Raw genomic sequence first — 112488 nt, forward strand, 5'->3', positions numbered from 1 at the left:
GAAGATGAGAAAAAAAAAAAAAAAAAAAAAAAGTGGTTTTAAATTATGTAAGTATATAGTCTGGAGTTTACTAAAAAATGAGAGAAATCTAATACTATGCCTTATTACTGGTTTTCTAGTGGTGAATTTAAAGAAAAAGTTGATTTTCATCTTAAAAGTCTTAGTGGTACTGACAGCAGTGTCGTTGTCTTTGAGCAAAACAAAGAGGAGTTTTTTCTTTTTTGTTCAAGTATGGGCTTTGCCATCGATCTAGTGGTCTGAATGCAGACAGATTTCTTAGTAGATTGAGTAAAAATACTGATCTCATGGTGTCATTATGGAAATGAAATGAGATGGCACAGTTTAGTACTTGTTACAGAGAAATTACATAATAATAACGGTTCCCCCTTCTCAGTCAGTCAGTCCTAGGCTATCCTAATTCATTTCACAGAAAGGATTCTAAAGGAACTTTATTTTTTTTAATGTTTATTATTTATTTTTGAGAGAGAGACAGAGCATGAGCGGGGGAGGTACAGAGAGAGGGGGACAGAATCTTAAGCAGCCTCCAGGTTCTGAGTCGTCAGCACAGAACCCAATGCAGGGCTTGAACTCAACAAACCATGAGATCATTACCCGATCCAAAGTCAGCAGATAACCAACTGAACCACTCACGCACCCCTTTAAGGGAACTTAAGCCTTTTTTTTTTTTAATGTTTATTCATTTTTGAGAGAGAGAGATGAGAGACGGAACAAGCTGGGGATGGAAAGAGAGAGAGGGAGACATGGAATCCAAAGCAAGCTCCAGGCTTTGAGCTGTCAGCACAGAGCCTAATGTACGGTTTGAACCCCAAAACTGTGAGAGATCATGACCTGAGCTAAAATTGGACTCTTAACTGACTGACCCACCCAGGTGCCCTAGGAACTTTAAAGATTAACTAATATGTTACACATCTGATGCTTGTTTTTGTGATGTTCCCTTAACTACTAGCCTATGCTTTCCTCATGCTGATAAAGTGTTACCTCCTAAGGCATTGGACATCGATAAATGTTTTGTTGAAACATACAAAGTTGCCACTTTTATAGGTCAAACAGTTACATATTGGCCAATTTCATGTGATTCAACTTTCTATATATATAGATATAAGAAACAAATCTTATTTCCCAAAAAACAATTTCATATGATAAAAGTCTGCTATAATTTGATAATGGTAGAATATTAATGCAGTTCCATTAGCTGTTTAAAAAAATTATAAAAAGATACTATTAGAAAAATAGTAAAATCAGGAAGCACCTTGAGCAAGGGTTGACAAACCAATATGTGGGCCAAATCCAGCCTGCAATGTGTTTTTGTAGAGCCCGTGGGGTAAGAATTGTTTTTACATTTTCAAACAGTTGAAAAAAATCAAAAGAAGGATAATACTTTGTGATACATGTGAATTAGAAGAAATTCAAATTTCAATGACCATAAATAATTTTTTTTTGGTAGGGGGAAACAAACTATACTCACTTGTTTATATATTGTCTTGGGCTGCTTTTGTTCTGCAAAGACAGAGTTAAGTTGTTGCAATGGACTTTATGGCTTATAAAACCCAAAATATTATTTATTACCTGGCTCTTTACAGAGAAGCTTTGATGACCCCTGTCCTAGAGTCAAACTGCTTGCATTTTGCATGCTAGTGCTAACACTTCTAGCTAAGTTACTTAACTTGTGTGAGCCTTAGCTTACACATTTTTAAATAGGCACACTAATAGTACTTTATCTCATAGGATAATTATAAGTGCTTGGTACATCATAAATACTCTATAAATATTAATATTCTTCTAGGGTGCCACTGTAAATGGGAATAAAACTTAGAGATGCTTGAAATGCTCAGATGGGTGATAATCGTTGCATCAACCATATCAGGATATAACAAGTCACTGGCATTCTGTAGACTTTAATAGTACAATGTAACCACTTACTCATACAAATGATTTTCATATTTACATCTCATACCGCATGGACCATCTCAAACTAAAAATATTCAAGTTTCTAAATTTGCAAGTGTTAAGCTGCAAAGTAGAGGCTGTTTTCTCCCTGGGACAATGAACATCTGCTGAAACAATTTATCCAACTGAGCATTTGCTTCTGCTGGCCTTTTTTTTTTTTTTTTTTTAAGAAATGGAAAAAAAGATCATTGTTTAACTTCAACTCTTCTCATCTTCTCAACCAAGAAATGGTTTCTCTTGGGACTAGATGTTTCTAAGATATAGAAAAGTAAAGGGGCCTCAGCTTTTTATTTATTTTTTCCTATTTTCAAGTAAGGGTAAGTAGAATTTTACTTAGAGTGCCATATTCTCCTTTCCTTTTTATTTAAATATTGTTTGAAAGACCACAGGGTTTTCTAGATGATTTAAGGTTTCTGTCATGAATTGAGCTCTGCAGCCCTTTCTGAGAGAGACTCCGAAGTGGGGTAAACCACAGCAGAAAAAGGATCAAGTTTAAAAATAGAAAGACTCTTAACAAGTAGCTCAGATCTATTACTTTTTGTATGCAAAGTCAGAAGGGTCTGGAGGGAAGATGATCCAAAATCTTGGAAGCAAAAGAAAATGTTCCCAAGGCTAAAATCCAATAGCATCCTAGAGGTAATAGATGGTTTAAGTAGAACTACTGATAAACTTCAAGTCTAAGACGTATCAGTCAGGTTACCTCTCCAGCTTTTCTACAATGGTTTCCCCTGGGAAAGATGAAGAGAGGACACTTCAAGCACTTAGCTTTATAATGTTGTACTTAAGAAGTCAGTGAATAATAACTATTAGAGTTCTATGGGTAAACCAGCTTGAATTAAAGGTGCTTCTTTTGTTTCCTTACTTTAAACTAGAGCTTCTTGGTCCTTGGGGATTACACCAAGAGCAATGAGTCATATCTGAAATGAGGAAGGGAAAGTGTTGTCAAATTTCATGTTGATTCATAAGAATAAGCATGAAAGGTTGTTTGTGTATTTCTATGGGGCAGGGAAGCACAAGGAGAGAGCAGAGAATCAAATGTTTAAGCATTGAAGAGTTTTTATTTGCTATGAAAAACTGAAGAAACTAGCTGTTTTCAAATAGAATGGATTCTATCATACATAAATTATTCCTGATTTTTTTTTGTTGTTTTCTAATTACTATTTTTGCTTATAATGTAGTCAAAGAAAGAAAGAAAGAAACAAAGAAAGAAAGGAAAGAGAAAGAAACTTCAGCTACCAAGTCAAAGAATATTTTGCCACCTGCTATGTATTTTGCCAGCCAGTTAAAATCTTTAGCATTCTTTGGTACAAAGCCTTAAGATGCTTGTGGGGTGGAGGGAAATTTTCCTCTGTTGGAATCTTTTGGATGATAGTCAAATACTTCTGTAATTTCCTTCACCATTTTTAGCTACTGTTGGCATCATGTATTTCAAGCATGCCTCTGGAATGTCAAGAAGATGCCAGATATTATTTTGAATGTTGTATTTTAATATAATATGAAGCTAAAGTTGTTCCTAGAGACTTCAGAGCTAGAAGTAGGGTGCTTCTTTCTTGTCTTTTAGCATAATGAAAAACTTTAATTAAGGACCAGATAGAGCTTTTGGTCAGTCTCCTACCTGTGAAAGTAGACTAGAAAGGAATTTTTATCCTTTGGCTACAGGCAGTAACAGATTTACACGTCGGGGGTAGGGGAAGTAATGGAGCAGAAGGAAAATCAGAAGCTAGACTTATCATGTTAAGTTATCAAATGGTCCAAATATTTGGTCCAAAGCCAATGACTTCATTTTAGCTGTTTTGTCCTGGATATGGGCATCTGATTCCTCCTCATTTATACCTTTCAGAATAATGATTCTAGCAATACTTTGAAATACACTTTCTATAGTTATTTCCCCAGTTGAACAAGTCTTAGAAATTCTATCATTGCTGGCTAGTCTAATTCCCTGAAACAAGCATAAGAGGTTTGTTGTGCTGGCACCAATAGGGAAAGAATGATAGAGCTGGAGGGACCTTATGAGATCATCTAATCCATACTAAAATCATTCAAAATACATGGTTCTTTAGTCAAAGGTTTCCCAGGGATTTGTTACACCAGCAACTGGAGTATGATTAGGCCTATAACAATAAAAGAGGCTTGCTTGCCTTTCTGATCAAGAATCATTGCAATATCAAACAAAGGATAAATTCTTTTCTAAGAAGCTTATGACTAATTCAGGTCTCTACAAGCATTCCAGGAACAAGATTCTTTTTGGTTACCAAGATCATAAGTGTGATTTTGGCCCAGAGGCTTAAAAACCAATGCACATATGCTGTGTCTCACTTGTTCTGTGGGCCATTTCTCTTTTCATTCCTCTGCTTTCATTCCCATGATTCCCCCTCCCCATCTTGTTTTATTGAGAAACAAAAAAATATTTTTAGCTGGCTTACCTGAATTAATTTCTTAATAGGGCTAACCTATTTGAACTAAGAACCACAAAAAATAAGAAGAATCTTTCCTGCTCTATATTTTTTTTAGCTCCTATCCCATTATTTTCAGTTTATGGCTCTGGGCAAGTCATTTAAATTCTCTGGGCCTCAGTTTCCTCTTCTGTATTGAATGAGAATATAAGTCCAGATTACTGAAAGAGTCTCTTTTAGCTCCAACAATCTATAATACAACCTATCATAAAGCAAAATTGTGACCTTTAGCATGAAGAAAGGACAGTGGGAGGGAAACATGTTAGGAATTTTTTCTCATTTCTCCCACTCTACAAATGCTGCACATGGCTAAAGTCAGTGACTCAGAACTTTAGTAGGTATATTAACTTGGGTAAAGTTTCACTCAAAGCTTATGTATTGAAAACTGAAGGAGAGAGAAATTCTGAACTTTTATTTACATTCTTTTATTTTTCCCATTTTTGGCCAGTTTCATGACTTGAAACCTGTTTTATTTTAAAATAGAACACTGAATAACATGTCATGTGTTAGTTTCTTAGGAAATAACAGCTAACTGAAGTTAATAGTTAACATTAAAATTGATTTCTTCTAATTAATAAAATATACCTTTTTATTTTTCCTCATATTTTGGGGATAAATGTGTTTACTTCTGCAAATTCCAGGTATTTTTTTCTAACACTCCTTTGTTAAAATCCCTCCCCCCTCAAAAAAAAAAAAGGTTGAAAATACACTCCAGGAAGAAAATATTGCTAAAAACTTACTTAAATTTTTAAAAAATGTTTATTTATTTTTGAGACAGAGAGAGACAGAACATGAGTGGGGGGAAGGGCAGAAAGAGAGGGAAACACAGAATCCAAAGCAGGCTCCAGGCTCTGAGCTGTCAGCACAGAGCCCAATTTGGGGCTCCAACTCCTCAACTGAGAGAATATGACCTGAACTGAAGTCAGATGCTCAACTGACTGAGCCACTCAGGCATCCCTAAAAATGTACGTTTAATGAATTTATTCCATATGTACAAATAGAATCTTTTCTCTTAGAGTTTACCTCTTTATTAATGGCTTTGAGTATGGGAAAATAAGAGACTATTTTATTGATAAACCTCCTACTAATATTTTTGAGCTTTCCTCAAATGGCAGACAGAACTGTAGCTATGAAAAAGCTATTGGAAAGTTCTCATAATAGTAAAATGTCCATTTTGGTTAGATGGTATAATTAACAGACTGGGAAAGGAGCTCATATAAAAGAGCAGTTATGTCTCATTTCCTGAATTTTTATGTCTAAAAACAGAAACATTCTGTCCACTTCCCATTTTGTTGAGCTATTGCAGAAATTTCCTGCCATCACAAATCTTAGAGATAGTGAGTTTTGCTTAAACACTGTTAAGTGGAAAGCCTACTAAATTTATGCCAATGTAGACTTGGTTTCATGTGAATGATCTAGGAGCATACCTTTTCTATTAGATGACGCTAAGAATCAGTCTGGGTGACACATTAAATCTTTCAAAGACAATACTTTATTTTAACTCTCATTTACTTATTATGTCAGGCTGATGAAGTTTAGGTTAGCTCAGTGACACCACTGAACATTATTAACCATTGTAAATAATTGTACATGGACAGATAATAGCTCCAAGAATAGCTGGTAACCAATTACAATGCTCATGTGTATATTTTTCTATCACTTCTGAAAAGATTAATTTAAAAATTTCCACAGAATCTATAAAACCTGATTATTCCAAGTTAAAAAATTTATTCATATTATAGAACCAAAACAATATAAATAGTTCTATTCCTTTTATGCATGAAGTATACAAATTCAAAGAACATTCCAAAACTGCTCTGTGGCTTTCAACTTTATTTATTTTTGAGAGAGAGATAGAAACAGCATGAGCAGGGAAGGGGCAGAGAGGGAGAGAGACACAGAATCTGAAGCAGGCTCCAGGCTCCAGGCTCTGAGCTGTCAGCACAGAGCCCGACGTGGGGCTGGAACCCACGGACTGTGAGATCATGACCTGAGCCAAAGTCAGACGCTTAACCGACTGAGCCACCCAGGTGCCCGTGTGGCTTTCAACTTTAAAAACCCTTCAATTTCTATCTTCCAGTTTGTTTTCAAGGTATATTCTATTAGTTCTTATTTGAAAATTAGCAGTATACATCAGATCATATTGATCTCAATAGGAAGAGAAAACAATCTATTTTTCACTGGATTCACAGTGATAACCACAGTAAGATATGGTAACTTGGTGAATACAGTAATGTCTCTGTGGAAATCATGAATGAAGAACATATTTTTTACATGATAATTTTCAGGTACATCATTTATTTTTTAGATTGCTCTGCTTCAGGGAGGCCTCTCTGGAGAATAATTCAAGCAATAAGAAAACAACCTTTAAAGCATTAGGTAAGATATTCAATATATTTTCTTCAAAATCTATTTCACTTGACTTAGTATATATTCCAAGTAAGAAGGCATTAGTTTTATAATTGGAATTTAGACATTTTAATTAGTTCAGAAGTCTTTGAAAAAATATATTTATTTTGAAATAGAAAGTCCATGCAAGCTGGGGAGGGGCAGAGAGAGGGAGACAGAGAATCCCAAACAGGCTCAGATCTGTGAGCAGAGTATGATGCAGGGCTCAATCTCATGAACTGAAAGATCATGACCGGAGCCGAGATCAAGAGTCAGACATGCTTAACTTACTGAGCCACTCAGACGTTCCCAGAAGTCTTAAGAAAATCCTATACCTTGCTGAATTACTAAGAAGAGTTACAAGATTGAAAATTGTCCAGTATTGTTTTCTACTCTACACAATATTATTTGTGTGTGTGTGTGTGTGTGTGTGTGTGTTTCAACACTCAACTCTTCCACCTAATTGGCACATGATACAAATAATAGGTCTTTTAATACTCTGAGCTATTAGGTGTGTGTCCAGCATAACCTACATTCACGAATAGAGGAATACATCAGTTTTGCATAGAAATGAAGGATGAGGAAATTCAGAAGTTAGATTTATGAAAAGACAATGTAGAAGATTCTCATTTATATATTTACCCATGTATTAGCTGCCAGATGGTTCTAGGCATCCAGTTTGCTCAGAGTTGCCTTGTCTACAATAGTTGACTGGAAATGGCCCAGCATTTGCCCCGATCATGAATTTCACATATAATTTTCTGGTTTCCCTGCTGCCATCACCCCCCCGCCCCCACTTCACATCAGATGTGGTGTATGTCAAAGGGTACATCCTCACTGCTTTACTCCTTGTTCTCAGTTCCTACTATTGCTAAATTAGGTCTTTTACATCCTTCCTTTCCTACTTATCCTCTTCTATCCATTCTGCATGGACCCAGGTGTGAAACACATGTGTTTTCATACCAGACAGTTGGGTTAAAGATTTGGATTATATCTTAGGATATGAGAACATCATACCACAGCACAGCAAATAAAGTTACACTGAAGAGCAGACATCCCTGTTCACTGGCAATGATCCCTAGTAACCAGCACTTTTGCTCAGGATCTAGCTCCTGATGTCTTGCTGGGCCATCTTCCCTATTTCCTGTCATCTCTCACTGGCTTTCCTGGTTTTGAAACACTTGATTCATCTATCTCTTGCTGAAGCAAAATATTCTCACTTTGTTCTGTGGGCCATTTTTTCTTTGTCCAATTTTAAGCTCATTTTTGACAAGCTTCAAGTGCAGATCCAATGATGGCTCACCGAGGTGTTTTTGCTTAACAAGGCAGTTTTTTCCATGAGGAATTGTGTCACCTGCTTTTGAGTTAATTGCCCACCCATATACAGGTGTTATAACACAGTGTACATTTTGAAAGCCAGCAGAGTATTACATTTTGAAGGGCCTTGGGAAGAGACCTGGAATTCATTCCCATATTTCCACTATTCCTTCCTGATCATATCCAAATCCCAAACCCTGTTGATTCTATTTGAAACACCTCTCTTCCCTCTGCTGCTACCCTAATCCAAATTAGCATGGTCTTTTATACCAGCTTTGTGTAATGGCTTCCTAACCTATTGTTGGGAGGAAACATTTATCCTTTACCAACGTAGGTCCATGTGATTGGGGGCCTGTGAATTACTTGACAACAGATTAGTAGAAAAAATTGTCACATGCCTGTGGGAGCACCAAATAAGAAGCGTCTCCCTGAACAAGTAGGAGTGAGGGTTTATATGCTAGCTTAATAAAGGAGTATGAGTTTAGGCCTTCAAAAGATGGAAGGTTCTGATGAAACTTGTTTACATAATTTTTTGGAATGCCTCAGTGCCCAAGGCCAGTTGCCTCCCTGAGTTGAGACTTCCCTGGAGAGAAAGTTTGTGATAACCAACGCTCCTAAAGCCCTGCTTTAGTCATGTAAGGGTAGTGCAGATAGGATTTCTTTCTGCAGATGTTTTCACTTTGAAGTCATCTTCATACCATCTTGGTGGGTTGCTGGTCCCTCCATCATCTCCTGACAGTCAGTCTTGTTCCCACAAATCTTTTTTCCAGACTGCAGCCAGAATGATATTTCTAAAACTCGGGATCATGACACTCCCTTTCTTCAAAATACTTCAGTGGCTTTTCACTGCCAAGGATTATGATTTATAATCCTAGATTTACCACTTGCCTACTAAAGCTTAAAGAACAAAAGGTATAGGTCTAATCTATGTGGCCAGAGTTTATTTACATGATAGAAAAGGTAAATTATGACGTACAAAAAATTAATCTTTAGTTCCATCCCACATTTTATGTCTATGTTTCTCAGATTTTATTTCTAAAATCAGTGCTTCAGGCAGTATTCCAGGTACCAAATCTTTTACTCTTCCCTTCAATTTTAATTAACAGTTCATTCCTGTAGGGCCTTACTGAAATGCTTGGCTAAGTAAGTTCATAAGCTTATTCTTATGAGTGTTAATAAGTTAGTGTACTATGCATTTCCACATCCAGTGTTTCTATTTTAATAAGGTCCTTCTTGACTTATCCCACAAGATGACCTATACAAGGCATTTCAGACCCTGAAGCAACAAGCTGAGGAGAAAACTTGAGCAAATGGGTTTTTGAACACCTCTTAACTTCAGGCTATTGCTTTGGGTCTGAATAGAAGTGGCCTTGAAGAGAATTCCATTGCCTTTGTGTAAACTGTACCCTTCAGGAGTGGGTTTCGTGCTACTCCTATTACATAGCACAACGTAAGGGGATATTTTTCTATTCAGCTGTGCTTCCTACTTATGCTTTTTTTTTTTAATAGCTTTATTTAAATGTAATTTATCTGCCATAAAACTCACCTATTTAAGGTGTTCAGTTGAGTAATTTTTAGTTATTCTCAGTTGTGCAATTATCACCACTATCTAATTTTCAAGCATTCTCATCATTTGAAAAGAAACCCCATATACATCAGTCATTCTCCATCCTTACCACCCCAACTTCCTGGCTCTATAGATTTGTCTCTTCTGGACTTTTCACTGACCTTTTGTGACTGTCTTCTTTCACCTACTATTATATTTTCAAGATTCATCCATGTTGTAGTATGAATCTTGTGGGACTTCATTCCCATTTACTGCTGAATAATAATCTGTTATATGGATTTATCACCACTGTGTATCCATTCATCAGTTGATGGACAGTTGGGTTATTTCTACATTTTGTCTATCACAAACGATGCTGCTATGAACATTGCTGGACAGGTTTGTGTGTGGATATATGTTTTCAGTATTCTTAGGTATATATCTTGTTGTAGAACTGCTGAATTATGTGGTAATTTTATGTCTAACATTTTGAGGAACTGCCAAACTGTTTCCAAAGAGGCTATACCAGTTTTTATCCCCATTAGTAATGTTAGGATGCCAATTTCTCCACATTTTCATCTACACTTGTTACTGCCATCCTAGTGGATGTGAAGTGGTATCTCACTATGGGTTTGATTTTCCTTTCCCTAATCACTAATGATGTTGATCACCTTTTCATGTGCATTTTGGCAATATATTTATATTCTCTAAAGAAATGTCTATTCACACTCTTTGCCCATTTTTAATTGTGTTACTTCTCTTTTTATTATTTAGTTGTAAGAGTTCTTTATATATTCTTGATATAAGTTATTTGCCAGATATATGATTTACATATATTTTCTCCCATTCTATTTGTTGTTTATTCACTTTTTTGTTGGTTTCTTTTGAAGCACAGTTGTTTTTAATTTTGAGGAAGTCTAAATTGCTCATTGTTTTGGAATTGTATCTAAGATAATATTGTCTAACCCAAGGTCACAAAGGTTTACTTTTTTGTTTTCTTTTAAGAGTTTTATAATTTTAGCTTTTAACGGTAGGTGTAGCCTTCATTTTGAATTAATTTTTGAACATGTGTGAAGTAGGTGTCTAACTGTTCTTTTTCATGTAGACCTCAGTTATTTCAGTGCCATTTGTTGAAATTATCTATGCTTTTAAACCATACCTAGGAAGCTATTAAGTTAGCAGTTATATTAGCTATCTATCACTGAGTTTCTAGTAAGCAAATCCCACCTTGAGTGGTTTCAGGTACTAGTATTTGGTTCTATAGATTTGTATACAGTGTACTTCTCTTCTTGCTTCTGAATAATTTGTGAGTTTTGTTCTGTTGAGTATTTTGGGTATTAGGATGAATTTCTCTTCCCTGAAGGAAATATATCACTTACATATTTAAAGTTAAAATGGGTGATAACTGTTACAAGTAATTAATCTTGTCCTACAAAGAGCTAGCAACTATCCATTCATTTCATCACAAAACATCTATTGAGTACCTACTGTACTATGTGCCATGGACATAATGCTGGAAATATAGTAATTAACTAAACAGTCCTTGCCCTCAAGGAACATACTTTAGGGAGAAGAAGCAAAAATAAAAAATATACCCATGTAGATATAGAATTTGCAAGGTTTTGATATGTGTTGAGAATAACATTAAATTAAAAGCATATATAAGAAATCAAAAGCGGGTGTCTGAGTGGCTCAGTTGGTTAAGCAACTGACTTCCACTCAGATCATCATCTCATGGCCTGTGAGTTTGAGCCCCACATCAAGCTTTGTGCTGTCAGTTTGAAGTCTGGAGTGTGCTTCAGTTTCTGTGTCTCCCTCCCTCTCTCTCTCTCTCTCTCTCTCTGCCCCTCTCCCACTTGTGCTCTTTCTCTCTCTCAAAAATAAATAAACATTTAAAAAATTAAAAGCATAAGCAGAGTTAGAGGGAGAGACTGATGGAAAATGGGGTTACTAGTTTATAAAGAGTGGTCGGAGGTCTCTTTGAGTAAGGCAACATTTAGTCATAAACTGGAAGGTTGCAGGAAAGTATCTATGCAGATATACTAAGCAAGAGTGTTCAATGCAGTGGGAACTGCAAGTGCAAGTGGCCTGAGGGGTTATATACCTAGCTCAGCTCAAATTTTCCCATTCCCTCTGTATTTTTAAAGCAAATAGCATAATTTCTGTACTGTACATAATGTCCCACTTTCACCATGGTTTCTTTTCTACAACTAATTTGCCATAAAGGATTGTACATTTTACCATACCTAGGAAGATTCAGTTTGAATCATGTTTCAAACTTAGATAAATTTAAGACTAAGACAAAAACAACAAAGAAAAAAAACATTTTCCTACATTTTGCATCTTGCAAATGAAGCACCATTTCTGATGTTACAACTTCATTTCAATTCAATAAATTTAACTGAATGCCTGTGGTGATATTTCCCAAATCATAATTTGTCAGACCATATTTGTGGTTCAGACCTTTCACTAGGGACTTGACAGTGGTTTAAGCAGTTAAAGATAGTCAGGTCTCAAAAATTTATGATAATGTGTTTGCATTCTGACAATCCAGAATGTAATGAATGTCACTGGGGTGACTCAATTCCAAGGAGCTGTACGTTGAGGAATGTGTATGGCTTACGAACAGCCTGCCTCGAGCATCATCGGCTATGACACACTGGGTGTGTATCATGGGTCAGTTCATCAGTTATGCCATGTATAACATGGATAATTCAATGACTCATTGGAATTAATGTTAGAAAATCAATTGTTGCCTATATATTACGTTCCCACTAAATATCAGTATTCAAAGAGAAGATATATTTGCTATGAAAATTTTAATGCATTTTGCAGTCTATTATTTTTCTTAAAAAAGTCATCACTTTTCAGAAGTAATGCCCTGAAAATCAATGTCTGACCTTTCTCTATTCCTCCTTGCCCATTTTTGTGACCTCTGTTGCAGATTACCTTAGGAAGTTGGCAAATTTTAAGTGGCCTGTATATACAAAAGCAAGATACTTTAATACCTTCAATATTTAAACTTGTAATATTCCAGAAGGCCCTAAACTAAATTAAAAAGTAATCAGGGAATGGCCTAATGTCTTTTTGCAAAATATATTCAACTCCTACCCACTGCCTAAAGTAAAATAATCCTTCTTGCCTCTCAACTCACATTAAAACCTTTTCTCTTGCCTTGCCTAGCATTTCTTACGTCTTATTTTCCACATTGTACTCTATGTACATCCTTTGACTGCCATCATCTAGGAGCAAATCCTAGGGTTGTAGACAATTGTTAATAAATATTCACTCATGTATTATTGCATTATTATGGCTTTGAAGTATAGGGAGATAAATATTCAGAACGATCCCATGGTGTTCAACTTTGTTTTTATTTTGCTTTTTTTAGTCTTGTTTGGTTAGTTTGTGTGGCTTTGATTTAAAAACAAAAAGGAGAGGAAGAGTGAGAAGAAAAGTTTAAAGTGTATTATTCCTTTAGGGATATTTTTTCTTTGGTTTTACCTGCCCTGTGGTCAGAAATAGAGTACAATCTTGAAAAGAAAGTTATATTGAATTCTAATGGCTATTTCTTTTAAATGTGGCTGGAATAATGGTCTTTAAAGGGTGTTACCAGATTAAATCTGCCAAGTAAGGAAGGTGGAGCCGTGTGGGAATGAGGCTTTGTTTAATCAGGTTGTATAATGTTTTGCTGAGACATGTTGGGAAAAGCAATCCAAAGTAATGTGGACTTAGTATGAAATCAGTCTGAAGCACACCTTACATATTTAGAGATCTTTTGACATCCTCCTGGAGATTCACATACCAGAAATACTAGGAAAAATTAACTTTTTAATATATACATACAGTCCCTTCCCTAACATTTGTGGGATTTGAAAAACAGTACAAATAGACACCCACATACAATATATCAAGTTATAAATTGTGGTATCTGTAAATGAAGTGTATTCTGTACTCCTACTTTAAAAAAGTTACCTCAGGCAAAGTTCAAATTTAAAATTGTTTGATACCTTGGAGTTTCATGCTTAAAAAGTGGAAATCCTAGGAGAGCCTACTCAAAAGTCCACCCCCCAACCCCCTTTTCTGCCCACCCCCAGCTCCATCCCACAAGGTGAGAGGTCTAAAGACAAAGTGAAACATCTCAAGATTATGCACATGGGCACATCAATCCACATATCTGATCCCCTGCAAACAGCTGCTGCTGGGGCATCCCTCAAGCCTAGGGGTGTTTCATATAGATGGAGCAATCCATGCTTGCAAACAGTCCTGGGGAAGAAGCTGAAGCAGGCTCCATGGCCATTTGGGTGGGGAATTCTGGGATACTAGGAAACTATAGAAGGCATAGAAGGGGGCATGGCTCAGGCTCTGGATGGGGGGCACAATCCTTCAGTTTCTGAAATCTTTGTCTTGTGCAATGGGCTATAGTTAGAGGATATGCAGAGAGATTCCGTGAAGCCTAAGGCCCAGAGATCAGAGGCCCATCTTGCTTGTGTGTGTGCACGCACCAAGCACTATTGCCTATGTATCTTTTAAAGACACAGAAAACTTAACCTGTAATCCTGTATCCATTATCTAAGAGAGAAGTATAACCTTGTAGATTATTGAAAAGGATGAGCAATATACCGCATGTGTCACTGGCTGTACTTCAATGATTGGTTGACTGTAGATATGTACATTCTTCAAACACATAATGATAACTATAAATTAATATGATTGAAGTCCCTCTCAGGAGAGGCCTGGGAAGCTGTCAAGTTTCCTTTATCTATGTACTGAAGAATCAACTTCATTTCACCCCCTACTACACTGCTGTGCACTGTGAGAAAATGAAAAACATTATCTCCTGCTGAGCAGAGCCTAGCAGGGGGCTGACATGGGGATGATTCCTTCAGTTCTGTGTCTCCTACCCTCATTGGTGGTTTCACATCTCTTGCCTGGAGTGCCCTTGCTCTTGTATGCATTTTGGAAGGAATTTTCTTAAAACCTTATAACCCTTTAATCTGTGGGCTGCCAACTATCTTTGGCAATGAGAGAGTTTAAGGCTTTTTAACAAAAAGCATTGAACTGTATTTACTTTTGTGATACAGTGATATTGAAAGGAGATAATCAAGAAAATGAAGCATGCGAATAAGAAAAAATTTCTTTTCACATGTGATTATGGCTTTTAATTTTTAAGAGGTAAAGTTCCAGCTAGTGTCTGTATTTTGGAAGTAGAGAAGTCACAGCCCTGAGTGTAGGTAATAGGAGAAGACATCAAGAAATACAATATGCAGGGGCACCTGGGTGGCTTAGTCAGTTAAGCGTCTGACTTTCGCTTAGGTCATGATCTCGCGGTTCGTGGGTTCGAGCCCCGCGTCAGGCTCTGTGCTGACTGCCAGCTAGGAGCCTGGAGCCTATTTCAGAGTTTGTATCTCCCTCTCTTCTGACCCTCCTCTGCTCACGCTGTCTCTCTCTCTCTCCTAGAAATAAATAAAAATATAAAAAGAAAGAAATACAATATGCAGTTAAGTATTTCTTAGTAAAATGAATCAAATGTTTGAGGAAATATTACAAATACATGTTGTGAACTGCTCAGTTTTATGTTACATTTAATAATCTTGGATGACTTGAAGTAGTAAATTTAATATGTTGTGATCTAATTTGCCAGAATCTGTAATGAGTCAAGATATTTTACTGATATTTTAAGTGATCCACAAGCTGGACCATGATCATTATAACTATTTGTGAGTTTCCTTATTACCTAACCATGTTCTCAAACATTTTATTACTTTGTGAAGAAGAAAGTGGGTAATTGGCATATATAAACAAACAAAGGAAGCAAGCAGAAATGCCAGCTCCTTTGGAGACAAGAACATCTGGGCTCACCACCCTGTTTCTAGAACCTAGAATATACAAGGGCCCATAGTAGTGTCCTCAGTATCTGTTGGCTAACAAGAGTAAATGAATTAAGAGAAGTAATTTATATCAAGTACTGACTCTGGCTCAGGGATTAGTGTGTTAGTTTGATTAGTGTTTTGTATATTAAATGGCATTAAATCTTCTGTTACAAGCAGAGAAAATGAGAATCAACGAGGTTATATGACCTACTCAAGATAACACAGCTTGTGAAATGACAGACTCACCTGCCAACTATTGAAATTTTATTATTTTTATTCCCTCATAATATTTATATGTACCAAAAATTTAAATCTTGTTATCTTTAATTGACATATCAAGAATATGATAGGTATAGAGTCAGTAGCCTCCTTTCAAGGTTACCAGCATAGTTTGAAATAGAAAAGTCAGTCATCAATGATCTAAAATGGCAAAAGTCTACACCAAGTGATCCTGGTTCCTCTGTTTCAGTGAGAGGCAGAATTCCCAGGCTGACTTCCGACCTCTCTCTGGTAACAATCAACAACAGGGGCCTGTAATGGCCACACAGAGCAGAAAGAACAAAGTGTCACCTGTTCTCCAGAATCTTTCTTTCCAATTTGCTCTGACTTCCTGGACTCTGGGCCTTGGTTACCTAGAATGATGGCCTTTGGCAGCTGTGGTTGGCCTTACCTGACTTCCCTGGACTCCAGCCAAAAGTATAACAACTTTGTGCTCCTCCCAGCCTTGTATCTACCTCCCATGGCCTCTTGAAGCTCTCAAACTCTGGTATCTGCCAAAAATCTACCTGGCTGGTTAGACTCCTCTGTGTCTTCTCTTGGCTTGCATAACCTCATAACCACATAGGCAATGAACTGCAGAAAACCTTAGGAATTCTAAAGAAAAATTAGAAAATAAATTAGCTCTAAGGGCAGGGAACCTAAGTGGCTCAGTTGGTTAAGCATCTGACTTCAGCTTAGATCATGATCTCACAGTTGGTGAGTTTGAGCCCTGTGTCAGGCTGTGTGCTGACAGCTCAGAGCCTGAAGTATACTTTGGATTCTGTGTCTGCCTATCTCTGTTCCTCTCCCACTCGTGCTCTGTCCTTGTCTCTCTCTCAAAAATAAACACTAAAAAAATAAATAAATTAGCTCTTAGCCTAATGGGTCTTCTTTGTTATTGCATTATAATACTTATGGGAGTCTTCCCTCTGTTTAGATAGGCCTGAGAGATGAACTTTCAAGAACGGTATCAGGTGACCATTTTCTTTATCTATAGGAACCCTACATTTGAGAAAGGACTGGTGGGTATGTGTGTTTGTGTGTGTACATGTGCAATGTATACTGGATCAACTTTGGGTTGTTTTGCTAAGGTGTTGTTAAATGTTAGTTTGAAGTGATACAAAATGCTCTTGTGAAAAACAAAATCTGAACTGTAAAAACTGATGAAAACCAAATAAACCCACATCAGATATTGTTCCTGCTATTAGCAACAAACATCTTTATGTGGGATGACAGTGATGGCCACAGTTTAAAAAGCACAGTTTAAAAAAAAGTCACATATTTTTAATGTCTTTAAAGACCTGTTTTATTTGTCAAGGACAGAGAGGGAGGGAGAGGGAGAAAATATTAACAGGTTTTCCTTAGCAAAAACTTGAGCTACTGTTTTCTAGACTGTTACACTGTAAAAGGATATGTATTTTAAAAATATTCATTCTTAAATGTGAATTGATCATTGAAACCATGCCAAGTCCTCATGGAAAGATAAAATATTTTTTAGTTCTTAACCTGTGAATCTAAACAACAGGCAGATAAAATCTGAGAAGCTGTTCAACTGAACTAATTTGTTTTAAACACCTGATATTTAATATTTGATTAAAATTTTGCTTACCAAGACTCAGTTTGGAAGAAAAATAATGTTAATTTCAGAAGCCTTGGACACTACTTGCATGTTGTAACCAGATTGGCTTACATAGAAAAAAAAAAGCTTTAGAACATGTCACAGCTAAAATGGCATTTCAGAGTTTTATGAATTCAGGTGAAGGCAGTATGGGCTTATAAAACAAGCAGGGAACAAGAATTACACTTGATTTGTGGTTCTAGCTTTGCCAGTGACTAGTTTGGTGAGCTTGGGCAAGTCATTTGACCTTCTTTGGCCTTAAATGTTTTTCACTGGAAATGAGGAGCTGGGTTCTGATTCCTAAGATTAATTAAAGCTATGAAATCATGTGATTTTTCTAGAAGTCTCTATCAAAATACACCTTGCTTTTTACTTATTTCTAGGCCCATTCTAAAGGTATTACTGGATCTTATCCAATCACAGCTTTGGCAAACAATATAGCCACAGAAAATCTACTTGCGTCACTTGGTTTTATTTTTTAATGTTCAAACAATACCTGGCAAATAAAGAAAGGTTCTTGGATTGTGACTGGCACAATGATACATGGTTAGCTGCACTGAGAATTTAAGCAAACCCTATATATTGTCAGGGTGCAGATTGTAGGTAAGGGCTGATCTGCAATTACCTGCATTCGTGAACCAAACCAATGTAAATCATGGGTGTGGCACAAATGCTAAAAGCCCACGGTTTCTTTATACACATATTGAGCTTTGTTATTTTAGCAGTTTCCACTCTCCTACTCATTGGCTTTCCACTAGAATATACACATACTTAGCAACTTTTTCTAGTTCCCCCCCCTTCCTAGTCTTCCATTGCATTTACCCCCAGAGTCCTCCCCTGATTCTTTACACTCTTCCATCTCTGTGACACTACTTTACCTTGTACCTTGGTTCTCACTGCTCTCTCCATACCTTAAATACAGGTGTAGCACGAGTTATAGTCCCAGACCCTTTGCTCTTCTGTATTGGGTCTTGCTCCCTTAGCTTTTTCTTGATGAATTGTCACTGATATGAGGACAGTTCCAAAATTATTTTTTTTTCACTTTTGTACAGTTTAAAACTAACTGCCCACTGACTGTATTCTCATTCATTCATTTATGGGACAGAGTACATACAATGAAAGGACTGCTTTAGGGCCAATGGAATAGTTGAGAAATCATTTTCTCAATATACCATTTCTAGAAAAAAGTTTTGCATGTCATGTTTCAATACTTGCTGGATATTTTTTAAAAGCATCCTCAGTTTTTTACAGGACTAAATTAGATATCTTAGTGTTAAAAAGTTAATGACTCATGTTTTTTATGATTGGAAGTTACTTAGGAGAAACAGAATTTTAATAATTGACAGGTTTTTAGGCAGTATTAATTTTCAACTTAAGCTTGTTTTCGTCTGAAAAATGTAAGATGCAGATGTAGTGCCTTATATAAAACATGTCTGTAGTCACATTACTCACTTTCCCTTCTCTTCTTGTTCAGCACCCTGAACCATTTTCCATACCTGCTGACCAAATCAGCTCTCCTCATCTCTTTATGTCCTCTTTTGGTCACTCAGTCTTAAAGCAGATAAAATATGGCTTTTCCCCTTCCCTCTTCCTTGGAATTCCGTATCCTGTCAGGCAGTACACGGATCCTTGCTTCACCCTATTTTTCAAAAGCATCCCTCTCCATGCTCTTGGTCCCTCCCCAAGTGAGAACACCCTCATCTGCAAGAGTCTTAAGGTTCCTCTCAATCCCTAAGTCCCTTCCAAGTCTCTGCTGCCCCTGGCCAGCTGAATCTTTGTGACGTGTTTTACATCGTACTTTCATATCATCAGTAGCTCTCCAATGACTACAACATGAAGTCTAAACCCTTCACATGCAAGACCACCACAACCATCTGATCTCTTCAGGGAAAGTTAAACTGCTCCTCTGAAAGGAAGAGGGGTTGTTTAGAACTGAGAATTTTAACATAAAGGGAGTTTTGATTTTTAGCATAGTTTGTATGTTTGTTTAATCTCCTATCTGTATGTCTGTTGGGAGATAATCTTTCTCTGAAAACAGAAATAAGAATCAACAACTGTGGAAATAGATTTTTCAGAACAAATACATTGACAAAAGGAATAATAAGAGCAGAAAGCAGAGAAACTTGGCTTCCTGCATGAGTGAGTCTGGAGCCTCCTAGACACACTAGGATAGTTTGGGAGTCTAAGGAGGTAATAATTTAAATGAGAGCATTTAGTATCAAGATCTGATTAGAAGTGAAGCAGGAATTTAATGTGTTTATGTATTAAGGCTTATGATAAAGGCTTATGGGTTGAGATAAGACAATTGAAATTATTCCAAATATTTGATATTGTTCCTCAAATTGGAATAAAATACTTTTTAAGAAGGAACCATTATTACAATCCGTTCTGAATCTGCAGAATTTTCTTTAAGTTTAAATAGAAAACACAAGTGCCCCATGAACTTGCTGAAAGGTGAAAATACATAAAAAGGAAGATCATCAAAATACAATATCCTTATGTAGTAGAACTGGCAACTGAATTCTAGAAGTTAGAAAACAAAGTGAAATACAGTATAGAATTAATGAGTGCTCTGGAGTCAGAGTGCCCAGGTTCAAATCCTGGTTATGCTCTCATTCTGAGTATCTGTGGGCAAGTTGCTTAGTTTTTTAACGTTTCAGTTTCTTTAACTATAAAAATACATATTTGAGTACTTACTGACAGCAGGTGTTGCAAAGTATTACATGTATTTTACTGATGATGAAATGGAATCATAGAGAGACTGATATTTGATGAAGGTAACGCTGCTACCAAGCCATTAGCAAGTTCAAAATCTTCACTGTGTGTCCATACTGCCTCCTTGTTTTTGTATTGCTGGAGATATGATAATAGAAACTGGCCTCGTCTTCAAGAGAACACTTTAAATAGACAGAAAAACAAGAAGTGAATGGACAGTTCTATAAAGTGGCTCTGGAAGCATGGATAAAAGGGTATTTACTGGAGCCCAGAAGGGCTGGGGATGCCTTCCTTCCTTAGAAGTTGACAGCTAAGCCAGGTCTTGAAGTATGGGTAGGAATTAGATCAAGGTTTGGGTATGGTGGAGAGTGTCCTCAGCAAAGGAACTAGCAGACAGAAGAATGGAGAGGATGTTCTGCGTGCAAAGGGAGGAAATAGAACATTCAGTATTTACAATAGGTCAGCTAGGCTGGAATGTAGAATTTGGGGTGGAGCAGGGGCCTGATTTTAAGGACATAAGATTGAAGCAGTTCTCCTCTACTAGCCATGAAAGTCACAAGTCAAGAAGAGGGAACACAAATGCTTATACACTATGATGTACACACTGGCCCCAAACCACCAGTACCCTTAGATGTACAAGGTGGTACTCATTAACTCTGAGGCATAGCTCCAAATCCTTTTAAATATAATGTGTGCCTCAGGTCTGGGGAGGTCAGATTTGCCTATAGGTAGTGTATACTTTTTTTTTTTTTTTACAAATAATTTATTGTCAAATTAGTTTCCACATAACACTCAGTGCTCATCCCCACAAGTGTCCTCCTCCATGCCCATCCCCCCTCCCCCCCACAACCATCAGTCCTCAGTTTTTGTCAGCATTCAAGAGTCTCTCATGGTTTGCCTCTCTCCCTTTCCCCCACCATTTCCGCCCTTCTTCTCCCCCTTGTTCCTCCGTCAAGTTCCTCCTAATCCTCCTATACGTGCAAACATATGATATTTGTCCTTCTCTGCCTGACTTATTTCGCTCAGCATAACACCCTCAAGGTCCATCCATGTTGCTACACATGGCCAGAGTGGCTAAAATGAGCAAATCAGAGAACTCTAGATGCTGGCAAGGATGTGGAGAAACGGGCACCCTCCTACACTGTTGGTGGGAATGGAAACTGGTACAGCCCCTCTGGAAAACAGTGTGGACGTTCCTCAGGAAACTAACAATAGGTAGTGTATACTTTTAAGGAAAATAACCTCATTAACAATTGAGAGAAATCACCCCTACTTCCTTCTTCCAGGTATTCTCTCTCTCTCTCTCTTTTTAAAATGTTTTATTTATTTTTTGAGAGAGAGAGAGAGACAGACAGACAGACAGAGTGAGCAGGGGAGGGTCAGAGAGAGAGGGAGATACAGAATCTGAAGACAGGCTCCAGGCTCTGAGCTGTCAGCACAGAGCCTGACAAAGGGCTCGAACCCATGAATCGCGAGATCATGACCTGAGCAGAAGTTAGACGCTTAACTGACTGACTCTCCAGGACCCCCCCCCCCACCAGGTATTCTTTCTCAAGGAAACTTAATCTATATTAGAATTATGTGTTCACATTCCTTTGTTTCTAATGGGAAATTGTCTTCCCAACATCCTGCTTAAAAAATAATATTTGTGCTGTATTAATCTATTTTCATGGCAGAAGATCATCTGTAAACATTCAATGGCCTATTGGTACACTACAGAGTAGTGCTGGTTTAAGGACCTCTTTAAACTCTATTGCTGGGATACCTGGGTGGCTTAGTCGGTTGTGCGTCTGACTTTGGCTCAAGTCATGATCTCATGGTTTGTGGGCTCAAGCCCCTCATTGGGCTCTGTGTTGACAGCTAACCCAGAGCCTGGAGCCTATTTCGGATTCTGTGTCTCCCTCTCTGACCCTCCCCTGTTCATGCTGTCTCTCTCTGTCTCTCTCAGTTTAAAAAAAAGTTTAAAAACCCTCTATTGCCAATAATACGTTATCTCAAGATAATAGTGGGTTTCAGTAGCTCAAGCTTATTACTTAAAAACATTTATTAAGAAGTAATTGAAATATAAGCTAGCTGGGCATCTGAGGAAATGTCAGCACAGTACCTTCCTTACTCTGAAAGACAAGTTTGTCTATCTCATGCCTCCCTGAATGGTTTCTAGAAAGGTTATTTATATGGCACCACCATGTTGAGAGACCACATATCTTACCAAGGTTAATATCAGTGATTGTGGAACTCCTTGTGGTGTAGTCTTTAATTTAACTAATCAAGTATGAGGAAGTACCAGGTACTACGTTAAGCACTAGGAATGCTGTGAATAAGATTTAGCTCTGTTCTTAAAAGTCATTTTATACATATAAAAATACAAAGTTTACATGATATAATATGACAAGTACTAATCTAGAAGTATGCATCATATCCATATCAGACTTGAGCATCAAGAGAGACCATCCCCAGACCCGGAGAAAAAGATAAACCAATTTGGTAATACATTTTTTCTCTCAAAGCTGGATGTGGGAGGGTTGAATCATTTTATATAGGTCACAAAAATATCTGATTAGCACAAACTTGTCTAGTGTTCATAATTCAAATGAGTGATAATGTTACTGGAATTACTAGTTCCCTTATCTTTTAAAACACCTCAGTCTCCCTAGTGAATGTTCTAAAAATGCAAATTATGTGATACCTGCTTAACTAGAATTATTTCTCTCTATTATGTAACATATCATAAAATATTTTTTAAGTCAAGTCACTACCTAAAGGTGATGGTATTTCTTTCTTTTTTTTTTTTTTTAAATTTTTAATGTTTTATTTACTTCTGAGAGAGAGAGGCATGAGCAGGGGAGGGTCAGAGAGAGAGGGAGACACAGAATCTGAAACAGGCTCCAGGCTCTGAGCTGTCTGTCAGGACAGAGCCCGACGCAGGGCTTGAACCCACAAACTGCGAGATCATGACCTGAGCTGAAGTTGGACGCTCAACCGAATGAGCCACCCAGGCGCCCCAAGGTGATTGTATTTCTAAGAATACTTACTGTGGCTATTACAATTTATACAGAATAAGATTCTTTTGAGACTCTGGAAGCTACAAAAAATATTTCTCTAAAACTTTGAAGCAATTTTTTGTTCTCTTTGAAGCAGAAAAGTTTTAATGTGAATCTGTGAGTTATGTGTCAGTGTAATTTGAATTTTTTAATCCATTATAGATAAATCACAATTCTTTTTTTTTTTTAATAGTTTATTGTCAAATTAGTTTCCACATAACACTCAGTGCTCATCCCCACAAGTGTCCTCCTCCATGCCCATCCCCCCCTCCCCCCACATCCATCAGTCCTCAGTTTTTGTCAGCATTCGAAAGACTCTCATGGTTTGCTTCTCTCCCTTTCCCCCACCATTTCCGCCCTTCTAAATCACAATTCTTAATCTGAACAATCTTCATATTGAAATAATTTAAAGGGATGTCATCTGTCTAGCCTGTGTTAGAACTCACAATTTCCAATTTACATGGAGAATTTCAGGCTTAGTATTTTCTAAACTTTTTCATGCAAGGATAACATCTGCTTCCATTGTCAGCCGTGCTGCTACTGTCACTTCTTTAACTCATTTTTTCTTCCCTAACTTTGTCAGCTCCATTAATCATATGGCATTGACACTGATTTTTATAGTAAACTAGTGAGATTGTTGGATATGGGAATTATATTTTATGTAAAAAATTAGTATCTTCCTATTTTTCACATGTAGAGGAAAAGAAATGATACTGGTTCCATGTATTTGAAATATATGTTAAAACATTCCAAATTAGTTTCAAATGAATTTCCTATTTATGACAGGATTAACTATACAGAAGGTCATAAATAATATAAAATGTTATATATTATTATATATTTCTTACATTTATTACATATTTTATAATATTAAGATATTTCAGGGCCACCTAGATGGTTCAGTTGGTTAAGCATCTGACTTTACCTCAGGTCATGATCTTGCAGTTTGTGAGTTCAAGCCCCATGTCAGCTCCATGCTGACAGCTCAGAGCCTGGAGCCTGCTTCAGATTCTGCGTCTCCTTTTCTCTGTGCCTCTTCCCAGCTAACACACACTCTCTCTCAAATATAAATATTAACAAAATTAAAAAAGAAAGATATGTCAAATCTCCTCACATGTTAGAAACAGGAAATAATTTTTGCCACTATAAATTTAGAAAAGCATCCTTATAGGTTTGAAGGTAGATAATACCCATTTTACCTATGAAGATTTGAACATCTCATTTCATTGTACTACCTTTAACTTATAGATAGAAATACTTCTAGTTTTGTCCCCAGATTTATTGAGATATAACTGACATATTGTATAAGTTTAAGGTGTATAGCATGTTGATTTGATACATTTATACACTGCAAAATGATTACCACCTATAGTGTTAGCTAACATCTCTAACACATCATATAATAACCATTTCCTTTTTGTGCTGAAAACATTCAAGATTTACTCAGCAGTTTTCAAGTATAATACAGAATTATAAGCTGTACTCACCACACTATATAATAGAATTTATCCATCTTTAATTGGAGGTTTGACCAATACTTCTAGTTTTTTTTTTTTTGTTTTGTTTTATTTCTAGCAGAGAGAGAGAGACAGCTTGAGCAGGGGAGGGTCAGAGAGAGAGGGAGATACAGATTCCGAAACAGGCTCTAGGCTCCGAGCTGGCAGTCAGCACAGAGCCCAACGTGGGGCTCAAACCCACGAACCACGAGATCATGACCTGAGCTGAAGTTGGACGCTTAACCGACTAAGCCACCCAGGTGCCCCATCCAATACTTCTAGTTTTTAAAGTGCTTTCCCATGTGTTTGATCTTCAAAAATCTCATTATATAAACATATATTATTTATAAGATATAACATATGTATTAACAAATATATAACATAAATAATGTGTAATAACATATACACATAAAATACATAACAACTAGAGAGAGTGAGAAATGTGGTTCAAAATCATCTTTTTTTTAATTTCTATTTTTTGAGAGAGTATATGCAAGGGCAAATGGGGGATGATAGAGGGAGAGGGAGGGGATCTTTTTATTTACTTTTATTTTAGAGAGAGAGGGAGAGAGAGAGAGAGAGAGAGAATCTCAAGCAGGTTCTATGCTCAGTGAGGAGCCTGATGTCAGGCTTGATCCCATGACCCTGGGATCATGACCTGAGCCAATATCAAGAGTGTGACGCCCAACTGACTGAGCCACCCAGGTGTCCTAAAAACCATCTTTGTTAGACAGAGAAAATGTAAAAAGTTTTAATCATCTACAGCCAGCCAGCAAACTATGGCCAAAACCACCTGTTTTTGAAAATAAAGTTTTATTAGAAGACAGCACTACATATTTTACATATTTACAATGTACAATATTTACATATTTCCTATGGCTGCTTTTGAGATACATGGCAGAATTGAATAATGACAGAGACCATTAGGCTCACAAAGCCTAAAACATTTACTACCTGGCCATTTACTACAAATCTGACTGTGTTCTATAGAAATTTGTCCTTAAAAACCATATTTAAGTAACTACTTTAAAACTGTTTTTCTTACTGATTATTTCAAATTAAATAGTATGTGGTACATTTTACATGAGAAATCTGCATAGCATGAGAGATGAAATCTAGAATTTCACAGCATTTAATGTTAATATCTTATTTTACAATATAGGAAGGAGCATTGTCAAAATATTCATGCTAACAGTAAAATAATTAGGGAAGTTTTAATTTATTAATAATGATGTGACTACCGTGTATGCAGAGATGTACAAAAATGTCTCCTCTTAAAATGGAACCAAGACAGGTCTAATTTAGTATAGCATACAATTCCATTCCTGCCAACAATAAGATTAGCTTGTACTTAGCTAGCTCTTAAAAGAAGCAAATACTATATAATTCTTACAGCCTTAAAATCTGTAGAAAGGCTTATTTAACCTTTTGAACATTATTTCCTATTAGGGAGTTTAGCTAACTTGAATTTAGCTCTTTCCTTTAAATGTTTTTTCACTGTTTTATTTATTTCTGAGAGAGAGAGAGACAGAGACAGAGAGAGAGACAGCGTGAGCAGGGGAAGGTCAGAGAGAGAGGGAGATACAGAATCTGAAACAGGCTCCAGGCTTTGAGCTGTCAGCACAGAGCCTGATGCGGGGCTCGAACCCACAAACCTGAGATCATTACCTGAGCCTAAGCCAGACGCTTAACCAACTGAGCCACCCAGGCGCCCCAGCTCTTTTCTTTAGAAACATCTTCAGACAAGATGTGCTATAATTCTATCATTTGTAATATAAAATTATACCAATGATGGTAGATTCTCACCAACTGAACATACAAATGAATTAAATATAGATTTTTCTGGAAGGCATTCATAACTTCAAACTATTGCCTTCCCTTTGTTTTCTACTCTTAAGATACTTAACTTTAGAGAAACTAAAATCCAGAATCCCCTTAATTATTGCTAGAAATTTTAGGGAAATTTAATTTGGAGAATAAAATAAAGAACTGACGTGGATAAATGAAACACATATATAAAGTTAGAGATTTGTTTTTAAATAAAGCTACATTTTAACTGTCAAGATGCTAGGCGTTTCATTTTTATTTTGATATATTTGAGCTATTGAAAAATGAGATCTTTTCCTCAAAGAACCCAAACTCAACATTCTTCTAAAAAGACATATGCGATGTTCAGTGTCTTTTGATGGCCATGTTATACTTCTTGTGGGCCTTAACCACAGTAACTTATGGGTGGCATCCAGGCTCAAAACAGATTCCTGTATCTTCTGAGCATTACTTTTATTTATTTATTTATTTTTGTATTTCAGACGTTTACTCATTTTTCCTTGTATCTTACAGTTTTATTAAACCAAATTAAAATACTGATGATCTCCTAAATCAAGGCATGAATACAGTTTGAAAGAAAATCTTACTTGACTTTCTTTAGTTTGGTGCTATTTTTCCTTCAAAGATTAGTCAATAGGGACAAAGTTGAATAGAGCCAAGTTAAAAAATCCTTGTGTATTTATCCAATTTCTTCTCCTGCTTGAACCTCGGTGATTTCAATTGCTTTCCAGTGAGTTCCCTTTAAGAAGAAACACAATGTCTTAATAGATATAAAAGGTCAATTGCTAAGTATTCCATACGTGTTAGATTTTTTTTTCTTATCTTACTTTTTTAGCCTTTTCTTCTACTTCAGGCTACCTCAAATCTCAAAATCACTATTCTCACCATTTCCAGACTTTTTATGCCTCCAATAATAGTGCTTTTAAAGCTGATTGATGTTGGTTCTGTAGCACAAGGGAAAGAAAATACGACTAGGAATCTCTCACAGCTTCTCCAGGCAAAAAAGTTCTCCTTTGATTTGTTTCAGAGCTTATTTAGTTTTTGATATTTTTTTAAGTGGTATGTTAAAGCACTTGCCTGTACCACTAAAATGATAATTACCTTAAGCTGCAGTTCCACATTATAGCCCTCATTAGTATGCAAGTTCCTGGGTATCAAAAGCAAAATCTTAGCGCTCAATTCCTATCTGGGTCAAGTAAATCTTGTGTAAAAGCACAACACAATTATTTATTGAATGAATAAAAATGTATGTGGACTGAGTGGCTCTTAAGTTAAATGTATTTAAATTTTTATGTAAGCTTTTAGTAATCAGGGTACTATGGTAAAAAACAAATTTTCAGTTAGTTGTCTAAAAATCCTTTTTTTTTGCAAAGTTTAATTCATTAGAAATAACTTTATTTAACAATAAATATTTCTAAAATTTTATGTGTATACACATATATACATACACATATACACATAGGTTAATTGGTTTTTTAATTGAAATTTTCATGTTACAAACCTCTTTTGTAAAATAAAACATTTTGGTAGAAGATAAGTGGCATCCAAAATTGTTTTGATTAAGCCAAACTGATAGGTAAGGGATTTTTATATTGATAGCTGAGTCAAGCTTATCTGATGGGGAAACCAGGAATTCTAAAAATATATATATACGGACAGCAGTTACATTTAAGTACTTCGCATTTAAAAGCAGCGACAGTTTATTAACAGGTTGCTGGGAACCAAGTAATACTTACTCTTTTGGTATTTTGTCTGACCTTTTCCATTTACAAATGGATCAGTCCCCAATAGAAATAGTTTTAAAATGTAGTTAAAATGAAAATTTCCAAGTTCACTAATATACTTTATTAGCTAGAATGATAGTACTCTTTAATGGTATTTGCCTGATACTGGGTTTGTGTATTTCTTCACATATTCTGTAAATGAACACCCACCAAAACAAATATTTTAATGATATTTATACCAAACTGTTTCTATGTAAGAACATTGTATTACACTGCTTGCTTCCTCGAAGGAATACAAAAGATTAGAAGTTGTGAATGTTGAATACAAACTTTGGTTTCTTTTTTTGAAATGCCACCTCAAACTAGAGTTTTCCATCTGAAATTTACTGATAATACAAGGTACTCACAAACCAGAAATCTAGATAAACCAAAGGAAAAAAATTGTTCAAATCTATAATCAACCCTCAATACTAAGTTTTACCAAACATCAACCAATTTTTTTTCCTAAGAAAGTGTCTAAAAATAATGACCCAATACAACAATAGAACACCAAAATAGGCATGAATTCATTTTCATTGGTTTTGAATGTTGCTTATATTATGAAGCTTTGTAATTTCTATGAATGCTCTCTGAAGATCAAGTTTATTGTTTTTACACTTGAGCAAAGAGACTTGCTCCAGTCTGAACAAAGAGAAGACAGCAGAGCCAAGGCCAGGGTTTCTGTAGTTTCTACAAAGGGCCTCCAGAATTCCTCCAAGAAGCCACAGGAACCATGGCGGGGACAGAAGGTGGAGTGGGGGGGCTGTGGAAAGTCTAGGTGGAGGGACACTTCATTCCCCTCACACACTGCACTGTCTTTAACAAGAGTTGTTCAGTTTGCATCTCATTGATATATTTGAAATTCTGGGTTAGAATGAGTTTGAAAAGAAAAAAAAAGCATTCTGTTCCTGAAAAATAAATTTGAAAACCACTGCATTACCCCATGCATGCTGGGAAGAAAACAGGGGGAATATCATGAGGACTCAAATTTGAAATGATATCACTGTTAGTACCTACCATGAGAAACACCTAGAAATTGTTATTTCAAAATAAGGCAAAAGAGGTCCCGAATGTAGATTTTGTACAAGTAAAACCCTTTTTATTTTTTTCTTTTAATTTTTTGTTAATGTTTGTTTTTGAGAGAAAGGGAGACAGAATGTGAGCAGGCAAGGGGCAGAGAGAGAGAGAGACAGAGAGAGAATCGGAAGTAGGCTCCAGGCTCTGAGCTGTCAGAGCAGAGCCTGATGTGGGGCTTGGACCATGTGAGATCATGACCTGAGGTGAAGTCAGACGCTTAACCAACTGAGCCGGCCAGGTGCCCTTGTTTATTCTTTTTTCTTGTACTTTGGTTATTGACCCAGTGTTTCTAGAAATTTGAATCACACAGAAATGAAAAGTGAATAAACAAAGTTTGGTAGAGGAACTTGAAATGTTTCAGAATAGAAGGACAGGTGGAGCATACAGAAAAGCACAATACTAAACTAACAGAAAGCAGAACAATGGAATGCTAAATGAACATGTTGAGAGTAAGAGAACCATTTGGGCAAAACAGTCAGGAAAAGCTTTCTGGAAACGAGGTGCTCAAGTAAGAGTAGAAGTAAAGGAAACTACATTTCTGGTGGAGTGACCAGAGCTGAAGGAGTGGGGTGGAAGCATGTTTATTGAAGAGGAAGAGAGATCTAAATGGAGAGGAGTGTTTATATCAGTGATACATAAGCTTGAGTTGGTAAAACGAGGTTATACTGAGAAGCCCTTTCAAGGCAATAGAGGAAGACATTGGATTTAAGGTATGCATGAGGGGCAATATGGTACTACCTTTGGTACTCAACAACAGAAGTGCTTTAGTGCTAGTAAGCTCGCAATGCGTTCTGAATTATTGAGGCACTTTTCTTTTATTATCCTAAATTACTGGTGGTGGAAAAAATTTAGGTGGTACTTCAAAAGATGCTAGATCGTTTTCATAGATTTAAAATTACATATGCAATAATGGATACACACATTTTAAACTCTTTTGCACTTGTGCTGGCTGGCAAAAAAAAAGCTTCAGAGGCATACACCATTACTTAATCTATCTCCTTCACATCAGATTTATATATTACATATCATTTTTAATTTTTATCATCCCCTTTTAAAGCATTTGAAAAATAAGACATTTTGTTTGATAATAAGTACTCTGAGTTTGGGAAACACTTGAAATAAAATAGTCTCTCCTAGGGTGGTGTAGAAATATATGGATACATTAGAAAAATAATGGACATTATTAGACAATTAAAATTGTAGGGTGGCTCAGTCGGTTGAGCGTCTGACTTTGGCTCAGGTCATGATATCATGGTTCATGGGTACAAGCCCCTCATTGGTCTCTGTGTTGACAGCTAACCCAGAGCTTGGAGCCTGTTTTGGATTTTGTGTCTCCCTCTCTCTCTGACCCTCCCCTATTCATGCTCTCTCTCTCTCTTTCTCTCTCTCAGAAATAAATAAAAAACTGGGGCACCTGGGTGGCTCAGTCGGTTAACCGTCTGACTTCGGCTCAGGTCATGATCTCACAGTTAGTTGGTTCGAGCCCTGCATCGGGCTCCGTGCTGACTGCCAGCTCAGAGCCTGGAGCCTGTTTCGGATTCTGTGTTTCCCTCTCTCTCTGACCCTCCCCTGTTCACGCTGTCTCTATCTCTCAAAAAATAAATAAAACATTACAAAAATTTTAAAAAAAGAAATAAATAAAAAACTTTAAGAAAAATAAAATAAAATAGAGAAAAAAACTTTAAGAAAATTTGAATTAAATGACCCTGGAGAAGTGTTTTTCTCAATTTATAGTTTTTATTTCTGTTTCTTCACTATGCAAGACACGAAGACAAAATTTTACCTAGTATAAAAAGTAAGCAATATAAAAAAGTAATCAATGGACTCGAAATATCCTTCCAAGTTCAAATCAATGAATGGTCTTTAGAAAGAGTGTATCATATGATTATTAGTTTTTGCCTAGAAAATATTAACCATTTGTTTTAAAAGTAATACATCCTGTATATACATAAAATAGGTCTCAAATGAAAATTATCTCACAAAAAAGAGTTTTAAACTCCTAAATATACTTTTTCAATCTCCAATGTCTTCAGACCACCCAACTAAAAATGTTACATGTTTCCTCCCCTCCTGTCTTTTTTTTTTTTCCCAAGCTCATTGTGGAGGTTTGTGGCTATGGGTGCATGCACATGCCATGGTTCTCCTTTCTAAAATCTGGTACAGGGGTGCCTGGGTAGCTCAGTGGGCTAAGTGTCTGCCTTCTGCTCAGGTTATGGTCTCAAGGTTCGTGAGTTCAAGCCCCACATCAGCCCTCTGCTGTCAGTGTAGAGGATACCCTGTGCTTTGGATACCCTGTACCCCCGTCTCTCTCTGCCCCTGGTCTCTCTCTCTCTCTCAAAAAAAAGGAAAAAAAAATGTTTAAAATCTGGTACAGAGAAGATTACTTTTTAAGGAGCAAATTTTTTCCCTTTTGGGAGTTACCTGGTGTTGCTGGATAAATACTGTGATATGCTTGTTTAGGGGTGTGCACGGAAATCTGTCAAAAGGTGTGCTTGAGGGAGAATAGTGGTAATTGGGCAGTATTTTTTAATGAATGGCTTTTATAACTGTAGTGTTTTTGTTTTTCTTAGAATGCAAGCTTGGAAAAAGAGCTGAATTGCATTTAAATAAGACTGTTAGGAAAGGAAGGAGAGAAGAGTAGCGAGAAGGATAGTTTCAGATCAGAACATAATTCTGAAGAGTACTGGTACACCAGATAATCTCGATTATAAACTTCGGCTAAACTCACTCCATTTCTCAGCTCTGAAAACTGACTTCACCTGCTCTGGTTTTCTGTGGCTAGATCTGTGCTGACCGGGGACATGGGGGAAAAAGCAAAGGCTTCTTGATCTAGTAATCTCTGGATTACTCGCAAGCATAAGTGTGCATATACTTATAGACATGTGCACACATTTGCAGACCTGTGGACACATGCACACAAATATATATCATCATGTAAAAATGTTCCTGTTAGCTTAAGCCATTTTTCCATTGACCAGGGGAGGCCAGTTCATGTAAAGATTACTTGAATCACTGTGGTTACACTAATAGTAAAAAATAGAATTTTAAGAACATTCACAAACTGATTTGGCCCTCTGATAAAGCCGTCAAAAACAGATGGAAAATGCTAACTTTTGGTGCTTCCAGCACCACACAGCCTGTGAATATAATCATTTAGAAGATTTCCATCATTTATTTTGCTTTCTTTTGCCTAACATTACTTTGTTCTTTGAGGATATTAAGCATAAAAGCTACATATTTATACGGATGAAGAACTCATTCTAATTTCTATTCGTAACTCAAGAAACATCACATCAAAGTTATTGTATTACTGTTTTTCATAGTGGTGTTATTATAAATATAATTCTGCTAATTCTTAAAACAAAGCCTGGGGTGCCTGGGTAGCTCAGTCGTTGAGCGTCTGACTTCAGCTTAGGTCAAGATCTCACAGTTTGTGGGTTTGAGCCCTTCGTCTCCCTCTCTCTCTGCCCCTCCCCCACTCATGCTTTGTCTCTCTCTCTCTCAAAGATAAACATTAAAAAAACAAACAACTACTGTCTAAAGAAGCCCTTTGTGACATAATTAATTTTAACACTGAATAATTTCTGTTATATGGCTTTATTGTTAGGTGTTTTACCAAGTAAGAAAATATCTGCCTATCTTTATTTCATATCTACATGTGTTCTATAATAACTAATATTTTCTAAACTAGAATAGATCTTAGAGATCATTTAATCCAGCTAAGCTGCAGAGAAAAACATCACATGTTACACATTTCATGAAAGTAATTTTTATTCAGTACTACATAAAGATGTAAAACTATGAATTCTGAAAACATAGACATATTTCATACTAAGGAATTTTCACAAAGAAACCTTTTGAAAATATCAATTAGAATTTGCAGGTTGATACTTAGGGATGAACAATACACGTACTGACTTGCTCAAAGACAAGGTTAACAAAACTGCATTAGTTAGGATGCCTTTGGCTGTAAATAACAGAAAATGCAATAAGAACTGGATTAACATTAAAGAAGATTTACTTGATACTAAAATGTTTTCAGTTAAGGTGGTCCCAGAGGTGGCTAATTCAGCAGCTCAATTACTTCATCAATGACTTTTCCATTTGTCATCCTGAGAATCTAGGGTTGTCAGATTGAATACAGGACATCAAGGTTAATTTGAATTTTAGTTAAATGATACAAGTCTCTTGTGATATTACTCATTATTTGAAATTTCAAATTTAACTGGATCCCTGCATTACTGTTTCCTAAATCTGGGACGCTTACCAGCATCTTGGTTTTTCTTTCTAGGCTAGTTCCATTAATGGTCCTAAAATGGCTGCCTTATCTTTTACTGTCATATGTAGATTCCAACATCTGGTGGCATAGTATGTTAGTAAGGGAGAAGGTGGAGGAGTGATGCTTTGGTAGGTAACTAACAATAGGTCTCCAAGGCAAATCTGAATTTTTGTTGATCAAAACATAGTTTCCTCTAATATTAAGTAGTTAATTATATCATAGTATGTAATTCAGCCTGCCTTCTGATTCAGGGATATAATTTTTTTTCTGTTAAATTTTTTTTGTTTTTGAGTTTCTTTGTTGGAATTGGGAAAGCCCCTATCACCGCATGTAAAATAACAAATAATATTTATTGAGTATCCTGAACCAAAGGAAAAATATGGCTCATTTGCACATTTCCCCTTCCCATGTTATTCCTAGGGCACATATAGGAGCTTCTCCATGGTCACAGTTGCTGGTTCTTTCCTCCTCCTTTATGTTAGTTGTTCACATTATGCATGGCTAAATTACACCTCAATTTCCTATGTTTTCTTCCTCTTTCCACTCTCCCACCTTTGAAAACTTAGAATATCCATGAGGCCGTATTTGTCCTTAAGTGATAATGGTTTTATGTGGGCTAGATAAACTAATCTGTGTTAATATTTACTTTACTAATGTGTTGGACCTCTGAGGTAATTTAAGTCCTTAATCATTTCAACAGTTCAACCTCTTTAAAAAAAAGCTCCTCAGGAATGCTGCCAGTTTAGGCAACCTAGTGACATGGCACTTTTGGCTTCCCTATCACACTCCCAGAGGCAGGTGGCTACAAGAAAGTTTGGCCTATATGACTCTGCCGCTTGGGATATTATGTCTGTCTGGTCTCACTTATGCCATCTTCCATTCCCACATCACACTCACATTGCAATCCACTGGTTTCTGCAGCCGTTTTCTCCACCCCATTTCCTGTCTCATCTTGAATGATTCATAAGTGACTTCAGTATTTATAGATGTGCTCCACCCAACACCCTAGACTCATCATTCCTTGACCTCTCCTTCTGCACAGGCCTTTAACTCCTTTGGACTTCAGTGATCTACTACCAGTGTCATCCCCTAGTGCTACCTAGTCATCCCCAGCAACCATTTACCCCCTTTAATTGTGCTTTACAATTTTACTGTCTTAGAGTTCCTGCTCTTTTCAATGATTCCTCTTTCTTATTTCTATCTAATTATTTGGCTTCAAAGGAACCTAAATGTTAAGAAGAAAGCAAAGATTCAGTCTCAGAACTCCTATATGACCTTACTTCTTTCCCTTCTGCCCTATGTGTTCCATCTAATCCTGTATCCTATGGCTCCTCTCATCAAATAATCCCTCAACTTCCATCACCCACAACCTCTGAGCTCCTATTCTAGATGGGTCTAAAATTTAGTCTTTTGAAAATTAACACCTATGTACCTAAACCTGATAAGAAAAATCATGCCATTGCCATTAATCAGCATTGTAAAGTGGTTAAGAGCATGGACCCTGGAGCTAGACCATGGATATTCAGTTCTAGGCTCCTCTACTTACTAGCTGGGTACCCTTAGAAAAACAGCATAACCAGTCTAAGTCTATGCCTCATTTTCTTCATCTGAAAAAAAGGGAATAGTAATCAAGCATATCTCATAGACATATTATGATAAATAAATGAGCTGATATTTATAAGGTGCTTAGAGGGGTATTTAATGGTTAAATACATATTTTACTTCTCCCATAGACTCTTGTTTCCATTTTTAATAATAGCTATTCCAAACCTTTGCTCTTTTAAATTTTCCAAATAGCTCATGATCCATTACTTCAGCAGATGACCTGGCCTAATTCTCTGAGTACAAATAGGACATTAGGTGTGAACTCCTTTAAATTATCTTCCCCTGAAAATGTAACTATATTGGTACATTGTATTTCTTTCCCATATAAAAAAAGAAATGACCTTTTAAAATAAATTTCCTTCCTTTCTCAAGATCATACCCCTTCAAATATCTAACCTTTTTTTATATTTATTTAACCTTTCTCTACTTGTTATTTTTTTTAATCAATACACATGATTTATTCCTCAAAAGAATAACCAGAAATCCTTCTTCAACTCTGTATTTCCTTTTAGCTATTTCATATTTTCAGCTTTTTCTTCATCAGATGTCTACATATACTGTTTCTATCTTTACATCTCTCATGACTATTCTTGAGAAATGACAGTAATTGTAAGAAGGTCTAATACTAAAATTAAGTAGAAATAAACTCAGGGGGGTCAAAACTTTTGAACTTGGCTTTTCCCCAACTAAGTCCAGACATAATTATGATTTGAAAAGGCCATGTGTTTATATGATGGTTTTCTTGCTCTTTTGTTCTATATTAACCAATTTATTGTTATAGTTTGACTACTCCTGCTATTTCCTGTTTCTATCTCCTGAAAAGAATGAGCCCCACACAGTCCCACTACAATCAGGTTTCACTCTCTGCCATTCCACCATAGTTATTGTCAAGGGCAGCAATAACATGTATACTGCAAGATCCAGAGGTCAATTCTCAGTTTTCATCTTAATCAACTTCTCAGAAAGTTGGTAGGCTTGATCATTTCCTCCTTTTTAAAACCTTTTTGTTTCAGTGGACTTCAGGATACCACTTCTCTTATTTCTTTTCCTACTTTGCTAGTCATGCTAGATGATCTTTCTTAGCTTCCTTTGCTGTATTCTTCTTCTTTATCTGCCTTGAAAATGTGGAGTACCCCAAGCACTATCCTTGGACATCTCTTCTAACAATTCTTCACCAATTCCCCCCTGGTGGCCCCAACTAGTTTTTAGTTTAAGATGCTATCTATAGGCTGAGGACTCTTAAATTCATATTTCAGTCCAGATTTTTCCTCTATATTCATATATCTAAATGCCTACTCAACATACTCCCTTGGAAGTCTAACAGGCCTTTCAAACAATATATTCAGCAAACTTTCATTTGTCCCTAAACTCCTCCACTCTTAGAGTTCTCCATCTCAGTCAGGGAGAGTGTGTAAACTTAATAAAGGGGAATTCTCAAGAACACAACAATAAAGCTGGTAAAAGAATAAAACCCAGTGAAGGAGACTGAGAAGTAGGAGAATAGGAAAATATAAGATCAAGAAAGAAATGAGAGGAATAGTCAATCCTGCAAAAGCTGTAAGGATAACTATAAAATGAGAGCTGAAAAGGATCTAGCAGATTTGGCATTTTGGAAGTCACTGATGACTACTGCTTTGGTAGGTTTGGAATATTTGACTTGGGAAATAGAAAGATGGCTGTCTAGTATTAGGGATTCAATACACACACACACACACACACACACACACACACACACACACACACACACCCTACAATATTTAAGCCAAACTTTCATCCGGAGTTCCAGTTCTGTACTGTATTTCTATATGCTTGGGGCTACATCTCCATCAGTATGAATTGGAAGTACCTTATATCTAACATGTCCTATAATGAACTCATGTCCTTTCCTCTTGTTTTCCTTACTTCCAAACAAATTAGTACCAAATACCCAATTCTCCTAAATTTTCTATTATGTTGAATGACACCAATACCTACCCATGCAACTACAGTAGAAAACAAACCTTGAAGATCATTCTATTTCTTCCTTCCCACCCATTTCTAGTTTGTCAAATCTGATTGCAGCCCCTATTTCCACCAGTCTAACTTGAATTTTTATTAACTTCCCTGTACCTAGGCCCCATATGAATAAGCCTCCTAATTGGCTTCCTTGCCTAACAACTTCTATGCCTGACTTTCTGCTATATAGTTACTAGTTATCTTTCAATAAAGCACTTTAGTTAAAAACTGAAAGTTGATTTCAACTTCTATTCTAAGATTGCAATAATATAGTCTTAAAATAGCACACCAAGGCCTTTGAAATTTGGCTCTCACCATTCCAACCTCACTTTATGATACTTTCTCACTTGCCTTAACATAATAAAATTGAAGTACACATTGTGAGGGGTCATGCAAATATTTCCCATACTTCTCCTATCTCTGGAATAAATAGCGAGAGTTTTCAAAGTTCATACAATTTTTTTCTCCCTCAATTGTAAATACAATTTCAAAAAGTTTGGAAAATAAAAGAAAAAAGCCTTAATACTGTCATGGTAATAGAACATCTTTGTTTCCTTCCTAGCATCCCTCTATGGATATACATATTTGTATAATAAATAAAATTTTGCCAAAATATTCTTATACATTTAGCTATACCTTGTCATGGTGCAGAACAGGGATATCAAAAGTTATAAGATGTTATTTAGAGAAAAAAATGGAAGAAAAGAAGAAAAAGGGTGGGGACAAATTAGAGCTATGAATAAGGTTTAGGATGCATACCATGATGACCTACTCATCCACCATGGGTGAGCCACACATTTGGCTCTCAGTTTTTTACTAACCAATGTTAAAAACAGAAACTTTGTTAGTTATCCAAGTTCCAGTGCCCATGAGATTAAAATAAAATGTCCCAGTAATTTCAACTCATCTTCGAACAAATATAAAAAGATTTCTTCTGAGGTTTTCCTAAAGAGAATGCAGGGTGATGTGCTTAACAAGTTCTAGGAAGACTCCTTTTTAGAAGTAGCACATCTCATTTCACATCATCGCATATATCGAGAATTAATATAGGCAGATGCTACTTTACAAATCAGAGTGATTTTTGTAAAAATCATCTTTTTAGAAATCATTTGATAATATCAAAGCACTCAGCTCTTTGCTGGTCTGCTTTAAATCATGGCTAAATATTACTATATTGAAATGCTCATATATAGTATATATTAGTCACAGTAATGGTTGGATTTTTTAATGTTTATTTATTTTTGAGAGAGAGAAAGTGTATACATTCAGGTACATAGGGGCAAGGTGGAGTGAGGAACAGAGGATCTGAAGGAGGGTCCCTGCTGACAGCAGCCAGCCCAATGTGGGGCTTGAACTCACAAACTCACTGTGAGATCATGACCTGAGCAGAAGTCAGATGCTCAACACACTGAACCACCCACGTGCCCCAATAATGGTTGAATTTTACCCTTCACAAAATCTTTCTGAATATTGTTTCTCTTCAAAATAGAATTTTTAATAGTTCTAAGGTGAAAAGTGAAATCTTAAAAACTTGAGGTCTCCTATTGGGCAATTAAGGCTTACTTGGAAGACCATAGTTTAGGTTGAGAAGCAAAAATTCTTCTTGATCGTGTGTATGATTCCTCTTGAGAAAGTTCTCTGAGTACAAGACTGTGGCTGGGCCAGGGATGCTATAATCTTGGGCTTTTGTATGTAACAGGGAATATGATGTTATCCCAGAAGGACTCAAAAATTTACTGATACTTTAAGAAGCCTAGATACTAAAGTCTTTGTTCTTATATTCTCTGAGTTTTTCAGAACATTTGATAAGATAAAAGCAGTTTTTCTACCTTTGCCGTTATCAATGTTTGTAGGGGTTTTGAGATATGGATTCTTGTCCCTAATTAATTCTGTCACTAACTAAATGGCTGACCTTGAACAGTCTAATAAAATTTCCAAGCTCTTTTTCACTCCCTTTGTAAAATGAGGGAGTTGTTGTAGGTAACTGCCTCTGTAGGATTCCTTCCAGTTATGAGTCACACTGACCCTCTGCCCACTTCTGTAAGTGAAGAATTTCCTTAGTCTGAGGGGAGTAAGTGATTTCTAACGTTTCTTTAACAGTGGACCTGGAGTACCAGACAGTCCCACATTTTAGGTGAGAGCGTAGGCTTTGCAGTGGAAATCCTGGTTCCATTCTACCACTTACTAGTACATAGCCTTGGGCAAGTTTAATCTCTTCAGAAGCTCAGTGTTCCTAACTATAAAGTGAGAATACTACAAATGCTTTTTTTTTTTTAATTTTTTTTAATGTTTACTTTTGAAAGAGAGAGAGAGAGGGAGACACAGAATCTGAAACAGGCTCCAGGCTCCCAGCTGTCAGCCCAGAGCCCGACGCGGGGCTTGAGCCCACGAACTATGAGATCATGACCTGAGCCAAAGTTGGACGCTTAACTGACTGAGCCACCCAGGTGCCCCTACAAATTCTTTTATAGTTGTTGTATTAAATGAGACACTGTAAATCCAGCCCTTAAGTAGAGTGTCTGGCACAAGGCAAGTACTCAATCAAATGTATCCGTTTTTCACATTGTTATTGTCTTGGGTCCACTGAAATAATAGCTCTTCTAATAGCATTTCTCCAAATTGAATATCCAGCACTATTATAATTACAGTTTTTAAAGGTTTTAAGGTGCCAACTTGGCTGACTAGTAAAAAAATTGAAAAGATACAGGAGCAGGGGATTTTTAAAAAATTAACCAAAACAACCTGTGTGTTGACCTTTACCCTGTAGTTCTTTTATTTAATAACAGTCTATTAATAAACATAACTTTAAGCTGTGTGAGTTAGTGCTAATGTAATCCAGGCCAAATATGCTACCTTTCTTGTCTGCTCCAAAGAAATTTTAATGGAAACTTGGTTCACCTTTCTGTTTGATTTGAAACAAGATTGTGGGCAAGTTCTTAGATTTGGGTTCCCATCAATAGATAAGTAGTCACTTTAACTTTTGATCATTTGTAGATTATATTTAAATGTAACTAAATGTGATAAAATCATTCTTAGATGATTGAGGTAAGCTTTGAAGGCTGTATAAGTACTTATCTTCTAATTTAAAAACAATTGCCTCACCATAAAAGAAAAGGAAAAAAGTTCCCCAAATGTGGGAAAGCAGAGTTCTTGGCGATGCTCTTAAACTACAGCAGGAAATATGTGTTTGTTTATTATGACCCTGGTGCTTTCACAGGCCAGATGAACTTTCAAACACAGAGTTTTCATTCTGTTTAACCAACAATCGTCACCCGACTTGTGGAAACCGATAATTTTTGCAGGGAGTTCAAGAACATATGCATAATTCCATCGGGTAGAACCTGACTTGTCCCCACAGCTTGCAGACAGACCCTCTGTGAACAAATCTAACTGAAGGGCTGCCAATGGGGTGTATCAATTACCACAAAGTAATTTGCCGGATCACCCTGTGTTAAAGGTGGATTTTATGAACTATCAAATTTTATAGCAAAGGAATTTTGAATTATCATTATATGTTTAAGAATCTTTGTTGATTCCAGGTTTCTCCTCATTCATGAGATGTGAGCCTCACCTAATATGTACCAAGTTGTGGAAGAATAGTTACTTATATTTCTGCTAGAAAGCTCTCTGCAGGATAAAGAGTGAGTAATATGTTATATAGATAGAGAAAGAAGAATCTACACTGATTCATAAATCTTGAATACCTGAATGTTAAATATCTAAAATGTATCAAGCCATTGAATAGAGTTTTATTATATTAATTAAATTTCCAAAGTTTCTTAGGAACTAGTTTATTATTTTCTGTCTCCATAGCTCTATTTCCTTTAATATTTCATTGTTTAATTAACTCCCATGGAACTTCACTTATTTTAAAAGCAATTTTAAAGGATTGTACACTGAATTTATATATAACTTTCTAAAAATTGCCCATAATTATTATTAATTTGTCAAAGTTTACTTAATTAGAATAAAGAGATTAGTCCATAGATGCGTTGTATAGCTTCTGAATTAGAGAATGACAAAAAGGGGGACTTAAAACTGATGCCAAGACAGAGGGATCTGCTGGTTCTGCTCAATATCACAGTGGTGGTTCATATGAAGTGTCCTGGTTTTGATGTCCTACCTGCTCAATCTTGTACTTTTTGGTTTGGGATAGTAAGAGAAATTGGTAGAGTGGAATATAAGGAATAGACAAAAATGGTTTAGCAAAATCCTGTCTGAGTCTGGCAGAAACCCTGCTCTCTCTCCATTTTGTCCACCCTCAAACTTGCCAAGCCTTGTTCACTTTGGCTTTATTTTAAAAATGCATTTCTGGTGAGTGAGGAAAGGTTTTGTACTGTGTTTTCAATGACTCACCCAAAATAACTCCATTGAACTTGTAAATGGTCCTGTTCTGAATGCAGATTGTGTTTGTTCTGAGATGGGCATGAAGGAGCTGCAGAAAGGAGATTAGAGAAGGGAAATGTGGTGGGAGAGGCAGGGCAGTTTATATTTATTCAAGTTCAGGCACACATCAGAATTATTTTTAAAAAACACATTTTGTGTGTGTGTGTGTGTGTGTGTGTGTGTGCGCGTGCACGCGGGTGTGTGTATGTTAAAGATGGTTGTCTATAAGTCGGTACCATAAAGCTTGTAAAGATACATCAGAATTAGATATGGTTCATCTAGTCACCAACCTCTTTCTTTCGATTCTCATAAAATGTGGAAGGAAGATTTACCTGTGAATATATAATTTCCAAATATATGCATTGCGAAACTTTTTAAAGCGCTAAATGGCTTCAAATAGAAAATAATCATATATGTAACACAAGCTAGAAATTAATCTTAAAATAGGAGGAAAATCTCTATCAATACATTGATCACATAATAGGACAGTGTTAAAACTAGGAAATGCAATAATGACATCCTATTGTGTATTGCATAAAAATGTCTAATATCAAGTAGCACTGATTATTAAATATCAATAGATATACTTCTTCAAAAGGCTTTTATGATTCAAAATGTCAGAGACCTTTATAAACAATATTTCAGGGCAGGACTGAAAAGAAAAAAAAGAACTGACCTAAACTTTCATGAATTCATGAAACAGACCAAATAAAGCTTATTCTGTTATATAATCTTACTTCAGTCAATTGTTAATGAAGAATAGATGGGCTATTCTTACCTGTTGCTCAGAAACACCAAAGAATTCAGCCACTGAAAAGAAAACAAGCTATCTACAAGGTTTTACCATGGTGAGGGTAAATTTAGCATTATGTGGCAAAAAGAAATGGCGATCTGAGGACAGTGAAATGGATGCTAAAATGACAAGTCTTCAACATGCACAAAATCAGAAAGTACGTATACTTACCAAGATTTTGTAAATAATCTTCAAGGCAAAGTTCCAGTGGCATTAACACCTGCTTCTCCTTCTGGTGTGTACTTGAGAAAATAAGGGAAATCAAAATAGCAGATTTTTATGCTATATTAATGCTTACTTATGACGACAATGAACTGGTATAATAATCCTTCAATTTTTGCTAATGTGGAAAAACCCTGAGAATAATAGGTTCAAGTTATAGACTATATAAATGAATTTTACTACTTTAAAATATACACAACTAGGGGCGCCTGGGTGGCTTAGTCGGTTAAGCGTCCGACTTTCGCTTGGGTCATGATCTCGCGGTTCGTGGGTTCGAGCCCCGCGTCGGGCTCTGTGCTGACTGCCAGCTCAGAGCCTGGAGCCTATTTCAGAGTCTGTGTCTCCCTCTTTCTCTGACCCTCCCCTGCTCACGCTGTCTCTCCCTCTCCAAGAAATAAAATAAATAAATAAATAAAATATACACAACTAGAAATACTTTACTGATTAATAATGACTTAAATACAGAAAAAAAACTTAAATCAGACTAACCATAGTTCATTTATATGATTTGTAAATAATACTTTGAAAATTTTCTAAGAATTCATTTGTTCAGTAATATTTTCCATTCATCTTCTTTTATCTTAGTGGAAATTACTCCACTAAGTATCCCTGGAAATATTAATAGCTATACTGAGTGAGCCCAAAAGATTTCACATTGAAATGAAATTTAGAAATACCAGGCTAAACAAAGTTAAACAGTTGTCTTTTTTTTTTCCCCTAATGAATCTTGAGAACTTCTCAAGTCTCTTACTGCGTCATTGTGACTGGGTTGGGTGGGAGCGGTGAGAATATAACATACAGTATTTTCCAAACTTATTTCATACAGAATTTGGTTCTCCAGGCACTCCTATTGAATATACAATGCTGCTTTGTTTATTTAATCTGCAAGTCTACTTAGCTTACACCTCCCAACTTCCTTTTGTCTTAATAAGGGGTGGAAATTAGGTAAACTGCGATGCTACCACTTTCTGATCATAGTCTGCATCATTAAGATTTTGATGCATAAAATACAATTTTGATGCATAAAATACAATTTTGATTACATAACTATTATTGAACAGACAATGCAATAACTAGAACAAAATGCTTTAGCTTACCCAAAAATAAATCTTGCTTAGTAATCTTGAGGCATGTGTTAAGGTCTGGAAAAGCAAAAAATAACTAAAGTAATTAAACTGAGCATAATCAGTTTCATTTCTAGAGATAAGCTTTTCCATTTAAAAGTGTCTAACCAGAGTAGGTTTTCTGTCCTAGCCTGAATTTATGCCATTTTTAAAATTCATCTGCATACTCATGAAGATAGATGTCACTTAACAGTAAAAGAATAGTCCTTCTATTATAACATTGATTTTTGCCTTCTACAGTATAACAATTCCAGCAGCTATCCTAAATACCTACTTCCATGTGATTCCATGTGATGCTCACATCAGTTTGGGAAGGTAGTTATCATGATTGCTATTTCACAGATAAGGAATGTGATGGCCAATGATATTATCCGTTTTTGCCTTAGGCCATAAAACTAGAAGGATACAGAAACAGATTTCAAACTTCATTCTGACACTCAAGACACTACTGTTTCCACTACAACTTGCTGGATGGAATTATCCATATCGAATATAAATTTATTTATTTCTCTACCTTGCAAGTATCAGTGAACCAGACATTGCTCCTTATGCAAAGGTTCTGTAATGTGAATCTGCCATTGGTCTGTGATACAGTACTTATTGGGAAAAAAATCCCTGAAGAAGTAAATAGACTCTCCTCATGTATGATACGGCATTCCTTACTGAATAAAGGAAACACCTTGGGCATTTTTCAATATCTCAAAGTTGAGAATACAATTAAAACTCTTCCCATTTCAAAGCAGCTTGCTCTTTCCAGGATTTCCTTCCCTACTACTTCAGTACTCTCAACATATCACATTAAAAATGATCATGTAGAAGAAAACATGCATTTGTGTTAAGGGATTTAAAGCGATTTCTGTATTCTATTCTAATGTTACCTGCTGGCATTTCTCCCCCCTTTCCTTATAGCTTGACTCTGGTGGTTGACTTTTATTTTTATTACTAAAATGTTTATTATGTATTTAGAGAGAGCAGGGGAGGGATACACAGAGAAAGAGAGAGAGAGAGAATCCTAAGCAGGCTCTGCACTGCCAGTGTGGAGCCCAACATGGGGCTCAACTCACCGAACTCACCATCTGTGAGATCATGATCTGAGTCAAAATCAAGAGACCAAAGCTTAACCGACTGAGCCACCCAGATGACCCTGGCTTTTAAATATAAAAAATTTGGCACTCCGTGCACCAAATTCTCAAAAATTCTTTGTCTAAATGTATTTAGACAACAAAACTAAATGAAAAATAATTGGCCTTAGAGAAATGACGTAAAGCCAATACTTCATCCATTTGTCTGTCCATGCGGAAGAATATAAAAAACAGAACATTTACCTCAAGAAAAGTCATTGGTTCTCTGTATAAAAGTGTAAGGGCTACAAGAGGAGTACAGAATGATGTTCTTTAATCTTTCACTGTTTACAATCCAATCTGGCTGGGAAGTCAAACATACTCTCAAAGGCCAGTTATAATATTTACTGCACAGTTCAGTCTCAAAATAAGTGATCTAGACATTCAGTTGTGAATCAGCGAATCATGGGAGAGATGTGACCAGAAGTGGTGGGAAGGTATGGTTGAGGAAAAGTTCTGGCTCAGATGAATCTTGAAATTCCTGAAGGTATTGGACAGAAAAGAACAGCATGTGGAGATAATGGAGTTGAAGCCAGGAGCCCCAGATGAGTAGGGTGGAGTCTGTTAGGGCCCTGAATGAAACTATGAAGACAGTTTATTTTGTTCTGTGTGGCTTTTGCCCACCCCTTCCAGTGCTTCCTCTCCAGCTACTGCCTGTCTCTCTCTCTCTCTCTCTGTCTCTCTCTCTCTCCCCTTTCCTACAGGCAGCTAGGCTCTAGCCTATTCTGAAGGGCCATTAAACTGTTAGCTGCATTTTGCTATAGGACTCTTGAAGGCTGAAAAGTCTTTAAGATTCAAGAAAGAATAATAATGAAATTTCAAGCTAGTGAGATTCTAGTATCACTGTTCTAGCCNAGAATATAATGGTGGTTCTGGAAAGTTAGTCTGGATTTTGGATAGGATTTTGTAGGTATTGATAAACTGTCAGAAGTTTGTGTGTGATTTTCAACAGGACTTTATAGTTTTTATACTAATGAGATTAAAAAGGAGGTAGAATGCCCAAATACATTTTTAAAATAGTTCTGAACCTTGACATCAACCTCTTTCAACTATCCGAGTCCAACATCAATGTGGATTTCCATATTAAACATTCTTTCTCAATTCATTTTCATACCTAACACAACGACAGTAACTAACTTTCGTAAAGCACGAAAGTAGCACTTCACGAAGTTTGATCTTTTCCAGTTTTGACATTTTGACAAATACCAATTAGGCGCCTCTTTCTTTCATCTTCATCCTCAAGTCCTCGGACTTCGCGAACAGTAACAACTCGGCGAGCCGTAGCCGACACTTGTTTTGACGCGGTAAAGAGGGGCACTTGGTCTTTCCACATTTGTGTGTGTGTGTGAGAGAGAGAGAAAGAGAGAGAGAGGGAGAGAGAGACAGAAGTTGACAGGAAACAAAGATCGCTACCAAACAAACAACCAAACAAATCTCGCCCGATCCGCGGGCCACCGCAGGGGAACCCGGCGCCCCACTCCNCGACTAGGGCAGCGGAGCCCCCGGTGCGGCCATGGACCGGTCCCTGGTGGCGTCGGCGGAGGCGGAGGAGGAACTGGAGTGGCAAGTGGCGAGTCGCAGGAGGAAGGCCTGGGCCAAGTGCCGCGGCTCCTGGCAGGCGTCGGAAACGGAGGACCTGTCCACAGAAGCGACGACGCAGGACGAAGACGACGACGACGAGGAGGACCTCCCGGGAGCGAAGCTGCCGGCGGCCCCGGGGAGAGGTCTGTACGCTCGGTCGAGCCGCGGTGGGCTGGGGACTCGGGGAAGCGCGGGCTCGTGGGCGGGGGGAAAGTCTCGTGCAATCTAGGCAACTGCTCTAAGTTCTGGAAGACCGTCCCGGGCCGGCGGGGGAGAAGGGACCTTTAACTGTGCGCCCTTGACGAGGCGTTTCCAGAGTCAGCAGAGACACCCCGGTGCCATCTCGCCTTCCTTCAGACGGACAAGACCTGTGGCTTAGGCTACATTTTACCCCCAGTAGATGTTTCTTACGTGGGAGCATCCAGGTTGACCTCGCCGTCGGAGTCCCCCAGGGGTCGGTAACCAGCTGTCCCCTCACTCTGCCCTGCAGGAAACGTGCCCAACGAGAAGATCGCGATATGGCTCAAGGACTGCCGGTGAGTCCCCGCTTTCGCCTCTCGCGTCCCAAAGAGAGATCCGCGGAGATGGCACTCCGGACTGCCGCAGTCCCTGTGGGTCCCATGGCGGTGTGAGCCACAAACCGGAAAGTGAGCCGGCGGATAGCTTCCTCCTTTAAAAGATTAGAAATGGAAGTACTGTGACCGCTGGTTAGTTGGTGACCGTGTTGACTTGACAGTTGTTAGGACTTCAACCCCTCTTGTATGATGTTGGCATCAGAGATCAGAGACCTAAAACAAATAACCATGCCATGCCTTGTTATTATGCTTGCCTTGTTGTTATTCGAGAGGATTTTCACATTTCACACGGCATTTTATTTTGCTTTTGTTTTGACATCTGTATATCTGGCACGGAATAATTTCCCTTTCAGATGTGTTTAAGATGAATTTAATTTACTTAACAACACTAACTGGCCTTAATTTTATTTCTGTGCCTTAATTCTCTTTGGATAGCCATAAAACCAGCTAACTTTTTTCTTGTAGTTTACTCCTTGGGCATGCATTTGTCAGATGGCAATGGAATGCACTAAAGGGAAATAGAGCTTTCAAGGCATTCAAACGGCATAAATCTGTTTAATTGCATGCTCTCTTTGGCATCTGGTACCAATCTGGTGGACGAAGTACAAGGGGAGATAAATCATTTTGCAAGTAAATCTTACTATAGTAACAAAGCTTGTTATCTTAATTTTTTTCCAATTTATTTTCTACTTGTAGAATATCCTATGAAGAATGTTGCTTTTTAACTTTGGTTAAGGTGTTTGCTTCTGCACATTGCCATCTCATTTTGCCCTTTTCTCAATCTTTTGTTCAAGTACCAGAGGTAGGGAAGTGTTTTCGGAGGGAAGGAGAAGTGATTTTCATATATGCCAGTTTATGTTTCTTCCTTAATCACAGATAAATATTAGCCGCTACTCTGTTGATGTTCTGATTTGATGAATTACCTGTATTTTTGAGTAATAATGATGAATTATTAAATACTCTTATTCAGGAGTGTCATTGACCCTTTGAGATATGGTGAAGTATATGGTCCTTCTTTCTAAAGATATACCAAAAAAGAAAAAAAAACTTAATGGCAAGAGAAAAGTCACATTATTTTATAATGTATAGGAATTAAGATTATATAAAATATCACATCAAGTAGACAGTAAATAAGTACATTTATCCTTCAAGATAAATGCAGTAGGCAGATGTTATTCATCAGACATATCACCACCGAAAATTCCAAGTTTTGTTGCTAATTTTATGTAGGCAGATTCTATGGTCTGCTGCTCCTTCCCTTTTAAGTTTCCTGCATAGGTTTCCTTCTTGTTCCCTACAGTTGCACCTATTCCGTACAAAAGGGACATTCATTTGTACCTGGGAAAGCTGGAACAAACAGGCTTAGAATGTTAGCTGTATTATTGCAGATTTGATTGCTAGGACATGATGCAACTCTAGGTTTTTTCTTCTAACAGTGTAAGTTCCTTTTCAGATGGGCATCTACCTACTTTGTACATTATTTACAGGTGATCTAAAGCTAGCTTTTTCCCCTGGATACATTCTTATTTTTATTTGTTTCCTATTGCTGTCCATATCCTGAATAAAGCTACCATTTGTTGTTCCTTAAAGAGGATGGGTTTTTGTTTTTGTTTTTTTGCTAAGTGGAAATAATTGCTTGAATTAATATCTAAGAAAGGATAGCTTTTGAAAGAATTTGGGAGAAATCACTTACAAGAGTGAGAAACTTGTTTCTGAAGGAGAATGGCAGTTACAGTCTCTTTATTTGCCATTTTCTGTTAGTGGCTAGACCAGTAGAGACATCTGCAGGAGTAATACAGTGTTTTGTCCTCAGAAAGTAGTCGTCAAGGCAGAAGAAGGACTTTAAAAAGGCATAAATTCAAGTTATAGTAAAATATATGTAAAAACTTGGTTCAGTTTTTTGTATTCATGGTGGTTGTATTTCTTTTACATTTCAAAAGCACTAATTTTCAGAGAACTACCATTGCCTGTGTATTTGCTTACAGAAAGTTTTAACACTAAATTGCAACTTCAATAATATTTTTTTGAGACTGATATTTTTACGGTCGACTCCATGCCTGATGTGAATTTGTAACAGGTATAAATTGTTACTGATGAAAGGTTTATATCATAAAACAGAACTTTCAAAATAAAACATTTCTTAATATAATTCAGTTTTAGACAGAAATGGAAAACATTTTCTAAGTTATCTGTGTTTGAACAGAAAGAATGTGATAGAATTTTAGCAGTGGCTGGTTCTTAAGGTTGATTTTCAAGCCAAGGTTTTAGTTTACAGAGTTAAATGAAGATATATGTATTTTATAGTTTAAAAGCAGGAAAAAAACCCTCAAGTTTCTCTTTTAGACCAAAAAAGATAGTAGGTGGAGTTATGAGAGGCACTGACTGATGCTCTAAAATGCTGGTGATAGATTTAACAGATGAGGTTTAAAAAAATTGTTAAGCCTTACTTCTTACTAGACCCTGACTTTTAACTTTTATCAAGGTAAAGATTTGTTTTCTTTTAATTCTGTTTCCTGTTTCTAGGGAAGGGGTTGAGGGGAGCGGACATTTTCTTAATGCCTGTTGACATTCTCTTTTTCTGTTTTTGTAAAGAAAATGCTAATTCATATCATTTGTAATTATAATTCTTGCTCTTAATTGCTGACTGATCAGATGTGTGATTAAATCATTCCTGTGATTAAATCATTCCTGGTGAACTGACTTGAGGATAGGTATTTGCTTAGTTAGGAGGATATTACTTATGTAATACTCTTGCATTCCTTTTGTGTTTGGGGAGGATAGTTAAATGTGATTAGATGCTTGCTTGGCTGTGACCTTTTAAGTATAAAGTTGTGCAGTGACAACTCTTCAGACAGCTTCTCAAGACTAAGGTTTATATGTTTGTATGGTTTCAGTACCCCTTTGGGAGCCTCACTGGATGAGCAAAGCAGTAATACACTCAAGGGTAAGGGAAAGTTGCTCTTCTAAATCCGTTCTTTATGAAGGTCCTACTTTATTTATTTGTCCTTTGAGTGAAAGTATGCATATGTAAAATATAAAAGTGATGTTCATTTTATAAAATATGCCATTCTGAGAGAAAAGCCAAAAGAAAGAAATCTTGTGATAAACCATAAAACAGTGAATAGTTTAAGAAAATTACTAAACCTTTATACAGTGTGAAACTTATATTTTTATTATCCAGTTAGATACTATGAAAATTAATTAAATACAGAAATAGAATATGTAAACTTAAGGAAAATATTGAGTGACCTGGGTCAGCTTTAGTGCAGCATTTCTTTGCTTACATTACATTAACTGAAATTGCCACGCCTGAAATTTTACCACCTGTGTGAGACAGAATTCTAAAGTTCAAAGTACAACAAGAATGTACAGGTAGTGGGCAAGGCATGTAAAAAACATTTATAGTATTGGAAAAATCTAGCTTGAGCTCCTGACTATTAAGGGTGGTAAAAGGAATGATTTCTCCGGGATCTGATTTTCCATGAAACTCTTGGGTACGATGTTAGCTAAACGAATATCTTCAAAGACATAGTAAGTATAGAGTAACCTGTACTGGGGCTTTTAAACTTTACCTGGCTGCAGATCATGGTTTCTTTGTGATAAAGTAAAGCCTGTACTTGCTTTTTGAAGTTATATAATCGGAATAATTTATGAGTATATTCAGGTTTGAAAACACCTTATTGTTTCTTATATTTTGTTTGGTCAATTTGTTTTAGATAAAACTACAATTTTATATGTGGGTCCAATAAAAAAGAACACCAGAATGAATCTTTTTACGTTTCTTTCAGGTGTGCTTGTGAGAAATGGAGGCAGTTTTGAAGATGATTTATCATTGGGAGCTGAAGGTAAGTTTGTTTGGAAGAACTGTATTTTCATACAGGTTTAAAAAAAAAAAAAAAAGTTGAGTGCTTTCAGGTTTACAGCCCTCAAAGCCAAAGTTAAAGGGCTTGAATATGACTGAAACACATTTTACAGAACCTTTGATATATTAATAATCTAGTCAGAGCTTGTAGGATACCTGAAAGAATGGCTCTAAAAATCATTGTGGAATGTCCTTGTGTTCTTGGACTTAACTGCTTAAAGGAACTGTTTGGGGGCAAACAATGGTCATAGAACTGAGGGAAGAATTGTCCCGCACAAGGAAGGAAACTTAAATATTTATACACAAGAAGACTAAATTGAAGCTTATTTTTAGTGTGAGGTAGCCTTATGTCAGACTTACAGCTGCGGCTTGTCTTTCTCCTTGCATTCAAGTGTCTCCTGTCTTTCCCCTTTACTCTCTTCCCAGATTGTTAGAACACTGAAGGACAAAAACAAAAGTAGAATTATTAGTATTTAATTCGAAATCATTATGCTGATGTCTGTTTCAGACTGCATTAACATTTTAAAAGTGTATCGTGCCCCATGTTTGAATTTTCACAGATTGTATCATCTTGCCCAGTGGATTTATAGTAAAACTTTCCACAGTGTAGAATTAAACATTATTATTATTTTACAGGTATTTGAAAATTATTGGTAGCTGTACAGCTAGGTTATTAATGTGTGCTTTTTTATCAAAAAGAAATGAAGGATTTTACTAAATCTTCTTAAATTATAAGTTAATGAATGGTGAATTTATCCACTGAATGTAATAACCTTGATCTTTTGCTGTTTTAAATCAGTTTGTATGTAGATTACTTATGTAGAACCTTCTTACATTAAAAGTCTAGAATATGTGAATATATTAGTTTTTATTATTGCAGTTAATGTGCTTTCAAGGAATAAACTCTATAGAGCTTAAACTTACTGCTTCCTAATTAGTACAGTTGAGTATGTTGTCAATCCCTTACTGAAATGCATTTCACTGTTACAGTAAATAGCACTTTTGATATCTGCCTTAATTTCTCGATATGGAATTTTTTTAAGACTTTTTTTTTAAAGCACGTTTAGGTTTACAGAAAAATTGAGGGGAAGGTATAGAGATTATCCCTGTACTTCCTGCCTCCATATATGCATAGCCTTCCTAATAATCAATGTCCCCTACCAGAGTGGTACTTTTGTTACAATTGATGAACCCATAAAGAGGCATCATAATTACCCAAAGTTCACAGTTTACATTAGGTTTCACTCTTGAATGTATGTATTCTGTGAGTTTGGACAAATATATAATACCATGTATCTGTCACTATGATATCTTAATATCTTTACTACAGATGCTGTATATCTTCTTATCTGTCTTCCTTTTATTTTAAACATTCAGTGAAAGAAGTAGTTAATTTTACATTGCTAACAAACAACACTGTCTAGAAGCTACGGATTCTTTGTATCAATCTTTATATTACTTTTAATGATCCAGATTAAATGAAGCAAGACATGAGTTTGGGATATTAGGCCTTTAGCTGTAACGTTTGGCTAAAATGCTTTCTTAGTGACTATATCACAGTAGTTACTGTCCTACTAACAATTGTGCTCTGCATTTATTTTTTTATACATATAGCCAACCACCTCCATGAAACGGATACTCAAATTGAAAACTGGTAGGTAGCTGTGGTGTTTATTCTCTTCCTTTTCAAAAATGAAGAACATTTATGAAAATGAGGTCTTAAATAATCTAATTTTGTTTATAGCAGTAATATCTTGGCCAAAGAAAGAAGACTACAGTTTCATCAGAAAGGGAGAAGTATGAATTCCACTGGATCGGGGAAAAGTAGTGGGACAGTCTCAAGGTAACTTATTCTGAAATTACACTACAGTTACATTGTGTTATAGGTGATGTACTCTTTACCACTTTTTCAATCTTGGATTTGGCTTGATAGTATGAAATCGAAAGAATCCAAAATGTGTCATTCGTTGCTCTTATTTTTTAAAAAAATAAGATTAATTAGAAAGCAACAAATGTGTTTATAATGCTGCTGGAATTGGAATTCTTGTTATAATGAGTATTTTGAGCCCTATAAACAACTTGAAATAGGAACTCCAGCGTAGAATAACTTCTGCTTCCAAAATTCTCCCAGTTGAGGGGAGGGAGTCTTAAATTATTCTATCATAAGAATCAGAATAAACCTTTCTAATGTAAAGCTTGATATTTAAACATAGATTTATCTTCAACATATTAAATTAGAGGTCTTCAAAATATATATTAAAATAGGCAAGTACATGTGCCTGTAGAACCAGTTTAAATTGTTATCTAAATTATCGTATTGGAATCTGAACATTTTCTCTGAAACAAATTGAAGTTTTCTGTTCAGGTTTGATCTCTAACATTACTGTTCTCCTCAGTGAGTCTCAGAAGGCGGATTATCACTAGTATGAGGAAGAAGAGATAAGAAATGTTTAATTCCCTATAGAATGAAAGCAAGACTTACCTTTGAGTAACCCATTGTCTCCATATGTTGCTCCTCCTACTTCCTGAGTGAAAATGGTTAGAGAAAATAACCATTTGAAAGTAAGCTCCTCCCTCACTTTCCAGAGTTCAGCTTGTTACCTGTATTGCATCTTCAATGACAGCCAAAGAGAGCAGAAAAGCTCAAGTTCTGCAGAATGTCCTGTGCTCCCAACTTCCTAGTATATTTTCCCTTTTCTTTTTTTTTTTTCTTAATCTGTTTATTCCTTATTCTCCCTCGCCTGTCCGCTAATTGTTTTAGCTGCTTTACTGGGACTCTCTTAAAATGACAAAAAGTATAAGGTGAGGAATCATTTAGGGAGTCTTACTGAGTATCTTCTTGGGGATTGGCTCTTTTTTCCAATACTAACAGTTTGAAAGAATGGACTCTTTATAAGAGTAATATATCACATTTGGTACACAGTGTATGATGAAATAAATAATGGTGTAAAGAGCAAAAGCTCTTTTTTATAATGTGATGTGGACTATAAACTTATTTTATACCTTGATGTTTCTTTTTTTTTCCTTGTAGTGTTTCAGAATTGTTGGAACTTTATGAAGAAGATCCTGAAGAAATTCTTTACAATCTTGGATTTGGACGAGATGAACCAGATATTGCTTCCAAAATCCCTTCCAGATTTTTTAATTCATCATCATTTGCAAGAGGGATAGATATTAAAGTATTTTTGAGTGCTCAAATGCAACGGATGGAAGTAGAAAATCCAAATTACGCTTTAACAAGTAAGGTTTTTAAATATTAGCACCCACAGTGAAATGGTCTTATTTTTTTAAAGCCGTGCTAATTTTTAGAAATAGCACTAGAAACTTAATTACTGAGGTTACCACAATAGCTGTTTTACTTATTTTGAATTTTTATTATTCTATTTATAGAAGTTAACTTTTCCCTCTCTTCATTCTTGACCTGCGTGTTACCATAACTGATGTATGGAACTTTGTACTTATCTTAAACTTCCCTCCAGATTGCTGATATTTAAAAAGGAAAGAAGTAGGGGAGGGGCTTGTTACTGTTAAATGAAGTCAGTCAATTTTAGGCGTCTTCTATAAATCTAAAATAGCATAGCTAACTTGATGATTTTTATTTATATTGTATCTTCCCTATTTTTCTCTGTTGAACAGAAGTTCCAAAACAGGGATCCTCAGATAGTCCTTGGAAGAGCCTTAAGCGATCTATAAATCCAATCCTACTGTCCCACCTCCATTAGGTATAAAGTACAGACTTGTATACATTTTCTTAGGAGAGCATTTGGAAGAGTCTTAATGAAGTCGAAGACATAAAAATAGAATCACAGCTATGGAACAGTAGCTATTCTTTTTTCTTCAGTGTTGTTGTCATACTTTGGGTTTTTTTCTGGTTTTAAATCATAGAACAGATTTTTAAATTCTTAAAACATAACTTCTGTTGAGAGTGAAAAATCTTCCTCTAGTAAATGTAGAGAACCTTTAAGTGTTGGATAAGGAAAAAAGTTTTGGTTTTATAATCTTTGTGATTTAAGAACAGTTGTTGGCATTCTAAAAAGTCGTAATAGTTTAATATATGTACATGTATACACATATATAAACATAAATATGTATAAAATCAACATCCTTTTCTTTTTGTAGGCCGTTTTCGTCAAATTGAAGTGCTTACTACTGTGGCCAATGCATTTTCTTCTTTATATTCCCAAGTCTCTGGGACTCCCCTGCAGAGAATTGGAAGTATGTCCTCAGTGACTTCTAACAAGGAGACAGACTCCCCTCCACCTCTAACCCGAAGTAACACTGCAAATCGTTTAATGAAAACACTATCAAAACTAAATTTATGTGTTGATAAAACAGAGAAAGGAGAAAGTAGTAGCCCTTCCCCAGCAACTGATAAAGGGAAGATTCCGAATATTTTGGTGATGGAAGAAAGTGGCAATAAAAATGATCAAAAGGGTCAAAAAATTATAAAAAAGAAAGACTCATCTTCTATGTTGGCTACAGTTAAAGAAGAAGTACCGGGTAGTTCAGCAATTGTTATGGAGAATGCTGACATTGGTAGACTTTCTGATGTAGCAAATAGCAATTTTAACCAAAAAACTAAAAATGAACAAAGTAGAGAAACTCAAAATCATGAGAATAAACTGGGTGAGGAATCTGGTATTCTAGAATCTGACTTAGGTAACGACTTCAGCATGTCCAGCCACAGTGAGCTGGGAAATGGCAGCGAGCTGAAGGGTGTCCACATGTCCATACCTGAAAAAGAGCTATGTGCACCACTGACGATACCATCCATAAGAAATATAATGTCACAGCAGAAGGACTCCTTTGAAATGGAAGAGGTAGGTAAAATATTACTGAGACCTGTTTCAAATAATGAATTAGGAAAAAAGATGCCAAAAAATGTTTATAAGATGAAAGGTGGCTAATAGATTTATTCTAGAAAAAAAATCATTCTAATTTTGACTTTTCAAATTTTGGTTCTGTTTCACAAACTAAGAATTGGTCACAGGACTGTGCATTGCCAGGGTAATGCCACAGTTCATCAGCTCCTCTAGATACTTTGTCATTTACTGCCTGAACTTTTACCCCCCTCTCCCCCCCTCAGTTTAAGCTTTTGATGCCGGAGAAAGCCCTGAGAGAATATATTTAAATTAAAATCAATGTTGCATAGTAGTTAAAAACACAGGCTCTGAAAGCAAACAGGTGTTTGAGTTCTTTTTTTTGTTGTTAAATTGCTTTGTGTCTTTGGGCAAACCTTTCTCAAAGTATCTTAGCAGAAAGGATAAGTGAAGTGTGAATAAGGCTTTGTCATGGGATTGGAAAGAACTTGAAGATGTTCTGTACCTGAAGGAGAGAAAAGCGAACCTCAGAGAATAAGGTTTAGACCACCAGGTCAAAGGAGCACCAGAGTGGCTCAGTTGACCCTGACTCCAGCTCAGGTCATGATCTCACAGTTCATGGATTGGAGCTCTGCTTTGGGCTCTGTGCTGACAGCTCAGATACTGGAGCCTGCTTCAGATACTGTGTCTCCCTCTCTCTTTGAGCCACCCCTGATCACGTTGTCTCTATCTTTATCTCAAAAATAAATAAAACATTAAAAAAAAAAAAAAAAGAAACACCAGATCAGGGAACATGATTTCTGCAAGCCTAGAAGACCAATGTTTGCTTCCTTTTGATTTCTACCTAGAGGTATTACCGCATTTACATAAATTTCAAATTGGGCAAGATAAAGAGATTCATTTTGATGAGGTCAACTAAAACAGCTTTTGAATGGACGGAGGTAATGCTTCTGCATTGCTACTGTATGGCTTGAGACAGGAAACTGAAGTTTACCAAGCACCTACCCTGTGGCAGGCACTGTACTAGGCCCTTCAAGTACTTTACTTTTTAAGTCTATGAGGCAGGCATCCTGGTCTTAACTTTACACCTGAGGAAACACATCTGTGTCCTGCTGAAAAGTCGTGGCTGTAAGTTACAAAATGAACAGTTTTCTTTTTAAAATTTATCAAATGGTCTTAGTAATATAGTAGCAACTCAGACATTTTAGAATCACATGCCATTATTTTAGGGAGTTGGAAAATGGGATAATTGATTTTGCCCATAAATGTCCTATTAGGTGAGTATGTATCTCTTATATTAGTGAATATCTTTCATTTATTACAAAATTTTGATTGCTGATAATAGGTATTTATTGTTTTTTGGAGTCTTTGAATGTATCTTTTACTACTTTAATTATAACTAAAAAGTGAAAAGAGAAGCAGTCCTTTGAAAAAGTCTACATTATTTGTAGATTTCTTTTTCCCTTGTTTCTTGTTTCTTTTAATTTTTTTATGTTTTTATTTTTGAGAGAGAGAGAGACAGCACACATGTGTCTAGCAGGGGAGGGGCAGAGAGAGAGGGAGACACAGAATCTGAAACAGGCTCCAGGCTCTGAGCTGTCAGCACAGAACCTGACGCTGGGCACAAACCCACAGACGGTGAGATCATGACCTGAGCTGAAGTCGGATGCTTAACCAACTTGGCCACCCAGCACCCCTTCCCTTGTTTCTTTATATATATTTTTATATTTTTCCTGTTTAATCCCTAATACATTTCTCATTATAAGGAGTTCATGAGTAATTGCTAAATTCAGACCTCTTTTTGTTCTATCTCATTATTCTCAAATAGTTTATTTTGATCTGAACTTGTCCTACCACTAGTAATTAAAGTGTAACTTCCTGCCTTCCATTAGCGCCCCTTTTCTATGACAGATATGACAGTCAGTTTCCTGGTTTTAACTTAATAGCAGAATATGAAAATTTAAACAAAATTTGTTAGATACTTGCAAATCGGATGTTGGCAACCCAGATGAGAAATCACTCTTATGTGTTGCTTTGGAATTTCTAGGATTTCTGAATTTTAAACTATGTATTTTTAAAAAATTATTGGTAATATACACAGAAGGTCTTTAAAAAAGTATAAAGTGCTAGATAGATGTACTTTGGTGCCAAGTTTTCATTTAATGATTTTACGAGGGGTTTTCTTTTTTTTGTTTTTGGTTTTTTGGTTTTTTTTTTTTTTGCTCCCTCTGCTGGCAAAAGCAATTAATGAAGAAAGTAATGTCTCAAGGAAATGAACTTTTAAAAAAAAAAAAAAAATTAAGTTTGTTTTTGAGAGGGAGACAGAGAGTAAGCAGGAGAGGGACACAGAGGGGTAGAGAAAGAATCTTAAGCAGGCTCCACAGTGTTAGCATAGAACCCAATGTGGGGCTCGGACTCACAGACTTTGAGATTATGACCTGAGTCTAAACCAAGAGTCGGATACTTAACCAGCTAAACCACCCAGGCGCCCCTGAATTTTTATTTTTTTAATACAAAATTACAGGCATTGGTAGTTGAAGAATAATAGATTTTTGTTTTCAAGAAAAAGAATATATAGATATAGTCAACCATAGCTGCATTGTATTTATGGAGAGTTTTAAGGGTAATGAATCCTTGCTCTTCAGATATATTTAAAACATGGGTAAAAACCTCCTGGAACTGTGTTTTTATCCCTTTGGGAACTTTAAAGAGAGCTTGTAGAACAATGGATAAAGAAAGGAAATAATGTGTTTCTTTAATTTCCTCTTCTCCCAAGTGTGACTTGAATTATACTGACAAATGAAGAGAACAATCTTACTGAAGCAAACTTTTAGATCCCATTCAAAGTAGATTGTTGCTGTTTTTCTTTTGGACTCCTTTCCCTTGAGGTTTAATTCCTCTTGGGAACTTTCTTCCTGTAAAAACAGCAAATAAATGTAAGCTAGAGGACACTCCCTTTCTGTCAGTAAACCAGTTCTCAAACAGATTAACTGAATGCCAGCTGCTTTGGGTAGCTAGGTGGAGGAGAAAATGCTGCAAACCTGGCTCTGTGCGTAAAGCTGCCTACTCCTGAGGCTAAGGTAAGATCAGACAGTCACCAGAAGCAGGGAGAGGAAATATTTAAATATAAAGGGAGTTACATAGATGATAAGACTGACTCAGGCCTTGGAGAGTGAGAGTGACTATTTCTTATGTTAAGAAAAAATAAAAGGCCAGAGACTACTTTCAATTAAAAGTCGTTTTGCCTTATGAGAAAATGTTTTGTAGACTACCAGATGTTTTGCAGACTATTTCACATGTCCCGTATGCCTGAAAGTTGTAAAACTGTATTCTTGAGTTTTCAGATTCTTTTTTTTTTTAATTTTTTTTTAATTTTTACTTATTTCTAGGAGAGAGAGAGAGACAGCGTGAGCAGGGGAGGGTCAGAGAGAGAGGGAGTCACAGACTCCGAAACAGGCTCCAGGCTCTGAGCTGGCATTCAGCACAGAGCCCGACGCGGGGCTCGAACCCACGAACCGCGAGATCATGACCTAAGCGAAAGTCGGACGCTTAACCGACTAAGCCACCCAGGCGCCCCGAGTTTTCAGATTCTTAATGACTTCCCTAAATAATGCTTGGGTTCTCAAAGTGGTTTATTTTTAATAAATACGTATGGTAACTGTCTAGGGCCATAGACTTATGGATGAATGATTCACAGTTAAACCAAATGATCCTACTCAGTAATCAAGTGTTCATCTTTTATGTCAAGGGAACCTTTCTCACACTTAAATGTTAGAGGAGGGAGAACTTTTAGCTGTATATTTCTGTAAATGGGTTGTTCTGTGTCTTCTCATAGAACAAATTTATATTCAAATAGAGGGATTACTGGAGGTATATATAATTTTTTAAGCTACTGAAGTTTAGTAAGTGTAATTCTGTCTCTGCACTGATTGTTAAGTACCATGTCTCCTTATTTATAGTTATTAAGTTTCAGGATTCTTTCCTGTTTTATTTATTGGCCTGAGTTAAAATAATCTGAAATGCCTGAGTTAAAAATAATCTGAAATCCATCAGATACTTGATTGATAGTTAAATTGTTCTTTTGGTCTTTCACATTTGACTGTGTTTTGAAGACAAGCATTGTGTTTGCAATAGAATATGAATTCTCACACATGATATAGGCACCAATGTCTGTTACTTTGTAGCCCAGTTAACCGCTAAGTTTTATTTGACATTTATCTAAAAGACTTATGGTAACCTTTTTTATAAGTATTTATATGGCAGTAAAAAGTAAACCTTGCAAGTAAAACCTGGAAGTTTGTTTTAAATAAAAATTTGCAACAAACATAGAATAATAAACTAGCACAGAAAGAGATCTTTGAATTCATTCTCCAATTTTCTGCTTTTACATATGAGGAAACATTTTTCCTCCTCTAACATTTCATATTACTTGATAGCAGTGATTCTCCCTTATCTTTCTCAGGGATGTAATGTTCCCTTTGATGTCAGGGCCTTAGCAGGGGAAGTCTGAGGGGGGATCAAGGTGTAAGGAATCCCTGGGTCATAAGAGAGAGCCATCTGTTGTAAATTGCTACCATTTTAGTTTTTCAAGTGATTGATTATCCTAAGGCCTGTGAGGTAGGAGTTGTAGTCTTCATTTTTCAGTTATTAAAACTGACATAATTGTCATAGATAATTCTGATAACTATCTGAAGCCATTTAGCCAGTATGTGACATGAATAAGACTTGAATTCAGGTCTTTGTACAAACATGCTACTTTACACTGTACCACTTGGTAAAGGTCAGACTGGTTGATAAAGTGTCAGACATTGAACAAGAACTCAAGTCATCTGCTGCACAGCCTCATACTACTACTTCAGAAAAATAATTCTTTCATTTGAAATTTTTGAGATGTCATTAAAAATTAGAATTATAATTTCTAAAGCTCCAATTTTGATTTCTCTTTAACTGCTATAAATGTCTCTTTCAACCATAGAGGAAGGGTTATTTGAGTTAGAACATTCCACATATTGCTGCTCTGTAGAACACAGTATAATAATGTTGTGCCTGAAGAAGAGAGTATAATTTGGTATATCACAATGCTGTGCCTTAACTGAGAATCCTAGAATAAAATTAAAGATGCTTTTGGATTTCTGTTATACTTCTTCGGTCTGTTTGATCTTTACTTTAACAGAAAACTCCTTTCTGTTTCAAGTAGGGTAGGCCTGAATAGAGACTAATAATAGAGCTTTTGTTGAATTTAAAAAGAAAATGCATTTTGTTTCCTTGCACACAAAACAGTGGTTTTCCTGTTGAACTTATGTCTGCTATTTTGAAGAATATATCATATACATAATTTCTGAGTAATAACAAAGAGGTTAGAAACCATTTTCTATAATTTATAGCTCATGGTTTTTTTATGACCAGTGCGTGTGATTTCTCAAAAGATTCATGAACTTTGGATTCATGAAACTGGTTAGAAACAAAAATATCACAAATCAGGGCAGTTTTTATATTGGGTAATAATATCTTTAACCTTTGAGCATTTTTTTCATGTTTGTCATTCCACTCTCATTCCTATGGAATATTTCTTATTCTTGAAGGGGTTCATACTTCAAAACTACCAGAGTTCTACCTAAAACCTGTTTGCTAATTGCTTTCTCATTCGTTCAAGGTTGAAAACCTTGTTTGGCTAGTTTGCCTACTTTTGTAGGATGTTATTTATTATTTTAAGTACTAATCATTGCAAAGTAGTGTTAGGAATTAGTGTCTTAGCCTCCCCAAATGTTTATTTTCAGTATAGAGTTAGTTACATTGGAATAGAGTATTTGCACGGGCACCTGGGTGGCTTATTTGGTTAAGTGTCTGACTTCCACTCGGGTCATGATCCCTGACAGTCTGTCCTTGAAGGAATCCCTGCAGGTTTGAGCTCCTCATCAGGCTCTGTGTTGACAGCTCAGAGCCTAGAGCCTGCTTCAGACTCTGTGTTTCCCTCTCTCTCTCTGCCCCTTTCTCGCTCATACTGTGTCTTTCTCTCTCTCTCTCTCATGAATAAACATTAACATTTTTTTAAATATAAAATAGAGTATTTGCAGAATGGGTAGGTGTGGTGAATAAGGAATCTGAAAATTCCTAAATTATATTTGTACAGGTGGAGGGAAAATAGTATAAAAAGAAAACTTTTGGGTTTGATACCTTCTCTGAATATAGTGTTCAGGGAGGATTTATGGACCATCTTTCAAAATTTTAGTTCTGTAATGAAACATACTTCTTTTTTTTTTTTTATAACTACTAGTTTATACCTTACAAGACCATTTATGTTAGGACAAAGCAGTCTTATACAAGAGGGGTTTTTCATACCTCAGAATTTGAGGGATCTTATAAAATTTTCTAATGGGAGCATGATACGCAATTTTTTAAAAATGCAAAACTTATAATTGCCTCAGCTGTATGTCAGTCATGGTCTGCTGCAAAGTCATTGGCATTTCTCCTGGGATTGGCTTTACACTTTGAAGTTTAACATTTAGAGAAAAACTTTTTCTAAGGGATCAATTATTTATTTATAGCAGATTTTTTAAATGAATTAGTTTATACATGTGGTCATTTTTCATTGCTAGCTACAGACATTCAGTCCTATTGTTAAGTAGAAAATAGGCTATAAAATTGAGATATGAGACACTCTCACAATTTTGAGATGTTTTACCTTTTTTAAATACAAAGTTTTGGTACCCTTTTAGTTGTGTTGATTTGTTTAATAAGTAATTATCAAGAGGTATTCTTCTTTGCCATGGATGTTTCAAGTTTTAACTGCTTAAAACAATTCTTTAGGTTCAAAGTACTGAGGGAGAAGCTCCCCATGTTCCAGCTGCTTACCAACTAGGTCTCAACAAATCAAAAAGAGGTAAGTTGACTAATGTCCACTAGTTCCCAAGCACATTACCAAAGCGTCACTCATTAGTCTGGAAAGGGGGTTTACTTATCAGTACTTGAGTAACTGTAAGTGTGAAAGAAGGATAAAATGCTCAACCTTAAGCATCCAGGTATGGATGCTTCATTATACTTTGGTTATAGAATTTTTTGTATCTACTTGAAGACTTTTGTGCCCATAAAATAATATTCATCTGCTTATCCTGAAATCCAGTTCTGTGTACTGTAATTATTTTTCAACTCTGCATAAGGGCTAGATGGGATGTGATAGAGCAACAAATTCAGGCCTACTTTTAACATGGTTATGGTTGAAATATACACTTGTATTATCTACCTCTGCTTTTCATTATTTAAACATGTCTCCTAAGTATATACATGAATATGCCTCTGGCAAAAAATACCAACCTTTCAGTAATGGTTAAAGCTACTTAAGTTCAATTTAAACTATGGGTCAAAAGTGATTGTCTGCAGATTACCATTCTTCTCTTAAATTATTAATTTTTGACAAAAGAGCCTTTGAATTCATTTCTTTCACTTTTAATTTGCAACAAGAAAAACTTGTCTGATATTTAAAATCACAAAGCTTTAGAGATTCAGAGAAAAGGAGAGAGAAGGAAAGAAGTTAAAGTGGCCACTAACAGTGGCTGTTTATTTTTAAAGCTTTACACATGCTGAACCACCCTGTTGTGTTTTTTTTTTCCTTAAATAGTTTCTTGTCAAGTTGGTTTACATGTAACACCCAGTGCTCATCCCAACAAGTGCCCTCCTCCATTTTTAAACAAGGATCATATGTATGTTCCTGGAATAAGAAATTGCATGTTTGTTCTCTTCTGATCTCTGAAATGACTTCATAAGAGACAATTTGCATATAGGTTTTCTGTTATTGCATCGTGGTGCAAAGACACAAGCATTCCTCTCTCACTAGGTTACTACAGTTCTGGTCAGACAGAAAAAGAGCTTTTCTGTTTAATTTTTGTCCCCTTTTTGAGTCCAGGAATATATGTATGTGTTTCTGAGCCATAAGGCAGGCTTCCCAGCCATTAAGAAAGTTTTCCTTCAGATAGGTTGACAACGATACATTGGAAAAAGCAGCTTGCCTTGTGTCAGAAAAGATATTAAAACCAGTAGAAGTACTTCAGCATCTCTCAAGAGCAAGCTCCTTGTCATAGAAAAGACAGAATGTGGTTAGTATCCACATCTGAGCTTATTCCTCATACCAGTGAGAGGTCTCTTATTTCTGGTGTCTTAAGTAAAAGTGTTAACATTTTTATGAATCACATTTTTGTAAATTAACAGTAAAATGGTTTTGTGTGTGCATGAGAGGAAAAGGGAACAATACAGTGTTACAATCATTTTTGAACATAGCTTCTGTCAAATTTTGATAGTGATATGCAGGTATCTTTGATTAATTATAATTACAGAATTAGAATCAGTGGTAAAAAATCAGTGGTAAAATTTTCATTTCACAAGTTTAGTACAAGTGCATATAGTACATGTATAAAAAAAAATACTTGCACCTTAGTGATAGGACTTTTGAAGTCAGAATGATCTTAATTCTCCTATCCAGTCCTGGGATTTAATACTTAAGCCCAGAGAAGTTTAGTGACTCAACCCTTATCAAAATTAACATTCACTAAGCTCTGTTAAGAGCTTATTCCTTATTATAAAAGATGTAAGACTTTCTTTAGTCCTGCAGAGTATACAGGTGTTCTGTTCTATTTCTTTATGATATTGGACAATACAAATTCTAGGTTTTGTTTTATTCTCACAATGATTTGCTCTAATGTCCTGGTTTTTAATTAGAAATAATGGTATAGCTCTTCAGTTAGGACAGAGACCTGATTGTTTTCAATTCCACCTTTTTCTGTGGACAGTGGTATTTTTTGTGAAATACCTGACTAAAGAACATAGGTTGTGATTTACAGTTTACAGAATAGTTTCGCCTCCACCCTACTTAGTTCCTGAAGTAACCCTGTGAGATAGATAGAAGAATTATTATATTTAGTGGAGGAGAAAAGTTACTGCTTATTGTGATAAAGTAGGCACTTGAACCCAGGTTTCCTTGTTCTTTCCATGGCCCAGCCTCTGCTGTGAAGCCTGAGTAGTCTATAATCTAACCTAGTCTTTGTGAACTCAGCACAGACTGTACTCCTCTGCAGATAAAACAGACCTGAGCTGAGCTGATCACTCTGGCTTCCCTGGGCTCCAGCAGTTGCCCTTTGTCCAACCAGATAGGCAGTTTCACTTCTAAATCCTGTAATGGACTGTTTAATTTTGTTGTTGCTTTAAGAGTAAAGCTATCATTGTTTCATTCAGCATAAGTGTTTTTTTTTTTTATTGTTCAATTGTTTTAGGTATTAGGATACAAAATAGAAGAAATGAGGTTTCTGTCTTCAGAAGACTCATAGTCTAAAAAAAAGACATGCACACATAATTATGGTGATAACTACTGTGACGTTAAGATGTTAATCATTCTCTCAAATGATATAATACATAATTAGTACCTATGGTAACAGCTCATTCCAGTTCAGTTTCACAATTGTTCTGGTTTACCTAGACTTATCAAAGGTATGGATCAATTTCTTATCTCATTATGCAGTTTTGTTCACTTCAAAACAGTATTACAGAGTTATTTTAAATTATGAGAAAAAATTACTCCATCTGTGATACTTTTAGATTGAACCTGAGGCTACAAGTGGGATATTTTTCAAAGTTAGCCAAATTTTAATTGATTTTGGATTTTATTCAAACATATTGTCAAGTTCTTTCTATCACTGAAATTTTGAATGTGGATTTGGTAAACACACTTTGTTTAGCTTGATGGTTTTCTTTTTTTTTAAACTTTTTTTTTGAGAGAGAGCATGCATGCATGCTGATAAAGGGCAGAGAGAGAAAGAGGAAGAATCCCAAGCAGACTCCAAACTATCAGTTGAGCCCAGCATGGGGCTTGATCCCACAAACTGTGAGATCATGACCTGAACCAAAATCAAAAGTTGGACATTAACCAGTTGCACCACCCACATGCCCCTAGCTTGATGCTTTTGAAGTTCTGCAGAACTTAACCTTCTCATGAAGCTTCTCCCTTAGTAAATGTAATAGATGTAAAGTTTCTCCCGAACTTGCAGTGTGGATGGGCATGTGATCATCCTTGCTGTTCTTAGTTGGCCTTTTTACTTTAAAAAATGCTTCCAGGTTGTTCTAACCAGGAATTAGAGTTTTTAGGTCAAAAACCAAACAGGGTTTTTATAAGATTAACAATATTTTGTATCAGTTGAACCTATTTGAGTTTCATGTGATTGTTATGAAATCATTGTTTCCTGACTTAGAAATGTTTGCATCATTTGAAACATCAGAAACATTTAAGTACTCTTGCTTGCAAATTATTTAATTTATTGGCATGCATATACTCACATTTTATTATTTTATTATTAGAAAAATAATAGAACTTTTTGCACACTACAGTTAAACTTCTAATTTCACCTGCTGAATATATTTACATAATGGAAGTGGTTTACTTTGAGATTTCTGTTTTTATTAGCGTGATTCTTTTTTTTCAGCCAGTTGTTCTCCAAAGATAAGAAATCGGATTTACCAAAATATATTAAAACTGGAACTTAATAATTAACAACTGAGCACTGAGATTTTCTGATAGATGTGTTTCAGTTTTTGGTTGAATTCAAGTAACCTTCTGTGCTTTGAAGCCACATTTTGCATAAGTGATGCATATTTTTCTAAGAAGGAATCAATATGCATCATACATCTGTTAGGAATTATATATCTATAAGATCTTTTCAATGAAATCCTATTTAGCAGTTTTGTCTAACTACATCTTTTTTGGTAGATCATCTATTACGTACTGCAAGTCAGCACTCTGATAGCAGTGGTTTTGCTGAAGATTCAACAGACTGCCTCTCCCTTAATCATCTTCAGGTAAAAATTTCTTTTGTAGTAGGCACTATGATTAACTTCGTCCTATTTAAGTCATTTTCCAGTATCCGTCTAATCTTTATTTTTCAAGTAACACTAAGAATAAAACTCTAGGATGCAGGTGTTCTCTAAGCGTTTGATTACATGCTTTAGTTTTCACTAATTCTGCATCTCTTTCTGACTAATCACTTATACAGTTTTTAAAATGTTTGTTTATTTACTTAGAGTATATGCATGCAAGCTGGGGAGAGGTGGAGAGAGAGGGAGAGAGAGAATCCCAAGCAGGCTACATGCTGTCAACACAGAACCTGATGTGGGCTCAATCTCACCAACTATGAGATCATGACCTGAGCCAAAGTCAAGAGTCAGACAAGACACTCCACCAACTGCACCACCCAGGTGTCCCCTCTCTGACAGAACATTTAAAAACAAAAAGAGTTTTTCCTTCTTTATTTTTGACTTCCAGTCAGCAGAGGTTATTTTGATCATTATTCTGTCTGATACTTTTCCTGTATTTTCCCATTATTGTTTCAGTTTGTTTATTTAATAACTAACATTGATTGTGTTACATAGCTTGCTGGATATTCTATGGCTTCAGTGGCAGAGTGTGTTAGACAACCCCGGTAACAGGCAAATCTTCATGCTTCAGGAGTTTATACTCTGTGTGTAGCACACGGAGCCCTTGCGTGTGAAGGTACAGAAGCATTTTGAAAGTGTTTAAAATATCTGTGAGCAAACTTTAAAGAACATTGGAGGTAAGAGAAAAATAGAACCTAAAAGAGCCTCCAGGAACGCAGTCCCTGAGGGGCACACAGACAAGAGAAGTGTTTAAGGAGACTCAAAAAGAATAATCTGGTGGGCAGAACAACTAGGAGTTGGAGCAGAGCCTTTTTAAAAAGGAAATCTGTGGACATGAGCATGGAAAGATAAGAATTCAGCTTTTTGGAAAGCGAGTGGTTGAGTGAGTGGTTTTGAGGGAGGAAATGAGGCAGAAGCATGAGTGCAGAGTAAATCAATGATAAGGAAAAGAAGATAGGGATGTTGACTGTTTTTTTTTTTTTTTTTTAAAATATGAGTGATAGGTCTTTGTGTCTTTTCAAATGGGAATGACTCAGGAAAGTTGTTTGGCTGAGGGAAGGAGCTCTAAGAAAACTGTCAGATGCAGAAAAATCTGGGATAAAATTGTACAGAAATGCCCTGGTGCTGGAGAGGATGTGATCAGACTATAGGTTGGGGGATTTGCTTAGAAAAAAAAGCAATTTCCTTTTAGAACAGAGAGGAAGGAATGGTGGGGAGAGGTGGGGGAACGTTTGTAGGTGTTGGGGAAGAAAGTTAAGAAATTTCCGTCCATCCATCACTGGGGCGCCTGGGTGGCTTAGTCGGTTAAGCGTCCAACTTTCGCTTAGGTCATGATCTCGCGGTTCGTGGGTTCGAGCCCCGCGTCGGGCTCTGTGCTGACTGCCAGCTCAGCCTGGAGCCTGTTTCAGAGTCTGTGACTCCCTCTCTCTGACCCTCCTCTGCTCGCTCTCTCTCTCTCTCCTAGAAATAAATAAAAACATTAAAAAATTAAAAAAAAAAAAAAGAAATTTCTGTCCATCTTCTCAGTAACTCAGTGTCATGTGTTGGAAGTAAAGGAAATGGGTGCTGAAAAGGGGACCTGAGGGAAATAGTAAAGGTCTGGAATAAGGTTTGTGGGAAAGTGGATGAGTTGCTGACAAGGAGCAATAAAAAAACCGTTTTGAGCAGCACCAGGGCCATCACCAAGGTGGGAGACCCTGAAAGTATAGAAACAGCAGCATATCAGTTTGGCATTTTGTTAGTGATCCCTCTTATCTAAATTCTCCATTTTTCCACCTGTTTTCCTTTCACAGGTTCATGAGTCCTTGCAGGCTATGGGGAGTAGCGCTGACAGTTGTGACAGTGAGACAACAGTCACATCATTTGGTGAAGACCTTGTCACACCAACAGCACAAGACCAGCCTTATTTTCACGAGTCAGAAGATGAGTCTCTGATCCCTCTTCAGAAGGGAAGAGAGAAGGCAGCAACAGTTGCTGATAGAAGAAGGTCAGATAGCCAGGATTTCCCCCAGGGCGAGACTGTTGAGCCTGCAGGGAACATAGAGTCCCCCTGTGGGGGAGGGGACCATGTTACTGCAATTACTGAAATGAAAGAGGATTTGTCTCCAGCACAGCCAGTGGATCTGCTGAGGGAAGCAAGTGCCGAAAGTGATGTGGATAAAAGCAGTGAATGTGAATTTGCCCAGTATACCACACACCATATTCTCAAATCACTGGCTTCCATTGAGGCTAGAGGCAGTGAGAAGGGCTCAGAAAACACAACTGGGACTCCCTCTTCTGTGGACAGAGTTAATACAGCTTTGCAAAGAGCTCAAATGAAGGTTTGCAGTCTGTCTCATCAGAGAGTAGGGCGTAGCTTGATAAAGTCGAAAGATCTATTAAAACAGAGGTACTTCTTTGCAAAAGCTGGTTATCCTCTAAGAAGGTCTCAGTCCTTACCAACCACCTTACTGAGCCCAGTAAGAGTTGTATCCTCTGTCAATGTTCGGTTGTCTCCAGGAAAAGAGACGAGATGCAGTCCACCCTCCTTCACTTATAAGTACACACCTGAAGAGGAACAGAAATTAGAAAAAGAGGTGATTGAGCACGATGGTCAATCTTTAGTTAAATCCACTATTTTCATCTCTCCATCATCTGTGAAGAAAGAAGAAGCCTCTCAGAGTGAGGTGAACCGGTTGGAGGAATGCCATCATCAAAGGACTCCTTCCTGTTCTCTCTATGCTCCGGCACCTGTATCTCAGTCTACCTGTTCTCTTCACTCTGTCCACTCAGAGTGGCAGGAGAGGCCCCTGTGTGAGCACGTGAGGACTCTGAGCACTCACAGTGTTCCCAGCATATCAGGCGCCACCTGTAGTGCCTTCGCTGCCCCTTTTGGGTGTCCTAACTCACATCGACATGCTGCCTATCCTTACCGAGCGTGTTCTGTGAACCCTCCTTCTGCCATCGAAATGCAGTTGCGAAGAGTACTGCATGATATTAGAAACTCACTGCAGAATCTTTCACAGGTATGAGAAAAAAAATCTTTTTTCCTTTTACCCTTCTGAGCACCTCTTAATTTGCTGAGAAGCAAAGTCCCATCAGGCGTGAGCCACCTCAGCTTCATTGTCTTACATGCCTAAACTCCTCTGAACCTGCCCTCCTCCTCTACTCTTCCCTCGTGTCTTAAGGGAAAAGCTGTAATTAATCCTGAACAAGGTTAATTTCTCTGCTCATGATCTCCCTCCCTTCTAGAGAAGAGATTTTGCTCCTTAGGTAACCTCCCTTCTTTAGCCTCTCCTCCACTGTCTTTTTTTTTTCAGTCAGGTTGTATCTATTACGAAAATATCTTCCCTCTCAAATGCTCCCTCCTTTTCTCTGCTGTTTGACCATGTTTACTGCCTCTTTCCTTTCTAAGCTTTCCTTCCCTCGACCTCTGTGTCACCATGTGTTCCTCTGGCTGTGCTCATAGCTGTCTGACTAAGCTTCCCCCTTCATCTACTGACTCCTGACGCTGTTCTCCTGGCACAGAATTAGTCTGCTTCCACTGGGTTCAAAGACTAGAACTGCTCCAGAAACGAAAAATATCAGGTAACGTGTGAATTTGAATAAAAATAGTCTGTCTTGTCACTTTGAAAATTATTATGTTCAGATATGTTGGTGGGCTACAAATAATTTCCCAGAAAAGCTTTGAAAATAAATTGTCTTTAGGTTGCCATTCTAAATCTCTCTCCACACTACTTGTGTTTAGACAGTTTGAGGAAATAAAGAAAATGACAGTGTAATGTCCTGATCACAGTGTTCAGCTAGGAGTCAGGAGGCTTACAGTGTATATAATAGGTCTCTTATGATATCATAGGAAGGAAGCCACTAGGAAAGGTAAAATCAAAGTTGCACCTTCTTAAGTGGTATAGTTTCTTTTAAATATAGATTTTATCCTCCTGACGATGGTCACCTAATGATTTTCTCCCGGTCTAATCAGAATGTCGGTATTTCTTCTTCCTCCTTATAAAAATGTGTGAGTGAGATTTCCAGGGTTTCCAGGGCTCAACCCACCTATGCTCTGTGTTCCTTTCTTTCTAGACCAGCTTGTTATTCTGCTCTACATGTGGTCTTCTCCTCTTGAGAGTCCCATCAGTAACTCCACTAAATAATATGCTTACCACCTGCCACCCCCCAGTAGACAGATGCTCTTCATGACCTGTCTCTGACTGTCCAGTTTCATTCTTTATGTGTGTGCTCCAGCTGTGTCAGACTGCATGCAGTTCTTTCAATAAGTGCGTGTTCGGCTACGGCCATGCCACCCTGAACACTCTCAATCTCATCTAAATAGGTGCACGTTCCTAAGTGTCTGTTTATATAAGTGCCCAGTGTTTATTTTATTTTTTTTTACTTGGGAGTCCCCTGCCCTTGCCTTTCTCTGTCTGACCAAGGGCTGTTTCCTGTTAAGGCTCAGCTCAGGATTCATCAGTGCCGGGATTGGGTCACTCACCTAATCTAGATTTTTGTTTGTTTCCATCATAGCACTCCCCTCCCCCACCCCAACATTGTTTTTCCTCACTTCTTTTTTTTTCTTACACTGAAAACACTGGAAGGCTGGGAATGCCTTTTGTGCTTCCTTTTATCTTTTTTCTTCACTGTCTAAAATAGTGATATATGGATATAGTAGATGCTCAAATGTCTGTGACCAAGTGTGATGATTGCCTGCTACTCTGTCCAGCCAACTCAGTAGTTTCCTATAATCTCCAAATCTGCTATTGCTTCTTCATTTTTTAGTTTTGTTTTCTTCTTTCTCAAGGCAAGAGGGAAGTCCTGTAAGGTGTACATTTGAAATATACCTGTTTCTTTGCCTCTTCTTTGTTCCAAATAGATGGACTTCTACCTGAAACAGACAGGGGTAATATAGGTAGCACTGGGGACTGATTTATTTGGTTCCTCCTTACAATAGGAAGTGGAGTTGTTAGTTGTGTTTTTTGTGGTTGTAGCCTCCAAGAGAACGGTATATAGACCCCAAATTCCACCTTTTCAAACACCTTAGATAATTTGAAAGTAGCTACTTTAACACTGATTTGTACTCATACCCTTACTTTTTGCAGTACCCTATGACGAGAGGACCTGATCTTGCTGCTGCTCCATATAGTACTCCGAAATCATCTGTTCTACCTCTGTATGAAGTAAGTTCTTACTTAGATTTTTGTGTTATGAAGTAATTTTGTATGATTTTGAAGTATAATTGTGTCATATTGTATTTTAGAATACTTTTCAGGAGCTCCAGGTAATGCGGCGGAGCCTGAATTTATTTAGGACGCAAATGATGGATTTAGAGTTGGCAATGCTGCGTCAGCAAACCATGGTTTATCATCATATGACTGAGGAGGAAAGGTAAAAAGTTCATTTTGTCTTAGTGTAACTCAAAATGTTTTTAATTCCAAAAAAGCATAGTCAACCTTTTTTTTTTTCTTAAAGCAGGATGTTATGCCTACTGCTGTGTACCGTTTATGTTGTGAAACCCTGTAAGTGAAATCAGGCATAGTGTTTTACTAATTGAGCTGTTTTCCATGCATTGAGGAAGACGGTGGCTGTCATCTCTTGTTCACTGTTTGGGAGCGAGGGTAGAGGAAGAAAGCCCATTTGTCCTACTGGTCTCACCTATGGCAGTCACTGTTGTGCTCATTTTCAGAACTTGCAGGCTCCGTACCTTCTAATAGTTTGTGAGAGAGTTGTGAATGTGAGTCTCCAAACTGCTCTTTTCAGCCTTGTGCCTGTCGTTTTACCAAAATAGGTATGAAGTTGATCAGCTTCAGAGTTTGAGGAATTCAGTTCGAATGGAGCTTCAGGACTTGGAGCTGCAGCTGGAGGAGCGCCTGCTGGGCCTGGAGGAGCAGTTCCGTGCCGTGCGCATGCCCTCTCCCTTCCGGGCCTCGGCTCTTGCGGTAGGGTGCCTTGCGGGCTGCCAGCGGATTTCACCGAGCATTTACTTGTCAAGGCCGTGTAGTTCAGGGCAGATGCTTTAACTTGAAACCACTTATTTTAATGGCAGGGAGGCAAGTGGAAAGTTTAAGGATCCTTTTCCACAAATCAGTTGAATGTACAAGTTGTGATTCTTCTGTTAAATATTTAGTATATTTAGAAATATATTGAAAATTGTTAATCATATTTTCTTAATAATAAAGAATAAGGAGCAATACAAAATTTTATAGTTTTAAAGGAAAAATGATAGTGGGTTAATACATGACTAATTTAGATTTTAATCACTGCACGTAACCAACTGCCAAGAACATAAGTATATATTTCACTCCGCTTTTTTTGCCTTTGAATAAATAACTATTCCCTATAAATTTTAACTTCATTTTGGATTCTTTTCCAGTCTTTATGTTTTTTAAAGAATCAAATGAGATCTTTTTAAAGGCAGAAAACATGTATACAGCCAAGAAAATAAAACACTCTTTATTTTGTATCGCTGTTCACATTTCTAATGTTTCTTTCCATGAAATTTAAACTTCAGCAGTGGATTATTTTTGCTGTTACTTTTGCAGTCATAAAATGAATTGTTTTGACATGTTGAAAGAGATTTTCTCTTTGTTATTTGAATGACATAGTTGATTTTGTTAACAATAAATGACTCCGTACGGTACATACATATATATGTGCACACATACGGAATAGAATAAGAATGTGTGTGTATTACACATATATATGTAGCCTAGAATAAGAATATCATTTATCACTGAGGGATATCGTTTTCCATAAAAGGTTTCAATCGATTATTCTGAGAAATGTGTGTTGGTGACAGTGGAGATTCAGAACATCTATGCACTTTAGTCATAACAACATATTTTATAGGATGTCATGTTGAAAGTGATCTTTGCAACATAAAAGAATGTTTTAGGGCACTAATTAGCCAATTCATTTTATTATGGAACACTTGCAATTTGAAGAAATAACTTATTCATACACACACACACATATATATATTGTTCTTATTTTTTCAGGGAATGTGTGGCAGTAGAAGCGCTGATAACTTGTCATGCCCTTCTCCATTGAATGTAATGGAACCAGTAAGCCTCTCTCCTTTCAAATCACTGGGGAAGGGAATGATACAACATTTCATAAACACACAATTTCCCTAGTGTGGATGAAATGGTTTTTGTTTTTACATACAGAATTTGGTGTTAGCTAAATTGATTAGAAGTGAGTTTGGCACTTATGAAAGTCTATTGCTATCTTAGGCCACTATTAGAAAGTTATTGTTATGATGTAAAGGAGGTAACGCAGTATAAGAAGTATTTAATTTGTGCTGCAGGGGAAATGTACTTTCACAGTCTGATGCCAGATCCTTTAGGTAGTTGGATCTATAAAAGGACTACTTTATGAACAAAAGTCTGATTTTTATAATATTTAAGAATTTTAAAATTTTTATTCATTTTTGAGAAAGAGAGAGAGAGAGACAGAGTATGAGCAGGGGGAAGGCAGAGAAAGAGGAAGACACAGAATCTGAGCTGTCAGCTCAGAGCCTGACATGGAGCTCAAACCCACAAACCATGAGATCACAACCTAAGCCAAAGTCAGATGCTTAACCAACTGAGCCACTCAGTCACCCCAGGTTTTTATTATATTTTAATTAAATTGGCTAATTTGAGGGCAGAAGCATTATGAGTAGCTGTTTTGTTTTTCTTTACTATTCCTTAACAAGTAATTTGGATACCCATGTGGTAACAAGTAAAATTTCATCCCACTGTATAGTCCAGTTACATATTTTATGGCTTTATCTCATCATGAATTTACATTTTCCTATATCTTTGCAAATGCCCCTGAGTTGTTACTAAATGAATGAATTAGAATCATGTCTTTACAAGCTAAGTGATTTTTGGCAATCATCTCATCTAGAATTTTAATCTTTTAACTACCAGTCTTAATTTCAAGAGAGAAGAATTGCAATTTTTCTGATTTCCAGGTCACGGAATTGATGCGGGAACAGTCCTATCTGAAGTCTGAATTAGGCATGGGACTTGGAGAAATGGCATTTGAAATTCCTCCTGGAGAAAGCTCAGAATCCGTTTTCTCCCAAGCAACATCAGAGTCCTCTTCTGTATGTTCTGGTCCCTCTCATGCTAATAGAAGAACTGGAGTACCTTGTGGTGACTCAGTGGGCAAACCCAAGAGCCATCTGATACCAAGCAAGAAAGTATTTCGAGCATCAGTGGCCCTGACGCCCACTGCTCCTTCTAGAATGGGCTCTGTGCAGACACCTCCAGATGTGGAAAGTTCTGAGGAAGTTGGTGCAGCTGAAGAAGCCTCAGAGGCTGTAGGACCTAAATCTGAAGTGGAAAAAAGGAATGGAAACATCCCATTAATGCCAACTGCTGAGGAAATGCATAAAAATGTGGAGCAAGATGAGTTGCAGCAAGTCATACGAGAGGTGAGTAAAATCTATGCCTAATGTATCTGGAAATATGAGTTGAATAATAATGTTACTTGAACATTATAAGATACTGCTTTGATTCACTGTATTCAGTAATTTTTTGAACTTTTAAATGAACTTTCCCATTGATCTAGCTCATGTCTATTAAGATAGGTTTTTAATGGCATTTCTATAAATTTTATACTCCAGTGTGAGATAATTGCAGTTCTCTATACTCTGATGAAAAGTGTTTGTAGGATTCGAAATATCTAAACATGTGACAAAATTCTTTAGACGTCTTATTTCTACGTTTGTAAAATAAGGGATTACAATTTAGATTTTTTTTCAAGATTAAAAGTCATCATTGTATAATGTCAATTGACATGAGAAAATAGTGTTACGATTTTAATAAGTATAAAAAATTTGATCTATTTGGCTTAGTGGGTGGAGATATGTGGAAGATACTTGAGTTGTTCAGAGAAAGAAATACGAATGAAAAGGTTTATCCTGGGTGATAGCAATGTATGTAAACCTGAAGTATTTAACCATAGTTATAGGTTACTAAAAGGACTTTAAAAAATGAGAAAGATTATTAGTCAAAGGTCAAAAGTTAATTGAGAAAATTAGTAAAATAGCTGTTTGGGGCACTAGGGATTGGCAATAAGAAGGAATAGTATATATCATTTAAAAAATGAGACTACAGATCAAAAGTTTTGATGGCTTTTACTTTTTTCCCTTTCTTTCCCATATCACACTGTATGTGGGTACAAAATTCAGTAGCGTGCACAGGATAAAAATTCCACATGTCAAATATATTTTTTTACCACTGATATATTAAAAACCATGATAAGAAAGATGTTTCCATTAGTTATAAGGGAGAGATAGCCTATACATTAAAAAAATAATTTTATAAGAGTCTTAATGAGTATATGCTCTGTAAGAGCTAAAAGAAAAATACATATAAGACATGAAATTCTTGGGGCACCTGGGTGGCTCAGTCAGTTGAGCTCAGTCATCTGACTCTTGATTTTGACTTGAATCGTGATCCTGGGGTCATGGGATTGAGCCCTATTTCAGGCTCTGTGTGCAGTGTGGAGCTTGCTTGGGATACTCTTTCTGCCCCTCTGTTCTGCTCCCATGCTTTCAGCCTCTCTCTCTCTGTCTCTCTGTCTGTCTTTCAAATAAATGAATGAATGACATGAAATTCTTAAGCTTAAAGAGTAGTAGAAAGGCAGACAAGACTAACTCAGGAAACAATCCAAAAATTACACAGAAAACATCTGATATGTATTTAAGAACTAAGAATTTAGAAATGGAAAAGGTCGAAAGGGGCCAGAGAAACTAGGGCCAGTGGCTCCCTATTTTTAATTTCCATATTTCCAATAAATTCAGCAATACGACCCTCATGTATTTTTGGAATTACATTCCAAATGTAACAAAGAACAAATTTCTAGTGGTTATAGGTCAAGAATGGTGGTAGCAGACCAGACTCTTCCCTCAAATAGGCCATTGATCCTCAGAGTCCAGAGATTAGTTCATGTGTATTAGGTGCCATCATTCATAGCTACATAATAGTAGCTTGAGAAGTACATTACAAATAAATACAGTCTGTTTTGCTCTAATATGGTATATATACATTCCTAAAAATTGTTGTGCTGTGCACACTGGTGCAGTACAAAAAAACCACAGAACTTATTTGAAAAACAGAATTTGAAGAATAACCAAAACTTTGTAAGTGACATATTTTTAGAAAGATAGAAACTTAGCAAAAATAGTACAATATTATACATGTTAAATGGTTAATAAATATATAAGTACAATCAATATGGTACTTGACCTTGAAAAATACCTGAAATTTGCTTGTGGAACTGGGCTTTGGAAGGATTACAGCTTGTGAGGTATTGCAAAGTAACAGAGGAAGAGTAAGATGAAACCCAACAGAAAGTTTAAAGCAGATACGGGTAGGTGTGGCTTCTAACACAGTGACCTCAGATAGCTGGTAGATGTTTAATATGTGTGCACTTTGTGTACTATATTCCTGCGCTCAGCTGAATGCAGTTATCTGCATTTGTCCCGTGTTTCTTATGGATGAAACTACATATAAGCAGATGTGAAATTTATATTATACTATACTCAAGTCGTTCCCTAATATTTCAGTCATGTTGAGACAAATTTATATTTTAAAAATATGCATTATATCAGAAGAGACTACATGTTTATAATTTCTTTTCATAACATGAATTATCCGCTTTAAGGTATTAAGGGTGCTTGGGTGAGTTAATCAGTTAAGTGTCGGATTCTTCATCTCAGCTCAGGTCCTGATCTCAGGGTGGTGAGTTCAAGCCCCACATTGGGGTCTGTGGTGGGCGTGAGGTCTACTTAAAAACAAAACAAAACAAAACAAAATATAAAAGGTCTTAATTCTGTATATTCATTTGTTCTATAAATGTAATTTTTACAAGTTCATTATGTAAAACTGGTGAACATTTAGCAAGCTCTGTACATCCACCTTGCTCAGTTAAGTGCAAATGATTATAATCCATTCTTATTTATGTGTCATATCAAAGATCAATTGTTGAGTGAAATTAAGTAATTATTTTTCTCCACACTATATTTGTTAACTGAGAAAGTAAGTTTAAAGGCACTTTTTCTTTCTCTAGAAATGTGATATTTTTGTTCCTTTTAAAAAAGCTTGCTTTAGTTTATAAGTTTTCCTTGAAAACTCAACTTAATATTGCTCATTTGGCATAAATATTTCTTTTTGCATACTTGAGTCCTCATTTTTAAAGTTGTTAATAGGTGACCTGATATGTGCTGTTATTTCCTAGGAGTAAAGCATTCCTAGACCAGAACATCAATTCTTTGGATGATATAACACAGCATATCGAAAAGATGGTTGTTTCTTCTTTATAAAGTACAGAAGTACTTTATCATTAATAAGAACTTCCCATAAAATAAAAAGATCTTATAATTTTTAAGACCTTTAAACTAACATGCAACGCAAATGTCTGAGCAATTTTTCAGAATTTGTTACAAAACCTGTTCATTAGAAACTCCTGAGTCTCAAATTTGGCATAGTCTACAGGAACTTGCCTTAATAACATTTACCCTTGCTATTTACAAATAAAGATTTATCAAGCAAACTACTATATAGATCAAATAAGGTGTTAAAAGGAACTTCGATGCACTTAAGAAAATAAGCTATTTTGAAGCACTTTGAAAACATATGTTATTAAATAAGTTAATCCAATGCCATTTATACTTTAAAAAAATAATTTGTATTGATACTGTCTTAGCTTAGTTATAATGGTGTTCTGTTAAACTTTATTTATGAAATATGTAAATTTCGGATTAATCTTAGTTCCATTCATTTCAAATCCGTAATCTTTTTGCCTAAATACATATGGTACTGAATTCCAATTTTTGTCAGAGCTATTGTATCAGCCACCAAGAAGATTAAATTAGACTCTGCTTTTCCAGTAAATTCTGTGCCCCTGATGTCATTAACAAAGCCACTCTTCAGGACAGCAGGATTTAAGCTTGTGTTGAACAGTTAGTTGTACAGGTGAGGATTAGGCATGTCTGGCAGATACTTAACAGGGAAGTTTTCTTCCTGCACTCATGGGTGCATGACAACAAGGATGTCTGTCACGCTTTTGTTTTCATCATTTCACCATATGTGAAGTTTTTAAAAAGTGTGCTCTCATTATAGTGTAAATACAGAAGAATTCTTTTGAAAAAGAATTCTGAAAGTCCCTTCAGACAAATATGTAATACACTCATTCAGTAACAAAGCTTTTGTCAGATTAAACATAATCCATTTTTCACAGATTGTATATGTTGTAGGGTGGAAAACTACAGTGGCCTGAGACTATTAAAAAAAAAAGATAAAAAGATCATTTAATAGAATACACGAGCATGTGCCATAGAAGCAGATCAACAGAAGTAAATGTCAAAGAATAAACATAGATTGCTTTTCTCTTTAGAGAGTTTTTTTGTTGTTGTTGTTGTTGTTGTTTAATGAAGTTCCCAGGTTTGGTTCATGCCTGTATGGTTCTTACAGTCCATCTAACACACTTGAAATGTGTACTTTGGTAAATACATAGCTTGTCTGTATTCTTAGGATAACGTCTTTTAGTGATCACATGGTCTGATGGCTGCCATGAAGTAGTCACTCAGCAGATGCCTGTTAAGTGGATGTAGTACCCACACTTCAGACTGGCAGTCAGTCTGCTTATATTGCCAGTGAGCATTCTTTTCTTAATCTCACTCACGTCTGTCCTCCGCTTGTGCTGCTTCTTTTGGAAATTCTCCTAAAGGCAGTTTTCCCGTCCCAGTGGAGTTTTCTCACTCCTAATCCGTAGGATATGAGGCTTTGGAGCTAACTTATTTGTCCATATGCTTATTCCTTCAGCAAATTATTAAATGCATTTTGTTGGTTTTGGTGCTGGTCTCTCTCTAATCCTTTGTTTTTCTACTTTCTGTTCTCTTTAGAGTCGGATGTTGTCTCTCTTGCCTTCGCTCTCTCACTTCTTTCTCTCACTCTCTCATCAGTGCGTTCATTTATCAAGCACTTACTTTATTCCAGGATACACTGGTGAAACCCATTCTCTCCCTGAAGTACAACACTCCTAGCACGGACACTCCCCATGTGGCCTCACCCTTCCTGTTCCAGTCTCCTTGTTCCTGGTAGGAGCCATCTGTTAGCTGCACTCCTTGCTCTCCTCTCATCCAGGCTGCTCTTGCTCCAGTTTTCTGTCCTCAGGATCATCAGAAATTGCCCTTACTTTTTCATGACCTATTATTTTAAAGTCTGCCATTCTCTGAGCACTTTTTATATTTTCCTCTTAATATTTTATGAAACAATATCCATTTTGTGCCCATCTAGATTATACACACGTCTGTTATGCTTCATTCTAGTAATCTTCCACCCCCTCAAAAACCGTTGGAACATATTTTGGTTTGAAAAGAGTACTTTTTGGCTCTTGTTTTGTTTTTTTGGATGATAAAGAACAATGAGGGGCACCTGGGTGGCTCAGTTGGTTGAGTGTCCGACTCTTGATTTCTGCTCAGGTCATGATCTCAGAGTCATGAGATCGAGCCCTGTGTCAGGCTACATGCTGAGTGTGGAACCTGTTTAAGATTCTCTCTACTCTCTCTGCCCCTCTCCCCTGCTTGCACTCTCTCTCTCTCTCTCTTAAAAAAAACAAAAAACAAAAAACAACAACGAGGAAAGTTAAAATTACCATATTGCATGCAATGACAGGACTGGGAAGACTATGCTGCTTATCATCTTTTGTAAATACAGATTTGGAGAGGTTCTGATTCAACCCATTGTATTTGTGCATATAGTACATTGCAGCTAAGAGATTCTGGTTTTCATAATATTTGTATCCAACACATACTCATTTACAAATAAATCTCAAGTACTGCAAAAGTCAAACTTTCATGATGTTTTACAGTTTAGAAATATGGGTAGAAGGTAAAAGAATCTTCCATTTATTTAAATATATTCCCATACAGATGGTGGGTAACTAAGGAGCATTTGTTTCCATGAATACTTCTCTATAAATCTATGTATTATGTACCAGTTTTGCATGACAGATTAATACAGAGCCATTTTTGGAAAGACTTCAATTGAGATGTGTTCAGGATGTACTTAGGAACATTTTAGGAAATAGATCAGGCTGACAGGAAACTGTGGAAATGTAGAATTTTTAAAAGCTGGTTTGAAAGTGTCTCAAGTTCTAATTCGGGAAGACATTATCAGTTTATTTCAGGAAATCCACATTTAAAGCCTTCACAAAAAGCTATTTGGAGGTGATGCTGTATCATTAGAAAGAAAAAGGCATGTATAGGCATGTGTAGTGTTTGGGCATCTGGACAAGAAAATCTGGATGAAACTGTCATTGTTCCTAGGTCTCTTTGCCTTTTCCAACAATAAAAAACGGTATATCCTTATCTGAAGCAAAGTTTTTAGACAAGTGACAAACTTACCATACAACTAAAGAAAACTTTATTTTTTAGAGTTTATGGTTATTTAGAGGACATTTCTCATGTTTTAAAATGCATTGTACTAATATTTCCTTTTTTCTTTTCACTTCAAATGTGCATGTTAGATCCTAATAATATATAACTTCTTTAGATACTTTACTTTCAGTTGGTATAAACAGGCAACATACCTGCATATTATTTCGCCACTAATGAATTTTCTTAACAATGAGAACACTTGAGTATATTGTTGATTACCAAACAAAAATAGACATAAATAAGAAACATAAAAGTGAATCTTAGAATGTTTAAACAGTTCTGGGTTACTTTGTGCCATGAAGTAAATGAAGTTTTTAATCTATAAAATAACATTTTTAATGTTTTCAACTTAAGAATTGTGATGTTTTATAATGGAGTTACCTGAATTATGCTAGACTGCACAGTGACCATCAACTCTGTCCTGGGCTTGAGGAGAGATGGCCATGACTCTTCACTGTCTCTCTGTATTTCATGAGGGTTTTACATGAAGGCTGTAGTTTTCTCTATGGCTTAGCTGGTTATAGGAATTAAATACTGTTTATGGTTTTCTGAAAACAAAAAAAGTAGATTATGGTCATACTGTTAAATTCTTATTTTTCTCTTTCCCTATTCTAGATTAAAGAGTCTATTGTTGGGGAAATCAGACGGGAAATTGTAAGTGGACTTCTGGCAGCAGTGTCTTCAAGTAAAGCATCTAATTCTAAGCAAGATAATCATTAAATGGAATTTATAGGTAAAATTTTCTGAAAGTTTTTGCTTAGCTAATTATAAATTACTACTTATTTTTAATGCTTTGTTTTCTTAGTACCCAGAACTATTTCTCTGGTTAAATTATAATTTTTAGAATATATATAATGTGGTATCTTACAATGTTAAAAACTCCTACAACCCCTTGCATTAGAAATGCAAGCAAGTCAAATTTGATAATAATAACTTCTAGGAGATTATTGATAGTGTGTTATTTTACTGAAATTTCATTATGGTACTTAAATTAGTACTGGAATTGAAGAAATCAGAACTTTCAAGGGGCACCTGGGTGGCTCAGTCAGTTAACTGTCTGACTTTGGCTCAGGACATAATCTCACAGTTCATAAGTTTAGGCCCCACATCAGGCTCTGTGCTGACAGCTCAGAGCCTGGAGCCTGCTTCCAATTCTGTGTCTCCCTCTCTCTCTGCCCCTCCCCAGCTTGCACTCTGTCTCTCGCTCTCAAAAATGAATAAACATTAAAAAAATTTTTTTTAAAAAAGGAAATCAGAACTTTCAAACCTGGGTATTATTTTGATAGCATTAATTATAGTGCTATTTCAGGCATACAATTTATGGACCAAGATTTTGAGAATTAATTACAGATTCTTAATATCTTAAATTTTTGTCTAAAAGTTTGTGTGTATACTACTCATATACTATATACTGTATATGTGTCTACTACTCATATATATATATATATATAATATATATACACACACACACAGTGTGTATATGTATATTTACATATATCTACTTGGAGAATATTCTCATTTCCTTTTGAAGAACATTTTAATAATGATACTTGAAACATAGTTAATGTTCACTTCTCTTTCTTTTACAAGGTTGGCATGGATCCTGTTAGCTGTGTGATGTTCGAGTCATCAGTGACAGACACTGGTGGAGGTGTTACTTGTGCTTCAGAAGATATTTGCTGCTGAGCTGGGCTACTGTATACAGTGTACAATGTTTATTTCTTCTATGCATATCTTTTTTAAAAACGTACATAGAAACTTAGGCACTTTGCTGACTTTAATTTCTTTTCTAAACTACCAAAACTGTAGCCATTTGGAAAGCCTAATATTTATTTGTGTGTCAATATTTTCCAATTGATTCCCTATGTAGAATTAATTTTAAAACTTGAAAACTTCCAGATTTAACCAACTTATAAATAACCTATTTCTTCAGACTAGCTTCTTAAAACACTGACCTCTATGAGGTATTTACTGTGCAATAACTGATTCATTTTTTGAGAGCTTGAAGCAACCAATGATTTTCCCTCCACTGCTATTAATTAGTGTCACTTCCAAGAAGAAAAAACTGTTCTGTTGTAAAAATTGCTCTTAATTCTTGAGGAGGTTACTAATAGCAGTAGGATAGAATTGTATGAGGTTACCTACAACTACTTAATGTTCTTACACTGTAAGCATTGTTACTTTTCCAAGACAAATGTAATTTTATTATAGCTTATGTAGTATTTTTCTTTTGGAAACATGCCTTATGTTAAACACTATATTTTTTGCATTGTCGAGGCTTCTTATAAGGAGTTATTTCTTCTGTCTTTTAGACTAATTAAGTAGAGTATTGCCAAAATAATGGAGCCTTTGACTTGAATGGATAGAAAAGAATAAGCTGGTTTTGTTTTTTCAAAATGGAAGTAATTTGGATTTGTTCTCAAAATAGATGATTTTAATTCAGTTTTAACAGTGAGAACTGTTTGTTTTTAGGGGGGGAAAAAGGAAAGTGGTTTCCTGTTTGGTTTTGTATGTATTAAATAAATGTGTAAAGTAACAACCAAATTTATTGGAATTATTCTTCTATCATTTATAATTTTCAATTCTTCTATTTCTTTGTGAAATTTTAATCAAAAGTGGTTGAGATGTTAACAATATTCTTTGAAAGAATATCTAGAAGGTTTATAAATGTTTGAATTATCACACAAAGGCTGATTTCTAAAAATAAAACAATAAAGTATTTATTTTGCCTAATGTCTTTTTAATAGTTTCTTTTCTTTTACTATAATTTGAAGAATTTGGATTAGAGTTGTTGAGTAACAAATAAGGTCCAGAAGAACTGTAGCGTATAGGTAATAGGTTAATGTTCTCATTTCCTGCAGAGACTTCTATGAAGCTTTGAAAAATACAGTTAAGAAGACCACCCTGGAGAAAGAGCTTGTACGGATACCTCTTGGTCTCATCTAGTTTTGTGGTCCTAATGATTACCATCTGAAGCCAAATAAAACTTTCCTTTAAAATCACGGTTCAACTCCAAAGAACAGGCATTAAAGTAATATTTTGTTCTTTGGGCAAATACGTTAAATTTAGTTGATTCTAATAATAGTAATGATACATATAAACCACACACTTCATATTAATAGTAACCTAGGCATCAATGCTTTTAACTCTTCAGCTTTGTAGCCACTTACAGTTCCTTTCTGACAATACAAGATACTCAGAATCTGATAAAATTAGAGATATAACAGTTGTGGTAATAGATTGAACAAATGGGCAAGTCATTTATATAGTGTATAAATGAAATGAAATAAACTTCACTATTAGAGTTTCTTCTTTCTTCTCCATTTTAAACCTCGGTGTTTAAAAGCCACCATGCTAGCTGCTGCTATGCAGAAATGAATGAGAGAGGGTCTACAAAGTATATGGAAGAACAAGGCATCTTTTTTATATAGGTAAGTTTATAAGTACCAAGTGAAAAATACGAAGAATCATAAAAGAAATTTGAGAGAGTGTAGCCTGGGTGGTCCCAGAAGTCTTTACCAAGAATATAATGCTTTGTGTAAAGTTTAAAAAAAATTTTTTTTTAAATCTTTATTTTATTTTATTTTTTTAAATTTTTACTGTTTTTTATTTATTTCTAGGAGAGAGAGNAATCTTTATTTTTGAGAGAGATAGAGACAGAGTGTGAGCAGGAGAGAAACAGAGAGAGAGGGAGATACTTTATCTCAGAGCTGTTAGCACAGAGCCCGACATGGGACTCGAACTCAAGGAGTGCAAGATCATAACCAGAGCAGAAGTTGGACGCTCAACCGACTTGAGGCATCCAGGTCCCCCTGGTTTGTGTAAAGTCTTAAGAATGGGAAGTGGAAAGGATGGGGTTAAAATAATCAGTAAAGGTTATTCAGAATGTATAAATGGAGTTTGAATTACTCTGTGCACAATGAAGAAATATTTTTAAGAATCAAAGTGGTCTATAGCTTTTACATACTGTGTTAATAAAAGCCTGAACAAAGAAGGCATAGAAGAAAAAGAATCTTGAAATGGTGATTTGGAAGTTGGGACTCACCATGAATGATATACCATGGAAAAAACCGGGCAGCTTCTCAGACTTGAAGTACATATTGTTCCTCTAAGAACATTCAGTTGAATTTCAGAAACATTTAAAATATGCATTACATCAGTTAAAGACTATTTGCTCAGCTGGCCATCTTCAAGTTTAATTAAAAAAAAAAACAACAAACCAACACTACATATTTTTAGAGCAGTTTTAGGTTTACAACACACTTGAACTTATTTAGAGGACAATGAAACTGTAGTAAAGTGCATGTAAAATAATGTAAAGAAAAAGTATGAGGGATGCCTGAAGAGGTGCTCCTCACCTGTTCAAATGGGCATGTGGTGCTAGTGGAAGAATAATACAAGTAATACAAAATACAAAAATAGAAAACCAATGTATGTGTTCTTTTTTCCTCTCCTGGGTAGGAAGAATTGATGGCTTCTAGGAAGTGGGAAGAAAAAACATTGTATCTTTTAATTAAAGCTGAGGATCTAAATTAAGTTATGTATGACTAATTTTTAGAATCTTTTATAAATATTGAAATCATTTAATTAGCACTTTGGCTGCATTCTAAATGTAGAAAGTTGGGATGTCATATCTAATATAATAGCTCCTCTCCTATATGTTTTTTCTTTGTTTATTACTGTTAAATTTGGCTCTTTACCTCATTCATTTTGTTCTCATTTTCACAACTGATGCTCTTTCACACGTTGAATAAATAATAGCTTGCATATAGAATGTCAGTGTGCTCAGCAATACATTAGAAATGTACTCAAACATTCATATCAAAGAAGCAGTGTCCATATCCTCACAGGGTCTTTCTGGATTCCCCAAAGGAGACTAAATCTTGTGAACAATGATTAACTAGCTTACTGGCTCACTGTGTTCACTCACTTAAAAGTTTTCTGGATAGCCATCCTTTACAAGGCTCTGACCTTACGAAGATGGGTCTGTAAAGAATAAGAACACATTCTAAGGACAGGCAATAGAGTACATTGTTTAGACATTGTCACTTTTATGTCTATTTTTTAAAAGTCCAATTAGTTCTTTACGTGGATAAAAAATAAGTATATTATAGGTAGTGTGAGTTGTAATGATATGAAAGCCAATACATTTTGAAAAGAAGACTTCAGAATGACTTAGAAGTGGGACTAAGAAAAGAATGTTGCTTTATTTTAGAAATAAAAAAATTGTAGTGATATTTTTTTAATGTTTGTTTTTTGAGAGAGAGACAGAGACCAAGACTGAGACAGAGTGCAAGTAGGGGAGGGGCAGAGAGAGAGGGAGACACAGAATCTGAAGCAGGTTCCAGGCTCTGAGCTGTCAGCACAGACCCTGACATGGGGCTCAAACTCAGGAACAGTGAGATCATGACTTGAGCTAAAATTGGACACTTAAATCGACTGAGCCACCCAGGTGCCCTAAGTAGTGATACGATATTTTAAGGAAAATAATTGATTTATCTGCAAGCTAAGGAGAAAATAATTAAAAGACTTGAAAAGTTACTTTAAATATACTGCTTACATGAGGACCATACAAGTATAGAGAAAGCATGCACTTTGTAAATGTTTGTATGTTCTTGTGGTTTAGAAAACCTACATTCTGTTGTTTTGATGCCCGTATTGATTTAGATTTACAAAAATGTCCCTTGAATCAACTTTGATGTCATAAATACGTTTTTATGAAATCAATAAAAATAGTATCAAATGACAAGTGTATTCAGTTTGGTTTCTCAAATGGTATGTATAACATCCACAAAAAGGAATGTTTTAAAGCAGTTAGAAATTAATGTTTTATGCTAAGTTATTTTCTATTCTTAATTCTAATGTGTACAAATCATATAATTTTCTTAAGAAAGCAATTTGTCAGTGTAACACACTTTATAAAGTAAGCGTCTTTATAATTTCCTTAACCTCCTTAGTGTTAAATGTTGTATCTTTAGCTTCATAAAATATAGGAAATGTAAATGCTATTTTTGTTCACAAATGTACATATTAATAAAAAACCTATTTGCTCCAGTGTAATTAAGCTTACAGCTAGTCGTAAGGAGTGTTTTGTTAAATAAAAGTGGTTAAACATTATATTGCTAAAGACGCTTTCTTAGCAAACAAGGTACTTGATTACTAGAAAGGGTAACAAAGTGTTTTAAGCAAGAGAGCTAGTATATATGAGATTCAAGAACATATCTGACTTGATGTACACATTTGTAGTAGTTAAGGCTCAGGCTGGCTTCAGATTTCTGCTATGTAGAACTGGGATGGTGATAATCATGCCTCTTTTATAGAGTTGTTAGATGAATGTAAATGCACTTAGCACTTACAGCTCAGTAAGTTTGTAGTGATTGTGGTGGTCGTGATGGGTAGAAATAGTGTGATAGGTATGTCAGATTTGACAAATTGAAAGAGAGAACATGAATTTATAGATCCGGAATTTTTCATCTTCATCATGTTCTTTCAAGAAATAGGACCAGAGATTGGCAAAACACCCCCAATTCTCCACTTTGTGAAGGGTGAACATTACTGTGTTCTAAACACAATACAAAGACATTTTGTTCTTTGGAACAAAAATTTTTGCTCATAGAATACAACTTAGAGCAATGCTTTGACAACTTAAATATGCATAGAAATCAAATCTCCTCAGATTGTGTAGACACAGAACAGAACCTTCAGGTTCTTGTGTAGACACAGAACCTTCAGATTCTGATTAAGTGGGTGTGGGTCCTATTTCTGGGATCCAAATTTTTGTATTTCTAGAAGCTTCCACGTGAGCTTAATGCTGCAAGTCTATGAATTGTATTTTTAGTAGTAAGGATTTAGATTCATGGGTTTTGTTACCTATATATGCCAGATGCTTTGAAGGGAAAAATTTGTTATGCAGGCAAAGGACTTTTTATCTCCAAGGAGATTTCACCTTAGAGGCTCCCTTGAGGAAACTTGTCATTACAGCCCCAAATTCAAAAATTGAGAAAAAAGGTAAACACAGCACATAAAGAGGAAGCTATGAGGGGAACTACCTAAGGCCACCTTGAAATGTACAGTTGTCAAGACATTGTCAAGACAAGGCCTGTTGGCAACAATAACAGCTTAAGTGCTCTTGTGCTGTTAATGATAGGTAATAAGTCTTTATACTGTGTTGATGGGAAATTAAGAAAATGCAGACAATCTGAATGTTTCGAGAGTCAACCACTCAAGAACTGGGATGAGATCCAAAAAGGAGTGAACTAGCTCTGGAGATGCTTCAGAAAGAGGAGATCATCTCTAGAGTGTGGAGTTTGCTCTTGTCATTGGTGTTTGAAGAAGGTTACCACTCCTTTTGGGAAAGGATTAGTGGATAAAAACAATTACACCTGTGTCAAACACCCTGTAATATGTTATTCATGTTTTTGATTGTTTAGTAAATTAATCCACAGGTGATTCATAGATTTGTTTGGCACATTGCAAGTAATTCCCTTTATTATTTCTTCAGTCCCAAGGTAAAAATTCCTGAAGGAATTGCAAAGCAATTATTTATATATGATATGATATGATAATGATATGATATGATATGATGTATTACCTAAGCCACCTCAGTCTACAGGGACATGTGGGATTGTATTAACAATGATAAACTTTTTTTAAAAATCTTTTTCCATCCCCTCCTCAGGACTGCTGAAGAATATCCTCTTCCAAGAAGAGTGTTTACTTGTACCTCATTCATTTATACTAGAAAGTCCTCAAGAACTATACCTTTATATACCTTCACAATAACCCTTTATCAATTCTAAGTGATCTCCTCTTCTGTTTATTGGGGGCTATAGTGCCCCCCTCTCTTCTGCTGGGATCCTCAACCAGCCAAGATCATGATGACATCGCGCCCTACACCAGTAGAGAGCTTCTCTTGCTGTCTCACTGCTCACTCCACTGGCTACAGAGCAGCGCTGCTTATCACCTAGCCTTCTCATGCGAATCCCCTGCGAGTGTGTCTTTGATCACTTATGCTTTCACTACCATCTCCAAGGGCTGGGCTGTGAGTGAAAAGCACTTAAGACAGACACTTTGCCATCCTTCCCATCCTTTGTTCTATTGCCGGCAAGCTCTCTTGCTGTCTGCCAAAACACCAAATTGACCGTGGCAGAATCTTTAGCATGAACACCCATTAATGTGCTCAGGCACAGGCTGGTTCTCTTTTACTCCTGGAAACAGACAAGCACTTAATGACAGATGCTGAACATTCTTATTTGTATTATATTTTAATTCTGAAATTTCATCACAAATTCATTGAACACTCATCTAGTGAACAACTGTCGAGTACAAGGTGCTAATAACAAAACTGGTTTTCATATGGCCTTATTTTACTGTTTGCTAATTCAGAAATTTTACTAGCATTTGAATCAAGTTTCTCAAGATTTACAAAGGAGAATTTTTACTTTGGTACAAATTTTTTTATTGTTCTTGCTGTTATCTTTCAAGTGCTGTAGAGGAAGCCAAAAGCAGAGCATAAATGATATCACAGATCAGTTAGGTGTAATCCTAATCATTTTTTGGAGTAGATGTTAATTTCCTAGAAAAGTATTTACTTGGTCCTTTCTGTCTGTGATGCCCATAATGGGAAAGGGAAATGAATGAAACAGCTCTTCACTTGTGAAATGTCCTACTTTTTTAGACTCTAGATACACATTTGACAGAAATTTTTTGTAGAAAGGCACAACAGCAGTGAAGGAAACTTTATCAATTATGTGAGTTATAGAACACACTTGTAATTATCACTCATGATTTTGGGGACAGTTTTCCAAAATAGGTTTAACCTCCCAAAAGCTTTGGATTTGGATTTGCTCCTCAATAAATTATCTTTTTAAAATAAATCCATGAATACCTGGCTTCATAAAAACCAACTCGGAACTCAATAAGGAATATCAGCAAAACTGATGATAGCCCACTTAAACTATCTCTTGGTTTATGAATTAGCTGAATTATAGCAAAGCTGGCAACAAAGCAAATTTCTTTATAATCTCCAATTAATAAAAAAAAGGGGGGGAGAGGAGGAGACAGATGGAGGAATCAGTAATAGCCTGAATTTAAGCCATTTGGTGAGGAACTATTTCTATCATGGGAAAAATCCCAACCACAGGTACCTATATAGAACAATACAGACTTCTTTTATAGTATGTTCTCAATTGCAGTATTTCCCTTCCACTTTTTTCTTCTTTTTTCACCTTTTTCTCTTCAAGACTTAGAAATTATTTCCTTATGGAGGGATTTCCTTTTTTTAATGTTTTCATTTATTTTTGAGAAAGCCAACAAGAGAACAATGGAGGGACAGAGAGAGGGAGACAGAGGATCCAAAGCAGGCTCTGCCCTGACAGTAGAGAGCTCAACATGGGGCTCGAACTCGGGAACTGCAAGTCAAATGCTCAGCTAAGCCACCCAGGTGCCCCTTTACTGAGGGATTTCTTGAATTCCACTTTTCTGCTCTGAGAACATTGTTTTCTCTTCAAATCTGCACCTTACAGTATCTGATAGAACTGAATTAACATATCACATTTTGCCAACAAACGTCCCTTTCAATATCATTCTAGCCTAAACACTGAGTTTGGCACTGCAGGTTTTATAAAGCAAGTTAGGTTTTTAGGTGATCTGGCCTGCATGCGTGAGTCTATACTGCGTTTGCTAAAAATCAAAGACATTTATGTTCATTTTCAAGAAAACATTGCTAGAAATATACATAACTGAAGGGAGTAGAAGAACATAAGTAAGCACTAAGAGGTCCAATCTAGAGGCAGACAGGCCTCAGCTCCAGGCTCAGCTCTGCCACTTTCTTACATGTTTTAGCCTTGCATTCCTGAAAATAACATCAGCACTTATTAGGGGAGATAATAAGGTCTAATAGCATATGGAAACTTAGCATACTGCCTAGTATATGGTAAGAGCTCAATAAGTATTAGCTATTAGCAAGAGGTAGTAATGGTAGCAAGAGAAGAGAAAGCAAAAACATAGCAGTGTATTAAAAGATCAGGATTTATCATATTGATTATCTGAATCAACTGAATGAAAATACAGCTGAAGTTATTCCAACTTTATGTTAAATAAACCATTAACTATCAAAATCATGTGATTTGTCCTGCCTAAGTTTTATTTAATTCAGGAAAAGCTCAATGTTAGATACATTTGTCAGAAGCTTATCTGTTCTGTTTTTCTTTTTAAGTTTATTTTGAGAGAGAGAGAGAGAGCGCAGGGGAGAGTCAGAGAGAAAGGGAGAAAGATGATCCCATGCGGGCTCTGAGCATTCAGTGTGGAGCTAGATTTAGAGAACTATGATCTCACAAATTGTGAGATCATGACCTGAGCTAAAATGAAAAGTTGAATGCTTAACTGACTGAGTCACCCAGGCACCACTATTTTCTGTTATTTTTAATATACTTAATTGGCATCACAATAAATGATCAACTAGAATAATTGTCAATGATGAGGTGTTTTACCCTGCTTCATTTTTAAAAAGGATTTGGGGCTTCAGAAAATTGGAATCCTTAGTTTTGGCTATTTGTAGACCTTTATTGTTTTTTATATAAATGCCACTGACAACAACATTCTCTTAGCATAATTCTGTTTCTTTTCTGTCTCTCATTTTTTAAAAAGAATCAGTGAACAACTGAGTTGAGCTTTTAAAAACCCTCTAAGCATAGGAATTCTTAGCTGGACAAGAGCATTACAGAATGTGTAGTGTGTGTGTTTGTATGTATGTATATTTATGCACATAAGCATGGGCATGTTGTTTTATTTAGTTTTATAATTGTGTATTTGGAGAAATGTTCCTTTGAAATACAAACTATAGAAAACACAACTTTTTAAAATCTTCTGAACTGGTGGGGTATGGGTTTTAAAAAGTTCTACTATTTGGAATATTATAATTCTAACTGATTTGTAATAGCTAAGATATTCTCAAGTTGATAGAATTCTGAAGGACACACAATTTAAGGTTGAATCAGTATTCAACTCATAGAAACTGCATTTTGACACTCTTTAAAGTCACTACAATGGAACAGTTGGCATCTTCTATCTAGAGAGAAGAATTCACAGCACTGGGTCACAAGGACTGCTAAGGGAGTAATAATTACTTAACCATGACTTGTATATCTTAGAGACTGAAAATCAGGAAGTGTGGACATCAGTATTTCATGACCTTGATCTCTCATTACAGCAAGAAAAAGAAGAGGCACTTTTGAGAAGTTATGGGTACTGCCAACTTCCTGGTTTCTTCTTTAAACAAGAAACATTTAGAGATCTCCAAAATATTCTGATATAATACTAGAAAAAACATGCTGTATGCAGCAGGTGTTTCTTCCCAGCCCACCTATATTTATGGTTGTTGGTACAAAACATCATCATTATTTCTCAGAGATGATGGGACTTCTAACTAACGACAATGCTGTTCTACAAAAATAACTATGAGAAGAACTTCACAATATTTATTATAAGGCTCTGGTTATGTAGTTGTTAAGATATGTATTTGGCTTCTTCTTGGGAAGAAATATATAAATGTTTTAGATACTTAAGCCCACATTTATAGATTCTACGTGCATAAAAATACATTTGTAGATTGTGCCATGTCACTTCTTTCCCTTCAGGAAAATATATATGGACAGGTGCCTGAGGGCTTCAGTCCATTGAGTATCCAACTTTGGCTCAGGTCATGATCTCTAGTTCATGAGTTTGAGTCCCGCATCGGGCTCTGTGCTGACAACTCAGAGCCTGGAGCTTACTTTAGATTCTGTGTCTCCCTCTCTCTCTGCCCCTCCCCTGCTCAAACTCTGTATCTCTTTCTCTCAAAAAAAATTTAAAAAATTATATGCAAAGATCATATCATTTGAAGCATTAACCATCTTACATTACTTTTCATGTTTTTCCCTTGTTGAAATAACTAAGTAAAAGTCCCACCAACTGCCAGTTCTACTTACCAAATACTAATTGTCTTTGTTTGCCAGGTACCTTATTTCTTCACAAGTCCTTAGTGTCTAAACTCCTTCATATCTGATAATGACTACTAATACTTTAATTCAGATCCTCTTACTTCTTGCCTGAGTTATGTATGGCACTATTTGCCAACAAGGGCTTTCTGCCTACAGTAGTTCACCTGTGCTCCATATTCCTCCATATTATTAGAGTGATTGTGCTAACTGTAAATATGGTTCCATCACCTCTTAACCCTTATTGCTCAAAACCATCCAATCATGTCCCTGTCTTTTTGAGTTAAAGTCCAAATGTACCCCTTTTTGATCTCTAAGTCTATATCTAGAAAGCCTGATATATGCTGCTCCATCCTTCCCTGTATTTGCATGTTCTGTTATCTCTGCTTGGAAGTCCTTTCCCTCTTCTCCAATGCCACCCATTTTAAGCATCTCTTCCTCCAAGAAACCCTCTGTGATCTACGAAATGGACATTACTACTTTGTCTACGCCTCCACTCTACCAAGTACGTACCTTTATGTTTTAGCATGTGTATGTTGGGTGTGTGTGTATCAGCATTATTAAAATATAATTCACATATGATACACTTCACCTATTTCATGTGTAAATTCCATGGTTTTTAATATATTCACAAAGCCATGCAACCATCATCAGAGTTAATATTAGAACATTTATTACCACCAAAACACCCAGTACCCATTAACAGTCACTCCCCATTCTTCCTCAACCCACCTCCATCCTAGGCAAATGAAATTTACTTTCTGTCTCTATAGATTTGCCTATTCTAGACATCTCATATCAATACAATAATATGTAACCTTATGTGACTGGCTTTTTTACTTAACAATATTTTCAAAGTTCACCCGTGTTGTAACATGTATCAGTACTTCATTACGTTTTATTGTTGAATAATATTCCATTGTATGAATATACCACATTTTGTTTATTCATTCATCATTTGATGGACATTAAGTTGTTTTCACTTTTTTGTCTATTATGAATAATGCTGCTAAGTACTTTCATGTGCAAGCTTTTTAAATATATTTTGTTTGTTTTTTAGAGAGAGAGAGGGAGCTGGAGAGAGAGGCAGGGGTGAGTGAGAGAGAGAGAGAGAGAGAGAGAGACAGAGAATCTTAAGCAAGCTCCATGCTCAGTGGGGAGCATAATGCAGGGCTTGATCCCATGACCCTGAAATCATGAACTGAGCTGAAACCTGACTGAACCATCTAGGTGCCCCTCATGTGCAAGTTTTTGTATGCACATGTATTTTTATTTATCTTGGGTAGAAGTGGATTTTCTGGGCCATATGGAAAACTGTATGTTTAACTTTTTGAGGAGCTGCTATGCCACTTTCCAAAGTAGCTGGCTAAACATAGTTACCAAAAATTCAATAGAGTTACTATATGAACTATTTTACATCCTTACTAGTAGGGTAAGGGGATCCAATTTCTCCACATTCTCCATAAGTCTTTCATTATTATTATTATTGTTATTATTATTATTATTATTATTCTAGCCATCCTAATGGATGGGTGGTAGTATCTCATTGTGGTCTTGGGGGGCATTTTTCTGAATGATATTGAGCATCTTTTCATGTGCTTATTAACCATTTGTAGATCTTCTTTGAAGAAATGTCTATTCACATCCATTGGCCATTTTGAAAATTGAGTCATTTATCCTTCTATTATTGAGTTGTAAGGGTTCTTCATCTATTCTAGATAAGTCCTATATCAAATGTATGATTTATATATGATTTGCAAAATTTTCTCTCTATTCTATGTCCTGTCTTTCTACTTTCTTGATGATGTCCTTGAAGCACAGTTTTTAATTTGAATAAAATCATTGCCTAATCAAGGTCATGAAGATTTACTGCTATGTTGTCTTTCAGGAGTTTTATACTTTAAGCTCTTGCATTTAGATCTTTATGGATTTTGAGTTTTAATTTTTTTTATGTGTGAGGTAGAAATCCAACTTCATTAATTTTCATGGAGATACAGTACATACCTTTAATGTTTTTTTCCCATTTATCTTACTTTTATGTAATTCATTATTTAGTGTATGTGTTTCAAATGATAGTAAGACAGGGACATGACTTATTTACCTTAGTACACCTAAAGTGGGGATTGGCATGTAGTAGATGTTTAATAAATACTTGTTAAACGGAACTTAACTGGGTGGAAAACTTGACCATTTTTTATTATTAGCATAAAACAATAAGTTATTGTGATTAAAATATGCAGAATTATTTGATTTTTAAAATAGGTATATTTTACAAGGATATGTTTATTTTAGATGGACCTAAAAAGATTCCCAAACTGGTTTAGATCTATAATCCATCTTAACAGATATTGTTTATTTTCAGGGGAACAAGAGCTATATTATAAAATTAATTCTTCTCCATAATTCTGGCATCAGTGATAAGACACATACCTCCCCCACTAATATTAATTTCCTTATGCAATCAGTTTTTACTTGGTGTAGCAGATTATATTTTTTGAAGATGGGTTCAATAGTATCCTCCTGTCCCACATAGTCTTCTAAACCTGTGCTGACTTATCAGCACAGAGCCTGGTGCACCACTTGAACTCGTGAACTGTGAGATCCATGACCTGAGATGAAGTTGGATGCTCAGCCAACTGAGCCACCCAGGTGCCCCTAGTAGGATATTCTTTAAACGCCATGTATTTGAGGGCTTTCCAAATTTTTTCTTGTGGTTGACTTCAAGTTTCATTGCATTGTGATCTGAAAATATGCATGGTATGATCTTGGTCTTTTTATACTTGTTGAGGGCTGATTTGTGACCCAGTGTGTGATATATTCTGGAGAATGTTCCATGTACACTTGAGAAGAATATGTATTCTGCTTTAGGATGAAATGTTCTGAATATGTCTGTTAAGTCCATCAGTCTAGTGTGTCATGCAAAGACATTTTTTCCTTATTGATTTTCTGCTTAGATGATATGTCAATTCCTGTAAGTGGAGTGTTAAAGTTCCCTACTATTACTGTGTTATTATCAATAAGTTTCTTTATGTTTTTTATTAATTGATTTATATATTTGGGTTTCTCCATGTGGGGGCATAAATATTCATAATTGTTAGGTCTCGATTGATAGATCCCTTAATTATGATATAATGCCCTTCTTCATCTCTTGTTACAGTCTGTTTTAAACTCTAGTTTGCTGGATATAAATAAGGCTACTCTGGTGGGTTTTTTGATGTCCACTAGAATGATAGATGATTCTCCATCCCCTCACTTACAATCTGCAGGTCTTTAGGTCTAATGTGTGTCTCTTGTGGTGAGTATATAGATGGATCTTTTTTTTTTTTATCAGAATGGATATGTCTCCTATATCTTTTGATTGGAATATTTAGTCCATTTACATTCAGAGTGATTATTGAAAAATATGAATTTAGTGCCATTATGTTACCTGTAGAGTTGATATTTCTGGTGATGTTCTCTGGTCCTCTCTAGGCTTTAATGCTTTGTTTTTTGGGGGGTGGGGGGAAAGGATCTTTCTGTCTCTACCGAAAGAGTCCCCAGAGCAGGGCTGGTTTAATGGTCACAAACTCCTTTAGTTTTTGTCTAGGAAACTCTTTATCTCTCCTATTCTGAATGACAGCCTTGCTGGATGAAGCATTCTTGGATGCATATTTTTCCTATTCAATGCATTGAATATTTTCTGCCACTTCCTTCTGGCCTTTCAAGTTTCAGTGGACAGATCTGGTGCTAACCTTATGTGTCTTCCCTTGTAGGTTAAGGGTCTTTTGTCCCTGGGTGCTTTCAGAATTCTCTCTTTATGTTTTGTAAGTTTCACTATGATATGTTGTGGTGTTGACTTGTTTTGTTGACTTTGAGAACCTGAATGCCTGTTTCCTTCCCCAGATTAGGGACGTTCTCAACTATAATTTGTTCAAGTAAACTTTCTACCCCTTTTCCTGCTTTTCTTCTTCTGAGACTCCTATGATACAGATATTGTTTCACTTGATGGAATTGTTGAGTTCCCTAAGTCTCCCTTTGTAATCTAATGGTTTTCTTTCCTTCTTTTCAGCTTCATTATTTTCCATAATTTTATCTTCTATATCATCTATTCTCTCCTCTGCTTCTTCAGTCCTCACTATAATTCAATTATGTTGATTTTGCATCTCAGTTATAGCATTTTTTATTTTAACCTGACTAGTTTTTAAGGATTTGATTTCTGTAGCAAAGATTTCTCTGGTGTCTTCTATGCTTTTTTCAAGCCCAGCCAGTAGTCTTATGACTGTTGTTCTAAATTCTTGTTCAGATATATTGCTTATATCTGTTTGAACAAGTTTTGAGCTATGATTTCTTCTTGATCTTTATCTGGCACTTCAGGAAGTGTTTCTGGTGTGTGCCGTGTGCCCTCTCCTCTTGTGTTGTGGCTGTTCTTTCCCACTGGTCAGTCCTCTGCAGAGCTCCTCCTTGCTTGCAGTGGGGACTTTTTGGACCTTTAACTCACAGTGTGCTTTGATTTTTTTAAGCCTGGGGTGGGGGGGAGGAAGAAAAAACTAAAGCCTCATCCCCCCAATCCCCTGAGAGAGAGAGAAAAAGGAATGAAAAAAACCAGACTGTCGAAAAAATAGAAGCCTGATTCCAAAGAAAAAGAATGGGGGAGGGGGGACAGGAAAGAAGAAGAAACCTGATTCAAAAAAAAAAAAAAGGAGAGAAAGGAAATGAATAAACAATATAAACAAACAAGAAACTACGACCCTGATTCCAAATGGTAAAAGAAGAAGAAGAAGAAAAAAGAAAACCTGGTCCCATTTTCTACCAGAACTGCAGATGTTGCTTTGAAGCACTTGATTTTCAGTGCACTTGGTGCATGAGCCGTTTTCTAGAGAAGTCTGCTGCTTTGGCTTAGAGTCTGTCTTGCCACAGTAAATAAGCAGTTGCCAGGCACAGGGGGCAGGGTTTGGGGAAAGGCGGGGGGGGGGGGGTCCCACCTCCACTGGGAAACATGGTGTTGCTCTCTAAAGTCCTACCATGTTGGTGTTGGGCAGGGAATGGTACTACCCCACTCTCTTTTCCCTAGACAGGGCATCTCACACACACCACACCATTTAGGAAACCCTCACAGAGTAGTGGGGGCAGTCAACTGGCTCTGTGTGACAGCTCTCCAGCATTTTTTTCTCCCCTTTTGGTGCACAGCTGGGATTTAAAACTTGAAATCTTAAAGGACCTGGCACAGCACAGATCCACCCCCTCTGTTAGTGTAGAGCCTCTCCAAGCTACATCTGAAGTCCTTTGTCCACCAAAAACAGTCCCACACCGGCACAATGCATGAGATCTATGGTGTAGCACTGCTAAAAGCAGTAACAAGATTATATGCCCTCTGTGTGTGCCTCTGCTCCCTGCCTACAAAAGGTCTTTGGCTGGAGCCTACAGGGTCCTTTGTCCTTGGAGAGGTAATTTACCCTCTTCCAAATGTGCTCCAGGAAGGGAAATGTTCTCTGCTGTTGCGATCCAGGAGATCCCTAAGCCATACTTGCACTCCAAGGCCAGTGCCCTCCTCCCCAGGAGCACCCTCACAGCTCTACTCTGGAGAAAGTCACACACTTCCCAAACCTCAAAGTTTGAGTTTACACGTGATCTTTGCAAAAAAACCTGTGACACTTAGTACCTCTCTCTTCCCAGTCCATGGTTCTGAGAGGTTTTTCTCTTGTTAAACCCAACACCGCACTCTCTCAGCCCCTCTATCTTTTCTCTCCCTTTTGTCTCTCCATAGAAAGGGTTCCTTCCCCTCTGGGCACCACTGTTTTCCTTTTCTTCAATTCATTCCCATGCACCGTACATCTGCCACACTGTCTCCCTCCAACCATGGAGATCCTTCTGTAAGTGTTCCAAGTGATCTGACCTCAATACAGCTGTGCTTGAGGGACAAAAAGAGCCCAGGGTCCCTCTACTTGTCCGCCATCTTAACTCCCAGGGTTTCTAAGATTCTTAAGGGTGTTTTCCCACAGCAGTCTCAGAAGAAAACTAATTATGATGTACTGCTTTTCCCAAATGTCAGGGCAAGGTTGTATCTTTTGTTTACCACAATACTCTTCTTGCTGATCATGGAGATCAGCATAAAATTACTAAATTTTATGTGATCGAAGTTTTTAAAATATACTTTTAGCCATCAATCCCAGCATGAGACAATTGCATAATTAACTGTCTCTATTAAAAGCACTCATGGATAATGCAAGATAAAGTAGGAGCAAATATCATATTACCTGTGGTCAGTAGAAATAGTAAATATTGCCAGAATCCTGTTCAAATTCTGAGAAAAGGTTATTCCAGGTGTTTCCTTTTATGTGCTTCAACTATATTAGTTTAAGGAGGTGAATTCAAGTTTAAATATATCTGAAATACTTCCTTTTGCATTTGGCATTTTGGCACTGGAAACTAGTGTCACAGCAGGTACATATTTGGAATTGTCTCAGACACTCTGTGAAGTATGTTCTTCCCTGTGCAGCATGCATTTGCAATGTCAACAGTAGCTAAGTACCAGTTGAGTTACATTCCTTATAAAGCAATCTAATTATGGCAAACTTGAAGACCTGAACCCTGGTGATAATTTCCAGAATGAAATGTTCACAAGATGAAATGGAAAAGCATCAGCAGCTCATCTTTTTCTCTGTCATCTTGTTTATGAAAACCTAAAAATGTGAATGAGCTTCCATTGTTTGTGTCTCCCAAGCTTTATAGGGACATATACAGAATTTGGCCTGGTGAGTTGTCATTTCTATGCATCTTCTATACAAATGGCTTTCTACTGTTTGAACAAATAGTTATTTTTTCTGGATTCAAAGTCGCTTACAAAGAAACAAACCGAATTTGATCCAATTATTAATTCAAGACCTACTGTTAAATAATGGTAGAATCTCACATTTTAGTTGTCATTTGATTACTACAGTTTTGTACAATTTCACAGGGTCATTGTCTATCAGATATTTATTCCTGATTTACTCTGACAGGATAATATTTTCATATTACTTTATTCTTATTTCCTTAGTATTTTTCTCACTCTTATTAGAAGACAGTAGCCAAAACTTGTAAACCCTTGCTCCAGGGTTGTAATGCAGGGGCTGATTGTCCAACACTAAAGAAGGGGAGCCTACTGTTTTGGAGTCTGCATTCAAGAGGACTCTACTCTGGCTTTCATCTTGTGACTGTTTTGAAGAAAACCCACTAGCAACACAAAACAGCAACCACAACCCTTCCATGACAATGTCTCTGGAGATGTGGGAGTGGTGAAGGCTAAATAGTCTCAGACGAGGTATCACTGTTCAACTCTGATGACTTATGTAGAATATAGGCTTTTAGAGAAGGACTTCCTTTAGAAAGAAGCTCAAATATCCTTTAAGGTTATTTTCATAAACTTTGTGAACTTCAAAGTTATACAGAAGTAAATAATCTAATAGAACTTTCTATCCCTAGGTAAGAAGGAAGTTAGGAACTCCAGACAAAGGATAATGTCCAAAAGAATTTGAAGGGGGTTGGGGGGTAGGCAGTGGTTCTTAAATTTGTAATTTTCTCATGGTTTCGTTGTTGTTGTTTTTTTGTATCATCTGTTTTCCTAAAATGAACACCAGGGACACATATAAATTGAAAATTTTCTGTGTACTTGTTTTGGGATCCGCTAGTGAGATTGTGCCCAGTGTGGAGGTATTCTTGGGAGAAAACCTAAGCGACAATGTGGAAAAAGGCTTTGATCTCTGGAAAATAGAAATCCCAAATAAGATGTGTTTTTAATTCACTTATTGTGAATTAAACGTGCAGAACTGCAGATTTTTCTTCTCTGAAATAGAGCCTGCTCATCACATCTTTGCATTTGATACTCATCAAAATATAACTTAGAAAAAAATAAAAAACATGGCTCTTCTACAAATATAAAATTATAACAAGTGTCAAAGTTGATTTAGTTCATTACTGAGGGAACCAGAGGATAAAAAGCTAACTGAAAAATGTACTGGGCAGGCAGAAATATTGTAATTGGAAAAAAAAGAAAAAGAATATAGAATAAGATTATTAAACTGAATATAAAACCCTGTGTTTTAATTTTTTTACTATATAGAAACCATTTACATATCTATAGGACAAATTCATTTGCAATGCTAATGAGCAAAAATTATTTGAATGCTATCAGTTTTTCTAAGTTACCATTTACTTTTTGACAGTTGTAATTTACCCTAATTAATGGAAATCGTAAGTAAAAACAAAACTACATATCCTTAAAGAATCAACCTTTTTCATCTTCCCCTTTTGGAATTTTTCTTTCTACTGTGCTGATGTAATTAATTATATTTTCTCTCAAAATGAGAAATGCAGAGAGAATTTTTCCTAAGTTGTGATTCTAATAAGGGAAATGATGATACAAATATGTTGGCATTTAGTTTATGTAAATTACAAACCAGTATCAATATCATTTTTTAAATTTTGAAAGTGTGTTCAAAATAGTTACTGAAATTAAGTGGTTATGAGTTTAAATACAGAATTCATGAAAAATTACAATTCATAAATTTAAAAATAAATGTGAAAGCATAAAGTCAGTGACACTGTAATAACGGTGACAGATGATAGGTACACTTGTGGGAGCATAAAGTATATAAACTTGTAGATCACTATGTTGCACACCTGAAAGTAAGGTATTATTGTGTCAACTATACTCTAATTATAAATAAATAAATAAATAGATATTTTACAATGAAAATCAATGCATAAAAATATAAATATCAAAAATTTTGTCACTGTACTATAAATTAACAGATAAAGATGGAAGAAAAATAAAATTATTAAGTCAAAGGTTCATAAAATTCTGAGTTTAATTAACAGTATTATTCAATTTTTAATTACAATTAAAGAAAAAAGTGCCCTTGAATACTGGTATAAATGACAAGGCTGCTTTTGTGTAAATTGTTACAGATACTGAAAATGATTTTTTTTTCCTTTTATTGAAGGTATTATGAAGTGTAACTTCAATGAGAATTGTGGTGGTATAAGAGAATGCTTTCTAAATGAGGGCATCATTGTTTAAAGCAAAATTTTAAAGATGTATAATGATTCTCAACATATAAATAATACCAGTTCTATCCCCTACTCCTCAACACTGGCTGCTTTTAAGATTTTCCCTTTAATACTAGTTTCAGCAATTTGATTATGATTTGCCTTGGTGTGGTTTGAGTTTCTTGGATGAGATTCTTGGATATATGGGTTTTTATTTTCATCAGATGTGGGAATTTCTTAGTCATTTAAAAAATTGTTTTTTCTGTCCTCCTATCCCTCCTTTTCTTCTGAGACTGCAATTACATATATGTTCAACTTTTGATATTGTTTCTCCGATCACTGAGGTTCTGTCCTCCCCCTCCTCCCTCACCAGCCTCCTGTATGTTTCATTTTGGATATTTCAACTTCTATGTCTTTAAATTCAGGATTTTTTCCTATAGTATCTAATCTGCCATTAATATAATTTAATAAAACTTTAATTGAAAATATCATATTTTCATCTCTAGAAGTTTCAGTTTTTTTATGGCTTCCATTTCTCTCCTCATTATGTTTCTGTTTTTCTTTGAATCTTTAAACATATTTATAATAACTGTTTTAAAGTTCTTGTCTGCTGGGGCACCTGGGTGGCTCAGTTGGTTAAGCATCCTACTCCTGGTTTTGGCTCAGGTCATGATCTCACGGTATGTGAGTTCGAGCCCTGTGTTGGGTTCTGTGCTGACAGTGTGGAGCCTGCTTGGGATTCTGTCTCCCTCTCTCTATCTACCCCTCCTCTGCATACACACACACTCTCTCAAATAAATAAACATTAAAAATTTCAAAAGAAAAATAAAGTTCTTGTCTGCTAATTCCATCAGGTTTGTCATTTTGGGGAGTGTTTGTATTAACTGGTTTATTTCTTAGTTATGGGGCATGTTTCCCTGCATCTTCACATGACCAGTAACATTTTTATTAGATGCTGGACATTATGATTTCATGTCATGGAGTGCTAGATTTTATGATACTCCTATAGAGTGTTGGAGAGTCTGGCAGCATAAGGTACTTGCAGATCAGCTTGATTCCTTCAAAGCTTGCCTTTCTGGGGCACTGGATGGCTCAGTCAGTTAAGCATCTAACTTTTGATTTCTGCTCTTGTCATGATCTCATGGTTCACAAATTTGAGCCCCATGTTGGGCTTTGCGTTGACAGTGAGGATCCTGCTTGGCATTTTCTCTCTCCTCTCTCTCACACACACATACTCTCTCAAAATAAATAAATAAACTCTTAAAAAAGTGTTTGCCAGGGTGCCTGAGTGGCTCAGCCGGTTAAGTGTTGAACTTCGGCTCAGGTCATGATCTTCATAGTCCGAGAGTTTGAGCCCCATGTCAGGCTCTGTGGTGACAGCTCAGAGCCTGGAGCCTTCTTCAGATTCTGTGTTTCTCTCCCTGCCCCTCATCTGCTCACTCTCTTTCTCTCTCTCAAAAATAAATAAAAACATTAAACAAATAAAAATTTTAAAAAGCATTTGCCTTTCAGTTTTTCACAGACATCTGTAAGTAGCCTTTAAATCCACTGCTAACCCTGAAACTTCTGGTTTCTCTAATGAAATGCCATGTGTATTCAGACTGATGTGAATTCAAATGATTCCCAGGTTTGTATAAGTTCTGAGGTTAGTTTAGTTTACACTCCCTAGTAACTACCTTCTTCCAGCATTTGTTTTTGTCTGGCCATGTTGAATTTCACCTTATCCACCAAAGACCTCTATGCAGATTTCTAGAGATCATTCTTTGTATAGCTCCCTCTTCTCTGATAATCCTCCCTGCAAATTATAGCCGCCTCAGCCTCCCTCATCTCTAAGCTCTGTCTTCTCAATTCATTGTGACTGCCAGCATTTGCTTACGTTTATCCTCCCTGTACCACAGTCCAGAAATTGCTAAAGCAATCATAGGATTCATCTCAGTTAGTTCTCTTCTTTCAGAAAGCATAGTTACTCAATATATAAACACAGTTGTTTCATCCATTTTGTTCAATTTTCTAGTTGCTTGTAGTAGGATGGTAAGTTCTGTGAACAGTTGTGCTTTGGGAAAAGGATGCATTAATTTAAAAAAATGCCAGAATAACAACATAATACCAACAAAAATAAGTGTTTTCTTATATAAATACAGCATGGTATACTGGAATAGTAGAATGCCAACAAATGATAGCACCCACTGTGTCTGGATGAAATAGACCAACTTCCATTGTTGACTAGAGCCTATTTCAGCCTTGTTAGTGTTTCAGATCCAGTGAGATTTTCTTTTTTTTATTTAAATAACGTTTATTTATTTTTGAGAGAGAGACATTGTGGGAGCAGGGGAAGTGCAGAGAGAGAGGGAGACACAGAATCCAAAACAGGCTCCAGGCTCTGAGCTGTCAGCACAGAGCCAATGCGGGGCTTGAACTCACAAATTGGGAGATCATGACCTGAGTCAGTCAGATGCTTAACCGACTGGACCACCCTGGCCCAGATCCAGTGAGATTTTCCGTGATTCCGATTCAATGCCTGGTTTAGGGGACTCCTTATAGTCTTCTGCTAAGGGCTGCAGCAGCTCCAACTTGAGAATGTGGAAATTTCTCCAGATGGGAGTGGTGGTGCTGCACGCAGGGTGCTATCACAGGTCTTCTCAGTCTAAATATTCTTGATTGCTTTCTAATTTATAGTACCCACGCCAGTTTGGCATGGAACACTCTTTGAGGCTGCCTCCAATTAAAATTCCAGGCCCTAAATAAGTTAAGTCTCTTTTGCCCACAGAATTGAGCTATGTGAGAGTTTTCTGTCATCTAGTTCATCACCTAACCCACTCTCCTCTTCGCTTGGGGAGGAGGCAGGGCAGGGGACTCTCTGAAAGCTCATCTATGACTCATTTACTTGCTTTACTCACCCTGAGGATCCTTTCCACATGCTCTGGACTGAATTGTGCCCCCCATCCTCAAATTCATATGTCAAAGGCCTAACCCTCAGACCCATTGCATCTGGAGTAAGGAAGTAATTAAGGTTGAAGGAGGCCATAAGAGTAAAGCTCTCATCCAATAGGATTAGTGTCTTTATAAAAGGAGACACCCACATGCTTGCTCTCTTTGCCAGTGAGGGCACAGAGGGAAGGTGAAAATTTACAAGCCAGGAAGAGGATTCTAGCCAGAAAATCAGAACTGTGGGAAACAAACTCTTATGTTTAGCCGCCCAGTCTGTGATATTTTGTTACAGCAGCCCAAGCAGTCTAAGATACCACACCTAAGGGAGGTTTTGTTATTTTTTTGTTTCCTTTCTTTGGGCTCGAAAATTACCTTCCTGACACCTCCCATATTTTTTTCATATTTAATGGTTTTCAGATAAAAATGTTTTTCTCTGCCTTCCAGAATTTGTTTCTTAACTTTTAAAGGAAGGATTATGGAGTTTGCTTAAAAGCAAACAAGAAATCCACATTAAAACAAAAACAAATACGAAAACTTTCTCTATCTTAATCTCTTGCTTGCCTCTTGAAATTGAAAATAAAATTCAAGACTGTCCTTACTGAAATTGATTTTGGGAACCGAATTCTGAAAGCCAGAAGTGAAACTCTGATTATGGACTCTTTTTCCTTTTCAGTTATAACAACCTCAATCCTCTCAAAGGTAATGAACAGCCCTAGTTGAATAGGGATAAGATTAAACAAAAACAACAACAACAAATACAAGAAAGTGCCAAAAAGAAAAGCATAGTAATGTATTTCACAATATTATTTCATTGTACAAATATAATACAGATTTCCTACCCAGGCATAAAAAATAATTGAGAAGAGGGGCTCAGTTGGTTAAGCATTCAACTTTTGATTTGTTCAGGTCATGATCTCAAGGTCTGGGGAGTGGAGTCTGCCTAAGATTCTCTCTCTCTTCCTCTTCATCTGCCGCTCTTTCTCTTAAACAAACAATGGTTCAAAAAAAAAAAAAAGCAGTATTCTTTGCTAAGCTACTTCTACCTCTCTCTATCCCTTGGAATTGCTAGAACTCCTATGATAAAGTTCTCTTCTCTGACAGAGTTTTCTGGTATAGAGTTCTTATGGGTAGTACATGCAAGGCCCCCACACTGGTCTCAGGATTGCTGCCTGTCTGACATTATAATGTCTTACCTTGGAGTATGATACAGGGTTTGCTGAAGTCTCTCTGTCTCTTCTTGGTCCTGGGTTCAGGTGTGCAGGGGCTCCTTTAGATGAGCCTATTAATGGTGATAGAAAGTGCACTCCCGTGGCGCCTGGGTGGCTTAGTCGGTTAAGCGTCCGACTTTCACTTAGGTCATGATCTCGCGGTTTGTGGGTTCGAGCCCCGCGTCGGGCTCTGTGCTGACTGCCAGCTCAGAGCCTGGAGCCTGTTTCGGTCTGTCACTCCCTCTCTCTCTGACCCTCCCCTGCTCGCGCTGTCTCTCTCTCTCCTAGAAATAAATAAAACATTAAAAAAAAAAGTGCACTCCCTCTAGCAATATTATTATTGTATGTAGTTTCTATGTACAGTACACTTTTTATTTTTCAGGTCCTATTTGTATTACCAGGTGTGACATATTTCTTGATATCCTCTTTAATTTCTTGAGAGATTTAGAAGAATATCTTACACTGGCAGAGTTAGAGGACAACCCATATGGGATCCCATAAAGTCACCTGGAAATATCTTTTACTACAAAATCAGCCAGTTTCCTATGGTTCAATTCAAACATCTTCCTATTCTTTTCCCTGAGTTTTCTGAGTATCTGCTATTTACAGAAGTTTTAAGATTGCTTTTATCCTCGTTTTGGAGGGATTTTTCTTGAATTCTTTTTTCTAGAGTCCTTTTACAATGTTCCTTTAGGGAATATCAGAATTGTTTGCAAATAGGGGTGTCTTGGTGGCTCAGTTGAATAAGTGTCTGACTCTTGATTTTGGCTCAGGTCATGATCTCACGGTTCATGAGATTGAGCCACATGTTGGGCTCCACTGACAGTGCAGAGCCTGCTTGGGATTTTTTTTCCTCTCCCTCTCTCTGCTCTTACTCTGTCTCAATAAATAAATATTTTTTAAAAAAGAATTGTTTGCAAATATACTTACTGACAGTTTGTCCTGACATGTTAGAATTTTGGGTGAATATACAAATTAGATCATTCTAGATTCCAATCCAAGTTGATCAGAATGATAGGATTTTTGGCTCATTATAACTGGATATTGACATATAAGTTGGCTTCAGGGTTGGTTTGTGAGCCGCTCAATCATGTCTTCAGGGTTTAGTTTCTTTTTAACTCTCCTCTGTCTCATGCAGGTTCAGCTTCTTCTTAAGCTTGGTTCTACTTTATGGTCACAAAATGGTTGTGTCCTTGGGAGTATGGTTCTCTAGGCACATCTATGGAGAAAGAAGGATCATTTCCAAGAGTGTTCTGCTCAGGAGGGGGAGGACACTTTTCCTCTAGACACCATCAGAAAACCTGTCCTTTGATTTGGTCAGCCTGAGAGGAGTCATTCTGGAACAAATAACTGTGACCAGGAAAGAACTGTTATGTTCATTAGTTTAAGCTTCAGTCACTCTTCCCACTGCTAGTGTGAGATGCCCAGGGGAGGTGAAGATATGTGAATGAAAAGTTGGTTAGTGACTAAGGAAAAGGGGGAGTGATGTTGGAAAGCTAACCATAATGCCTAGCATATCTATTTCCTCAGAAGAGAAAAAAATGTGTTGAAAGGGGAGAAAAACATGCTAAGTATTTGCTTATGCTAGGTCTAATGCCAGGTAATACATGTATTTCTAACACTGTGGGGAGTGTCACCCAGCCTATTATCTCCTTTCTTTGCAAATGTCCCTGCCTTCAAGGAGAGTCTCTGATAATGTTTGATGGACAAAGATGATTGGATCAGGACAGACATCTGGTCCAGACTAGGCCAATTATCTTTCTTCTCTAGGAATTTTGAAGTGGGATTCAAACTAGTTAGTCTCTCTGTTGGTCTGTGCAAGCACACATAAAACACTGGAATCTGTGGGGTAGCTGTTTTTTTTTTTTTTTTAATATGTGCACAGAGAAACAAAGACAGTTTAGAGAGATGCTGAGCAGGGAGAAGCAGAGTTAAGATTTGACACTGGAGAAAAACTTCGTTGGTTCTTGGTGACCTTCACATGTATGGTCCAGTTACTACTTCAGCCTACTATTTATGTGATGGGTTGTTAAAATGGAACCCCAAAACAAAGGAAAATGTAGTAGATTCCAAAAGATAATTCTCTCCCTCCATCTAATGCCCCAGGTACTAAAGTGAAGCAGTGGACCATGCATGCATAATGTACTGAGAGATAATGAGATGCTCCTGCTGCCTTGATTATGTACTGCAGTGGATAGGATAGAAAAAAAGCTGATTGAAGAGATGTCCTTGTGTGAAGTTGGTGTGATATTCTCTGCTACCTCCTCATGAGAACAGAATGCTTTACTTTCACAACAAGCCAATGAGTGAAGACTCTGAGGAGATTTTGGTATCTGTGTTCTAGAGATTGAGGGAGATAGACAATGGTGTTTGGCTTAAGTCTGAGAGGTCTAAAGTCAAGACGTGGACAGCAAATCCATTGGGGTGGTATGTACTTCCACTCAAATTGGCTTGTGAGCACAAAATGAGACACTTTCCAAAAGTGAGCTGGCCCAGGTCATCTTAAAAGAGAATCTCTTCTGAAAGGACATCTCAGTGGGTTATGATACTGAGGGAATTTCACTGGTGATCTTGTGTAAGAAACTCCATAGAACAAAAATGTCCATCAGAGGAAAAGTCAGCAATGCTTCTACCTACAGTCCAGAGGGCACTGAGGTCAGACTGCATTACACCAGGCATGTAGTCCCTCTCTTCCTAGGCTGACTTTGGAGAGACCAAAACTGTGGCTTGCACAGTGAGACAGGAGGCAGAGGAGGAAGAAGACAACCATACTATCACCTCAGCTTGCTCTGAGGAATGAGGAAAGCTTGACACTGAATAAGAGTTTAGGTATTTTATTTCTTTCTTTAATCTTTTTATTTATTTCTGAGAGAGAGAGAGACACACACAGCATAAGCAGGGGAGGGTCAGAGAGAGAGAGAGGGAAATACAGAATCTGAAGCAGGTTCCAGGCTCTGAGGTAGCTGTTAGCACAGAGCCCGATGGAGGGCTCGAACCCACAAACCGTGAAATCATGACCTGAGCTGAAGTAGCATGCTTAACCAATTGAGCCACCCAGGTGTCCCTAGATATTTTATTTCTTAATTGAACTGGATACCAGTTTTGTAATAATTTGACTAGAATGTAACTTTCCTTTTTTAAAAAATATTTTATTTATTTTTGAGAGAGAGATAGAGACAGCATGAGCAGGGGAGCGTCAGAGAGAGAGGGAGACACAGAATCTGAAGCAGGCTCCAGGCTCTGAGCTAGCTGTCAGCATAGAGCCCGATGCAGGGCTTGAACCCATGAACCGTGAGATCATGACCTAAGCTGAAGTCGGACGCTTAGCCAACTGAGGCACTCAGGTGCCCTAGACTATAACTTTCAATGTCAAAACATTATCGAAGAGTGAGTATAAAAACTATGGACAGACATACAAAAGTTTTATTTTTAACAGTGAGAAATAGTACATTTATTTTCTTTTTACATTTTATTACTGACTGAGGTGTCATATAATCATTTTAAAGATGCTGCAAGGTGGATATTATTATCTCAGTAGGAATTCTTTTCTCACCTCTGTAATTGGGGAGACTGAGATTCAAAGAGCCCCATCAAAGGGGGGTGACTCATGAAATGGACTTTAAAGGATGATCAGTTTTTCAGTAAGTGGAGATGAGAGAAAGGGAGTTCTGAGAGAGGAAGAAATGGAGAAGCAGAGGCTGGTGAGGGTCTATCCAGGACCTGGGGTAGTCTAGAAGGCCTGGAAGGGCTGAGGGTAAAGTAAATCTGAAAACATTTTAGAGTAACGTGACAGTTTTTTAATATCATTTTTCCCCTTGTTCCTCCTCTACAACCGCCTCTTTCTCATTCTCTGACAAAAAATGAAGGTATTCTTCCCATTTGATAATGTGAGAATGTCCAATTTGGAAAGCAGGGATTATATGTTAGAATCTCACAAGGTAGAGGGGAAAACTGAAAGAGATTCTGAGACAGGTAGATCTAGTTTCGAATCTAGTACTATTGCAAGAACGTAGTATTTCTGAAACTCAATTTCTTTGTCTGTAGACCCAGGAAATTTCTATAGGTGTATTGTGAGGGATACATAAAATGAAAATGAGGCAGATCCATAAAATACCTGTGTGACTTTCAATAAATCACAAATGTCTTAGGTCTAGGTCCCTGGTGTGCCCACCCCATTGTGTTGTCAGTGATACTTCATGCCAGTGTTTGAAGTATGTAACAGTTGAGATGGCTTTTTTTTTTTTTTTTTTTTTCTGGACAAAATAAGGTATTGTTTTCTTATAAATGCCCAATAAATGTCAAGCCTGACTTTTTGTGTACAACATCAAACCGTTTGTTTTAGTTACATAAGAAAGATCCTTTTGGTGAGGGTAAGGAGGGCATTTAAACTGAAAGTTATGTATAATTGGGCCTAAAACTTTTAATGGCTCTACTTAAAATGAAGAGAAAGGTACTTAAGGAAGGTAGCAGTTGGTAGGCTTTCTTTTCTTAGGAAATCAATACTCATAAAACTCAAGGTTGGAATTGAGACTTAAAAACCACAGTGAGTTTATTTTAAAGCATGTAGTCTGTCATCTTTATTTTCCCTTTGGATAACATAGTGTTTATACCCTGAGGTCTATTTATGTTGCTGCAAATCTTTCACTGACTTTGAAGTGAACTTCATGTGGTGCCAGAATCAGAAACTTAGGGCTTAGAGATCATGAAGTCCAACCCCCTCATTTAAAAAAGAGTAAACTGAGGTCAGACAGGAAAGTGAAATTGCTTGACATCTCCTCCATTTCCTCCGAGTTGTGACGAGGAACCTCCTGTTGTTCTGAATCTGCAGGCCCAACTCTGGTAGGCGAGATGTCCTTTCCCTTTTCATCCTCCACCATGGGGCTTGATCTTCCACTCAACTTACACAGTGCCTGGCACTCAGCAGCCACTCTTTTTATTATAGTTTTTTTTTTTTTTTGAAAAACGGATTGTATTTCACTCTCAACAGAGTATTCCATCCTCATCAGAGACTAATTAGAAACTCTGCCATTCTTGGTGTGGTTTAGGAGAATCACCAGTCAGCAGGTAAAGAAAACAAATCCCTGCTGCTCTTCTCCCAAATACATGCTTCACAGAGTTGCCTATGTGAGAAACCATCTCATTGCCAATCTATGCTTACAGTTTACACATCCTACTCTTGTGACTGCTCACCTGCAGTGTCATTTAAAACCATTTCCTAGGGGCGCCTGGGTGGCTCAGTTGGTTAACCGTCTGGCTTCGTCACAGGACATGGTCTTGTGGTTTATGAGTTCCAGACCAGCGGTGGGCTCTGCTGACAGTTCAGAGCCTGGAGCCTGCTTTGGATTCTGTCTCCCTCTCTCTCTGTCCCTCCCCCACTTGAGCTCTGTCTCTCTCAAAAATAAAATACACATTAAAAAAAATTTCTTTAAACCACCGTTCCCTGTGTCCAGGGCAGTGTACTGTATCTAGCACCTCTCATCCTCCTAGAGAGCACACAGATGTGCTATCAAAGCTCATTGTTGGGCCAGAGGATTACCTTGTTCTTTGGGGTGTCCCTTTAAGGTCCCTGGGAACAAATTGCATTAATGCTTATATTTTAAATCTGGCTGAACCAAACAAAGTTCTAGTATTTACAAAAATATGTTTAGTTCTTTTTGTGTGATTCAGATACAAATAGAGACTGATTTTATTTGTATAGGTATTAAGGTTATGTGGGTTGGAGAATGAGTCATAGACAACCCAAAAGTAAAACGTTGAGTAAGCAAGCCAACTTAGAAGGTTTATAATTTTGGAGGATTTTGTCCAAAAGAGGAGATAGCTGGACCCCACACAACAATAGGCTGTATCTACTGGGTAGGAGAGACCAGCTGTTCCCCTCTCTAACTAGGGAGGGCACAGCAGCAATTAAGCTCAAAGGGCAGCAGTAAGCATTTTTATTACAACAAGGTAACTTTCTAGAATTCCTACAATGACAGAATGAGAACTCCATGGAGTCTCTTTCACCTATTCTCAAATTCCTCCAGTGCCAGCTTTGTTGTTCACTCCACCTGGTTCACAGATCATCTAGAGCTTTGGGTCCCAAACTGAGCCCAGGTGCCCAGAGGTCATTCACAAGGAACTCTCAGAAGCCCTGCAGGAGTTTAAATTGTCAGGGAAGAGCACAGCACCATCTGTTGGGACGTCACTCCAACTACAATTACAGTGTTTTAACATTAACTACTTAATAAATGGAACTTTTAGGTATTTCTTTTTTTAAAAAAAATTCTAGTATAGTGAACACAGTTAACATTTATTTCAGGTGTACAATATAGTGATTCAACAGTTCTCTACATTAGTCAGTGCTTGTCAAGAGC

At 36.6% G+C, this 112488-nt stretch overlaps 1 protein-coding gene and 1 long non-coding RNA gene across 6 annotated transcripts; one reads left to right on the forward strand and one right to left on the reverse strand.

Moving 5' to 3' along the window:
• Positions 1-27011: 27011 nt before the first annotated feature.
• On the reverse strand, positions 27012-46340 carry LOC144241713 (uncharacterized). 2 transcript variants are annotated; one of them, XR_013338167.1, is made up of 5 exons: positions 46069-46340; positions 43715-43759; positions 42567-42637; positions 41573-41651; positions 27012-27236 (listed from the first exon to the last, which is right to left on the reverse strand). It is a non-coding gene; the product is annotated as an uncharacterized LOC144241713 (long non-coding RNA). The 2 variants fall into 2 exon arrangements; XR_013338168.1 differs by lacking the exon at positions 27012-27236 and adding an exon at positions 33364-33457.
• On the forward strand, positions 46341-83751 carry ITPRID2 (ITPR interacting domain containing 2). Of its 4 annotated transcripts, none has more exons than XM_077776316.1 (18): positions 46341-46586; positions 46934-46979; positions 49913-49962; positions 50807-50863; positions 52495-52534; positions 52625-52723; positions 53912-54120; positions 55000-55700; positions 62508-62580; positions 66448-66536; positions 68405-69616; positions 71684-71761; positions 71842-71969; positions 72370-72520; positions 73580-73645; positions 74542-75006; positions 81634-81751; positions 82609-82694. In XM_077776316.1, exons 1-17 carry the CDS (start codon positions 46376-46378, stop codon positions 81736-81738), a joined length of 3780 nt encoding a protein of 1259 aa, XP_077632442.1. In that variant the 5' UTR covers positions 46341-46375; the 3' UTR covers positions 81739-81751; positions 82609-82694. The 4 variants fall into 4 exon arrangements, with proteins under 4 accessions (XP_077632442.1, XP_077632443.1, XP_077632445.1 ...); XM_077776317.1 differs by having other exon boundaries at positions 73580-73633; XM_077776319.1 differs by lacking the exon at positions 81634-81751 and having other exon boundaries at positions 82609-83751.
• Positions 83752-112488: the final 28737 nt, after the last annotated feature.

Source organism: Crocuta crocuta, unplaced genomic scaffold, assembly GCF_008692635.1.
Source record: "Crocuta crocuta isolate KB4526 unplaced genomic scaffold, BGI_CrCroc_1.0 scaffold17, whole genome shotgun sequence".
NCBI lineage: Eukaryota > Metazoa > Chordata > Mammalia > Carnivora > Hyaenidae > Crocuta > Crocuta crocuta.

Coding starts and splice junctions, on each gene's coding strand:
- ITPRID2 (XM_077776316.1), top strand. CDS start 46,376: ATGGACCGGTCCCTGGTGGCGTCGGCGGAGGCGGAGGAGGAACTGGAG. Junction 66,537..68,404: donor TCTCCCTTAATCATCTTCAG/GTAAAAATTTCT, acceptor TTCCTTTCACAG/GTTCATGAGTCCTTGCAGGC. Junction 71,970..72,369: donor CATATGACTGAGGAGGAAAG/GTAAAAAGTTCA, acceptor TTACCAAAATAG/GTATGAAGTTGATCAGCTTC.